The sequence below is a fragment of the Anticarsia gemmatalis genome, chromosome Z (genome assembly GCF_050436995.1).
Source record: "Anticarsia gemmatalis isolate Benzon Research Colony breed Stoneville strain chromosome Z, ilAntGemm2 primary, whole genome shotgun sequence".
In the NCBI taxonomy this organism is placed as follows: Eukaryota; Metazoa; Arthropoda; class Insecta; order Lepidoptera; family Erebidae; genus Anticarsia; species Anticarsia gemmatalis.
The window spans coordinates 8775112-8876625 of NC_134776.1; the positions used below are offsets into that span (position 1 = coordinate 8775112).

The 101514-nt window shown below is 36.2% G+C and overlaps 1 protein-coding gene and 1 long non-coding RNA gene across 3 annotated transcripts; one reads left to right on the plus strand and one right to left on the minus strand.

Moving 5' to 3' along the window:
• Positions 1-5496: 5496 nt before the first annotated feature.
• LOC142986538 (uncharacterized) lies at positions 5497-68121 on the plus strand. 2 transcript variants are annotated; one of them, XR_012960393.1, is made up of 7 exons: positions 5497-7206; positions 8575-8652; positions 43057-43152; positions 49724-49781; positions 50008-50106; positions 50527-50601; positions 67926-68121. It is a non-coding gene; the product is annotated as an uncharacterized LOC142986538 (long non-coding RNA). The 2 variants fall into 2 exon arrangements; XR_012960392.1 differs by lacking the exons at positions 5497-7206; positions 8575-8652 and adding an exon at positions 36969-37550.
• Positions 68122-70244: 2123 nt separating this feature from the next.
• LOC142986171 (RING finger and SPRY domain-containing protein 1-like) lies at positions 70245-94150 on the minus strand. The gene is made up of 11 exons (XM_076134482.1): positions 93967-94150; positions 92274-92455; positions 87182-87362; positions 85868-86038; positions 84362-84569; positions 81928-82091; positions 79439-79534; positions 78380-78597; positions 76503-76647; positions 76087-76202; positions 70245-75778 (listed from the first exon to the last, which is right to left on the minus strand). The coding sequence occupies exons 2-11, from the start codon at positions 92450-92452 to the stop codon at positions 75694-75696; spliced, it is 1563 nt and encodes a 520-aa protein (XP_075990597.1). The 5' UTR covers positions 92453-92455; positions 93967-94150; the 3' UTR covers positions 70245-75693.
• Between the last annotated feature and the right edge of the window lie 7364 nt (positions 94151-101514).

Consider the following 101514-nt stretch of genomic DNA (forward strand, 5'->3'; position numbering starts at 1 on the left):
TTTCCAATCATTAACGAAATAATTTATATTATTATCAATTAATACCTATACACCAGTTATAGCCTCACGAAACTTTCATATTTTATGTCTCATTCACAAGCTTTAAAAGCTTTCTCATATTTTATTCATTATTAGGCATTAACTATACAATCATTCACTACGTTTTCCAGAATACATCAAATTGAATGCAATCATATCACCCTTTATTCTTTTATATAAAGTTACTATTTTTTACATTTTTTTATATGTGTGAATGAAATGCATTTTTATAAAACCTAGATGGCGTCACTTGCATATAGGTAGAGAATAGAACGAGACTAGATTTCGAAGCAAATTCTTACCGCCTACCGGTATTGTGAGGGTTGTTATCATAATATTTATGACTCTTTTATGAGGAGAAATTATACTTTTGAACTGTCTTACTCTTCTCACCGTATTTTTTTTCCATCATGAGCTATCCATCCAGAGCGACACGAATGGAAGTTCTGCGTGCTGGCCGCTGCTGGTGGTTGCATTAACAATGTGAACCTATAGTTCGACTCTGGGTAGGCCTACTGTGGATCCCTGCGCCTACGATCCCAGGGTACGAGATGGGTATAAATAAAGCCGGGAGTCTAAGATGTTACATGGTATGCGTAGGAATCGCGTTTCTCCAGTTTCAGTCAAGTCTGAGTTATCTCAAACTAGCAGATTGCATCTGCGTGAAGCGAAAAATATGTAGGTACTAAATTTTCCCTGAGAATGGCTCCTTTCTTTAGATTTTGAGTTTATCGCTAAACAGACGCAGCGAGAGAACAACATTTTTAAATATGCAGCGATGAAGGCGTAATCCAACCGGTGTATGACACGAGGAGGCCACCATGGTACCATCGGTACCTACACGTTACCAGCGCATTCTTTCAGGTGGTCGTACTTAATAGAAGTTATTAAAATGCTTTCTCGGTAAAAGAAACTTAGTGCACTGTTGGTTTTACGCCTGCTACGTTGATGCCCAAAGCCCGTAAGTTTTAAATGTATCAGCTAGGGTTCAATGTTGTGCATTGCGTAAGCTGGAAGGGTTGGAGGTGTCCCGCACGTTTACAGGCATAAAAGGATTAAAAATCACATTGATGCGAGAAAGTACCATCAAAAACGAGACTGTTCCAGCAATTTTATTCATAATATATGGCAGCTCTATGTAATGGTTGACAAAGTTCCACAAAACCTTATATTTTGGCCAAGTTTTCGTAATATTTCATTATATTGGCAGAGAGTGAAGAGAATTAGTAATAGGATTCTTACCAAGAAACGAGAAGTAAGCTTATGCTCTAACTAAACTAGCATAAAACATAATATTTCATCTAGAAAACTGTAAGCAAGCAAACATCTAATAAGTAAGAGGGAAAAAATCAGAATTACGAATATCCCGAAGATTAATACTTAGCTAGCTTGTTTGCAAATTATATTAAAGATGCACTAAACCCTATAGGGTATCCTGTTTCCTCTTGGTTTGGGTTTCTTTTCATACGTTAGGCAGTATTTTTCAATACTTATACTTTGCCAGTTACAGTTTGTAGCTTGCTCACTTAGTTTTTCATTTAATATGTGCTATCATAATTATTGAAGTATTTTTATCTATTAAATATAAGAGCTATTTTAACGAAACAGTAACAAATCCAAATCAGTTCTAATCTACTATATAAAAATAAGTCGGGTTTTCCTTCCTGACGCTATAACTCCAGAACGCACGAACCGATTTCCACGGTTTTGGATTCGTTGGAAAGGTCTCGAGCTCCGCGAGGTTTATAGCAAAGAAAATTCAGGAAAAAATTCAACAGAAAGGCGAAAAAACAGAGAAAATCATTTTTCTCATACAGCGCCATCTCTGATACATAGCATGTACTACATACCAATATTTGTATCGTATTTCTTTTAATATTTTTATTTGACAGCTACTCATTGTAGATGGTGCCGGTGCGTGATATATTGTTTGACAGAGAATTTCATGTGAAAAAACGGTATTGTGTTCAAAAAAGTAAAAAATATAAGTTATTCGTTTCCTAACATTTTAATTGGAAACCAACAAATCAATTACGTGTATTGTTCAGATTTTTATTCGATTTCAACAGCAGGCATTTTGTCTTTAAGGTGGTAAGTTAAACTGTGTAAATTATGTGGATCGTGCATTTGAGGTTAAATTCACTACTCTGTCCATAGTCCAAAATGCCTAGAGGACGACGTGCGAACATCGGCCGCCGCACAAGACATGCAAGCCAGCAACAAGTGTATTCACAGAACTTAAGCGAAGTAAGACAAAATATAATAAGAGAAAATGCCCGATTAAGACAGCGCGTGAGCACACGAAGATCATTGGCATCATACAATCGCTTGGCATTCCAATATGATCCCACTGCGAACTACAGTAATGATGAAAATTTAGATATTGGACCAATGACGACTGTATGCCGATATTGTAATGCGTTAAAGTTTAAAAGAGAAACGGCTGGATTGTGTTGCGCAAGTGGAAAAGTCAAACTGGATCCATTACTTACACCACCACAGCCACTGAAACAATTGTTCGATGGAAGTGATCACGATTCCTACCATTTTCTTCAACACATCCTTGAATACAATAACTGCTTTCGCATGACTTCCTTTGGAGCTAATATCATTCGAGAAGGCGGCTTTATGCCGACTTGCAAGGTAAAAGATACAACACACAGAACCAATCACTCACACTAACAAAATGAATTGCAACAATAAAAACTACATATACACCAAACACTACACCATCACACGATCAGAAGTTACACCGTATTCTTCAACAAATGATTGTTTGCAATTACAGATACAAGGACAAATATATCATTTGCATGGTTCAATGGTGCCATCACCGGATGAGCCGCATCAATTTCTGCAAATATATTTTATTTCGTCGATGGTGGATCAGCTGAATGTGCGTTGCAATATACAGGGAACACAACAGTTAAAGAGACGAATTATAGAACAGTTGCAAGCATTTTTTCACGCTAATAACGCTGTGGTTAATATGTTCAAAACAGCATTGGAACAAATGCCATCGGATACGCACAAATTTGTCATAAGAGCGGATTGTACCCCAACAGGTGAACACGTGCGAAGATTCAATGCACCCACCGTTAATGATGTTGCTGCAATTATTGTTGGCGATCCAACTAAATCGCGAGACATTGTCGTTCAGCGAAGAAGCAATATCATGCATCGTGTAAACGAGACACATCGTTTGTACGATGCGTTACAATATCCAATCATTTATTGGCAAGGGCAAGACGGATACGACATCACGTTGAAGATGGTCGATCCAATTACAGGTAAAATATTCACACACTAATTATATTGCTATTATTGGTTTCTATTAACAATTCATTTAATTTTGCATTTTCAGGTGTATCAACGAATAAAAATCTAAGCGCAATGAATTACTATGCGTATCGTTTGATGATTCGTACACATGAGGAGAATGTCATTCTGAAGTGCCGTCGGCTATTCCAGCAATTCGCTGTCGACATGTATGTCAAAGTCGAGACCGAACGTTTAGCGTTCATCCGATACAATCAGGCAAAGCTACGATCTGAGGACTATATACACTTGCGTGATGCTATTCATTCAGATGGCGATGTTCAGAATGTTGGACGTCTGACGATTCTTCCATCATCATATATCGGAAGCCCACGCCACATGCACGAATACGCTCAAGACGCTATGACGTACGTGCGAAATTATGGAACTCCGGATTTGTTTATTACGTTCACTTGCAATCCGAAGTGGATGGAAATTGAACGTGAGATGGAACCGGGACAAAAACCGCAAGATCGCCATGACATAATCGCCAGAGTATTTCAGCAAAAACTCAAGGTTATGATGGATGTGCTTACTAAGTATCGAGTTTTTGGTGACACACGTTGTTATATGTACTCGGTGGAATGGCAGAAGCGTGGACTACCGCATGCTCATATCCTAATTTGGTTGCTGAACAAATTACATTCAAATGAAGTGGATGACATCATATCAGCTGAAATTCCTGATCCAGTCACTGATCCCCATCTACACGACATTGTGACGACGCAGATGGTGCATGGACCGTGCGGTGCTTTGAATCCATTATCGCCTTGCATGGCTGATGGAAAGTGCACAAAACGATATCCGCGACCGTTAGTTGCTGAAACAGTCACAGGGCACGATGGATATCCAGTTTATCGTCGGCGTTCAAAAGAAGATAATGGTCGAACTATTAAAGTCAAAGTTCAAAATCAAGAGATTGAGATCGGAAATGAATTCATTGTACCATATTGCCCGCTGCTATCACGAATTTTCGAAACACATGCAAACGTTGAGAGTTGTCATTCGGCCAAATCAATCAAATATTTGTGCAAGTACGTCACAAAAGGCAGCGACATGGCTGTGTTTGGTATTGCGTCGGAAAATGCGAATGACGAAATCAGCAACTTCCAAATGGGCAGATACGTCAGTACTAATGAAGCACTGTGGCGATTATTGTCATTTCAAATTCATGAAAGATATCCCACAGTTGTACATTTAGCAGTGCATTTGGAAAATGGCCAAATAGTTTACTTCACTAAGGCTAATGCCGCACAACGAGCTGAGAGACCACCATCGACAACATTGACTAGCTTCTTTTCAATGTGTGAAACAGATCCATTCGCAGCGACGCTGATGTACGTTGAAATGCCCAAGTATTACACTTGGAATCAATCAACAAAGAAATTCCAACGTCGCAAACAAGGCACCCCAGTTCCAGATTGGCCACAGGTGTTTTCCTCTGATGCACTAGGTCGTATGTATACTGTTCATCCTAGAAATGATGAATGTTTTTATTTGCGACTGCTGTTGGTAAATGTACGTGGACCAAAATCATTTGCGCATTTGAAAACTGTGAATGGCCACCAATGCCAAACATATCGAGAAGCATGTCAACTATTGGGTTTGCTGGAGAACGATTCTCATTGGGATTTAACACTTGCCGATTCAGTTGTTTCATCAAATGCGTACCAAATACGAACGCTGTTCGCAATTATCATCACCACATGTTTTCCTTCACAACCAATGCAGTTATGGAACAAATACAAAGACGACATATGTGAAGATATCTTGCATCGTTTGCGCATTCAAACGAATAATCCTGACATGCAAATAACCGATGAAATCTACAATGAAGGATTGATTCTGATTGAGGATCAATGCTTGACTATTGCAAACAAGCTACTGATTGAAGTAGGAATGATTGCGCCAAATCGATCGATGCACGATGCATTCAACCAAGAATTAAATCGAGAGCTGCAATACAATGTTGATACATTTCAGGTATTTGTTCAAAATAATGTGCCGTTACTGAATGAACAGCAAAAACAAGTATACGAAACATTAATACAAGCGGTGGACAATAATACTGGTGGTCTATTCTTCCTGGACGCACCTGGAGGGACAGGGAAAACATTTGTCATTTCATTGATTTTGGCCACTATTCGATCAATATGTGACATAGCTTTGGCGTTAGCATCATCTGGAATTGCGGCGACTCTTCTAGATGGCGGTCGTACTGCACATTCTGCGCTTAAGTTGCCACTCAATTTAAACACAATTGATACTCCAACATGCAATATTTCCCGATCCAGTGCAATGGCAAAATTGTTGATGCAATGCAAGCTCATTGTTTGGGATGAGTGCACAATGGCACATAAGAAATCACTTGAAGCACTTAACTTGACACTGAAGGATCTTCGGCGAAATAACAACATCTTTGGCGGCTTGATGATATTGTTGGCAGGCGATTTCAGGCAGACTTTGCCAGTAATTCCCCGTGGAACGCCTGCAGATGAATTGAATGCTTGCCTGAAAGCATCACCTTTATGGAATAACGTAAAAACATTATCGCTAACCATTAATATGAGAGTTCAACTTCAAAATGATCAAAGTGCTGCACAATTTTCCAAACAATTGTTAGCTGTTGGAAATGGAAAAGTCCCAGTTGATGCGACATCTGGATTAATTACTCTTACCAACGACTTTTGTCGATTTGTAGACTCTCAATTAGCTCTTATTGAAAATGTTTTTCCAAACATTAGTGAGAATTATCAGAATTATGCTTGGTTAAGTGAACGAGCAATTCTTGCCGCAAAGAATAATGATGTACACGCACTGAATTTCACCATTCAATCAAAAATAGCAGGCGATTTGGTGACATACAAATCCGTTGATTCTATAACAAATCTCGATGAAGTAGTAAATTATCCGACGGAGTTTTTGAACTCTCTGGAGTTACCAGGATTTCCACCACATAACTTGCAACTCAAAGTTGGTACAGTTATTATGATATTGCGTAATTTGAATCCACCGCGACTTTGCAACGGTACTCGACTTGCGGTAAAAAGACTTATGTCGAATTTGATTGAGGCAACCATCATTAACGGAAAGTACGCAGGTGAAAATGTATGTATTCCTCGAATACCAATGATTCCGACCGATCTTCCGTTTGACTTCAAACGATTACAATTTCCAGTTCGCCTTGCGTTCGCAATGACAATTAACAAGTCGCAAGGCCAATCGCTTAGTGTTTGCGGGATAAATTTAGAGAATCATTGTTTTTCACATGGACAGTTATACGTTGCGTGTTCACGAGTTGGTAAACCATCCGCTTTGTTTGTGTTAACGTCAGACCAAAAAACAAAAAATGTGGTTTACCAAAGAGCACTTCAATGAATCTTCGAATAATTTGCGGACACGTATAACGCTTCGATTCAGTATTTACTTTGGATTCACTTTCATATACTTAGAGAAGTTCAACTAAATGACACTTCATTTTTGTATTCAAAATGAATTCATTACTGTTGTGAAATGCAATATTTTTTTCCTTTTCAAATATAAAACATAAAAAAATGTTTCTTCATCTCTTAATCACAAAACGAAATGTTACATAAAACGAAGCCATTTGGTGGCGAAACGGAGTTCGCCGGGTTTGCTAGTCAATTTCTAAATTTTCTAAATTTGGCAACACCAACTGACTCATTGACTGACAGGAGGTAGAGCTAGAGAGGGTGTGTTGAATGTATGTGAATTCTAAATAATTTATTGAATTCTCTACACCATATTCGTACTTAAGTATTGAGTAATGAAAATATGCCTATTCTTCGAACAACGTGGAAAACGCTATCAGTTTATCAATTACATGTGGTACGTAATTTATTTTAGTATTGATACGTATATTTTTTTGTTCAATAAAAAATTCTGTCTTTTTACTGCGCTGTTTTACATTTTTATTTTACTTAAAAATTCTAAACCAGTGAAAACATTATTCTTTGATGTACGCACTAAAGTTATAACTAGTATAAAATGTAACTAACAATATTTATGTATATATTGAGCAGATATTTGATGTAGAGCTTGATTTTAAATTACTGTAACAAATGTTTTCTATTATGGTTTTACATACATAAATAAATCACCCCTTTTTCCTATAGGGGTAAGCAAACAAAAAAATTGTTTCTATTTACTAAATATACATCTATTTATGTAATCTGTTGAAATTGAGAGCAATTAAAAATAAAAATAAATATTAATCAGAAACTATTGAACACCATGTAGAATATGAAGAATAATAATATTCTGGAAAGGCATTCGCAGCACCTTATATAATTTTATTAAGATCGTTTTGTAAATTTAATTTTATATATCCTGCCACTTCTATCAGCTAACTGTATGGCCATATTAAAGTTTATTTATTTTTTCAATAACACTTCAGTAGATAAATAAAAGAAATTAATCATGATAATTCTGTAATAAAGAGTATTTCTTTACTGCTACGTTTTAGAAACCTGATTAGTCTAATTGTTTGGTTGCCGAATGTTGTTACTACATTTTAACTTATAATCAAGATTGGACGTAGTTACGCAAACAGGAACCAACACACATATTGCATCGATGCGTTAAGTTTAATCGTTTCGAAGCATTTAATCCTTTCAAAAATGAAAATGGTTTCTGTTTATCCACTGAAACATACAGGTACAACAGCGTCTCTTGTGAAATGAACCCATTTTAGCCAAAATATCTAGTTCTTCAACTCAAATGATGTTGGTTGGTTCTTGTCTACGTAAATAGGTCCAATGTAATAAGTAAGAATCATCACTTCAAGATTAAATAGTTAAGTAAACATTTATTATGTTCTGCCATTCATTTTTATTATTTAAATTTTTTTTAACTGCTGCACTGTTATGTATTTTTTTTATTTGCTTTGTTGCTCTATCATTTCAGACTGGTGCATACACACTATATAATGTAACATATTATTTAACAATGTTTCATGTCATGTTCTGTTTGGGCTCTTACATTGAAGTGTTATATAGCAAGGTTTAATATTGTGTAGAGTTTTGTAGCATGCATCATATAATGTGTACTCACCATTATTTGTCCAGCTTTTTATTTGCTATATTTTAATAATAAGCTATTACACTCATTTCATTGAAATTATCATGTCACTAATACTGATGTCATATTATAAAGGAAATTAAGTATGTGAACCATTAAATGTGGAATATTTCACAGGTGCAGTAGGACAATAAGGGGGGTTGCAGTTAGGCGAGAGCATCATTCATCCGCTCACCGTTCCAGAAGCAGCAGCAGGTAAGTGTTTATATATTTTGTTATCATTTTTTTTAGGTTTTTCAACAGATGCAAATGAGAAAGCTCATTAATCAACTTGAGTAGCAAAGTATTTACTTATAACAGGTTTTTTTAATTTTCCAATGTAATTTGATTAACTCAAGAGTTACTTTTGCTAGGTCTTAGATTTTTCATCTATCATTGATGATTGGTACCTACATTTATTATAGTCTAGTATTTGTTTATTGAACAGTATAGTAAGATGTATGAATGTTAATGAAGCAAGTTTAAGGATCGTAGTGGCATTCTCTGGTACTACCCCTATGGGATAAAGGCGTGATTTTATGAGTATCTATGGCCACCTGACCCTTAACTTAAGTCTCTACACATATATGTTTCTCTAACTTAATCTGAAGTCCCAGTGCTTCAGATTTACCTCTGCCAGAAACATGTTTAGCAACCAATGAAAAATCTAGACAGCATTGTTTATAAAATTGACCAAGTAAAAAAATATTAGCGCAATGTAAAGGTTATGCTTAAGTAAGCCCATTAAAATATATTATTTTGTTTTCTGGTTTCTGCATACCCCTATGGGATGAAGGCGTGATTTTGTATGTATGAATGTAAATAATCTATTCCATTGTTTAACAATCTTTAAAAACTGTTAAGCCCATAAAACTAAAATTAAAAGTCCAGCTGTCAGGGGCATTTCTTCTCTAAGTAGTTTACCCTGCCTTACCCTATAAAATTTACCAATTAACATGAACAACAAACATTACCATAACATGAACTCATAACTTGCAAAATACTGATGTGTATTTGTAGTAAACACTCTGTTTGTTGTACTATTGAATTCTTCACAGCTCTATAACATATTTTTAGTAGCGTCCGTTCATAATTTTTAATAATTTAATGACTAGACATGAAGGGTCAACTTTAAGTGTGCCTTCTGAAGCCTGGAATCTATAAAATTATATTATTTTATAAGTTTACGTGACCCATCTATTTGCTGACCGCGTTATTGGTTGACTAGTTTTGTTGATCGCTTCCCGATGATTGCAGTTAGTTTAAAGCCTCTACGACCTCTGGTTACATGTTTCAGTCACCAATACTGACGTTGAATGATTTGAATGTAAATGAGAATAATATTTACAAAGGTTAGATCTACGCCGAAAGGTTAAGTCATTCATCTTTTCGAAATACAACAGTGTCCCACATTGTTGCAAAGTATTTCTTATGTTACAGTGAGACATTCTTACAAAGATGAGACTAACGTGAAAGACAAGTAACGTTACGCGCGCCTAACCGCATGAGGTGTATTATCACACAGGCGTAGTACAAATTTTACGCCACGGGGCTGCGAAGCATGCATAGCGTCGGGCAAAGTTGTCCGCGTACAATCATTGTCGCTATTAAGTAGGTGCTCATCAGGGTTACCTAGTCGCCATATTATTATTGATTATACCTTGTCGCACAAATGATCGATTTAAACTTGTTGAGTTTCTGTTGTTCCGTTAATGATACACTATCTCCTATTAATCAAAAGTGCAGCAGTGTATAATTCTCTTTATGGATGGCGAGACATTATGCCAACGGATGTGTTCTGTGAGTGTTTATTTATTTACTTGGGGAAAACAAACAGTTACACGTACACACTTTTCTTAATGAAATGAGTGTTTCCTACAACAACGGAGCTTCTTCTACTACGCAAGTGTTAAGGCTAATAAATTGAGATATATCTTTTTCACTTCTTGAATACAAATAATACCCTCCCAATATTTTTTTGAGTTCCTGAAGTCATTATAGCTAATGCTACCATAACCAAAGATATAAGAGCAATTTCAATTTCATAGTAATTGAATAGACTTGCATAACATCATCAGTATCATAATATTGTTCCAAGTTAACATGCTACTACTCTAACTTGTTTTGAACTCAGACTTGGCTGACCAACTGTTGTGTTTGTTGACAACGAGCGGGAGTGCGAAACCTATTTTTTGCGAGTCCAGCAATGTACACGAGGTTCGGCACAAATACCACTTTGAGGCCATCAATCTGCGGACTAGCGGTGTCAGTGTTGCATGGGTACTTCACTAAACTTGTACCTATGGCACTGTGCAACTGGTTGTTTACGCCTCGAACATACATCTATACTGTCTAGTCCCCATTCACTCTGCCATGAAAAGGCCTAACCCTTTACACTACAGACAATACTGGCCTGTGTTCTAATACAATGATCATTTAAAATTAACTACTTGTCTGAAATGGCCATCTTACTCATCTATTTGACGTTGGCTAGAGATTGTTGAGCCTTTAATAATTACGCAAAGTGGAAAAGCTTGTCTATAGATATCGAATGATTGAATGACTCGAAATGTCGTTTCTTGTATCGTCAATTCGTCACGACTTGCAAAGACTGCTGATCTTTAGTGTATGTCTGTGAAGACAATTAATTTCACTGTATGTTTTATTTTAAACAGCTATTTCTATAAGAGCAATTTTGTGTCTCGGGGTCTTTTATAAACTTGAGATCCGAAGAAACTGTTTGTGACCCACACTTATATTTTTTCCCTCTATGTGGAAATCGAAAATACGGCCTCGGGACGCAGCATAATGGTCATCCTAATAACTCTAAAATTTTAATTAGTGTCACTTAAAACACTAAAGATATTGTTTCGCATTTCATTTTAATTCGAACAGTTATTGTGATACTAACGAACAAATTTCCTCATTTCACGTAATGATTGTATTGGTCGTGTATTAAAACTTTTGATCCTGCAACAAAAGTGTTCGATTAAAGCAAAAATGCGCGAGTAATGCGACGCTGTTTCGAGAAAATACAATTCATTCATACATTGAAATAGTCTTTTCGAACCGACGTTCATGCGCCGCGATTTGCTGCGTTGCGGCGAAGTAATACGCTCACGTTAAATACATGAAAACGCTTTACGTCCTTAACGAATGAAATGCTGTTCAATTACTCTTTGAATGTAAATGTTCTGTACCTTTGTGTCATTGTTGTTTAAACAAAGTTTACATACTCTTTACAATGTGAAATAAAACTTAGGCCGACGATACATTATATAATTTTTAATAGAAAATATGTATATGAAGTTTAGTCAGAAGTCGTCGACTAACTGTTTTGTTGTCATGAAATCGTCACAAACCTATGTCTGGACGAAACAGTTAGATTGATTTGAAAATTGTACACATGCGGTAGGCCTTACGTTTACAATAAGTGTTATTTGCAAACTTCAAACCGTACAGCATTTACTTAATAGTACAGTTTAGTTCAGATAGAGTCATTACTGGCAGTAAAGCGATATTTTAACAAATATCTCATGCATACCATTATGGTTTGTAATATCATACGGTTAATGTTTGTAGTAAATTATCTCTATTGAATAAAACGATACTTATTTTACAAGTCAAAATTAACTTTCTAGAGCCTAAAATGTACCGTCTTTTTTAGGGTAGACAAAAAAGACTAAGGGCGCAAGTGGTGTAAGTAAAGTGTTAAAAATCAATTATAAAAGAGGTGTAGTTCTTTGTAAAACCTTAAACCTACCTGTTACAGGTTTGTCAAATTATAAGGACAAGCTTATTTAGTTATTTATATTGGTGTGAACATTGATCGCGCGTAATCGTATTTGAATTACTACTGATGAGTTATGACGTGCCGGTGCAAATCTAGACAGCGTCTAGCCGTTACTGGAACTCAAACCATTACTCATTACTTGCGTTCGTAATAAGATGATAGTATAGGGTACATAAAATATTGATGATGGTTCTTAATGAATGTAGAGTTTTGTTTCATTTAATATTAGTTGTAGTGTATTTGTGCTTTTTTGAATATCAAATGGTACCAATTCTCTTGGATAGTCAATTCTATTTTATAGGTAACTGATAACTTTTAAAAGATCACTAAGTATTATACAATTCTATAATATTGATAGCAAGTAATAATTGTAGAAAAAGTCGGAGTCACTCCAAGAGAACAGAAAATGCCATCTAAGTAGGTAGTATAGTGCATTTTAGACATTACAACCCGTTCACATGACAAGCCTTAAAAGCGCTTTTACAACTACTTACAAATATTTTATTCAAGCCTAAACGGGCTCTAAATTTACGCAACAAAAGTTTGATTGTTTGATTATGATACTGTTTTCAGATACGCGAAGTATGCATTAATTATAATATTATGGTCCATTTGATGAGTTCAAATAACTAGGGCATGTTGGTTTGACTAATGAAATTGTTAATTAATTGAGTGCTCTAGTGGTCAAATATCGTCAATTTATCACATGATGTAATGTAATTCTGATGGCTTTGCATATAATTATAGCAAAGTTATAGCATGTTGAATTTGCTATGGAAAAAATACATCATACCTGAGAACTATTGAGAAGTATGAATAATGACAAGTTGATATAGGCTAATCCTACCTTACGCTACCTTTATCATTTGCATTAGATAAATACGGGCCAATGATGATGATTATGATGATGATGTTGATGATATAGGCGAAGGTTAATTATTGTTTAAACGTACTTTATCACTATTCACAAAATCACGCCTTCCCCATAGGGGTAGGCAAAGACCAGAGAACGACACTTGGTACGATCCTTGCCTTGCATTGATGCCCCGTATCCTATTGTTTAAACTTCATGATCTAATTATAATAATATAGCAACTAACCATAAGTTGTTTACTTGGGAATTGGTTTTTTCGATTTGTTAATACAGCACACTTTGGTATAAAAGTATCACTAGAATAAACACACTAGCAAAAGTCTAAACGCATATCATACAGTTAGTAAGAAATAGTCACGCTCACATTTTCCTCTGGAATGGGCCTGAAATGGTAGATTTGGTGCACTTCTGATCGAATAAGTCATGAAATTGCGCATAGTTTAACCCTTGTCGATGTTAACCTGGAATTTTTCCATATCATCTGAGATAAATAGTTGCAGATTTACAGATGATAGTAGTTTTGCATAATATGCTCATTTTACCTCAAATGAGGGATCTTTATACTAGCGGTTTATTGCCTCTTCGGTCTCTTTTCCGGATTATGAACTATGTCAAATTTACTTCAATCCAACAGCTGAGCCTTTCTTCTATATACACAAATTGGTTAGGAGTTTCTGAATTGTTATTGTCTGAAAATATGAAATACAGCAATTTAATTAGATAATTGCGTTTGTTTATCAAACATCGAACTGTTGATATAACTTTATGAATTTATATTAATTATCGTTTGTTTCTGTACCATCAAGCCAGCCAATTAGTTTGCATTTATGGACAATCTGTTGCACGGCCCGTTAGACTTATGATTTGGACGTTGTTTAAGAGTCGCGTCCAGCAATGTGCAGTCACTAGAATGCATCGAAATATGTAATTGGGCTTGAATATTTACCGCGTCAACAGTTTGTGTCATAACTAATTGCTTTTCCTTTTTCCTATTATCTACATCACGTGTGGACGAATAAATTTGTTTATTTATCAACTATGCTTACATTTATAAAAAATGTAGTAACGATATAATTTTAGATTCCTACGCTTTATCAGGTTTTCGATGGCTATACTTTTCATTACAAATGTTCATTGTTATAACATCATAAGTTAGAGTAGGCGAAAGAGGTTAGGTATTGGGATTCCGTATCGTCCGTATCCTAATATTTTTAGATCTCAATTGACAACGATTTGAAAGCCTCTATGCTGTATATTGTTTTCTCCTTTAGATTATAGTAATTAACACGTTATGTCAAACAGCAGTGTTCTGAATAATGACCACCAATTTGACTAGCTATCAACTGAGATACGTGATGAGCCCTCTGATTATGAACTAAATAACACTTCACTCTGAACTTACGATTATCGCAAACGCCACTCAGTCAAGGGCTTCATAAAATATATCCAACGATTTACAGAACATTTTCCATTTTATATAAAATTTAATTTAACTACGTGTTTTTTCTTATTTCAATTTCCGATTCAATCAAGTTGGATGCTACCTACGGCTCCATCTAGGGTAACTGTCTATTTTCGTAGTGTTGAGGCAATTGAGGCAAACGTTAACGTTATCTGGTTAAATCTAATTCAAATCTGTTTTCGTGAAGTAGTGCATCGGTGCTAGATGGCATTTGATGGATTGTTTGTATTATTTCTCTTCATCACATTAGCGATCCTGGACCGTATGTTATTATGCTCGAGTTACTATTCTATTTTTACTCTCTGCTTAGATTTATTTCCCGTAAAGGCCGCACAGTGAGTTGGTAAACTTTAAAGAACAAAGTGGAAATGCTCTCGAGTACACAGTAGGTTTCCTAATCGCTTAGTGTGCGCAGCGAGCTTTTGTTTTACCTGAAACCATATAAACTATCCGAAGGCTCGTGTAGGTTTAATATACGATAAGTTTATTTATGTTTACTGTAATAGGTATTAATAAATACATTATTTTTGAGAAGTTTAACTAAAAGCACATTGATACGTAGAAGTGAAATATTGTCTCTTTTATAGTTACTTTATGTAACTGTCAATGTTGAAATGATTATGGTTAAAGCAGATGATCTTGAACTTTTGTCTCATTTGGAGTTTTAGTTATTGCAAATTTGGAAGCTATTATTTTTATGTCACAATACCCTTTTTTCAATCCCAGCCTTAGAACTGTTCAAATATTACAGAAAAACACTTCAAATTTAAATTCAAACAATTGTATGCAGATAGCTAATTAAACATCTATTATAAATTCTACGCTAGTACAATATTCCTATCGGTTACAAAAAATAAGTTCTCATAATACAATATTGTATATGACAAAATTAAATGTATTTGTTATATGACAAGTTAACAGATTACCTCACATTAAAAACGCTTAAGTACTTGACATAAAGCGATATCAGCCATAGGCATTTTCACTCGTACAAAGCACACTACTAACTTTTCACGTCGCTTGGAAGAAACAAAGGTCTAATATTAAATCCAACAAGACCTGACACAAAACAATAAAACGTGTCCTGATCTTCAATACTTATTGCCGGCAATTTTCAAAGAAATTGAAAATTACTTCGCTCTGCGCACTTGAAGTTTGATTAGTTCTATCGGCGTTTCTATATTTTATTTCTCTCGTTCCTTGTTTGTACTGTCTTGTGACAATGTTTCTATAGACTCAGTTCGTGATGTTCACAAAGCATGAAGGATTTACTGGCTGGTTCGTTTTGCTACTGCGTTGCCCAGTATTATGGTGGCTTACAAGCTTAACTATTAATATATAGTTAATTGCATCTTACATTTATATGTACCGGTAGCATACATTTTAATAAAAAGTTTTGTTTTAAATTGATACGAAACGAGCTGCCGTCTGCGACGTAGTTTGCGTGCAAGTTGATTATCCCGTTATTTCAGGTCTCGTGGGATTTTTAAAAAGTCCTATTTATACCAAAACACCTGCTATAGAAGCTCAGTCTCATTGCAAGTTATAGTGTCAAATATAAGGTGGCATTTTCTGGAAAGAATTATTCGAATTTCCTTTTGCCTATATAATTTTGAAATCAACTGTTTAGATTTCTTTTTTGTAATTTTGGAGTACTTGTCTTTTAAAATACATAAAAGACAGATATTTTATAATTTCTGACAAGGTATTTTTACGTCTACTTTCTAGGTACTTTTTTGGCAGCAAGAATAAAAAATAACGTCTTACAAACTTTTGTCCTCAATTTCAACTTTGTAAAAAATGATTTTCTTAAAACACTGATATCCGCTACTATTTATTTCTAATCATCCGTTCCTAGTCCCGTTGTTTCACACATCAGCATAAACCAAATACGCATTTTCATAGCCAATTGAGTAGAAATTTTTGAAAATCTTTTCTTAACGGATATAATCTCCACATTAACTATTTCTCAGTTTCAAAGTTTATATTCTTCTACTGATATTTCTTATTTATTGGTCGAGTAGTTTTGTTATTAAATAGTAAGTATCCTCTAATGTACTTAGTATATCTATAGTTGCGTAATGGAAAAACACACATTCTCTTTTTTAAAACATTTAACATAGTTAACGTTCCGCCGTCCATACTCTCCTTTAAGTACACGTCTGCTTTTTTAATGCTATTGTGTACTTTCGCTCTGGGGCTAAACACAAAGAGAAGACCAAATTTAATCAACCTTTTACAATTTTCATGAACGCATCATGCACTTTTGGTGCCCACTCCAACGTTACTACACTAGTAATGGAAAAGCTTTTAACCGGTGCTTCGACATCAAAAAAACAACACGCTTAATCAATATCAGGTATACATCTATCAATACAGGGTACGACGACGAGGAAAACACCTAGTGTATCTTGACAGCGTAGCAATCAATAGACTTAAATGATATGGCAGTATCTTTGCTTTGTGAGCATCTTATTGTACGATATAACTTATTATTTTCAATGAAATTTAATTAACAAAAGAAAATAATATCATCAGAAAGTCGTCAGCGGAAATAAGAATGACATACCAGATAAAGATATCGGTGGTTTGAATTTATTGATCACATATGCTTGCCGAAATAACGACAAATTGGATCCCACCTACTGGGAGACGGCGGCGAGGTAGACCCCGTAGAACATGAAAACGAGCTTGACACCTTCAACCCAGAAGGGAATCAGTTCGCTGGAGACGAATTCGCTACCGTGAAAACTTAGGGGAGGCCTTTGCCTAAGAGTACGGCAATACAGCGTATAATAATGATAAATGCACTTGAGCCGATCTTGATATTACGAATCAGTTACTAGAAATTTTGAAGAGGTTTTTTTCTAAAAGTTTCAACTGCTGCTAAGCCAGAAATAATCTGAAAAACACGCATTGAAGAATAATATCCTCAACTGTCAACTTTACTGCCGACAACGTATCTATGAATTTTCTTTCTTAAAAATCAGTTACAGGTCCAATATGTATTACATACGCATATACTAATTATATTACTAAACGAGCAAGGATCACATAAAGATTACGAACGGAGTTACGTCCTCTGTTTGTAAAAGTATTAAATCAAATGATTATGTTGTTGGTATAAACATATTGACTGAAAGGAAACTACGAGTACTTAAGTCTTAAAATTTTTGGATTGATACTATCTTTTGATATAATTATATTCAGGACTTAGACTTGAGGATGCACAAAGTACGTCACTCAAGTGTAAACTAATAGGCTAAACTGTTAACTGCTCTATTATCCTGTGGCTAGTTCCATTTCAACCACGGAATTACGTGATCCACACAAATTAAATCAGACTAGGAAACCGAATGCTGTTGTGCTCGTAACTGCCCACAGGCAATTTATTACTATAAAGTGATGCGATACTCGTCGTTATGTGCTTCATTACAATTCTGGCCTAGAGATTTGGCGTTAGCTCATTGGGTTTAGACACCGGTAGATACTTAGTAGGTTATCGCAATTAAATGTGACAAGTCTATATGTTATCAGCAATCCCTGTAAAAAGTCATAAACATGAAAAGCATTAAATTAATACTCAGTTAATGGTAGGTTTTTTAAATATTATTTCCAATATATCTTTTAATAACGGCCACTCCTTGGTAAAGATCCGTTTTCTTACTGGCGTAAGATGATAAATTTTCGCAGCAAGCTCTTAATAATTATCAAGCGTGCGAATCGATGTGAATCGTCGCGGAGGGGGCTTGAAGACGTGAGGGGGCCGCGTTTGCGGTGCGGGGTGGCGAGGGACGCCGCGGCACCGCGCAAGTCGCCGTTCGTATCGACCGCCCCGGATGTGCATTGCAATGCCGCCGGAGAGATCAGGCGACCCACCTACTCGCGGAACACCACGACACCGTTTGGGTAGAACATTCGAAGCCAATAGTATGCTTCTGCAACCAACCGGTGTGTCGATGCTGTCTGTCACCATCTTCCGTTTTATTTGTCGCCGACACATACTGCGATATGGTTGCTCCGCTTTATGCCCGGTCGAATGCAGGCTTCAACTGTTCCTATTATCAGGTGCAGGTGCTCAACTGACACATTATCTCTTATTCTCTAGGGTCAAACAGCATACGCTTTCTTATCTTTGTAATTTGTAAAAATGATCTCTTTTAACCTGCTTTCTACCTTATATGCCCTTCAAGAATTCGTGCGTAATAACATTTTGTTGCCACAATAATGTTTCTCCACTTATACAATGTACTGTATAGTCAAGGTTTTTTGGCATGGTTTTCGTTTTTGAAAAAAATAATTTTAGGTTCAAATAAGTGTATTTAAAACGATTAATTCAACAATCTTTTGTAATATATTATAATAACACTCTCTAAATACACATGTTCATTGAAATTAATAGTAAGTATCAAAAGCTGACTCAAGAGATACTGTAGAGTATATCAAGTCTACGAAGTATTATTAGTATCGTGACGATAAGCCTCTTACTGTAACATCAAGTTAGGCAGCAAAATCGAGGTAAATTCCAACCCCCAATGTGATGTCCTTTGACATGTCATCTGATTGGGTTTGCTTTACAGTTAATCGAATTATGCTAGCTAATGAATGCGTCTCGCTTCAGACTGGATGCGTTAGCATTGCTGTTAGGACTTAATTGAAAATGGAATATCGTGGATGCCCATTGCCCAGGTAGTTTGCTTAGTATTATGTATGATACTAGTTATGTTTATTCATGGAGGACCCCGCGCCGGAACTCTGGGAGGGAGTATCTATTTCCGATGGTGGTCGGTCAATGACACTGATCCGGAACCATAGTTGAACGGTTTGGTGGGGTGCAGCCTTTAACAATTGGCACTCATCTTCAACTACACGCGTCATGTGTATTCACAAGTTCATTTCACATTTTTTGTTGATCGAGTTTTTTCGAAGATTTTTCGACTGGGCTGTAATTAATAGGATTAAAAGTATATAACCCATTATATGCACATCACAGAACAATGTCAATGTTTCGGTTATTAAGGGTGTTATGGAGTAACCTGACTACATTAATAAAATTACATCTAAATATCTCTTACGTACTTACGATCCCTTTAGTTCCACATTCTTTGGACCCTATAATAAACGCTCATAGCTAGTGACTGGTGAAACGATACGGGCCCGACCGTTTTTAAGGATACTATTATTTAAATAAAAACATCGCAATTTAAAAATAAAGGATTATCTTAGATAAAAGTATGTAAAAATATAAACGCAAATACCTACCGTTAAATTCAATGTTTTTAAATAAACTACAAAAAATAAATAATTTGAATTAATGTTCAATGGAATTCGACGGGTTCAACGCCACTATAGCGGGATGTAACCATTCCAGATTGCACAAGGCATGCCTGTCGCAGGGCGCAGCCTCTCGGAATGTGCAGTAGCATCCGTACCTCATTGTAATAAGAATTTGGCGCGTAAAAAGCTGGCCACTCTTCCGAGAAATGGGCCTGTAAGAAAGGTCTTCTCAGAAGGACCGAACAGACGATGTTGTTGAATTGGTGCGTGAAAGTTAACTCAATATTTGTATGCAGCTTTTTGTTTACTATAATAAGATAATTAAATGGCAATATTGACGAGACAAATACTAGTGGTGACACATTTATTTTAGTCACTTCTTCAATAACACATTATCTACCTAATGTCAATCCCTGGCTTAATTCGAATTCCTAATTGAAAGTAGCATTTTCTTCTAAAAATCTTATTATTATTAATTGCTAACAGTAACGAAATAAGTAACATGACACTGCTTTTGTTAGAAAATAACAGCATTGGCCACTTGGACTTTCATGCTTCTTAACAAAGTTAAAGTTGTAAGTTGCTTGCGTACACTGTATTTGTAAAGTCCTAACAGGATTAATATTTTCTGCAGAATTGTTTTGCGAAGTTGTTTGTCCTTTTAATAAATTTTGATGAAATTCTCGTATATAATCGTTATACTGGATATTGAATCCTTGAGACTCGAGTCGAGAGGTGCGAAGCTTTGTTGAGTATTATTTGTTCGATGACTTCAGCGCTTTTTTCAATATTCAACTTATTGAAAAATCTTAATTTGTCCTTCGTGGTAGAGTCGGGTAGGAACTGGATAGATTTATACATTTAAGTTTAATTCTAGACTTCGCGCAGTAGTCGTAGTGTGTTAAGTGCGTAGCTTAAAAGGACGCGTTCACAGGGCGAGTATATAGATACGGCTAGCGTCGACACTGGACGCAGCTCGTAGTTGGCCATAATGCCGTTGTTTAGTAATCGAGAAGCGCGCGCGGCAGGCGGCGCGGGCGCGTTTCTTTTTTGTCCCCCGCGGATTCCATTGCCCCATGTCCAACCTGTAAGTCCGGCAGTTTGCCGAGCGTTGACCGCACGCCTTGCCACGAAGCGCAAAGCCGTTGGACAACCTACGGCGGACGCTTTCGATAGCTCCCGTAAACTTATAAACGTTGAAAATATATTGAATCGCCGTGTTTCCCTATCAACAACTTAAATACGGCTTTTAAGTAGCTTTTTTGCAATATTGCCTTCAAATCGACCGCTTATTCCAGATAAAGTTTCTTTAAGACGCCTGAGCTGGTGTTTCTTTAAAGTAAAGATTTTAGTATTTTAATAACTTTTTGTACTAGGGTGCTTAATTTAATGTAATTTTCTCTATCTTTGTATTTTATTAATATAACATTTTAAATCTTTATGAACAGCTTACTATGTATGCGTGTAGTATACAATACGTAAAACTGTAGTAAACAAATATTCGTCACAAACAACAGTAAGTAATTTGTCAATTTGAGGTGACACCTGGAGGGGCATTAATCATGGATGATGTCATACTACATCTGTCATTAGCCCAGGCTACCACTTTATCTTTCATAAACTGTTTCAATTGTTATAAAAAATCCACCTACGCATACAAGTTCCAACTATACACAATGACTTACCATACTGCATATAGAAATCAGACTAAACACTGCAGCCGGCCAGCCGCGCAACCCCTACGTAGAGGTCACAAGAAGTAATTCTTAGTATTTGTTCATCATTAAAAACGAATATGCGTCCTTAATTACACGAGTATATTCAAGTAATCATCTTCTTATTCTATAATTAAGTGCAACATCATCTTTTCTTTTTAAATAACAATGAGTTTTCGGTCGAGTATAGTATAGTAAAACTAATGAGAATGAGTGTGAGGCTCATTTTAGGTCACAAACGTGCGTATATTTTCTAACTGTCAGTAACCGCTAATATGTACTGTGAGTATGTGGGTGTGTGCGAGATAATGACGACATGTTCTACTGGTGACAGTTACTAATCTGAAAAAGGTTAAAATACTACTGTTATACAGATTCGCTTCTTTTGTCCATTCATCTTGTCTCTATTATATGACGCCGCCACTGTTTATTTTCCTAAATTCTCCCAGAATTTCTCTATTTACCATTTTATTTCTGTATTTATTTTTATTTCAATAGTAACTTGGCCAAATAAGTAGGTAAATACTTTGCTACTTTTTAAAATCATTACATATAATAAATGGTTTAGCGTGTAAGTCATTGAAATTGAAAGTAGTTTATTTATGTTATTAAAAACGTATTAGGTCTTCCTTTTTTATTCGGTAAATTTCAGTGTAAGTCATTTAGTTTAGTAGTACTTTTATTGATTGTTAAATAACAATGTAGTGTACACCACAACTGTTAGCATTTCCGAGATAAGATTATTAAAGGAGTAAGCAGGGGATAAAGCAGACAGTGGCGGGAATGAGATAGGGCGAGTGGACGCGGCAGTTGCGCGCGAGCCGTTCATTGATGCGCAGGCGCCGCAGAGGTGCGGGGGGCGGGGGAGAGGAATGCGGTCGCGGCGAGCAATGACCGCGCCAGGGTCGCTTCCTTTACGAGAAGCGCGGGCCGTCGTACTACAGCCGATCCCCCCACCTGCCCCATACGGTCCGTACTACATGGTCCTCACGGCAGCGACGCGCGCTTTTCGACCCGTAGTCCGTTACAAAAATTAAGTGCGCCGCATTCCGCGACCGTTTTGTTGTCTCAGTTACTCTTAAGTTATGTATGTATCTTCCTTTTCTTTTCTTGGGTGGTAGCCTCGTCCTCGACGCGTCGTTTAGTGTTCAAAGTAAGGCGCAGGGCGCGAAACTTACTTCTCACCAAGCGCTCTCTACTTTGTTAATAGGTTGCTTAAATTTAAGTAAGTACTTGTTTAAAAAAAGAAAATTTGTTTATAAAATGAAAGCCGTTTGCGGTGAGATGTTTTATACGAATTCATTATAATAATCATTTAGTAGTAGATCATGTATATGCCCTTTTATAACGATTTTACATCTTGTGCTTTACATTGCTTGCGTCTCATCAATATGAAATGAAAATATTTATTAATTGTTATTAAGAAACATTACTTTCTTTATAACGGAGTAGGTTGTTCGCCTCTACTACAAAAATAAAAATACGAATACTCCAGACATCAAAACACTAGACTACGAGTAGACTTAAAATAGAAGTATTTCTGCTTTAAAATTATGAAGCAAAGGAACCTTACTAATCGATACGTCTGGAAGTGCTTTTGATGAACGTTTTCATAAAGAGGGCTTATATGGTTCTCAGACGCAATTTTAAGACGCTTGCCGTTCAAAGACGCCTCCGCTAGTGTAAGTTAGTCCTAGGAGCAACAAATATAAGTACTCTTATGTATGTTCATTGAAATATATTATATGTATAGGGATTTATATTCTCATTTTGATGCTATGTTATCATTACCATAAGATTTGCTGAATTGCTGCGTTTACTTTTCTATGGTACCTACAATATCCCGAATATTTTTAATGTATCAAAAGTTTTGTAAATTATGAACAACAAGTACATAATAATAGTATTGCTTACCGAACTTAAGTATAAAAAATGTTTTTTGGGTAGGCTATAACTTAAAATATACTGGTAAACTGAGAAACACTGCATCTGGGGCAGTATTCACTATTTCAGCTTAACAACTGTAATTTAGTAATTTTGTTTTACAGCTTCATACTTAACCCGGATTCATTAAAAGCAAAACACTAGTTTGAGTGAAAATTTCCTTTAAAGAAACTCTTCCATTTTTTAAAAAGATCTATCAATTTAAATGTCTTTGTTATTCTTCTGACCAAGCAATGTGTCTTTTCTTAGAATTTTTAAATATTCGTTATTAAAACAGTATAAAATACTGTTAGGTTGATCAGACGACCATAATCTGATGAGCATCTGCGGCACTTTATCTGACGATCGTGTTTATATACACAAATATATTTTACAAAAGATGTGTTTAGACCTTTACTACTTAGATCAATTGCACTGACCGTGCTGCCGCCGCGATGCTGTCTCCGGTTGTATTGTAAACAAACATGTGCAGACACACGATACTCGTCATTCGAAATATCCTACTACATCTTTCTATGTATTTACAATCTAACTAATATAACAGAACAGCACACTGTTGCAAAGTTACAGTCTGAGCTAGACATTAAGGCGTCATGCTGTTATTCACGAACATTTTTATCTATTGCCGCATTAAGCTCATAACTGTTCAAATTGTGAATTTGACAAAGTGAACAGCTGTAATAGTAAGTAGATAGAAGATAGCCATTTCATTCTAGGATTTACACAAAGAACCATACGACAAGAAGCCGCAAACGGTATCAGAATAAAAAATTGAGTGCAAATTGTTGTTGAATTCGAACGAGTATGAATGCTCCATTTTGAAGTCGTTAAATGCTCTTTCAGGTACGAACGAATGCCGTCGACAGCTTTTGTGCGAGTCAACTTTTGAAAGTAAAACCGCGACCGGGAAATATTGAGGTTTTTATTATTTTAACAAGCTCTTGACAAGTAATTAATCCACTTTATAATCGAATAAGCATAAATATTAAATGTCTTTGGCGTGTCTGTGTTATTCAATTGTTTTTACTTCGATATTTACAGTGCTAATAACGTATCATTATATAAGACCCTACACATAAAAAAGGAATTGGTCTGTATGGAACAAAACATCAAGCCTTAATTAGGCTCAACTGTATAAATGTATCAGGCTATTTCAAACTTTGCTATTAACGGAAGAACATTAATTGTTTATTATAACAAGAAACGTTCAAAATTTCATTCCCATGTGGTAGTAGAAGTAGTACATGGTTAATTGACAAATCATACGAGATTTGAGACTCAGTTAGTTAGTAGAAAATGAGGCCAAGCATCAGTTAGGGTCTTAAGTCTTCCTTGTTCCGCTCAGGTGTCCTCCATCTTTCCTAAGTTTTTCAAAAAGTAACGTCATTCAAACGGGTATTTATTGTCTATTGGTAACCATTGGTCTATCAACAGCTGTCAACATTTGCCAGTTATATTATGAAAAGATGTATTCTTCACTTAAGGCCAGTTTCTTCATCAAAACAAAAGTAACAGTCGTAGTATAGGGGTAAAATTAAAATTACAGTCAAATTTATTTCTTCATGAATTGAAACAGATGTCAATGGGTGTATAGTACTTGAGATAATATATGTATGAAGAAATTGACTGATAATGGTTTAAAATTAAAACTTTTAATATGAGTAATCTAACGGTACAGTTATGTTATAATATTTTTTGATCAATTCAACCAAGGTACGATATATACAGTGAACAAACAAACAGGATGTCGTTCTTGCCATCTTCACCGGATGTAAAGCTTACTTGCCATTTACAGTCGTCTGGGCATCAGCACCACGTATGTGGTGAGCAAACAAACTTAAATTCACATTTAATATCATTTTTTACCTTTAATCTTGTTTTTCCGCCTTTCTTAGTAGCTACTTAGCTAGTACTAGGTTATTGTATATTTTGGCCTATGTGAACAGATTTAAATTGACAAATATTTAACATTAACCAAAGGGGTGGTTGTACCTTTAACTTAAGATTTTCTTATTTATCATATGTACAAAATGGCAAATAGATTAGGGAACTTAGAGATATCAGTTGGAGTCCATAATAGTTATACAATGTTGAGTAATGTAGATTTCATTACTATTATCATTATTTTTAGTGTTTCAAACTCACTGTGCTGAACAGACAAAATACCAACTGAATATCGCCAACATGAAATATTGTAAATTCTCGTCTGTTTTCACAAAAGCGCATCCAAAATTCAAACGAAACGACATACGATTTGAAACGACAAACTATTTAAACAGCTTCTGTACTGTATTACACGATATTTAATATGATGCTTGCTCAACTTTCAACATTTCCTGGAATTTTCCTGCATTTGCCTCCCCGCTTACGTACGATGAGAAAGTTTCGTTGAATGACAAAAATTCTCGTTTGCTCTGAATTTGTGCTTATTGTCATAAGTTTTTAGAATCGTCAACTAAAACAATGTTTTGTTCATATGAGAGCTATTCGTGTAATACACGACGTGTCAAAGGCGCATGTAATGAGCTCTTTCAGGTGTCTCTAATTCGTCTAGAATGTCTAGTAGCTATACGTCTATAAAAATGAATTGTCTGTACTTGTGCTTACCATTTAGTGTCTTCCTCTCAGATTCAAACCCGGCAAGAGAGAGAAACACAAACATAAAACATGTTCTCTAATGTGTTCAATGTATCATTCACGTCAGAAATATGTAACAAAAGCATTTCAATCTATAGAAAATTCTGCTTCCTGAAAGAAATCCTTTTGAAGAAAGTTTGTTATTCTCTAGCTTACTCTAGCATCTGATAGGTGACTTCTTCAATTGATTCATGTTGTTAACCTTAACTAACGACTTCCAGTGGTCATAATGTATTAATTTTTTCTGAATTGATAGTAAAAGTTGCAAGAATCCTAATGAAACGATCTGCCTTCAGTGCAATATGTCGTCTTCTCTTCTTCAGCTGGACTGCTCTACATTAAGCTTTCATATCTTATAAATTAATGTCATAAATCATTTAAGTTAACGTCAGATCTTCTGGATCTGCCTCGTTTAAAAGTAGATTTAATTTGTCTATGTTGAAAATCTGCAACTCTTGTTCTTAATCTGGTAGCCATATTCAACTTAGCTAATGCATTGCTTTAAGTATTAGTACCTAGAGAAGTTACATTAGAATAATTATAAGCCATTTATGCTGTACAATAAAAAATTCTACTAACAAAACAGCATAACGCAGCCTTGCAGAGTGAAAAAAGATTAGAATGAGTACGCAACTTCTTGTTTTGGCGTGAAAAGTTCAAACTCGGGATTGCAAATTGCATGTCAGCGTGCGATGGCTGTGTTTGCACAAAGCTTGGACACATTTACTATTGTCGGGTAGGAAGCAAGTAGCCAACGAACTAGCGTACCACAATACACTTACAATTCTGCGTGATTCAACACGTTGTTGACTAATTCGCTTTATATCGCCGCGGCCAGAGCTTTCAAAGCAAAAGTTTATCTTCTTATGAACAGGCGACAATTGTCCGATGCCAGCCGACTTTTGTCTGTTTCTAAAATTTGTGCTAAATTATATAGAACTTAACTCATAATCTAGGAACAGAGCTGTCATATCACATACTTGTGGAAAACTCTCATTTTACGTAGAACGAGATTCTTATGTGTTATTTACAGTTAATGGCACTTATACATACATACAATACATATGTACATACATACATACATTATATGTGTAAAGCCTTAATATATCTATAATATTTAATAAAGTGTCTCTTATTTTTCTTGGTCTTTTTGATGCACATAACTATGTTGAATACAAGCATTTACTACTAGTTGACTATAAGAAACAAGCTCTAAAAGCCCCTTAAATTCTTCAATTTTCATGTAAGTAGGTACACTAAGGCGCTCACTGTCGTCGATTGTTCGATGCAGTATTTACTTTGAGTACCAGACAAAGCTTGTCAGCTTGGCTTCGCTTCCTCCGAACAATATTTTGTACAATGCGGCAGGTAGAGTTAGCACGACTTTAGCAGCATTTATTAGCACTTTTTACTATAAAATACATTTTAAAATTTAATTATACTAATAATATTGTTGTTTACTCTGTCATTTATAACTACTTGTATATTCTTGTAAGCGTTGAACTTATTGCACGACTCTCGTTTTACGCATGCTGCTTACAGTTACAGTAGCAATGAAACTTGAGGTTTTATACTAAAGATGAAACAATATGTGTCTCAAGACAAGACTGACAATGAGCGTGCTAGGAGTTCAGTGGCATCCTTGGATCGGAACGCGACGCGCCTAACCGGACACGGCCGGCGGGCGTCCTGCATACTCGAACCACTATGTAGATAGAACCACATTAGCATTGGTATAGGTATGCGTATGTAGGTTGTTTGTGTCCCACCGCACGGTGCAATGCGCGGCCCTGACGCGTCCGCGACCGATGCGCGCCGATGTAAACACCCAGCAAGGTCAACATGCCTTGAGATCGGCCTATACTGGTACTGTTTGGCCTTTGACAACCCTCCCTACAACATATACTGTCAACTTATTCGTCGATATTATTTTTTACTCTTATAAATTTTGTTGTAGCATACAACAGAGTATTGATTCTTCTGAAGCATTCTTCTGTTACGATATTAAGTATCAATGAAACAAACTTCCTTAGTTTTGTTAATTCGAACTTATTTACAGCTGCCTCTCTTAATATGAATTGCATTTTATTCAGCGATTTCAGTGACATTAAGCTTGTTGATATTAATTAATCGTGTCTACGTTAATTGGCGTAAGGGTGTTTAACAGAACTGATATCGATAATTTTATGAGTGCACACTTCATGAATTTACGATCGTTTAATACGTTATTTGCGTTACATCTAGCGTGAGCTTTAAAGCTCTGAACAAACTGCCGACCGCAATAATCGCTCCAAGATTCCGGTTATGTCCGCGACTTACGACAAATATGTACGCAGGTTTAGTTGCAATTTACGCCGTAAGATGAGGTGAACCTTTTAACTGTAACTTGAAATAGTTATATGCGTATTTATGCATTCCACATCACAAGCACTTCCGTGGTCAGAAAGTAGAAATTTTGTTTTTATTCATTTATATTCCAATGTTTTTTTTAAACTGCTTAATGAATACGTGACGTGCCGGCCACGTTGACGCAAATACGTTAAAACCACGTGAAAAAATATTGGCTGAACGTGCCATACCTAAGGTTTCCTGTGGCGTGCCACATACCTATGGCGCGCGTGCCTTAGATCTGCCGGTCCTGGTCTAGTCAATATCTAGTGCTAAGAGCTAAATTAAATTCTCTATAAAATTCAGGATACATTTTTGTACTTTTATTGAATTGAGATCAATAAAACACTGGTCGCGATTGCCTCTCTTGAATTGTGTTTGTCTTTTAAGTGATGTTGATCAATATGCTTCTGAGAACTTGTTTATATTGTCTAAAGAAAATAGGTATAATACCTGAATTACGCAGGTTACTATGGTCACAAAATGAACGGGAGATACTGTAGATACAAAGAACTGAAAGTATAACGTTCGAACTATAGAATATAACTCAAGATATTAAAACAATGAGTTGTTGATTGCTCATTAATTTCCGAATTTTTAAAACGGTAGTAGCTTTACAATTTAAATGAAAAATAACGCTATTTTTAATTTACTCTTCTTGTTTGATGTTTGGATCATTTTGCAAGCTGGCTCCCAGACACGAGACTCTTGGGCAGTAGGAGTAGGATGTCGAGAAAACTAATGAAAATGTACACGTTAATATATCCCTATAAGTTTAATATGAGAATGCAAAAGTGTACCTATTCTTGATTAGACAATAGAACTTTCCATAATACACTGGAAGCTTTGTTTTGTAATATATATTATGATTGTTAGATAAAGTTATAGAGCTAAAGGGCAATAGGCAATACGATGAAGTTTTCATATATTCTAGTCGTTACTCTCACAACACAACTAGCTGGGTTGAATCGTTATCCGGCACAGTATAGTCTATCATATTGTATTGATTGTTCAAAGATGTGCAGCAGTGTGTTGGCTATGAGCCAATATCTGCAAATAGTGAAGTTGGAAACTAGTGCGTGTGGGAAAATGGTTTAAAAGCTTTCAGGTGCGAAATTAAGTGTATGCAGAACGTTATCACAAGGATATGTGTAAATGCGCTCGTCGATTGTCTTGAAAATGAAGCGCAGTAATCGGTTTTCTGAAAAATATGTTACCATCTATCCTACGACCTTAAAAATTTTAATTAGAATGCCGACTGAATGTGTCGGTACCATTATTTAAAAAAAAAACAGCAAAATTTCACGTCTTTTGAATGGGAGCCCCCTTGAACATTTTAATTTATTCCGATTTTAGTATTTGCTGTTAAAGCGGTAATAAAAATACATCATCTGCCTTGCGGTTGCCGAGATGCAACCTGGTGACAGACTGGGTAGTGTTAGTAATAGGGTTCCCGTTTCACCCTTGGGCATGAAAACCTAATAATGACATTTTAATATTTTCTTGAATTAATGTACCTATTAAAATAATATCAAGTGTTGTAAAAATCCATGTGATCTCTACTAACAGTTCGGTTTCAGTGTGATGTGTATCAATCGATAACTAACACTAATAATGTATTTCTTTTGGCACTGCTGAAAATATTGATAGCTTTACATACTTCATACTTCAAAAATGGCGTAGAACTGTTTTTATTGCTTTTGCCTTTAACAGTAATTGGTTTTCCTTTAACACTTATATAAGTACTTAATAGTCCTAGTAAAAGTAATTCTTAAATTACTGCATAAGATACACGTATGTATAACTATTATTATAAACTGTACGATACTGTAAAACGAAACTCCAGTTGCATGAGTACGCTTAATTTGGTGAAACGTAGCGTTAAATAAATGTCTCTATACAAAGTGGAATGAACATTTTCAATAGAGGTTTTAAACTTAAATTTCCCCGGGCTCATTTCATGTCTCTGCGAATTTAACTTGTTTGCAGTGAATGGATGGAGCAATGCAACTGACGTTTATTGTTGCTTCTGACCGCTCGTACTTTTTATAACTTTCTACTATACACTTTTGCACATCAAGAAGGTCCGTTACTTTTACGAGGCTTTCGTAAGGCATGACTGAGTACTTACATGGACAACTTTTTTCCACCAACTTGTCTGAATCGCCTCAGGCTCAAATGCAGTCATACTTCGTATGTTGAGCTGTTCCCACGCTCGATTTGTCTGTCTCTCTCTCTCACCGTAGGCCTTACTCCCTCACACATATTTCTTGTTGAAGTAATATTCATGACACTTACTTTGTGAGTGTTATTGCCTAAATAAAAAAACACGAATTTTATTAGTTTTTGTTATTTTTGATGTAAGTTTCTAAACGCTAATCCACAATTACCTATAGCGTTTATGATTACGCTTTAGATCAGGATATGCTGACCCAAGTTGCGGGATGTGAAATCTTTTTGTGCATGTTTCGGTTTTGTATCAATTGCCAGACAATTATAATATGAGAATAATATATGTACGACCTTAGACCGGCCATCCGGGTGCTAATCTGCTAATCGTAGTAATTAGGTATTTTTTAAGAGAACTGAAGAACTATAGGTGTTAGTTTATGTCAAGTAGGAAAGCAAGGGTTGACCCGAGTCTGATATGTCTACGCGGCTCAACAACTTTGATAAGCCTTAGCGGCATTAAATAAATAAATAATTCTTTTAATTGTGGTATTTTAATAAAAGTCGGTTTCTTAAAAAACAAAAGCTAGTAAGACTAAGTATAGGTGGCTCCGTGGCGTGGTAGCGGTTGAGAATGCCGTTGGGCGAGTCCGGCCAAGGCTCGGTGCAAAAATATTCACAGGCCATTCCTATTACTGCCTGGCCGCATTCGTACGGTCGTACCATCTCGTTATCAGCATACTTATTGCAGTTATTCATTCACTTCTATATCCTTACACATCATTATTAATGCAGATATTGTAGTGTCGTGCAAGCTTTCCTATATGACTTAACAATGCTTCTAAGATAATAATCGTATTCTTAAGAAGATACCTGTAGATAGTTTATTTGAAAAAACATTTATACTAAAATGCTTTTCTTTCGGTGGTTTTGAGATTCAACAGACGAACGTGATCATGGTTCATAAATCTGTACAATCAGTTTTTGCTTAGAACATTTCTTTATGAACTTATTTCACATGAAGCGATGATTGAAGTTTCTTAGAATCGTGTTCGATTTGTTCAGAAAAATTAACCGTGATTTTCATTGACTCGCGCTGCTGATGGAACATAATTTTATGATCTTTAATCACTAGTTTTTTTAAATTTTATTCCAATATATTTGTGAATTACTTAAATTCATCGACAATCTTAATAAGGAGGGAGTCCTAATCCTGTAGCTTTTGCTTATTAGGATATTTTCAGTTCTGTTTGACGTGGGCTTCTGCTCGTTTTTTATCACCACTGGTTGCGACGATTAATTTTTCCAAGAACCTGTGCACAAACTTATACTTTAATTATATTAAAAATCTTTTGTAGGTACCGTTATTGATGATGAACTGTTATGGTTTCAATAATATTGAGAATTTGATGAATAATGTTACGGTAATTGGAATTCAACAGAAAGCTAAAGTATTTCATCCTGAAAAGTTTATTGGTTTTTCTCGGGAGTGGCAATCCGCGCCGGGCACGCCGGAGGCTTAAGCTTGCGAATATAATCCGAAGAGCTCAAAGCACGCCCTCAATCTGCGAAACAAAATGTACAAAACTACGTAATTGAGTGCCGTTTGTAGTAGATGTATGCAAGGATATTTTGTGTAAATATTGATTGCTTTTATATACATTATTAGAAAATCGCTCTGCATTGGACCTATTTTTTATTGGTCTAATTGTTTCACTATGCAGTGCGCATGACGTGAACATTGTGTGTTTAATCAGTTATTTCCTTGTTTAACGTCGACGTACGACCAAGAGGGTAACAAAAAGGTTTGTTTTTTTCGACAGGTACGATGCTTGTACCAGCTCACGACAACATTTGACAGTCACTTTTTACCCCTAAGCTTCTGAATATTTATTTCCCTTCTTCTACTTTACTCGAATGAGTGTTTATCGTAAAGCTTCCGCATCAAATGACGAACACCTGTTGTTCGTTAGCTCCACAAGCTCGATACTAAGTTATTATTTATGTAGCATACATTTTAAATGGCCCGTTTTATATTGGGACGAATCAATGTATGCAGATCAAATTTCGGTAGCGTTCAATTATTATTTATTGATTGAATAATTGAGTTTGTAAAACTTCCTGCAGTTTTATACTCTTAAAACCGCTGTGGTAAACTCGCAATACTTTTTTGTAGTGTGCGTTTGCCCAAAGTCTACGTCATTACCAAATTTGATAGTAGTTCAATGAAAACATTAAAACTGCTAAAATCCTCAGTTGACAACATTCTCATTGCTTTGCAGTGATTAATTTATTGAAAAAATACGCGTCCCCCTTCGTAAAGGTAGACATATCAAAATCTACCGGTTTGGCACCTGTCATTTCCCACAAAGATCAGGACCTAAAGCTGACCCCACACCATTGCAGACTGTTGCTTGTGTTGTTTTGTGCAGTACACACTGGGAAACACAGTGCCGTGACGTGTCGTCCCCCCATTTAACGAGACGTCACGAACGTGTAACAAACTCGTTACAAAAGCGTGAGCCCAGCAGCTCGCCTGTCACCAACATGGACGTAGCGCTCGCTTGTCACAACGCCTAACTTAGGATTAGCCCGCTATTGATTTAACTCTTTTATTTGGTATGCAGTTGTTTCGTTTCTGTTATTATTTTCGTGTTCGTCGTTTCGTGTCGCTCTTTTGTTTTTTAATTAATAGTAGTTTTTATACTAATGCATACGTTTTAATTTTAAAAAAGGATCGTAATCATTTCGCAGTTACCACTACTCCTGAATTCATTTAACAAATTAAATAACGAAGAATAAAATGTGCAATGTTCATATGCCGTTTACGCAAGAGGCTCAGGACACATCAGTGCAATTTTAGTCTTATTTTGATAATAGGGTGGTAAGCGGTAGGTTATGGAAAGTAAAGTAACGATAAAGTGATATAAAATACTTTCTATAAGTATTACAAAAAACTGTTTTTCATGCGGATTTTGCCACATACTTGAATTAAGATAAGCATGATCGCTTAGAATTAACAAACTTATTTAATTCTTCAAAAGTATTAATTTAATGACAATTGCTAAGAAGAGTAACAGTTTATTAAGGCGGACAGTGTTTTAGTAAATAAGCAAAGCAACAGGTATACCGTTCAGGTGCATCAGGTAGCCAACAGTTTATTCGATGTAACAGCTCAACGGATAAACCACTCAACAGAATGTGACAGATTTCATTTGAGTGGACTTTGTACGAGCTAATCGGAGAGGCGCTTTATGAAGGCATTAATTGGTGCGGCTAACATCGATTTGCAAATGATCGGGTATATTAAGGATTACATGGTTTATTTTATCGTATGGCTAGTACTCAACCTAGTGTCGAAGTTTTTCGAGCTGCGTGAGCAGACTTTGACATGACTTAACGTTATCTTAGTAGACAGCAACTGGGTCGACATTCTAAATTTCCATGTTAAAACCTTTTTAGTCTCCGTGCTAAAAAGGGTTTAACACGGAGACGCTCAGTTCAAATACCACTAATGCGTCACCCACACTATAGAGACACCGCGCCAAGGGTTGCTTAACCCACTGCTCGTCTAAAGTCGGTTCTAATCTTCTTAAAAATTGAAGTCAGTTCTACCGTTTCCGAATCTGTCGTAAATACATTCAGCGTAAAGTTTACTTACGTTCAATTGACTGGACTTTAAACAATATTTGATTCCTATCTTTTCATGTTCTCCTTTTATTTCATTCTCAGGTTAATAAAAATGCAAGTGAAATGGTTCGATACTGTTCCCACCTTATACTGCAATGTTAAGTTCGCCGTGGGGCAATGGGACCGCTATATTGGCTTCCTTTCGTCGAAGACCTTTAGTAACACCGTTACTGATTGGTGAGCTATGTCGCGCGGTCGCATCGCTGTGTTAAAGTGCCGTACTGAAATTAATATGTGTCCGGCGTAATGATTAGCATCACATTAGTATGTGCCACTAGGCATGTTTGCCAAGCACTCGACTTGAGAAATATTTGACTAACCGCACTTCGTCCAACTGAAATGGCCGTTGGTCACCGCCATTTTGACATGACTTGGAAAACGATTATTTGACTATTGATACAATTAAAATTAAATACATAAAGTACTCATTCAATATCCTAGAATATATCGAAATTTATTCAAAAACAGTCTGCTATAATATTGGTGACTGTAAAGATTTTTTATGTATATTAGTATCAGATGAGTATAAAATATGTACATATGTGTCGTATTGTCTACGTATTTCCATATAGATGTGTTTTGATAGCCGCGGAGAGACCAGTTTACATTAGTGAATTTAAATTATTCTAATAATTTCCTCTGGTATTAGTAAAGATTATAGTTTATTTGCGGTAAACATGTAACCTAACCATTCCTTCTTGATTATATCGAAATTAAGATAGGTAACTTTTTTCTTACAAACAAATTAGAATATACGTTTAGTAGATTTTTTTGTGGATGTTTTACATCTTAACCAGATTGTTTGTGAGATCTAAGCTCGTCAACTATGATGATACTTCATCGATATACTCGGCGAATTTTTTACAGGTGTTTATTGGTTAGTTGGTACAAAACAATAATTAGAATTTGCCTTGAAATCAAACACCAGTTATAAACATAGGTTATATGCATTTAATGAAGTAGACGCAATGACGTGTTGACGTTGGCGAAAGCTGTCGCTGGCGGGGACACCAGGTCCATTGTCTGCGCTGAGTCATAGGCGGCGCGCGCGCTGCTATTTCAGTATGCTCTGCGTAGGTAGTGTATGCTTTCCTTGTCATTTGCCTCAGACCGCTGAGAGACACTCGGAAATGCTAAACTATTTATAAAATATACAAACGTCATTCTAAATGTCTGAGATCTATAATCTCAATTAATAATTTAAAACTTAGGAACGACATTGTCTCTCTGAATTCCTTTGAGTCACAGTGTGTGTTGTTGTCTTGTAAGATAGAATAAGGAACATTTTTGCTACGCCCCTTATTAAAGTATTTAATTCTGAATAAAACTCTGACGTTGACTATTGTCTTCTTAAACAAAGTTGTAATTTTGGTAATGATTTGCAATAATAACTGCAAGCCGAAACAGTACTTAACGGTGTTGTGGAAACCAGGTTTGGTGCGGCGGCAACTTTTGAGTTGACTTTTTCCAGAGGAACCAGTCAGCAGATTGGTAGGCCGGCGAGAATTTGCCGCAGCAAACCTGTTGGTATTCAACTTGAATAAGCACACATTTATCGGGTAATGACACTAAAGAAAATTTAATCTAAACGTTTCATTCATCATCTGGATTCATAAAACACTAGTCACCTTGTGCACTTTTGATTTCGTACAAGTCCTATTGCACTGGCGCGCGGAGCCGGTGTTCCAAATGACTACTCGTTAGAGAGGCCACAATCGCACGTTTCAATTCTTATTCGGAGGCGTATTTACTCAAGCGTCGATGAGAAAAAAAAACTAGTTCATTGAATGTTGCAGAAAAAAGCAAAGGCCGTTTGAAGTAGTAAAATTTCAAAAGTGGATAAGGTTATTACTCGTACTTTTTCTTCGTGATTTTGTAAACATGAAGTGATTTACTTTTTGAAACTAATCAATGAAGATTTAGGAAAAAGAAATAAGAGTGTGCAGATATTTAAATTATTTCATAAAAAGAAAATGTTTCTGCACAGAAGATTAATGGCCGGTTTCACCATTACCGAATAAGCGTCAGTATTCAGCTAATTAATTATATTTTTTCAATTTTTCTGTCACAATATCCTAAACTTATCCTGAATAAGCTGTACTTTGCCTTACTGATCTAACAACTTTTTAAGATTTTTTCATGACAGTAAAATTAAAGAATTCTGCAACAAGACCCATCAAATGATTGAAGTCTCCTCATCGATTGTGTAAATTAGTCGGTTATCGTTTAGCGTGTTTTGTAGTAGTTGGTTGTACGTGCGCGTGGTTGTTGACACGTCGTCGCTGTCGCTCCTCGGTCCGTTACCGTATCGCTATCGGCCGGTCGACACGAGGGCGGTAGAGCCGTTCGGAACGGGCTCTTTATTTTTTTGGCACCCCATCCATCATGGCGGCCTTCGATTGCGAGGTTGCAAACCGTTGCATGTTTTGTAACGCGTCCCTATATTTTGCAAGATTGCCGTTAGAAAATATTTATTCTTAACAAGATTTAGCTCTATCTACATAACTGTCGAAGTAACGCCGTTGTAAATGCGTTTTATGCCGTAGTGCGTGGGTTGGACTTTGCTTTGAGCCTTTTAGCTGAATAGCCCTTTCATAACAAGGTGCGGCAAGTGGTTGGGTGTTTGGCAGATCAGACATGGCTGCATCGTGACGATTATATAGGGGAGCGTGAGTAATTTTGGGAGAAGCGGTAGTGTGTCATGATGGAAGTGGACGAGATCGCGTCGTGTCGTGTTGCGGTACAGTGAGAGTGGCATGGCAGCAACATCGTGTCGCGGTTAGGGCGAGCGCGGTCGATGAGCCCGACGCAGAGGGCAGCACGGAGCCACCGCGGGGGGAGACCCCGCGCTCCCCGCGCTCTTTTCACTACCCCGTCTGCTTGCGCACTCTGTATAGCCGCGCCGCGCGCTCACTAATGCGTCATACCGCCATCGAAGCTAACGCGCTTTCCGCCGCTCTGTAACTAGACTTCGCGCGCGCCATGTGAACTTATGTGTTAACTTATGTATAGACATGCGACGCGGCAGCGTGTTCGAGAAGCTTGATTACGTCTTTACTATGACTTTTGCCGTTATAGACAGTGACTTTGGTGCCTGTGAGCTGAGAGACATTAGAGTGCTACACGAGGTTGGCGCACGTGCTCACGTCTGCTTCCCGAAACTGAGTAAGTTTGAGATAGTTTATTTTAAAGTGTGACTGGATTACTGACGTCGATTCGCCGATGAGTCGGTACTGTGCGCGTTATTTTCGCAGCGCACAACGGGCCGCGGCGCCGGCCGTCCGGAATGCGGCCTCCGCCCCGCCGCGCGTTGTCGGCGCCGAACGCGCCGCGCGTAGCGTAATAAATAAAGGCGGGGCGCGGCTGCGTGCGCGCGCACCCTCCCGCGCTCTCCTCGCCCTCAGGTCATTGACTCATGGCTGTCCGCCATCGCCGCCGCCGTTGCCGCCGCCGACGCTGCCGAAGACAACAGTTTTCGGAAGCGATACCGCGCTCTTGGCCTCTGCACGTAACGGCAGCCCGCGGAAACTTCAATGTCAATGCCGATGGTTAGACGTAGTGTGTAGTAACGCTACGAGTAGTAGATCGCAAACATTCTTAAGCATAACTTTGTCGTTAACTTGTCACACTTTTGCGGTTATTGACCTCTCTCTCTGCACCTGGTCTCATGACAACATCACCCTTCTATATTATTTATATTAGCGCCTCGCGCTCATGATGTATTGTAAAGCAAATTTGTTACTTTCACGGTACCGGTTGTAAAAATAGCAGACCGACCGTTTTATTTCCTGTGGACGGAGCAAGCCGATTTGTTTGTTCACTACGCGGTTGCGAGCAGTTTTAGATTTTTTCGCATCTCTGAGGCATTTGCCTCGTTTCCTTGTGTCTTAATGCGCCCACGCTTTGAACGATTACAGCTAATCACTACTATTTTTCTGCTAACAAATGTGGATAGCACTTCATTGTTGTTTTATATTAAATACTGGTCTTTTTTAATATAAAAAAAATGTTAATAATATAATATTAGCTTCGCTCACTATTTCTTTAAATCATTGTAAGTATTTGTTGTTATCTCCGGTAGACATTTTAACCAACTTGTTTGTTTTAAATAAACCAGGGAGACTATTATTATGTTATTCAAGATTATTTTAAATTTAAATCCCTGACAATTGAAGTACGCTTAATAATATTTATTTTTATTAAATGATTATTTTTTAATTAATATTATTCGCTTACCAACATGTATGCAATGAAAACCAGTAAACTGGCCAATTAAAAAAATATGTTCTTAGCAAGTCCGTTATTTTATCAGCGTTGGAAGTTTCGTGGAACGCTAAAAATAAATGTTGAACTTCCCGGTTGAATGGCGTCGCCGCCGCGGTAGAGCGCGGGGAGTGGCAGGCAGCCATTGCCCTCGCCTGGTTTGTTTACAACTCAGGTTCGAGGATCGATGTAAGCCTATCTACGTGCACCCTCCGCATTTGATCATAGGGTACATAATCGTGCGCGCCCGGCGACGGGTGTGCGACCCCTGCGCTCGCGCCATCTGCGCACACGATTAAAATAAACTGCCAACGATAGATAGCTAGCATAAAAAGGAGCGTCGGCTACGGCCAGGTGCAATGTTACCCTCGTTTGGCGGGAAGGTGTGCATAGTGTTAGGTCAGTTATTAGTATGAGATGGCGCGGCCGAAGACCCCGTGGCCTCGTGCCAATGACCAGCCCGCCTCGACGGGCCTCTCGATCCAACGGCTAACTTCGTTAGAATCCACGTGTTACTCACGACGGGTTTATGAAATCACTAAAAAAATAACTTTATTCTAATGTAACCGCGTCGCTTATCCAAATTGTAGAGACGGCTAAGTTTCCGAATTTGGTACGTTATAATACTCGTATAAATACGTATGTTACGCTGTGTCAAACATGTTTGGCTAATGGAGCCAGCGTTATATTTTTTATGTCGATCCAATACAAAAAATGAAAGATAAATGTTTGTAAGAGGGTAGTAGGTGGATTCGGTATAAGCGTCAACAAGTTGAGGGAGGGGCCGGGAAAAGTTGCGCGCGCATCCTCTGGGATGGAAGGAGGTGAGTGGGCAATAGGCGACTCACGTTAAGATCATCACGTCTAAGTCATTCGACTCTATTATCTTAATATTATAAGGTAGAATGTACATATAATATTTTTTCAATACAGTCTAACTTCATCAAATACCCGCGTACGAAATATAGGCTGTATATGTACATATTTGGTAAAGGAAGTGTAACTGCCAACATATTATTATGTACGTCGCCATTGGGAACGCCCCTTTTTTCTTTAATTCCAGAAATATGCTGCTTTTTAAATAATAGCATTTGATGGTATAAGATCGATGTGTAGAGTGTTATAAGTACGGGATTCATTAGGTGTGCGAACGCAGGCCTCGCGCGAAGTGGAGTGCAACGGAACCATTGCTGCCGCAACGAGCGGGACACGCAATGCGCGGTATGCGAAGAAAGCTCATCTCACCCACATCGCACACTGATATTACATCTAAACACGTTCATCTTACTAAATGCTTAATGACAGAATTATGTGCCCATTTAGTATATTTAACTAAGTTTCAATAATATCTGAAGTTTTTTACCAAACACGGACTCTTTTAAACTTAGTACATTTTACTATTCCTTTCACTTACTATAACATGAATTCGTGTAGTATATTCCAGTATAGAGTAACCTTTGTTTTTTGTTCAGTAAAAATTACACAGTATCTTTTTATCTACTCTTGGTCTGCGATTTTGTCCCCTTACTCCACTACCAGTGCATTTGGATAACGAAGAGCTTCTATGAAATAATCGTTTAGTTTATTAGCTTAATGCATATTTCAAACTAAGCAACAATTACCTTCGTGTTGCCGGTTTAGGGAAAATCATTACCTGCATTTTCGTAGATCACTGATTACGCTTTGAGGTTATTTCACCAAAAAGTGCATGAATTGTTTTAAAATTAAAAATACTTGCTTCTTTGTGTTGGTATAACTTGGTACTTATGTACGAGTACGTGAGTGCGTTGAATCGTTGCGTCCGTGTGAGCTGCATGCAGTCAACGTACCGCGTAGCGTTTGGAAAGCTATTCTTCATATCCACGCTTCATCGAGCCATAATATCCTCTCCTTTTCTCCAATATTTTAGACATGGCACTTCAATAACAGTTACAGTATCAGTGTTAATTATTTTGGACCCACGCGTAGTGGCCTGTCAAGTTCACAAGTGACGATCACTTATAAACCGGGATCTCTCTATATTCTACAGAATTCTACTACTATCTACTACTCTATCCTACAGAAAACAAGCTACTTTTGGTCATCTTCAACCCATAAGTTTAGATAGGTTCATATAAGATCCTTCAAACTTACCAACAAGCGAGAAATACGAATAAATCTTAATTGCGGTATTTTGTATGGCATATAATTTCGCTTTCAAAACTACTTTGAGTAACTCAGGAAAAAACTTGAACTTGAACAGGTGTTGACTTATTAAAACAATATAATAAAAGCGCGGTTAGTGAGCGTAAACGAGTGTCAGTTAAACGTTCAAAACGTTCTCAATTATTATTGGAGCGACGACCGGCGAGTTGATGGAACTGCATGCAACGCAGGATATGACGTCACACTTTTGACTATTAAATGCCTACGTAATCGCAATCTAAGACTTCGTTTGAAAACGAAATCTTGCTGAAACGCGTTGTTTGGGAGCTACTTTAACGAACTTTAACTTTATTTCGATCATTGTCTTAATTCTCTGAGCAGTTCAGTTCTTAACTTAGAAACCTACATCATATTATTATGTGCATTAGCAGCAGAATTAACCAAAAAATGTAAGGGAAAATACGTTAAAATAATATTGACATTGAATGCATAACTCCTGATGATTTCTAACAACTTGACAAGACTGCGTAGAATAGTCTGAAGGCAAGTTACGTGACTTGGAATTGTATGATCGAATTTAAATGAATAACTCTGCATGCGTAACCGGTCATCCGGTGGAACATTGTAGTTTCTAATTCGATGCCGTTAAGGATGTTAACGACCTATTTGATATTTAGAATATTTAATTTGACTAATATGCAGTAACCAAGAGATACGGCGGAAAGGATATTTTATTGGTAGTGATTGATATTCTCTTTAGAAATTATGATTATTTAAGATATGAGCGTGAACATTAAGATTTTCGCTTTACTCCGGAACTGTTGATTCTCAAAAAAATAGCAATGTCGGTCACGCGACGTGCCGTTACATCAAGTAGAGCGACTCTGCACGCATTTAACATTAACATAGCTGGCTAACGTGGCCGCAGACACGCCGCCTCTTTCATCTGCTCTATGTCTTTCTTCATTCAAAAATGTATCTTTAGTTTACAGCCGTTACATTCCCGTGCTGTATGATTCATTACTTGAATCGTTTTTGCGAGACACACATACCTACATACAGAGCCAGAACGTTTTAATGAACTAATTTTGTCAATTGAAACGAATGTGTCGAGGTCGGCAACATCCGCTTTGTTAATTAATTAATTGCCTAAAGTAGCCGCTTGACACCTCGTATGCCAGGACTAGATTAGGGCTTGTATGTACCCGATGTTGCTAATTATTTATTCTGGTTAGATATTGCGGAATATAATCATTTATAGATACAGCAGAATTTGCTTAATTGGGTATATTATTACGTAAGAAACTTGTCCCGTAATTGTACTTCTGGATAAATTGTATATCATGTAGAGTTCCTGGAATCTTCATTTAATTACATTTTAAAAGAAACCATTTGAGGGTGTTTTTTCGAAAAGGAATATTATTGCCGGGGTTAGCGTCGCTGTAGAGCGACGTGGGCCAGTGACTGTTTTAACCCTCCGAGGAGCAGGTAGTCGGAACGCTTACATTCAATAAAAGCCGACCCAATCCAGAGATCACAAAAAGTCGGTTGGAAATTATGCAATACATTCTTCTTTCTTTGTGTAGATCTGCGCAGAGTGTCCAAGCGCTGTAAATAATTTAGATTATACAAAAAGCTTCCCAAAACAATGTAGGTACCTACAAGCTTTTTTAAATTTAAAAATAAAAAAGTACTGTTAGTTTGTTTTTACAATAGCATTTTATTGATAAAAATACAACACAGTGTTTGTTCGCTTCTTATCATATGTCCTTGACGTGTACTTTACGTGTTGAATATTGCCTGTGCCTACATTTTGGGAATTGTCAAGGTTAATTTTAGTGGACATTCGACGACTTTTGATAATACCATTACAAAATTTCGGTTACTGCATTATATACTCTATAACAGAAATGTTTTAATCGCTTCGCATGTTTTAGCCATCATGACTACGTTAACTCAAAAACGTTGTGACGGCAGGCAAACCTTAGTAGGTGCATATAACCAAACGTTAGCAATATTGAATAACGATGTTTTGGAAGGTTAAAATGGACGTGTTCAGGTAAAGGCGGGGCGGGCGACATTCGACAATGTGTTATCTCAAACATAGAGCCATGCGCCGCACTCCGGGGTGGGTTCGGGAAACATATGGCATTCGTGTTGAACAGACAACACAATCTCAAGGACAACCAGTTCTATGCTTTCTAAAAATTCCTGAACTTTCGAAATTTTGAGAATTTACGACCGGCTTTGTTTTGTTGTACAGGTACCGGCTAGGCGAAATCTACGATATGGGTTGAAGAATTTCTACGAAGGGCGTCGACGCCGAAATTGCCATACCTCTGTTTGAAGAACATTCCAGGTAAATAATATTTCACTATCAATTGTTATTCCAGTCCCGATCCGTTACTCATTTCTTAAGTTACAACTGGTTGGCATATTATTAAAATTGTTACAAGTCAAATTATTTCAGAATACTAACCCTATTATTACCAGTGGTTTTTATTTAAACAGATGTGATGCATTTTAATTCTAAAACAAAATAATAAACATTTTTTAAAACAAAGTCATAGAAATACTGTAGAAAATAAACTGATAAATTCAAAATAATTGAAAACACATAAACGTAGGTACATTTGGGTACAACTTGATCGTTTGGTGTAGATTGTCCCAAAGTAAATTATTTAAGGGCTTGTTAAAACAATAATTAATTTATACACCTCGAACAATGCTCTGCACCGAATTTACAAATTCCGCAGTCAGCGTTATGGGCGAGGCAGTGTTGGTGCGTGGTTCAGTAAATTTTGGACGTATGCCAACTCAGTTACTCCGGCGTAGAATGAGTCGCATAATTATATGTCGTATTGTTTTATACCAACACGTTTTAATTAACCGTGATTATAAGTAACACGTGACTTCCGCGCGAATAGAGCCTTGATCACTTGATAATCCTACAATTCTTCCGTCCTAGCGCACATACGTGTCCTGCGTTGTGTATAATGCTCGCCATACGGCTGTACTGGACTTAGATCTTATTATTTGCTTTGCCAAAATTATTATATTCTTTTTCTTGGTCCAACAGTAAACCACAAAATATCGACACAGAAACTGAATAAATACTGTTTTTTTACGTCCATAATAATAACAAACACGTCTCATGTTCCATATTATTTCTAAGTAGTTTATATCGGTCATTTATCACAATCGTCTTGGAAACAACGGAAAGGTCGTATATGACAAGGTAAACCCACGTTTGTTAATTACATGAAATACGAGTATGTTATTGCCTTTTCAACAAAAATGATTGAAATGCGATCCGTTGTTTACATAAACAGCACCTGTAATAGTATCGTGTACAATTAGAATCATTAGTTATGACATAATACAAAGATAAACATTAGCCTACGATAAAGAAAACAAAATATCATATTATGTTTACTATTTTGTAATGATATCAAGTAGATACCACTTGTGTCGGTCTACAGGTCAAAGACCTTTTCATTCATTTTATGTCTTCAATTTAGCGTGCCTAGTACAATTATCTTTACACACGCTGTTTTATACATTTGTAAAGGGTGGCATGTAAAATGACATTTGTTTTAGTTTCTTTTCTGCTGGTTTTCGTCTTGATATCAAATGATCTTATAAAATTTTTCGTCTTGCAAATTTTGTCAGAGCTCGAGACTCATGAATACTTATACACAATATACACGCTAGCCGCTTTTGCGTCTCACAGGCGTTCAGCGTATTGAACAAAGGTATTAATGTAATACTTGTGTATAGAATGTGTATCTTTCCGTCTCAGTGGCATGCATCTGTGAGTGAGCGATAAGGTGTGACGTCCTAGGAGTACGCTGCTACACGGCTACACGATATCATTGTCATAACAAACATATTGGTTATCGCGTGTGACGTAATACGCTTGTTTGAATTATTGTTTTGTGGCCGTCAATAACTTATCGCTCCCAGTGTAACGGCACCGAACTAAGGTTAAATTCAGACGATTTTGATAATTAAATTCATATTGTTAATGCTTACTGAAATGGACAAATTGTTTAATATCAAATTTGTTTGAGTCAAAATCAGCTAGAATAATGATAGCTGCTCAAAAATTCTAAACTTCATTAATTTCCAAGACCTGGTATTATATCAATAAATTTACATATTCCATGTCTGTCCGTCAATTAGTCGTTGTGGTAGCGGGAAATCGAGTAGTATATTATTAGCTACCGCAATGTTGAGCGCGACTATAAATATATCTGTCCATTCATTTTACATTGATGAAGGCTTCGACAGGCTCATCAAAGTTTAGCTTATGCCTCTGACTGTCTGTGAAACAACATGGCATTTGAACTAGCGCTAAAATAGACTGCTAGACGGATGTTTCGGAAACTAAATTCGGATGTGACTGAAATGGGTTGCTTCTGAACTCCTACAGCGAATAAAATAGACAGACTAGTTGAATTTCATTGGAAGGCAATCTCCGGTGCTAGCGTACACTATTACCTGGCAAGGGGAACTAACACTACAAGTTCTGTATGCATTCATATTGTATTTACCAACATAACATTTATATAAAAGATGAGACCCCATTGCTAAATTTGCAATACAGGAGTCTCTTGAACGAACTCTACATTATTTCGTCTATAACAAATTTAGCTTAAAAACGAGCGCTCCCCGCATAATAAGAGTAAAGTTGGTGGTTTATATACTAGAATATGTATTGCTAGTTTATTCAACAAAAGCTCTCTTATCATTATTACGATACAACAAAATATTAAAGCGGACGAAATGATGAGTGAATGGTTTCGTCCGAATACTGATTACATTGAACTGCAGTAACTATCTCGCAGCCATTAAAAAAATATATAACGCTATCGAATAATACAGTTGTAACAAATATTTTGTCATAATGACCTAGTACGCGATATCAAAATACAAAGTGGAGGTCAAATAGCGAAATAATAATTGTGTTCATTGGATAATATAGATATTGTTATGCAACAGATAAGTAAATTAAGTGTTTTATAACAGCTATTTCACATTTAGATAATATTGTTTCTAAATTTTTTGATACAATGATTTGAGAAATTTGTACAAGTCTGGACACTTTTTATAGTCTACAACACTTCACTTCGGCTGTAAGATTCTAGATATTCAGTCATTAAGTCATAAAGTAAATAAAAATTAACTATTACGTATGAAATCAGAAGTAGCATACATCTAAGATTTGAGTTAAAAGATTAACGTTTGAATGCATTGTGACGATAGCTACTGCTAAAATGGGCTATCGAAAAATTACATGCAACTGATAAATACTAGTTTTTTTTAATTAGGATAAACAAATGTCACGGGCGTCAGATATAAGAGGTAATCTCTAGAACTCTACTGGATCTATTTTGAGAACTCTCTTTTTCGAGTGCCGTTTTTTTCAGGAATGTTATACGTTATTTTTATTACGAAAACCTTTTACATGCGGACAGTCGCCCACAATAATGCATATTAGTGTGTTATAACAAACTCCTGCACGTCTACGAAGATACCGAATAATTATCTGTAAAACGTCAACTTCATTTGTATTTTCGTCATGAGCTCTCATTGGGGAGATCGATATGGTGAATTGCCGACTAATATGTCATAGCTGCAGGCGACGTCTGTCGAGTAACCCTTTGCTCTCTATTAAAGCTAGGGGAATGAGGGCTGGACTAGTGCAGTTAAGGCGAGGGGACAGCTTTGTCATAGTCAGACACGCTAAAAACACGTTTATTTTTTCTCCCGTGAAATTTTAATTGTTCATTCGATCGTTTGCGATATTATAGGCTGCTTATTAGGGTTTAGTCATAAAATCATTTTTACTGCCAAGTAGCAGTCATGTTATTGAAATCCGAAAAAACTCTCTACCTTTATTATACAACTAAATGGTTAATTCATAACCAAAATAATAAATCGGTAAAAGGTATGTGTAACGCGCCAACTGTTATTAATTAACTAATTTAAGTAATCAATTATTAAGTCGTCTGTGTAGGAAGACGTTAGACCTAGAATGTCAGTTAGTAATTAACACATGCTGGTCGTTTGTATTCGTACACTTACAAACGTAATCACAAACACTTTCTTCCTGTAAATAATCAAGCTACGCACGCGTAATGCTCTCATACTGGAGACTGATATAGTAAGTATCGAATCCCGCGCAATGATAATAATCCGCTCGACTTCATTTACTCACATTGCACTAACCGTGCGGGGCAGACTGCGAGCTTGAATGGCGTTGTCGGTTGTAAAAGTTGGCGAAAAAACAAGTGCCGTTGAACCCGGCACGGCGAATGCACCGGCACATGAGATATTTACTCGTGTGGCACCGGGGCCGTTAGCTTTATCCGAGGTCAGGCAGGTATTGGCGGTGTATTGTGTCGTGTCGTGCGCTCCACTAAAAAATATATGCATAACTTCTCAGCTGACTGCTTTACGGTTAGCGACTACTAATTTTGGTCGGTTTACATGCCACGTTTTCTTCACGCACCTGATTCTGTATTGTAGTTGGATAAAAAATATCTCAGTCTCTCATTGAATTGTTTAGTCTTCGTTCGGACCGCGCTGTAGACTATCGTTCAGTTATTTCGTCAACTGCTAATATCTACTGTGTAAACAAAACGCTCGACGTTTCTTTTGATGATCCCAGGTGATTCTTATGTCTTAATTTTAACATACCATTAAACATGATAGTTGAATTCTGGTACTCCTCTTTCTGTGGAGACATATTATCATTATACATAGGAAAGGATTCTACTAACAGTAACTGCAATAAAGCAGTTGTAGAAGCAAATAGAGCTGGTTGAGCTCAAGCGTGTCTAGACTACAATAATACTCTAGACAAGGCAACATAATGTAGAATGTAGATACAGTGTATTGAACTCACCCTGCGTCACATCTCCTTCCTGTCTACCTCACATGTCATGTGCAAGTGTAATCAGTTTTACAGATTCACCGGTTGCGACTAACGTGGGTGGAAAGTGATGTTTGCACTCGTTAGACTGAATATTTAATGTCAATAGCTTAAAGGCTACATGATTTATAGGAAATTTAAATATCCTTTTGATTATGAGTAATATAAAACAAGGAATTAAATCGTTCCCTTCTTACCATTATCAAGACAAGCGTTGATCTGTAGGTAGTAATATTATATTTCAAGCGTGGTAGTTACGACATCATCCCCGGGGCCCCAGATGTATCGATCTACTACGGGGGCACGTGTACAACTTGTAGGCGTTTATGAGCTAAATAACCTGAATTTACACGTTTGCCATAAATAAATTGTTATTTAAATTAATTACGGGATAAATATTATTATGCTTTTAACTCTTGTAATGCTTTTGCATATAGGTGATACCGAAAGAAAGTAAGCTAAAAGTTCCACGTGTTATACACGTGGTCATTTTTATTTTATCCTTATTCTATATTATTTTAGGAAATAAATGAAAAAAATCCTTTTTAACATGTAGATTAGTTGAAATAGTATAATTTAAAGATATACAAAAAGACCAGGCAACAGCGTCACTAGCGGGATCACACAAAGTAAACACGCATGCGCTGTACGATCGATTTGTAAATACGCCAAGCTTTTCCAATATTCGCTAACACTATCGTATAAAAGTTTAGCCTCCATAAATCTAACTACAGAATAACTATATCGTATTGTCGCGGTGTTATTTTAACAAACCTTTTCTGTCAAATTTGTTTTAGAATTTATTGGGTTAATTAAAAGTATTTAAAAAAAAATTGTTTTGGAAACGATCTGTAGCTAAAGATGTTCATTTTCGGAATTCAGTTAAATACAAGGAAGATGAATTATGGGTGTGTGATGCGCACATTGGGTATGTAGGAGTAGCCACAGGTTTAGGACGGCACGGTAGAAACGTGTAAGTGTGCCAACATGGAGCGTTTTACGTACAATCTAAGGGTGCGGGGGATGATGGCGGGGGTATGAACGACTTTGTGTTCACATTGTCAGGGCAGGATTCGCGCAGGCACTACGTAGGTACTTGCGGGGACATTGAGCGGCGGCCGCCCGCCCCGATCGTTAACTTACCAACCTTCGTTTAACCATTAGCGCATTAACTGATCGTTGCTCATATAGGTAATTATTTAAATATTTTTCAGTAATTTTGCAGTAAACAAAATTATAAGATGTTTTACTCATTAGTTGACTGTTAGAATAAGAATAATAGCGAGGGATGTTGTTAACCGAAGCATTCATCCGGTAATAGATAAATGTACTTTCACACATATTTAGTTGTTGTTAATTTCATAATTGTTTCATCACATTTCTCTCGTACTGTTGATGTACTAATGCCCTCGTGATGGTTTTAGTATAAGTATGTCATTATTTTTAGATGGAATTCAATTAATAGAAATAAAAAGGGCGTTGTTTAAACCAACCAATAGACAAACCTCATAATATTGATTTGCTAATACACTGTTACAATATACATATAGATACAAACACGCGGGTGCAAATCAAAGAGCCCATGTCCCCTTACTTGCAAACATTTCACTCTCCCTTGTCTCGATTCTATTATGTAGATTTACAGATAGAGGTAGTGTCGGACGGCACCCGCCTCTCGCTCCGCTAGTTTGTACGTTACTGCCCTATTACGCCCCTAACGAACGTAAAACACTATTTTAAAGCTTCTGTTTTCCGATTCTATCTCTAAGATTTTCTCCGTTTTCTCTATAACAACCACAACAATTTGTGAAACCATCTTTTTAAGATGTAATGATTTCCACTTTCTTAGTCCAGTTGCTTTGCAGAATATGCTGTGTTGTACGAAATAATCCAATGTATGAAATCCTAAAATAGTTCTTTTTAATGGGTCCTGAATTTTAAATTTTTAGTTTTTTGTGCAAAATAATACAAATAATGTTATCTTTCACAGATGTGACACACGGGAGATGTCCTGGCTTTATGGATGATATACCTACCGTATAGTCGCGGTAAGTTTTATTATATTATATCATAGTGATTATGTGTCGTAGCTGGCTAAAGCGAATAATTTATTATTGTATTTAGTATCTGTGTTAAACATTTACTGTCGTGTTGTAATGCAATTACGCTGCTCTGCTGCTGTGCAATTAAATTTAATTGTTATAGATGTTAACTAGTTGTTTATGTTATACTTTTAGAATTTGGATCAAACAACACATTTTTCTGTTGTTACAGATTCAAATGTCGAAACCAGCCGTAAATGAAAAACGAAGATGAACCTCTGAGCCGGGCGCCAGAAGACAGAAAACACTTGATGTCCTCTTTATTTAACAGGTAATTGTCACTTGAGTTTATTACTATTAGTAAATAGTTAATTTTAAGGGTTAATTTAAGTTAATTGTACCTTTGGCTTGCGATCCTCTACCCAGCGATGTTTAAGTGTGCGAAAGCGATGTTTTTGCAACCTTAAAACGCGATTTTATGAATGACGTTTATGACGTTGCATGAGAACAGTCATGGGAAGATTGAGACATGATATTGTTTGTAACTACTCTTCGTACTACGCATTGTTATTCTTTTACTATCAGATATAAACGTTATTTTTTGCTTTCATATTATAAAAGTGTATTATTATAGTGAGCAATCTTCTTGTGACGCGTTGTCACGCAACTAGTAGACGGTCAGAACCCCTTTGCTGGCGCACAAAATAGTAAAATGAATCATTAGAATGGAGTTTGTATTGATATTTGACAGCTTGCTATACGGAGGAGGAGCTGATAATCGCCTGCGGATGCTGAATACACGTCGAGGTTCCTGATTTACTAACAGGTAGGTACATCATAGACTTAAGGATCAAGAAAAAACAATATTTTGCCAAAATCATTCTCATCTCGAAAAATCACCTCAACACACACTATATTTTAACAGCATCATTACTTTTTGTTTGTTTGTTTTTTTTACTTTTATGTTGTCAACTGTTTCTTTTTTCTATTTACGCTTTTTATAAAACGCTAGCGAAGCATCAGCGATTAGTATATCTACACATAATGTCACTACCATGCATTCATAATAAGACTCTCGAATAAATAAAACTAAAAATATTTTCGGACTAAGTTAATTATACATTTAAATCTATAATTAGAACTCACTGTCGTTTAATGACATCGTTCATAAATAAAGGAAAGTCGACAATGATTGTTAACCAATACATATCACGAAAAAAATTATATTTCGATAAAAAAATATTATATGCGTCTCTGTCAACGTGGTATTTTGCCAGTCATTTTGTAAATCACATACCTAATTTTATCTAAATCGGCGTAGTCGTTTTGCCACGGAAGAATCACTTACACGTTTGTAATATCAACAATTCCACATGGATAAATAAATATGTCTGGTTCCGAAAACCGTAGTTAAATGAATAAAGTGAATAAAATTAACCACCAATTAAAGATATCAGTCTGTAAATTTATACGTGAAAATTGTCCTGTGATTCCGTAATAAATGGATTGTTTCGTCCCGACAGGCGTCTGCCGTGAGGTGAACAAACAGGTTGCTGTTTTATAAATGAAGACTTATTTTTTACTACAATACAAACAATACAAAAAGGTGGCAGACTTAATCGTTCGCGTAATTTATAGATAATTACTCATTTTCCCTGTCTTTATCGATCTATTCAGCTCTACTCGCTGTTTTATATATGCCTCCCACCCAATACATCATTTCGTACGATTCTGTATTAATATATTGATCTTTTCCTTATCCTCGTTGAGAGTCCCACTGTTGTAAATGGGTAAAGATTTCCTATATTTCTTGACTAGTCGCTCTATGGGCTATTAGTTCTGGATAGTAAATCCGTTGTGTCCAAATCATCCCACTATGTTTGTTTAGGTCTTAGTAATTAGCAGAGCACCCAATTGTTTGCAATACAGGATTTGATTGGTATTCCATTGCAATATTATATAAATAAATAAATTTCACAACGAAATCCATAAATACATATTATTATGCTCGGTTTCAATCTGCTACTAATTATAAATTAAACATGTAAATTCTAACCGCATTGGTTAATTAATCGCAAATATTTAACATTGAGTATTATTGAAATACCGAATTATCGATATGTTATAATTTAAGCAGTACGTCCTCATATCATAAATTAAATTAATTTGCTATTATAATGATCCCACATTTTAATATTCTCTCAAATCATGAAAAATCGCATTGATCTCCCAATTTAAGACAAACATTAAATAACGCGTAGCACTGTTTTAGTTCAGGTGTCTACTTTAATTTATTGGAAAACGAATATGCGGTGTAATTTCAACAGTTTCTTAATGGAATTTAATATTTAAAGTAATTTTCTATTTCGGTAATTATTTCATAATGTGCGTTTAACTATATAACCAAACCTAAAAGATGAATAGTCTGTAATTGTTCGCGTTTGAACGGGAATTCGTTTGGAAGAACAAGAGTACGCGACACGCGTAAAGCGATTGATATGTACAATTTACTTAGTCCGGAAAAAGAAAACAAATTTTATATAAACACAACATAACTTATAATAAAACATTGGTGGTTATTGAAATAAAGTTGTATTAACGTAATACTAATGATAAAGAGTATTATCTTTCAATCCTTGATTCACTTGCTAATTACAGTTACAACTGAACATCTTGTTAGCAAACTCTTAGTTATTCTTCATTTAACTTATGCTAAATTATTTATACTTTAATTTTGACCATCTCATTATCCATGTCCCATCTATTAGATTTCATCATACCCGAATATAATTAACCCATTTCAATAGTTATTTCATACGAATACTGGATACAATAGTACTTTTTCATAGAACAATAAAGTTACGTTGTTTTACAATAAAAAAACAGTCATCGAATTTAAGTTAATGCAAAACCTTTGTGTTTTTCGATACACAATCAATTCATGCTCCCGACGTAGTTAATTAAAAGCTTTCAGCCACGGTGTAGTCCAACTTTGTAATTACTATTTGCAACAAAATATCAGTATCGGAAATTCAGCGTCAAAATGAAAAACGTTTGAAAGCCGAAACTGCCCATGTTCAAGTACTGAAAAAAGTACGTGTGAAATGATTTGATTGAGTGCTTCTTTTCAATACAAACTGAAAAAGCACTATTCCTCTTTAACTTTTTTGTACCTGTAAAATATTATAGAACTTCATTTCAAATTCGAATTCATTTCAATTGACAGATTTATTGAGAACTTTTAATAAAGTGAATTGGTTTTAGATTTTATCAAGCATTGGTGGTGACATATAATATCGTATTATATAATATAAAATGTTTTTATTTAATGGTTTGTTTATGTTTTGTATGTAATAACATAGTATGTATATCTATTTTGATGTGCGGTGTAAGTGTTGTTGCGCGTTGATGCGATTGTTACTTTTATTGTGGGCGACCAACTCGCAATGAAGTTTTCTTTTATCAGGTTATGGTTGCAGTGGCGTTATGGCAGCAGACTTAAACCAGGATACGCTGCTCATTATAAATAACGTGCCTAACAGGAAAATGAAATGATATTGTATAATAAAATGTAGTATGTTCATTGAGTTTCCTCTGACACGTCACTACACCCATTCCCAAATACGAACAAATGAAACGTAAACAGTCCATCAAAACGTAGAGCGACACTTGTTCCGCTATATGTATTTTATAGTACACAGCGAGGACCGACTGCCTCAGCCATTGCCCCCTACCTTATGAAAGACATGGGTAGTGAGATGTCCAGTACATCACAAATTCTCACTACCTTGTCTTTCATGAGGATTGGGCATCGTTCTTCCTAGAAGTCCCAAAGAAGATACGCCCTGGAGCTCTACACGGTCAAATATTGTTTTTTTGTATATATCATGCTTAAATGCTGGAGAACATCAAAATGTTACAACTCACTGCTCTCCCGTTATTGACGCATTATGTGTCTTTCTAAATTTTATATACAACTGTAGGACTTTGCTGACGTTTGTGAAACCAACTTAACACAATTTAAGGCATTCTATGAAAAAACGTTTGACTAAAATTCGATAAGTTAGAAATGTATTGCGGAAAAAGTTAACGTATGTTACATCTTCTTCTCTTTCGTTCAAGAAGGTTACGATTAAGTTATAAACAGCCACACCATGCTTAACATTTAAGAAAATGCATCAGTGCCCTTCATGAATATTTTCCGGTTTCTTATTGCCAAGGTTTCAATTAGTGTTGCCCTTTATCGTGATTCTTCAATGCATTATGCACCATTAGACGCTACACAACAGACGTTTAGTACTCGAGTAGGTCATTTGAAATGCGGGACACAGCTCTACCTATTTTGCTGAGTGTTATAAAATAACTCTTACTTAAAAGCACTAAAAACGTGATGTTTTTAAATAAAAGTCTTTCACCACTATCATGTTTACTGTGGTTCAAAGTAAAATTTTTATTTAATTTAAATGTACTCGGGCTTTTCCGATAAAACAAGCTTGAGAGCTTACAGCGTGTCCCTTGTCAAACAAGAGAATTAATAAATTGAATGAAATGGTTATTTTGGATGTAAAACGCGGCCTCCGACATAAGCGCATTACCTCGCAGTTGTTTAACATGCACAATATTTTCATGTATTCCGCAATACGCGATACATTTTTTGAACACAATTGAGAATTTGAACGAGGCGGATTGTGAGCACGGTTCTCCAGGTATTCGTCGCACGTGTCGCATCAATAAAATTCTCACATATTTAAAAATGTCTCACATTTTATCGTGTTCGAGATATTTCCCATATTTTTCGCTCTGCAGTAGTATCGTGGTAGTTTTTCTTTAGTAAATGTGGAAGTCCACTTAATCCTGTCGATGAGGGGAGCATATTTTTGCGCATATTTCCGTTATCAATTCATTGTAAAATGTTATATGTCATCAATACGTGGTGGATGGCATTACGGGTTGTTTTGACAGGGAAGTGTATGGGGCTTTCTACTGATATAGATACTGCGACATAATCGTTAAATATGTTTTGTTCGATAACATTGTAAACACTCAAGTTTTATTTCTCGTGATAAAGAAATAGTTTAAGCCGAAATTAGTCATGCCTTCTCTTTGATTAGATGTGGAAAACAGATACAATAGTCATTTTTAAGTTAATTTACTTAGTTGGTTTTCATTATTTGTTTTTAAAAATTTACTTGACGAGAGTTGGTGTTTTAGGGGTAATAAATATAATATCCACTGAGGTGTATTATTCTAGACTCGTAACAAATCTCAAGGCCGTTAATAACGGCAGCAACATTTAAAGCTATTAATTAATTTGTCACTTTACTAATCTATGTCTGACATTCGAGAAGAGGTTTTGAACGTACATAGTATTAAAAAATATTCAAACAGCATTTAACTGCAGTTCGCAGTATTTTTTTACAAGTATAATTCACTTTCAGATAAATCACCATAAAGAAGAAAATACACGTTCTCTTTAGAATTTAAATATTCTACTGCGCAAACTTTTAATCATATTAACGTTGAAGATTAATTAAATACGTCCGTACAGTTACGAATAAGACTACGATAGGTATATTAAACTAATTACTTACTCTTGTGAGGATTTTCGCAACGTTGGCGCACTACTGTAACTTGTGTAGAGCACGTCTTACCTGATTAAAAGTGCATAGTGCTTCGCTCTTCGCTAATTGTATTTATCTACTACTAACTTAATTCGTTAGATCTCATCTTGTTTATGAATTCCTTCTCTTAGAACTAATTACCAACATTTCGTAATCCCACTAAAACTTTCCGAATGAAACATTCCACGAATTTCAATATCACTTAGGTGGTCCGAAGGCGGTTTGACCTAGCTCAATATTTGTTAGAAACTGGGGCAAATCCCTAGAATTGCAACCGCTAGCTATACGTTTCCTCCGGCATTCAAAACATCTGCAACGAACGGGGACACTGCTGATTGTTCGGCGATCTCTCTAGGACGGAACATGCATTTCTAAACATTAGTCCGGTTCTGTCGCACCGCACTGTACAAATCTTACACTTTGATGCGGCGGATTTAAACCACTAGAGTGTTCTCAGCCGGGATTACATCATAGTGCTTTTCAACTACTTTATTACTAGTCCGTTCTCTTTGTTGGTTTAAACTAGAATATATTTACGCTGAAGAGATTTAGTTAATCCGTAACCAAATCGATCTGATGAATATGTTGCAGCACAGATGACGCTGATTCGATTAATTTTGAAAGGAACTGTTCCGAAGCTGAGTATATTATTTCGAGTGAATGTCATTTTTTAATTAGTTTGTTTACGTTTTAACTAAACATGATATTCATATTTTGGTATATTGCGATAATAATATAGTGAGTCACTGTAACATTACTTTCAGATTGGTAGTTGTTTTCATTGATTTATACATGTATGCAAATTGTCATTGACCTTAATAATTCAAGACAATTGTTTAAATATTCAACTTTCATATAACAATGGCAGTAGGTACCTACGCGCGTTACGGTTTTATTTACACTGTTTGTTTTTAATTGCTAACTAGTGTACGTATTATGAACGGAAAATATATCACGTTGCCCATATAAAAGCGGATCTTTGATGATTGACTATGTATCACCATGAGCAAATATGTGTTTAAAATATCACATTTTTGAAGATAAATTGGTTGAAGGTTGGTTGTTGTATAATCTCACTATTCCCACTTACAGAAATGAGCTTGAAATCATGACGTTGTGTACGTATTTTTGCCCGTGGCTGTACACGGCTACATTAGGCGGTGTTCGTCTCAAATTGAATCAATCAGTTACGCTCTTCAGATAGTTAAACAATGGTGCATTATATTATACTTACTATTATTGTGTGTAGTGTATAATAGAGCGATGTTACGAGCGTCGTGGTAGGCAATCACATTAACGTTTTCTCTTACTATTATTTACATTCTGCTTATAAAAACCGAAAGTTTATCCACTAAAACCAAGTAATTTATCTGTTTAGTTTGAATTGAGCAAAAGCTACTTTAATTTTACGCAGTTTTAGTAAGTTTGGTCGTATGTTCTAAATAAATTACTTATTTGATAATAATAAAAGGTAGAGTTAAAGGTGATAACAAGATTTTTCGAAAGAGCAAAGAAAACACATTTACTCAATGAACAAAGACGATTTCGGATATCTGATTCAACTGTGGGAGACGATCACTGGTTTTGTTAGTGCAAAAAAATTGTAGGTATTACCACAGAATAAGTAATAGTACTACCGTATTATTATGCATTACTATGGTATTACTATGCAGTATGCATAGCTCAGATAATCATTATAGCCACGAATCAGAATTTAGTTAGCCTTTCAGTATTGTAGTTTCTAACATCACAGATTTTTACTAAATGTAGTATCTGTATAAAATCGGCTGAATGAATTATAATATGGCCTCGATTTAGGAATAAGATAGCATAGCTAAACTCTATAGAAAACTGACATTGGACCGCAGTTTCACGACAAACGGAAGTTTTGAAAGAAAGATAGATTTTTTTAACTTCAGTCTGGTAAAGTGATCGCGTCATGGCGTTATCTGTTGTTTGCATTTCTTGGCATAACACTACAGTGCTCTATGCCGATAAAACTTGGGAAAAACAACCAGTCGTGTGGATTGTTCTTCAGATTTCGGTGAAGATTTCGTAAAAATCAACAATAAGTGCAATGACATGTACTTTGCTATGTCTTTGTTGTTACTATTTAGTATTGTTTTTTATATATTCAGTTATATTTATAGATAAAACTATAGTCAGGTACATTATATGAGACAAAGTCAATTGCCCATTTCGCTTAATGCAGACTTCGTTACAATCAGGAGAGTTAAAATGTTAGTAATTTGTTAAATATTATTGCTATAATTCTATTCGCCTTTATCAAATAGTCATTTCTTTAATGACCATGGTTCGGGTTAAACCCCAACACATGCTTTACTGAGCCATCTAACACCATTATATTGCCTAAGTAGGGACTCAAATTGGGGAAAATAATATGCAGTATATCCACCTAAGTGATATTATCCATTAATGATATAACATTTATATAATTCTTATTCTTACTTAAACAACTGCAAAAAGAAAGAGGTTATTATAGTATGGTGATTGGGCTGTTGCAAAAAGAAAAAGAAACTGCAACAAGGATAAATGTAGCGTAACATCGTTATATTTCGTTTTGCTCGGAGCGCAATGTATAAACATTATTACATTAAGTACATAGCGGTTCTTGACAATTGTAAATTGGTCGCTTGGCGCTCAATTTAACGTGCTAGTGTTCTTAACCCCGCGCCTGCTACTCACTGGAAGTATCAATAAACTCTACCCCTTTGTTTGTATCTGTTTATATCAATTGAGACTCATCCAATGTACTTTGTGCATACGAGTTCCTCTACACTTAATCATTTATTAGAACTGACCCGGCCAGTTTCGCTCGCGTGAAATCCACAAATGTAAATGCAGTGTACCACATATTCTAAGCTTTCGTGTTGCATGATTATTATCTAATATGACACGGGAAACAACTATTATGCATTTCAACCTTGGTTTGTGTGCATGATTGTGTTAATTCCCGTGTCATATTGGTTGGTAATGTGCCACCCTTTTCGTGTACTTATTTTATCTATGCATCACCCAGACTGGTGACTAGTAAAGAATTCCCGTCGCAATACGGCTGTCTTTATACAAATGTATGTACAAAAATAACGCGCGAGCTCTGCCTTTACAATTTGTATTAAATATTGATAAGATAATGTATATGTTTTCGACCGTTTCATCATGCTTTATTCCATGCAGCTAACTATTAAAGCAGCTTACACTAAAAGCTTTTTGAAGCACTATGTGTTTGGTTTGGTTTACGAAGTTTCACTTTAGACACCTCGCACCAAGTAACACTATTAAGCTTACGATAGTCTGGATTAATATAGTTCATGTGTAAATAATCTTCAAATTCGGGTTTGATATTAAACCGCACGTTTTTAGAGCCAAAATCTAGATTGCATTGATTCCTTGTTACATCAAATTATCAAGAAAACATCTATAGTAGCAATTTAACATGTTAAGTATTTGGAAATTTTCCACTTCCTCTTGTCATGGATTATGTTCATTAAGATACATTTTACATAAATACGAAATGACCCGTAACTTTACGTCGCCAGCTACAAATTATTTTCTATGATGTAAGAGCCTTTTAAATCCCGTCACATACATACAAGCAAACTAAATCACACTATCTCTAATATCTAATATTGGAACGCGCAACCCGTTTGCTTCTTTCCGCAAATTGATTGAAAGTTATTTTATCAACGGTAAACGGATTTAAATCTGGAGGAAGAGCGCTTATCTACTGTGGAGCCTCTCGAGGGAGAGACTGCATTTAAACAAGAGCGACATGAATAAGTGCCACTCCACTGCTGAATAAAAGGGATATTACATAAAATTGTTTTATTTACCCCCGGTATCTGTGGTGCATTTAACGGTAGTTTATCTATTCAATAGCGTTTAAACTCAAATAAAAAAGGCTATAGAATAGATAAACTACCGATAAATGTACTCAGAAACCGGGGGTAAGTCAATCTTTAATTAACTAACATACTCTATGAACATTCCAAAATTAGTATTTGTGTAGGCGCATAGAATGGCTGTATTAAATGTCAAAGTATTTTGTAAAAGATTTATTACTGTGCTACGCACATATGCAAAAAATATGCTTGAGATAACGAAATTAATATTCGATTTAACAGAAACACCGTGGATCGAACGGTTTTCAAGCGATACGACTGATTCAGGGTTACTTAAAACAATGACCATATGATACAAAACTTATTCCAGAGATTTTAAGACAAACACTACGGAACATTTGATTTCTATCGAGCTAACAACGGCGACGACGTCGAAAACTTATGACTATAGAGAAAACACTTCTTTTTATTTCTCGTATCACTCAAATAAGCACTCGAAACAAAACTAGCATAAATATTTTATTTACAGAAACTGTTTTGTCTTAGCTAATGAAACGACATCGAAAAACAATCTGTTGTCCTTTCATTCTAGAAAATATTTTCTGATAGACACAGGTACCTTACCTGTTGAATAGCTGGTAGACTATACGACGTAAACAAGGGATGACCTATAATTAGTATTAGACAATAACAGGAGAGTTCAACCAACAAAGGGCGGTCCATTAAACGTAATACGATACCATTGTAACGACCAAGCGTGGCGGGCGTGTGCCCGTTAGAACACAATACCACTGCAACTCTCAGGGTGATATGTAACGAGCGCCTGGAGGCAAGTTCACCTCTCGCCCATTTTCTACGCACGAGTATTGCTTACCAATTAAAGCCCGGTTCAGTCCATTTTGAACTGCATGTTGATCTCGGACCTGTAAATACGCGTAGACGAGCTACGAATATACTCTACGAAAACAGCTACGAATTCACTACAATTTCTTTATGCACTGATTTTTTTGCACTGAATGCAAATGTGTCTGCAAATTCAGACTTGTTCGTTCTTGAGTTATACCCTTTAATGGTGTTTCGTAGTACTTAGGTTAGACTTAAGCTTGTTTTATCAGTTCTATATTTGCCTATTTGTCTTAGCTTATATAGGTAAATATGAAAAAAAAAGATGGACGGTGACAAATATCTCTGTGCCGCTAATACTGGCTAGACGCATTTCTTTGTTTCACGGCTATTCGTTATTAAAAGTGTTACTTGTTACTTCTCTTAAAATTTTCGTAGTTCTGCGTGGAATGTAATCGTAACGGTTATCAGAATTGGTTATCATTTTGATTCGTATTTGCAATAACATTTTTCTATTGAAAAAGAAATAGAGTTGTTAAATTGTTAGATTCAATCATAAAGTACATTTACATAATAAATTGAATATTGAGCGGCCCTGCTATGAAATCACGTTTCGCGGAACCATCTTTCTCCCAGTAAACACGGTATCTTTTACAGAAGAAAATTCTAAACTTACTTTTCGAAATGCAGTATACGCTAGTAGATGTTGTGCGAGCTGTCTTCCATGAAATTGCAATAGACGGCACTCCTCGCAGCAAACGATGAAGATGTACTTACTATTTGAATTGCCTTACCTTTTAACGTTGAAAATTGCTCTCCTTTAGACGGCTCTCAATAATGTATCATGTTTGCAATACCTATGTCGCGACGAATGCGACCGTGCTTTAGTACGATTTGTGCGACATAGTTTGATGTCTTTTAATCTGCTACTTAAAAACGAGTCAATAATTAGGTATGCCCTTTCTAAATGCAATGAAAGCCGTTTGAATCTTTAATGCATGCATGCCTTCGATGGATTCAACTTTTTGAATTGCAAACGAAATCTTCGAACTGTGTATTAAATAGTTACGAGAAAAGCGACGCCTTTAACACGATCTTGCATACGATATCCCGTGTAACTAAACAAAGGTTGTGCATGAAATATTCAATTAGTGTTTGTAATAACAACATAGGGCACGCGGCGACTACACTCACAACTTAAACGTTAATCGACGTGCCAATTAACGGCTATTATGCGTCATTAACATAATTATTGCTATATGGTGCTATTTGCGTTATCGATGTTCGCGCAAACTTCATTACTTAACTAGCAACAGCACAGACGGAACATTTACCAAGAATTCGCGGTATTCCATCACTCAATGTACATGTCTATTCTATAAAAAGTTTCACTATTATTGTACCAATTAATAAATAAAAATAGAAATACATCACATCCGCCGTCAAACCGGATACAGTAACGATGTATTGTCTGAACTCAGATTTCCAGAAATGTCTATAAATTGATAGAAACTGGCGATTTCATTAATTCAACTTCAATGAGCATTAATTAAGAAACGACGGTGTATCGGGCGCAGACACTGCTTATATATAGATATAGACATACGGTTACAGCTGACAGTAAGATAGCGATGTTACCGATGGAACAGCATCAATTTGTTTATAGATCATTGAATATTCGAATGCGCCGAGCGTAGCATCTACTCTGATGTTCTTACAGATCAAACACTCCAACGAACAGAATAAGGTTGTTGCAGTGAAGCCGTGCACTTCGCTTAGCGGAATATTTCCAGTCTCTCTGTACCTGTTACATAATATAATAGCATCTTGAAGGACGGAGTGAAACCAACCTTGTTACATTTATTATTTTCAATGAAAATATTGACGTCATTAAGGCTGCAGCAATTTAACGTTATACTCGGATGAATACAACCCTAATTGGTACCTGAGAACATCAAGCATCAATGGCAATTTCCGCGGCTAAGTATTACAAACTAGGCACTGTAAGACTATTCAATTGGAGCCATTATATCAAGTTAACGTAACTACTTCTCATTTAATGATGAAAATAAAGTTGATTGCGTGTTTCAATATGTTTACAAATCATTATCTGTATCTAATTGACATGTTTTTATGTCGAACACTCGCGTCTCATAACTTAAGAAAAACCAATTTTCCTTCTTTTTGTTTAAGAGACTGACTCAAATAACAGATGAGGTACTAGTATGTCCACTCTTTAATATTGATTCGTCATGGATATTAAATAAAAATTGTGTATGACTATATTTCAATATCCGACTAGTATTTAGCCAGGAAGTAATCAAAATGTTTCATGAATAGAGATGAATGAAATCGACGTGTATTGATGCATTTTAATCATACATTGATTTAGCTTAAATAATTTACTTTAATAAAACTGCAATGAAAAATATTCATTCTAGTTTGCGTTTGACAACATATACGAGGAATCAATATAAACTGAAATTAATATGTCACTGGATTTTGATTACTCCTGAAGCCTTTGAAAAATGTGATTGGCATAAATGTCATATGAATATTTGAGCAGTGCGCCAGGCTGTGGGTACCTACACTACCTACACTACCTGCAGTGGCTAGTAATAGGTTCAGAAGGATAACGTACAGTGCAGTTAGATTGTAGAGGCGACAACCCGCATACAATATTCCACGCAAGCTATTACAAGCGAGGGCTGGCAGCTCGAACACTTATTAATAATACCTGCGACCCTCCAACATGCGATACTTAGAATCAAGTCTACAATTTGCTTTGTGTCAGGGTATATAAAATGTCTGTCCTAATTACAGACTTGCGTCTCTTTGTGTCATTTTTACCCGGACCGGGCGACGCCGTTTTGCTAAATATTTAATGTGATCGATATTGCACAAACCTGCTATTTCTTTGTGTGTTTTCGAAGAACGAGCCTGTCACTTGCAATGGTGTAGCCCACAGACCTGAATAGAGTTAAATCAAGCTGTAATTACGTTTTCGATACTAAGATATTGGATTTGTGTCCACATTAGAGTGTAATGTATCCTATAATTAGTACTCTAGTGGATGGTGGGCCAGAGTAATTGCTTGAGTAGTGCTGCGTTAATATTAATTGGTAGGTACAATTCAGAGCTGACCTGTAGCGCCGCCACACGGCGCAACACGAGAGCCGGCGCAATCAAATTGTATTAACGTTGACAGCGTAGGACACCCCACGTAAATGCCGATGCTTGGGTTTCACCAACCACCTGTGTAACACTCGATTAACTTGTGTTACACCAGCCACCATCAATTAATAACCGTTCGTATGTACGAGAATATTGCACAAGCTTCCGATTACCTTCTGAGCTTGTTACCCACTAACTTGCTAACCTATGACTTGATACGGACAAAACCTTACCATGCTGAAACATATTCAGATTTTTTACTTACTTCCTTTAATCTATTTGACTTTCTCCTTCAAAGGCTTCGCTCTGTTCAATTATAAGCAATACAATCGCCCAGTTCCGGAAAGTTCATTAAAATTCGCTACGATCAGCAGTTCAAAGCTCTAGACCAATTTAAATTAAAAACAAGCACTTGTCTGTTATTTCTTTTGTGAAACACATTCGGATTTTCGATTCAATGTGAAATATAAAATCTTTTATTGTCGTATAGGAGGTTTAATTTATCTAAAAGTTGCGCTTAAAGGTGTTCAAACGTTGAACAAAATCCTTGCGACCACTTCGCACAGATGAATCTAGGACTTTCAATGTGAACTACTCAAATTAATAACAATATTGAATGCACTCGTGTTGACATAAAAGCTTTTATGGCTTTATTTATTTTATTTGTTACTTTGAAAGAGAAAATAATCTCTCTTCATTTTCTTGATAAAAAATTGAGCACGAAGATAAAATGTACAGAAAATATTATTTTATAAAATATACGGTACAAGATTTAGTAAATAATGAGTGCCGATATTGAAGAGGGAATTACGCTCTAATACTATTATAAAGTAATACCTACTCGAATAGTGGAAGTGGGTATTATAAAATAATACTTGTTCAAAATAATAGCAACTTTAATATCGGAAGACTTTGTAAGCTGCTATCTATTAATGAGATTCGAAGAAGACTTAAGTCTCAGTCTAGACCTACCTTTTGCCAGCTATAAATTCATTAATGAAATTGCATTATGTACCTAAGATATTATAAGACGAGACGTCGAGACGTGATATTTTTTATTTTACAAAGCCTTCAATTCAATTAGAATCGCACTCGATGCGCCTTTATATTATTATCGTACAAGTTCTTCAACTAATTGCCTTTCCTACCTCGTCTGCGATCCATTCATACCGCCAGACAGTGCTATGCAATATTCTAATTGTTAGTACGCTGCTGCTGAAGGCTTAGCACTAATCTGCTTATAGATTTGTGTGAACCCGCAGTAAACAGGGCCGTGCAGTGTTGCTTTAATTATTAGCCGAGGCTTGGCTTGATATCATTCAACAGACGATTTATTTTGCATTGTCATTCGATGTTAAATACATTTTCAGTATAATATTTGTTCGCGGTTATGGTTAACCTGGCTCAAACGCGACTGGGTACACCGCTATTGTTCTATTCCCTTCAATCATTTCTATGTTAACGTAATGCTGTACGCTGCCTAAATTCCGTTGTGTAATATAATTATTGATTTGGGCGTTTTTAGCGTATACGTATAGATATATGAAAACGTTAGCGCATATGTCTGCTCTTTCATCAATTAATGAAATAATTATTACGTCTACATTGAAGCAATCGCTGCAGTTAAACCAGCTACTGTATAATAGTCTCGTACAAATTGAACAACTCTACATTGCTAGGTTTTCAAACAGCAGTTTGTAAAAGCTTTCAGAATACTGTTGAATAAAGTTTCATTTCAATTCTGAATGCGCTGCATTTGTTCACACTAGTTCGCACATCGTATCACCGTTCAATTCAGGTGCGTTACACAAAGTAACAAAAGAGCAGCGACTCACTGTGACGGACTTTGATAAATTGTTTATTAATTATACCATTTTGCTAACAGTTTAATATACCTACCTACATTATTATATTTGTTTCTATACCTCGTTGCAAACAGTTTTATCGCTAGATACAATATGTATCCGTTTAAAAATTCTAGACTTTATATTGATGCAAGTAAGAGGTAAAAATCCTGTAAAGTATGAATAGAACTACAAAAATGGTCAGCATCGAGGATTTTGTAGAAGCTTAAGAAAATTGCAAAAAAATCTGCAAATCTTATAAAATATTAGTAAGATGGAGGGACGGCACTGTGGATAACAAGTAGGTACTTTATTACAGACCGAGGAATCGATCGTAAAGCTTGGTAACGGTTACAAATAGTATAAGCTGAATGTATTATACATAATTAACAGGCGCATTGAAGTGACGGTGAATGTTAGTGAGACAGCGAAGACATAGGAAATGCATCGTAGTGTGCAGCAGACGACGCTGGCGCGCATGCGTGAAGCTCCGCGCTGGAAGTACGGCGGAGTACTACGTAGTTCAGTCGTCACACCGCCAGCGGCACTCCGTCGCGACGACTCGTGCCAACCGCGCCTCTCCGCTCTCTCTGAACCGCCACCAGTATTCATTCACTAACTCTTTGTTCACGCGGCGCCGCTTCAAATTTTACAAGTCTCGTTATCTTGAAATTTTACTTCGCGAGCCTCCTGTTATTTAAATCACGTTTTGCTGCGTATATCGTGGGCGATATTAACCCTCTACTTAGTTCGGTGTGTCGATTGCAAGTTAGCGGGGCCGTCGCGACGGTAGGCTGATGTTATTAGCTTGATAATTTTCATCTAAAATTTAATGATAAGGTTCTCGAAATCGGATTGGTAGTAGACGCGTTCTTGTAAATTAAACTTAAAGTGTTGGCAAAACGAACAGTGGACTTAGCGTCGACATCGCGTTGGGACTTAGTCGCGACGGCGACCCTTGTCGCCAATCATCTATAAGTTGTTTTAATAAACGCGATAACGGACGTTATTGTGATATATTTATAAATTCACACGCGATTTTAAATAAACATTCTTTAATAGCAGTTTACCTAAACCGTTTTTTTTACCAAAAAATCTAAATTTCAAGTGCCGGGGTTATCAAGTACGCAAAGTTTAATTAGAAATGTAATATTTGGACGTCGTCGCTAACTTGTTGTTGGGCTATTAAGTGTTTTTACACCTGTTAAAATGTACAAAGTACCGGTGATATAATTACAAATACGACTACGGTTTAAATATCGGGTTCTCGTGATAGTCATTATTATTTCCGTAAAATGTTAGTGCAAAACCTTTATTTTAAACGTGATATCGATAAAAATAATAATAAAACACGTTCCAACAATTTGTCAGAGGTTTGCGTGCGGTTAGTGTGCTTTCATTCATTAAATCGCCGGTGCTGGACTGTGGTAGCGCTCGGTACATTATGTGATACGGCTCTAATTGTGTTATTTTGCTATCTAATGATGTAGTCATGTCCGTTTAAGTGCGCTATCAATTTTGTGTTAGGTGAGGTCAGGTTTCTAAGATTCAATTCTACTATACGAATTCGTTATCATTTCTTTTTATTGCTGCTGATCTGTTTCACAAGCGACTGTAAAGTCTTATCAGTTATTTGTGTTCTACACAAACAATTGGTGTTTATTATTATAATTTGTTGTGCTTTTACGTTGCACATCTGTGTATAATTATTGAAATGCCATTTTCAGAGTAGAATGAACAAGCCGACGGGCAGTTTGAAATGCTATGTGTCCCTGTCATCAAAGTCGGTTTGTTATAGGTCATTATGAAGCTATCACAGCCAGCTTTGATGAGCACGGCCTCATAACTATTACCACATCAGCAGCGACGACGAAATTCTTCTAATTTACTATGTTCTTTGTATATTTATTGTGTGATATTTTAGTGCGACTTATATTTTGCGTGTGAATGTTTCCCGGGCCTAGCCTGTCAAAGCGGCGGTGAAATGTAACCGTCATCATATCACAGCCACTTTGATGTGGTCGGTTTACGGAGACAATGACGACGTATGACGCGCTTCGCTGCCACTAGTAGAGTCCGTGGCCCATTCGTAAAAATGGTTGTGCCATGTATTCATTATCATATCACAGCCATTTTTGACGAGTTGGGCTGAGCGACTTAACGTCCGGGTGCCGCCGACATCTGCAGCAGGTCGGAGGGGCGTCGCTCACAAAGTGGCTGTCGTGTGTGTTTTACTCCATATCACAGCCAGCTTTGATGAGCGATGAACCTCCGATAGTACCGTATCCAGAACATGAAGATCGGCGTGTTTATTTGGATTTGTTTTTGCTTAGACGTGTTTTCGTGCACTTGTATTTTTTCAGATTATGCATCTGCGAAGACATCAATCAGCTCATCAGAAACACACACCGCTAGGGGCCGACAAAGTGGCTGTGAGTTATGAATATTAACATATCACAGCCAGCTTTGTTGACTTCCTCGGTGTTAATATCATCATGAAGCTGCGGCACTATCACCATTGCGATGATTTCCTGATTGTTATTTATGTATTTCTTGTGTTTTATATTTTCTCTGTGTGATCTCTGATGATTACAGATCTTTGACTTGTCACCTCTTCGTGATATTGTATTTTTGTGTACTTATTATACTTAATATTGCTATGCCTTTTCAATTACAGCAAAGCAACAAAATTTTCTTACCGAATGTATTTTTGTAATTTCCTTCATTTATTCTCTATGCAGTATGTTTGTGAATCTTACACAATGAATAAATTTGAAATTATAACATATTTTCTACAATTTACAGATTCCGAGGACCCGGGCAGCGCAGCAAACGTCGGTCATCGACAAAAATTATCTATGTTTTGAATTATATAACTGCTTAAAAAAATGTGATAATTATGAATAAAATCTTAAAAAAGTTATACCTTATTGAATGTAAAAACATTAATAAAAACTTGTTAAAATTACTAATTGTTTTATAATAAATGATTAAAACGTTATTCCTGTATTTCATTTTCTGAACCTGTGTTGTTCTTACTAGGAATAGGGACTTAAAGTCTTAAACATCAGATTATCTTATTATGACTAATTTGCAAAACAGTTTTCCGCTAACTAGTTATTATCAGATTTTTCGAAGAATAGGGATTAGATATAATATAATTCTCTACAGCTCCTTGAATAAAAATACCTCATTTCACAAAACACTAGTCATATACAAGTTAGTTATAATAATCTAGACAGGTAAAAAACTAAAATGTCTGAAGAGACATCTGATAGATATTTTGATAAACTATAAAGGATTATCTAAAGCTTTTATGAGATAGTCTAGACAATCGAGGGGTATCGTGTTATAACCTAGGAAACTTGGTTGTGGAGATCCGATAGGCAGTCGCTCCATGTAAAATTCTGGTAGCTGAATCTGGAAAGACTGGAAGCCGACTCCAACACAGTCGGAAGAAAGGGTACGCTGATGATAATGGTGATTAGGCAAGAATTTTATCGTATATTTATTTCTAAAGTTGAAATAAACCGTACCGTGTTATGAAGTCACGATCCCATGGATTTGTAGGACTTTCCCCCGGTTTCCGAGGGACATTTAGCGGTAGTTTATCTATTTAGTAGCGTTTAAACTCATAAAAAACGCGCTATTGAATAGATATTATTCTCTGCGCCTCTTAAAATTTAATGGCGTTTCAATATTCGACCAATTCATACGAACACTTATGTTTAGGCACTGTAGTCTTCTTTATCATATCTTGTAGATACTGATTAGTTTGTAATATTGATTGGTAGTTCAGTTCTATAGTGCCTTGCTTTATTTTATTGTGTTTTTTCATATTGCAGCGCTAGGTAGCTGTGTAGGTGTCTAGCTAGATGTACTCGTAAATTGTACAGCGCACTACGCGATCAATATAATAATGCATTTAGGATGCTGTTAAGGCCACGTCGCTGATGTAACTTACAGTGGTGGACTGTAAAAGGGGAATGGGGTGGGGGTTCTCCAAAAGCCTAGAGTGAAAGTTAAACGAATTACTGAGCTTTTTTTGCTCATTTCACTGGGGTTCGTTTAGGTTTTTCGCGAGAACCTTAGGCCGCTTTTGGTAATGTATCAGGGTATATCCACGTGCAAGTAGTTTGCTATATTTACCGATGTGTAAGAGGTGTGCATCTCTCCCGAGTGAGCAGGGTGTTTTCAAGGCGTCCGCTGGTTTCAAGTGTGTCCTAACGTTGATAACTTAAGTGAGACATTGTTGCGCTGTCTGCCACAGCACGGTAGCATTAGCTGCGCTAATGGTGTGTCACGTTTCTAACATACACATAAGTTTTACTACCATATTGAGCCTAGTTATTGAAAGAAATATAATTATGTTCAATTCCAATGGTACAAAGGCCGTTGATAAATAAATCTATAGTTATTAGGTAATAGTAACTTAAGTAGGAAAACAGCGATTGCAGAAAGGGTTGATTAATTCTTTCTTAAATCCATTACAATTCAATTGAATTGAGATTGAAATATGATTAGTAAATTAATAATGCTTCTCATCGTACAGGTGGTGACCGTATAATTTTGTCAATCAGAGTCAATATTTGGCCCAAATGAATAAATTATACGAATAATTAACTGACACGGTTATCCATGGTCTACTTTACAACATAAACTACTTTGATAAAACCCAAATCAAAATAGGTGACATTCGTCACTCGTGAATATTTGATTAGGAACTGTCCGGAAATGCCGAAGACGAACCGAAATCACAGGAAATAGGTACACGTCGTGTCGAGCCAAATGAGTGTAGTTAGCAACAAACAAAGAATATACCGGACCTAGAGGAACAGTATAAGACTTAAAGGTTGTCTATCAACTGCCTTTTTTCTGACGCAAATCTTCAAAAGGAAATAACTTGATTATTGTAGACTGGACCTATCAAATGGAAAAACAATAACGACCATATTTTCAAACAAGTCCAGTGTTCTCGGAGATGGTCTCTTCCTTCTTGCGTAGATTCCGACAGGATGCACTTGCACGTGGGGGTGCCGATGTCAATAACCGGCGATTTTCAGAAACAACTAGGTTTTGTCTTCAAAAGGATAGTAAGCAGTAAAGTGGGTAATAAAACAATAATACGTTTTGACATGTTTATTTTTTGTGACAATCAGTAATTATGGTTCACATCGATATGCATGTTTGAGAATATAATGTTATGTAATGGTACAATCATCTACAGTACGTACAACGGTACAACACTTGGATAAGTTGGTGAACGGGAGGGGTACCTACTATAACATTGATCTCAACGTTGGAATAAACACGATGTAAGTACACATTACATCTTATAAAATACAAGAGTAAAACTACTAAGTATGAAAATATAATTTAGTGAAGTTGAAGATATCTTAGACATTTCGAAATTCAACAATTTTAAGTTAACTCACAACCCAGCCGTAGGAGCCATTTTCTTGAGACGTCAAATGACCTAACCGAATACTTCTTCTGTCCTCTTAGTCTTTAGACAACTTAAATGATAGTCAAGAAAGGCTACATAGCGGCTAAATAATAAAATAATGTGTACCTACTATAAATGCACATTTATATCTATGGAATTAACATCAAAATTGTTTGGGAAAAGATTAATAACTATTACAGCGAGACAACATCTGTTTATCTATTAGAAAAAATGGTTTACAAATATTATATTATACTTTCGTAAGACATGACAAATCTTTCCAACCTTCACCAAGTAGATTTATAGGTAAGTTTGTATGGCGCGTAGACTAGACAAGGGATAATACTGTTAATGCGAAGATTGTGGCCACTAATTATTCATTTGTGTATTTCATATTAATGGCTAGAGCTATTGGAAAGCTAAGCTTCAATTCAATCGCAAAGTATTTGTTCGCATTGCAACTTATATGAAAGGTAACTTATTCATCTCAAAACTTTATCGGCCGACAAAAAGAAAGCAATGGAATGTTATATAATTACCAATGTTCATTAATCTAGGTAACTGGTTTAGATACGGTGTTTATACTCTTATCATAATTTGGTTTAAATGTTTATCTATCTACTCCAAAATTGAATTTACCTAACATCTGAAAATAACCGTGTTATTTCTGATATACAAAATAGGAATGTCTTTCGATTTTCTTGTATAGGAGTGTAATGACTAAGTACCTGAGCAAATCCTAGCGCACATTCACGAAATTCCGACTGCGTCAAAAACTATAGTTGGACGAAGCCGGAATATGGTAAATGTTGTAAATGGCAGAATGTATGGACGAAATCACTCGATTTGGTTACATTTACTATTATTTAAAGCTGTTGAAGTTCGTTCCTGTTTGATAAGGAGTAGGAGTATTATGTTTGGACTATGTAACGTATTTAATTGTAAGCATAATGGATGGATGTTATAGAACACGTGTAAATTGAAAATAAAAATATGTCGCGTAGCTACAGAATACATAAAGATCTTATATAATTTCTTTTTCATTTCTAGACAATTACCTGGACTGAAGTCATTATAGGTACTGATTTAGCAAAAATATGTTTGTGCTTCTCTTTAAAAATAGACCGACAGATCGATTTGATATCGGTTTTACGCAACGAGACGATTTCTCAAGCAAATCTTTACATTAGGCCGAGACAACTAGCATTAGGAGCTGAGAAACATATAGTAGGCCGTGGCATAATAACCCACGTTAGATATAAAACTATAATTTTGTCCAGGGTTTTGGCATTAAGCACTTAATTCAGAGTTATTGCCCGTTTTGTATTTCAGAGCTGCTTTGAAAATATAAAAAATAGCCTTTGAAATGCCGAATACTCTTCAAAGAAAAAATATAGATATTTCATTTATAGGAAAAATAACTGATTCTGTCCGTTTTACTTGCCAATTTGAAAACCAACTTTTTGCCACGATATATCATATCGATTAAAGTACAAACTTTTATCGTATTAACGTTTTAAATAAATATAATTTCTATTCTACAGATATTTTTTACATATAAAGATTAAAGCGACAAGCTTATGAATTTATTGAAATGTTCAACAAGCGACAAACTTACGTTTCTATAAATTTCTTAAAGTATTACAATTCGTTTCACTATCGTTTTGCACCATTCTCTCGTCTAAACAAGTACCACACTGGACAATTTACAACCTATCCTTCCTCCACTTTAACCCTACAAAGGCCTTCTTACTCAAGTAAAGAAATAAATATACAATATAATATTTTTACTTCATAATTTGACACTCGAAATGTGACATGCCGTCTGTTTGCAACAACGCACATGGCCATACAACTTACGTACGATTTAGATCAGTACATAAATCAACACTCTAAATATTTTGTTGAACATTTTTATAACTAGTGCAAATAGTTAAACTATCGGCTAGTATGTAGCCTCCTAAAGCCCTTAAAGTACTCCCATACAAATGTAATACAATATCTATGAATGTACGCACATCAGAACAAGTATCTAAAAAAATTATTAAATAGAAACTTAAAGCGTTTTTGTGCTAAAGGACAGGTTAAGTTTTTCACTAACATCAGATCAGGAGAGTAACCTAGACACACTAAGTTTGTATGGGAATATCAATACGGGGGATCCTTAATACTACACACAGTATAAGTAATAAGTATAACGCACACAATATTAAGACAATAAACATAGTTCCTCATAGTAACCTCTAAGTACGATCAAAATATTAAAGGGGCACTTCGGCCTCGACACACACAGTCACAAACAAGAACAATTTATAGATACACTACGATCAGGGAGTCTACATTGTGCTGTGCACAGATTCTATACTTATTCAAATAGAGGAAAGCTCGACAATTTTGTATAGCTCCCTTTAATCAACCGTGTTTAATTCATAATGGGTTACACGTACAACTTATTATCACACGATTATATTAATACAAACTCTGTCACTACAAGCACACCAGAAAAAGTTTGTGTTCAGAATTATCACTTGGATTGAAACAGATAATAGATACAGACAATTTTAAACCTAGACGCGAGACTGTACTCTACAAGAAACTTAAGTGTTTCAATCTTTACTTGATAAGAATCAAGTAATACAATACGCCTCACTGTACTTCCTCTAATTGTATGGATACACTGATACATATGAATATGACTATTGCTAAGAATCAAAATTCAAACACACTACTGTTATATCATAGACACAAAACTACCTGACAACATTCATTATGTTTTGTTGAGAAGAAAAAATCTAGTCTATTAACTCTATCAGTTTACGTTAAACAGAGATATATCATCATATTACAACTGCTAAGACAATTTGTGTACAGAACAGTTGGAGAAAATATTGACTACCATGTATCTAATATACACCTGGTACCAATAGTATAATAGGTAGGTATTTGTGTCTGCACAGCGGGATTGAACTCATACATTTAATATGACATCTGCATAAATTAAACGCATTGTTCAATATATAAAAAAAAGCAAATGATTTGAGTATTTTCACAGATCAATTAAGTAACTGGTATATAGTCTGTTACGTAATTGTTCAATTTACGAGAATGCCTGTATACACACAATCAACATTTCACAGACACCTCATACTAAATCCTCTCGTAATTAAATCCTTCCTGATTAGAACTTAATTAAATCAACTGCATGTGCTTCAATAGGCAGCATAATAAGAAACTCAGCACAAAAATAACAAAGCTTTTTTGGTTTGAAAAATATAAAAATAAACTGTAAGATAAATGTTACGAAAATAAAGTAAAAATAATAAGTCTATATCAAAGTCTACAATGTCCATTAACACTGAAACAATCAGTCGAATAGTGGCCGATACAAGAGCTGAACAACACAGTCCGCATGCACCCGCCATACTAGGTCATATGTTTAATTATCAAATAATAGTTATGTTTTCCTTTTCTATGAAGGTTTTTCGATGGCTACTTCGTTGATATGTAAGCCTTAACATAAATGAAACATTTATATTAAATCGCAACTTATGCTAAAGCGAAAGAAAATAAAAAAATAATAATAAGGATATGCTAAAGATAGGTTCAGACACTTTGTGGGTGGACTACTATATTATTAGTTATTAAAGAACTACTTGTTTGAATAGTTTTAGAGGCTGTCGTCACTAATACAATTGTTCGTGAGAGAACATTTGAAAATAGGAGAGGCCACAGTCCACCATGCTGGCCAGCGCGAGATGGTAGACTTCACACACCTAGTACGATCTGCTAATAGAGCGTGCAGGTATGCAGGTTGCATCACGATGTTTTCCTTCACCGTTAAAGCAAGCGATAATATAAATATGCACATGAAGTATACATCCAGTGGTGCAAGTCTGGGTATCGTAGATTACTTAAAAAAATCTATTGAGACTATCACTGCTTGGCTATAAAAAAAATAGGTATATTGACTTTTTCTATAGTGGAGAGCCCTAGGGATTTAGGGCGCAGAGAGATGTAAAAGAAAAATGTAATGCGCTAACATCTGAAATTGGGACAATTGAAAGAAACCAAAATGGTCGAAGTTAGAGTAGTGAATTTGATAGAAGTGAAGTGATGAAGTGATAGTTTATTCATAGGCAGCTGATGGTGGACTTAGGCGAAGATTAGTAAAGTTCAATTTCAGAGTTTTATTTTTAAATACTTACGGTTCTCCACTGCGTTTGTTGTGACACTATGAAATCTTCTAAAGAAGGAGCTTAGATTTATTGTCCTTTAGAAAATTTCATACATAATGGTAACAGTAGATCAGTCGGGGACTCAATGCACAGCTTTAAAATAGCTAATTTTAGAAAACACTTGCGAGTGAAATGGTTTATAATATATTTATGACGTGGGCCGTAACATTGTGAAATATTCAATTCTACAAGGGCACCACGAGATGGGTCTATGGATAAAAAAAACAATATAGCAATTGAAAGATTTGGAATTTGAAGCTGGTTATGGAAAGAACACGACAGTTTTTAGTATAAGCAAAAGTCTTTCGAATAGTCAAGTTAACATAATCCATTTATTTATTTCATGTCCCCTTTTGATCTACAGTAACCATAAATCGGAACTTCCACTAAGAGTGATATGAGATCTTATTATACTTGTTCGTATACATATCAGTTAGAATAAACTTTATTATGTATATTCGCAACAAGTTCATTATCAACGTTAAACCACATGTAGATTGTAGGGTAGTATCTAGTTCTACAGTGCCATTAAGACGGCCGTTGCGACACCTACTACCTAATAAAATTTCATAATTTTATATTTCGTTTGCTACAACTACATAGAGTTTCTACAACAGTTGACAGTACAGCTCCTTTGATAGTAAATCTAAGGTACAAAAACAGAAACAAGTATATAGTTGTTAATGTTTTTGTACAAGAAACAGCCTCTAGAACGGATCAGTCTAAAGTTTGAACTATATCTAGTGGTTATATGTTTGTTTGTTTACACCAGTTGGTGGGGGGTGGGCGTGTCGGCTCGTGGTGGGGACGACGACTCGTCGAGCGTGATGTTGAGGCTCTCGCAGTCGCTGCGGTCGCTGCGGTCGGTGCGGTCGCCGCTCTCCAGTGAGGGTCACGTCTCGTGGCGCACGTTCAGGATCGCCGCGCGGCACATGGGGCACTCCTTCAGCTGCGCCGTGCACAGGGAGCAGAAGCCCCTGAAACAATTTATTATTAGTTATTAAGTGCCTTATTACTGTTATAACAATCGTTATAAACAAAAAGTAAGGTACAATAATGGAATACGACAATATCCCAAGTCTCAAATCACACAGTTTATCAATTAGTATGGCTGAGTTTAACATCCCATGGCCTGAGCGGTGTAATGATAATTATTAACTCTAGTATTAAAGAACATAACTAACTAGTCATTAAGCTGACCTTTATAAGTGATAGGACTGTTCGATCAGCCGTCGTTTTCAGGAAGAACTAACAATGTGAAGGTGTAAAGAGTTGATATAATTACTTGTGCATGCAAGGCTCGAGGACGCAGCAAGCCTCGTCGTCGAAGCACAGCGTGCAGCAGTCCTCCTTCACGCTGCAGCAACGCAACTGCTCCAGGTATATCCTGCGCGGAACCACCTGCAACACAATGTATTGTTTATTCACTAACATCGAGTTTGATCATTATTATTTTCTCATATCGTAGACTTAGTCGTGAAAACCATTTTGGAGGTAATTTTATAAACTTATAACAGCCCTCTTTTTGTGTTCGGGGTTAATAAATTGGATGCTTCTGAATAAGTCATTAACGTTAAGTCATTACAGTCCTCTCACTGGGCAACGCTGGTCAAGTTGGTTATAACATTTTTATAGATTTATGAAAGTTTCTTAAGATTAAAGAATGACACATAGAATTATGTAGTGAAAAGACAGGTATACCTTTTTCTCTTCGTCGGTGAGATAGCCGTAATCGTTGAAGCAGCTGAACTCGCGGTCGGTGGGCGGGAACTTGAACGGCTCGCTGCCGAAGTTGAACCTACACTGCTGGAACGCCATGAAGCTGGCCGCTGCGAAGAACCCTTGCCTGGTGCAAACAATTTATGTACTTTACACTAAAACTTAACCGAAAATTATTACTCATCTGATTTTTTAAAGAAGTTCTGTTTTGTTCGCTCGATATCAAAAGAATTTTCTTTCGTATGAATTGCTTTTATTCATACTACAACGAAATCAATTGCAAAAACAAACCTCCTTTTTTAGGGTAGTAGTCGACTCTATCATCGTGATATTTGGGTAGGGATGCCATCCGTCCGGGTTTCCCCGGATTTATCCTAGTTTAGAGGGCATCCGGGGAGCGTCCGGGGAAGGTTTCATTTGTATACCGGGTTTAAAAAAATAATAAATAAAAAAAATTGGGCCTCCTGCGAGACACGCACTATGCTCGCACACCACGATCAACCGACGAACCAAGTATATTCACCGTTCCCCCACTCCTCCCGTCGCGGTTGCTCTTCTTGTTGACATGTCCGGCTTTCGGACTCTGAAATCCGGGGTTTTAGAGATGGCAACCCTATATTTGGGTGATCGTCATTATGTAGTCTTCGAAAGATGTAGACGGATTTTTAAGGCGTGTCTTATACGAGTGAACTGCGTTTATTCCATCTAGTCCTACCAGTAGTTCGATAGTCGAATTGTTTGGATGTTTTTATGCCAATTTGTTATACTGACGGATCGAACTATTTGGAAACGCGGATTTTATTCCAAATAGAGCTATTGTGAATATAATGGTACAGTCATGTAGGAAGAGGAAATTGCCTATTTTATTACTTCTTATCAATCCTCTGTGAAGGCCGTAGAAAATGTGTTTACATGTCAATACTTTTTTTTATTCACAATTTTTTTAAATTTCCCATTTCTGTCCCACTGCAGGGCAAGGGTCTGCCCAAAACGGGGAGGGAGAGGTTAGGCCTTGAGTCCACAACGCTTGGCCAAGTGCGGGTTGGGGACTTTGCATGGTCTCAATAAATGTATTCAACAATTTTTTAGGCATGTAAGGTTTCCTCACGATGTTTTCCTTCACCGTTAGAGCAAGTGATAATTATTTCTAATACACACATAACTTCGAAAAGTCATTGGTGTGTTGCCGGGTTCGAACCTGCAACCACATGCGTGGGTGGCCAGCTTAAACCATTCGGCTATCACTAACATTGTTTAGAAATTTCAAGGTAAAATTTCAAATACCACCTCTTTCGCCAGAGATCCATCTATGTCCTACAGATGTCACCATTTATAACCATCATGATTGTTTTATGACTTTCAAAATATATTATTTTCTATTTTATAAAAAAACTTAAAAATAAGTAGGTGATGTTTTATTTTTTGTTTCACTGTACATCGGAGTCAGTAGCTCTATTTGGAATAAAATCCGCGTTTCCAAATAGTTCGATCCGTCAGTATAACAAATTGGAATAAAAACATCCAAACAGTTCTACTATCGAACTACTGGTAGGACTAGATGGAATAAAGGGTAAATCGTTGTGTGAATTGTAGAGTCGACTTTGGAATCAACATCAAAGTTACTAAAAGTTAATCCGTCTGCCTGCTAGTACTTATACCTTGCTGCGTATGTTTTATTAATCGAATATTAGTCTTTGGTTGAATTAAAATAGACTTCCAATATAAAATGGACACATTTGCTCATTAATGGTTGTTAAATAATCGTAACGACTATCATAAGTGTCCACATTTGATCTTAATTAATAATTAATAATACAATTAGACCGTCATTTTACATATTTGTTAGCAAGTGAATTTACCTGGTGGTTTCAAAGAGTTCGGTGCAGGTTCGCAGCCGTTCTCCATTGAGGGAGAATATGGCCTCCCTGACGTCCATGTCGATGAGGCAGCCGACCACGTCGCCCGGCTTCCACCCCGGCACCTCGGTCACCGGCGACGGCTTAGCCTCGTGCCAGATCAGCTTGCGGCACCCATCGTATGACAGAGAGTATAGATCATCTCCGATGCCGTAGCCCTCCTGCAATAGGGCAAACAAATTAATAAAATCAACCAGTTATTGTTTAACTGTAGCTGGGTAAAGGTCTCCTCAGTAAATGAAGGAGTTTGGCCTTGAGTCTGTTCATCACCATGGTAAAGTGCGGGTTGGCGACTTAACACGTCTTCAAAAGCTGTGTTGAAGATTGTTAAGTATACAAGTTTCCTTCACGAGTTCAGTTGATAACTGATTTGTGCAATTTATGTTGTATTATAGATGTCTTATCTATATCTTGTGCACATTGAAGTAAACGGGTAAAGTAATAAGACTATAAGTTAATACTGTTGATGACTTTACATCAATATTAACTTAATTATCTTAACTGTTATTTTGTATTTGTCAACAGTTCGACAACTATGTTTACAAGGATATTACTAATAGTATTGGCTATTACAAAAACACATAAACGCACAGCACATCTACAAACATAACTTCGCATGCATTAAATAACTTGAGCAAGATATTTTTGTTCCGCCAGCACTCGCCCAGAGGTATTAATACTATCTTAAAAGATCTTTGTTTTACTTAATTTGCCGGATTCTAATCAAATAATAAAACAATAAAAATGATCTAGCAAATTGTGATTTCTTCATTGGTGATATGTAATCTACGAGCTGTTAAAAGTTATTTATATGTAAAAAGAAGACGACAGTGGGAATAGTAAGCCCAATAGCTAACCGCGGGAGCGGCTAACCGGGACGCGCTAAATGTGACATTTGGTCACTAGCTTTTTAATATTAGCACTTCGCTCAGGAGAATAGAAATGAGTAAAACAAAACACTGCTATCTATAGAAATATCGCAAGCAATATAACTCGACTGACATGGTTGAGGAAATGGCTGCTCTTGGTGGCCCAGCCGATCTGCATCACTCCCGGCGTCACGATCAAGCACTCGTAGTACCACGAACCGTTGTTCACCTGACAACATACAACAAATACATTCAGACATTCCTACTAGTAATATATCGAGTCAGTAATAATAAATTTTAAAGCTGTGGTATGATATTTTACTACCAGTCGAATTAGCTCCTTTAAGAATCGTCAAAAACTAGTGACGTCACAATGTCGTACTTCTATTCAAAAATGAGAATACGACATAGTCTAGTCCAAGTTTAATTATAGTTGACCGATTAAAACATCCTGTCGTGGCTAGTCTATAATAGTTCAGATGTAATGTATGATTCTTAGCGTTAATAAAAACACAGCATTACACAAAATAACAACGTGTTATTCTAATGAAAATTCATTACAAATATGGACAAATCAATCGATTGGCATTCGAGGACCGACACTTCAGTGGATCTCTTCATATCTCAGCAATAGACAACAATGTGTTACAATCAATAAAATGAACGAAAATCGAGATATGGTACCATATTCATCTGAATTTCAATGTAATAAATATGGCGTTCCGCAAGGAAGTGTCCTTGGACCTATACTTTTCATTCTATATATTAATGATATTGTTAATATTACTGGTCATAAATGTGTCTTGTTTGCCGATGACATCTCAATAGTTGTTTCCTCAGATAAAAAATGTAACACAATTCATGATCACGAAGATGAAATTAACAAAACTATTGACAAATTGATACACTGGCTAGACTCAAATCACTTAAAAATTAATCTTGATAAATCCGTATATATACAATTCAATAAATCAAATAATACTAAACATAACTTAAAGCTAAACATACCAAAAATTAAAGAAGTAGCACATGTAAAATTTCTTGGAATACATATTGATGAAAACCTAAATTGGAAAGCACAAATAGACAGTGTGTGTAGCAGAATAAATAAATTTGTTTATGCGTTAAAAAAGGTAAAAAATGTAACAAACATAAAAACAGCAGTAACATCTTACCATGCCTATGTTGAGTCCTTACTGCGATATGGACTTATGATGTGGGGTAATAGCGTGGATATTAAAAGAGCATTCATCGCGCAAAAAAAGTGTATTCGGGCGTTATATGGCCTGCAACCGGATGAGTCCTGCGAGCCGGTATTTCGTAAGCTTGGTTTGTTACCACTACCATCGCTCTACATCTATGAATGTGCTATGTTTGTACATAAAAATAAAGCATTGTTCAAAACCGCCTCTTCGGTTAATTCTAGGAATAGGAGATATCCAAATATGTTAATTTTAAATGAAATACCCAGATTAACAAAATATAATAAAAGTTGCATAGCCATGTCAGTAAAATTGTACAATAAATTACCTACTTGTTTAAAATCTTTAAATTCAATGGCATTTAAGAGAAAATTGTATAATTGGTTACTTAGCAACAACTTTTATAATGTTAAAAGTTTCCTAGAGTTTAAGACATCGAACTAAAATGTTAGTCTTTAAGTTTTTGCATGCCAATAATGGCAAAATGTGATTGTTCTTTAAGATAAATAACACCTGTATACCTGTATACCACCACATTTTTTGCAAATAAAATATATTATTATTATTATGTATGTCTGTTTAACATCTCGGGACTATAGAGTCCCGGACTTTTAGAAGGCGTGCGTGGGGCCGAAGCCAACACGTAGAGGCCCATTTAGACAGCTTTAATATGCAAAAAATATGTAAGGTGTCACAATCCGGTGATTATCCCTGTGAACACTATGAAATGCTCCCAAGGACAATCACCGGGCTTTATTATTATTATTATTATAAAAGTTACGCCAAAAATCCGCTTGCAGACTTGCAAGTTTTTATCACTAGCAATCTTTCTGGCTTCGTATACAAATCGTTGTTATGAAAGATAAGGGTCTCCAATAGTCTCCATCGCTCCCGTTAATTTTGCAGCACTTTTATCCCGTTTCTATAGATGAATTCGGTGAAAATCGGCCCAATGAACTTTAGTTTGCTAGTTTCTAGAGCTCATCATCATTATTGCCCAGCGTCCATCTATTGCAGTGGACCATTTATAACGAAGGAACACCTTAGTACTTGGCTAAATAGACCTATGCGGGGGCGACAACCGCGCTCGCACTATTGACAGATGAAAGAGCCTGAGGTTGATTGAGGTTTGGTCGTAAGTAGAGACCTCGTCGGCTAGTGTCTTTTCCATGCATAAAAGCCCAGTCACCACCGCGAGCGGGACGCACCCATTAATTCTCAGACTTCATTAAACTCGTAAGCGCAAACTGCATACTTGTATTTCCGCCAAATGCATTTCCAAAATATTAAGAGAGAATAAGACGAATTTAACGAAGTCATTAATGGGTCCATTCCGCATGCGGTAAAGACCGGCCTTTAAGCTCCTCAGCTGAGCTCTTTCACCTACATCAGATATAGAATAAATAAGTCAAACATGTACCTGGAAAGTGCACCGCACGCTTTCAAACGAGTAAGAGTCGCAGCGAGCCTCGAGCCCGTCGCACGATATCTTGAGATATTCGCTTACGTCTTGCGTGTTAAGGATCGCGTTGATTTCTGTCATGTCCACGATCTCGTACGACAGCGCGCGGTCCTCCACTATGACTGCAACAAAAGGGTAAATTACAAGGTTAAAGTAAATGAAATAGAAAATCAATTTCACCAGTTGGATATAGATAAACTGTCTTTGTAGTAAACGTCGTGTCTTAGTAGTAAGCTCTGATTAGTTATAAAGTGTTATCTTTTTCACTCATATAGGTACAGTTTCAAAATTGAATGAAAGTGACAAAATATTTTATAACTAATCGGAGCTTACGTGACATTTATAAGTAAAACAGGTGGAATAGCACAAAATAAAGACGTGCGGCTAATTTCAATGTTCTGTTTTATTACACTATTTTAGATTATAGGGTGAAAATGATCTATCATGAACATGAACAGTAACGATAAACTGATAGGCAATGCTTCTCCTCAGTAAAAGACAGAGGATGGTTAGGTTAATGAAAACGGCCGTTCAATTAGATTTAGGAAGAATATCGTAAATTATTGGCTAACTTTAAAGTCAGGGCATTGAAAACATACGCGTCAAAGCTAAGCTCGTTTTGTTCGGCGCTCTTTCAGGGATTTTCAACGCTAGCTTTAAATTTGCATCTAAACAGAAACAATGTAATATCTAGCTATTAATAATTATAACATAAATAGAAAGAATACAACGCCTAAATGTATATAAATCGATTTGATGACTTTTAGTAAAACGGTGAAGATACAGACTATAGCATTTGTTCAAAAGTTGCTGTTCTATTGTTGTAAGATTTAGAAGAGGCAAGTCTCGGAGCTTCTGTTGACCGGGTCAAGAGCTTGATGCTAAAGGCACCACTCGACGCAGCACGTGTTGTGAGAAGCCCATTTATATTCCTTTGATATTGATTTAAAGATTGTAAAGTTTTATATAAAACTAGCTGACCCGCGCAACGTCACATAAGAGATTATGGGTCAAAATTTTCCCCGTTTTTGTAACATTTTTTACTGGTACTCTGCTCCTATTGGTCGTAGCGTGATGATATATAGCCTTAGCCTCCCTCGATAAATGGGCTATCTAACACAGAAATGTTTTTTTTTTATCTGACCAGTAGTCCCTGAGATTAGCGCGTTCAAACAAACAAACTCTTCATCTTTATAATATTAGTATAAAAGTATAAATATTGTATTTTCTTAATGTAAAGCAGAGATGGAGATCTCTGTTCCTCTATCACGTTTATTCGGTAAAAAACTCAAGGATACTGTATATATATATTTTCATATGATTTTCACCAATACATAAAGAGGGTCATAAAGAAGGTTTAAGAATAAATTGAAACATTATTTGAGTACTTTGTCTGACACTAATTTATCGTTAAAAATTTCAAATAAACAGCGAATTATCTGCAAGCTCAGATAGTCATAGAAAAATAATGAAACTACCTTATGCAACAACCTTTGCTCTTTACCTTGCATAATAAATAGATGCAAGTCTAGCGTTATATTTGTCGAGTGGGCAAAGAGATCGGGTGAACGGACTCAGGTGTCGATCGCGTGCTTGACAAAACGAATTGCTGATAGAGTTGTTATAACTAGTTCACAGCAGGTAGACACGACATCAGCAAAATAACACCTGAGTTCACTGTTATACATATTATATTGAGGGGTCAACTAACGATGAGTAAGCGAAAACTACGTTATACTTATCTACATCACTATATATGTACTAGCTTTTGCTTGTGACTTCGTCTGCGTGGTTTGTGACTTAGGACAGAATTTTCATACAAACTTTCATCCCTTTCCTAGTAGTAATTAAGCAAAATCTTTTCTTAGCGGATGCCTAATTTCAGCCCGGTTCGTACAGTGGTTTGGGCTGTGTGTTGATAGATCACTATGCCAGACGGTCACCTTTGAGTTATGTATACTTATTTAGATTATAAAAAGTTCATCGTCTGATTGTCTGTCTGTTTGTTTGCGGTAAACTTAACGCTTGTGAACATAATTTATTGTTTGGTTTTGTCATAAATATATTATTTTTTGTAAAGTTGAAGGTGTCTAAGCTTAAAACATTATACAACTGAATCACTAACGGCGTATGTCAAAGTATATTGATATCAGGATAGACTTAAAACGAATAACATATATTTGACGGCCTCCGTGGCGCAGTGGTTAAGATGATCGCCACGCCACTACCAGTGCATCGAGAGGTCGTGGGTTCGATTCCCACAAATACTTGTTTCGGCTCTAGTTTTATTTAGTGTCCGTTGTTCGTATGTTTGTAAAAGTCCCCCCAACACAAGAGCTATTTTTAGTGCGAGAAGTGTCTTTAAAAAGAACAAATGATGACGGATACTTACAGATGTTATCAAGCGCCCATTTAGCGCAGAAGCCGACTTGGCGCCAAGCGTAGTCATCAGTGTCAGCCAAGCGCTCCAGTATGAGGAGTGGGTTCTCTTCCTCCTTGTCGAGGCGTTTCCTTATAGTCAGCTTGTTCTCGGTGGTGTGAGCGAACTTCTCCAGGGCGATCAGTGCGAACAGGACGATGCGGGGCTCGTGGCGAATAAGCTATAGCGAAAAATAGTTTAGTTTTATAACTTCCCTTGTTGCCCTGAGTGAATAAATGTACTTAACATTTTTTTGTCCGAAAACTTTGTAGATAGCCTTAGCATACATAATTTTCTTAAATTTGAATTCATATTTGGTAAAGGTTTTTCCAAAATAAAGTAGCTGTATCATACAGGCCACCGTCAGCTGTATAAGTCTGCGGGCCACGGATGTTCTAAATGTTGAATGTTGTATACCTCCCACAGTCGCTAGCCCTGTATACAAGGCTTCTTACTAAGTTGTAAGACTATTAGTTCGACTAAATGGGCCTGATGACAGTTATACGATGACGCAAGCATCTATGGAGGAATTTCTTTAGATCGTAGACTTATACGTCACATCACGACGCATACCTACGTCACTCATATAGGACAACACTTTAATATCATTGACCATCAGTCATGAATGATCAATACAAAATATTTCTATCAGTAACTAATATTTCTTCAGTACTAATTGTATTAAATGCATAGCCTTCCTCATACAAAATAATGTCATTAGTCCAGGCTATTTGAATCCTTTCACAGAAAACGCTCATGACTACTCGACCTTTTATCTCGTGAATGAAAGTTACATACAACCAACGTCATACACACACAATGAACAATAACATACTAGCAATATCTAAATGAATGAAATATTATAACAATAGGCAAGTAACGCGCATCTAAAGTGCTGACTACGGCCAGTATGTAATCTCGTGTTAAAATATTGCATGAATTTTATACCCAAGGTTCAGAACATCATGCTATCGTCTTAAAGAATACATAGTTATTACGTGTCCTTCGTTATAATATTTGTTTGATATACATAATCGATGAATTTATCAAATACACACAGTCGTTCCCGCTAACGATGTGTTCTCCATCGATCTGGCAATGTCAATACAAGTCGAGTCGACTGCGACGCTTCATTACTGCTTCAGGAAATATGAATGTGAAGACCAATAATAGTCTATTTCTGTTTCCATGTTAGTTCTGTTAGAATTGGCTTTATATAGACGTATAAGTAGTCAATTGGTAATCCTTGCAAGAAGTATTAAAACTAAGATAGAAAGACTATTCCACTAATAGTTTTTCTCAGGTTATGAACGAGATAAGTATCTAATGGCTAAAAGTCAGATTTACCAATTACTGAGTCTTCAAGAAATCAACAAATTATCAAAACCAACGATAAATTTAGAAAGAAATCCATTCGTGTGTGTTTAATACACACACACATCGAACTACGATCGTCTAAAAGTTATAAATGGTACTTACGAGAAAAGAAAGCATATATTCGAGGGTGTCTTCAGTAAGAACGGCGACGCTGTTGGGGCCGGCCAGCTTGTCCGCGATGCAGCCCAGCACCACGCAGATGTTCCTCTCCACCCGCACGTTCATATTGCCCATCATGGCTCGCTGCCCGCACAGATTGAACAGCTGAGTCAGCTGCAAACATACAACAATAACAAACAAATGTTATCTGCGTTTTCTTACCTTTTTCTTCTTAATATTATATAAAGCAGGAAATAACAAAATAACATTTTGTGTATCACAACAAATTAATGTTTCGTATGTATATAAATTCAACTAAACGTTTTGTCGTAAACTCCATTCTTCTCACGGGATCGTCGAGCTTTCCATGTTATAAAGTTTTCAGACGCTGCAAATAGTTCATTAATGGATTTTTCATATTTTGCAATAAGAAGATGCTTGAGGGCCGTCTACGTCCGTACAGTGTAAATAATTAAAAGCAGACGAAGCGCTCCTTGTAACTAGGTACACTTCTCCATCGCCTGTTAAAGTTAAGTCAGTTTCAACGATATATTTGAAGAAATAGGTGCTCTCTTATCATTATCACACCAGTTAAGGTATGTGTGTAGTTATGAAAACTGATATAGGTGAACAAAAGATCGCTGACTCAACAATATTACCATAACATAAGTTATACGCCTCGTTATTGCACCTGCATCGTTAGTGATCGATTGAAACACCTGCCTTTTGGACTTTCAATGAATATTTAACTCAGGCTGGATAGAATATTGATCACAAAATTGGAAGGTGGAAAAACCAACATTCGAAAAAAGCTATCGCATTGAGTCATAGAGTACATTTTAATTCCGATGTAAAATGGAGTAGATACCTTTTGTAAGTTTACGCTTTAAAAAGCTAAGGCTAAACTTATATAAGTGGATTCAAACCATTTCAATGCAGCTCAAAAATCTAACTGCAACGCTTGGTCGCACCAGAGCTTACATTAGCTGTTCAAAATGTTTGAAAAGTAGCATATTTTGGTTGTATTATCGAGTATCTCCTACACAGCATCTGTTTGTACTTATAAGCGAAGCATTATACTGTATTTTGTGTTAACCCCCGGTCTACACTATAGCTATACAAATCGCGAATATAGAGAATAACCAAATGCGAAACGAAAAAAAATTAAGTATAAAGTGGCCCTCGACATGACATGTGTCAGCGTTCACCGGCTTATTGGGGCGAATTTTAAACTTACTATTGTATGTTAAACAAGAGGGGAGCTTCTGCCCAGCGACGAGATTCATAAAGAGCTATTAAAAAAGTACAATATGTTACCTTGACGACGGTGTCCTTCGACGGTAGCGGGCAGTCGTCGAAAACGATCGTTATCGCGGACGGGCCCAGAGGGTCCTCCAGCGGTATGACGTGCACCATCGACGACACCACTTGAAACCACCCTTCCTCCTTGTCCGCTATTACGTGCAGTTTTACCAACGACACCGGTGATTCCTCGTCGCTGGAACAAAATATGCAATAAGAAATATTTTTATTATAATCGTTATTATCTTTCATTAATGAGATAGAACTACAATTGTTTAGTTACCAGGCAACACCTACCATTTCGAGGAAAATAATAAAAATATTTAGGTACCGTACCAAGTAGTATTAGACCTCTTACTCTCTAACAGACAATTCTTAAATAAGTAAAGTAGGTAGGTATGTACAGCATCTTCTTCTTGACCCAAATCTGGGTCAGTCGAGTATTCTCATCTCATGCAAGTCCTTGATGTTGAAAGCCAAGAACTTCTATAAACTATCAACGAATAATGTTATTTTCAATTCATATAGGTAGTCTTGTCATTTTACGTAAGACGTAGTTCTCTAGGAACGGCATTCATCGGCACGTCCGAGCGATATTATTGAATTCCAATTATGCGTGATTAATTATGCAATACCGATAAAATGTTCGTAAACAGGAATGATCCTATAAGGCGCGCATTATTCGAACGTGAAGCTAACGTATACGCGATACTCGATACGTATTTATCTCAAATCCTGACCTTACACGCAAATGAGCACTTGCATTAATAGGTTAATTAACCTTATATTTGGCAACTCATTTCGGTAATTACGTTTATTAAAACGCATATTTTTGCGTGGAACGCGTTGCGTGAAGCGTGTTACTAAAACCTTCAGACGCTTAATCCTTTGCGTGAGCATTCAATGAAGTATTTACTCATCTCCATATTTTCTAGAACACTATGTAAATGGACCATAGTGCTAAGTCGGCAATAGGTTGAGTGAAGTATCAGAATCACAAGTAGCATGATCGATCTGCTAGAGCGTCTGTTTTATCGATAGTTGCATATCTAAGTTTTGATAAAATATTGAAGTAGACTAAAGGTGACATAGCTTATTGAAACCTACCGGGGTCGACCTTTAACCTATTTGACAAATACGATAATATTGATTTCACTGCGTCGCAGTTTGCCACCCACCTATAGTTTAGCTGATGGCCAGGGATGCAAACATCGTTAACTAATTAACTGACCGTGGGCGTCATTATAAATAAAGCAGAAACTAGATGCTGCCCGCGGCTCTGCGCAGGTACAGTTTTTTGTCGACTGCAGGTCACAAAATATTGATATGGTATGGTATATTATGTTTACCAGTCTTTGTACGGATGTCATTTACTGGCATTCTAGAGATTTGACGCCATATTATGAAAAAGTCAAAACAATAGATGTAACAATTTTTATACGGTACGAAAATTTCTTCATGTAATGACGCGCCTAAGTGCCACTTATTGATATGCATTTTTATTAGTTAACAGCTGTCAATGCCAAGAACATTAACTATTCTCCCGCTATTTATACTAGTCTGAATGAAAACTTATTAACACGCTTGTAATAGCAGTAATTTTCAGTTATTATGTCGTTGTGGTACATCATTCCACGCATGCGACGAAACGCAACACGCCGTTAAATATAACACCAGATTGCTATTTGAATTCCACATTATCATAATAATATAGGACACGCGATCAACAATCTGATTTAATATCTATACTAATGCAATCTCATGAACCAACTCGTACAGCCGATTATTTGGTAGTTTTCATTCGAATTCAAATGATGTCTGATTTATTCTTTAGAACTAAATAAAGCGTTACAGCAGATCTGAAGATTTGTGACGAAAAGCACTAATGTTACTAATATCGTCTTCTCAGGCAGCTACTTATTCAAATTATTGCTAATATATTTTTTAATTTATTAACTACTTTATGCAAGTCAGTATTTGGCATTGTAAGGACAAGATACTCTGTAATTTTCAATATGGTAAGTATACGTCATATAGTCGATCAGAAGTCCAAAGCTTGTTATTTTCTGTTCTATTACGTTTCTATGTTTATTAAGTTTGTGGCGGTGACGTACCACACCTAATAAGCGACTTTCCGGCCATGGACCTAAAAATATCGAGAGCCCTGGTCGCGATGGCCATCAAGTATTCATGCATAGGTTTGATTGCAATCGATTGTTTGAGCACAGTTCTAGAACTTTCAGCTTTTCTTCTTCGCCTAGCAAATGAAAACAAAACCATCTTACAATAGTTTTTGAACTCGAATAAATGAGGTTACACTATTTGTGATGTGAAATGTCTGTAACAATTACAACGATTCATGGAATTTGTCGCAATCAAATGCAGTCGCAACAAAATAACGAAACACCGGTTTACGACTATTGTTACTATTCCACCGCTTATTATAAAGAGGAAATTACACTATCATAATAAATTAAATTAAATCATGCAGTGATGAAATTAGATTTTATTTAAAACAATATTATTTTGTAGTACGCGAGGAAAATCAGGTTAACAGGCAGCGAGTAAAAAAAAAGGTTGCAAAAGCGACGGCTGCAGAAACGAGGAAAAATTAAAATTCATTTCCCGAGCCCTTGCGAGCACTTAAATATATGAACAGGTATAATATTTTCGGCTCGGGTGAGAGGTTTTCTGACAGGTGCAACGACTAAACAACAAGAAAGTTCTCTGTTTTAGAAGATACCATTATCATACGTACCTACTCGGTCTCTTAGAACGGGGTAACTTGGGGAAATTTCGGGGCAAGGTCGGTAACAAGGAGTAATAAATAAGTCGCACATGACGCTCGCGACGTTAACGATCTTGATTAGTAGTTAACACCACTGATTGGCATTGATAGACATCATTGCATAGTCTACCAGGCAAATTAATTAAATATAGGTGTACTATTTCATACAATTACGAAGTCATTCATGAAATTTTTATACTAAAAATATCCTTTATTTCGTTCGTTAACTTCGTACAAAGCATTTGAAATAGTCACATATGTAGGTATTATAATTTTTTTAACCACTAACAAGTCAACCATTCCGTAGGAGCAACAGAAATCAATAAAATTAATACTCTATATGAAAGTTTAAAACCAGTTCATGGTTCCTAAATAACGCATAAATGTTGGCGACAACCTGTATTAGCGTCATGACGGTAATATACCATTTTTCAACATGAAAAAACTAGCATTTTTAAAAAGTGCAATAAGGAAATGCTGTTTTAAGAATGCATGTAAGAAGGTGGAGCTCAGCTACCTGACCAGTGTTTGCATATACCCGCGGAAATATACGAAACATTAAATATGTAAAGTCAATCATACTGCATGGCTAGATAGCTACCTAACTTACTAGCGAGCAGGGCAATGTTCCTATACTTACTTATTTTTCTTTGTTTCGTTTCACAGGTCCTTCTTCAATAAATGCGAAATTCTAAAATTAGTTGTGCCAACTGTTCCTTTTAATGACCAATATGTTTTACATAAAAACATTTTCGATTCAACTATCCGAACTGTGCTACAATTCAGTCAGCCGCATACAATATCCGATCGTAATATAGATTTGCGATCTATTAATAGTTCGGAACGAAGACGGATCTTCTGTCAATTTGCTCAAATCGGGAGAGATTTCGAGGTAAGCCAGTTGAGAGTCAGTATTCAACTATTTAGCTACCCGCTTCATAATTGTCTGCAAATATAAGTAGGTAGGTACCTATATATCGGGTATTAAGAAATGGTCGCATCTCGTCCCCTGCTTCCGTTCACTCGACCCTATGGCGACTTTCAAATTATACATAAGTGTGCAATAAAACCATTTCATAGCGTGCGACAAGGGTGACGGGTGTGCGAATGCAATAATAATTTGTCTTTTTACTAAAATGACCGTTGGTCTCGACTTACACAAATTGCATTACAACATTTTAACTCCATAAAAGAAAATTGCACAAAGATATTAATATCATTATCTCCTTTCGCAATACTCTCTGAAGGCCGACTTGGAAGTAATAAGATTGGGCATTTGTAATGAATGTACAGCATTTTTTGTATATTTTTTTATTGCGAGATTCACAACGAGAATATTTCAAAAAGTTTTAGTATCTAGCAGGTTTAATAGTCACAAGCAAACCAGAGGTAAATTCAGTGTGTTCTTTGGAGAAGCAGAGATTTAATGACCTGTAGGTAGGTACTAAGTATAAGTTTACCAGATTTAAACATAAAAACTGGTTTGTTTCCTCTTATTTAGCACGTGTCGAGGGTCAAGTTGAAGGTCAACGTGTTAACAACACGAAATATTCCTTCTCCTTACCCCTTTTTGTAGTCCTTCACAAAGCTGTTCACAGGCTCCCCTCGTGCGACTTAACAAATTTAACGGTTGTTACTGCCAAGATATGTACCTATACAATAACCCTATATCCCCACGTTTCCGTTTAAATGTCCGTCCAGCTCTTTTGACCCTTTCATTAATCTTGTTCTAACTCAACATGTTCCATGAATCAAGTTAATTCCACACGTTTCCTTATGCACAGCTTCTCAAATTGGTATTCCAAGCTGCGCTGAGTATATTGAATAATAGAGATGATTTGATTACATTATGCAATTGACGCATTTCCGCGGTGCTTGTTCTATTTTCAGGTCATTTTCGATTTACCTCTTTCAATACGTACTAGTATGTTAGTACCTATGTATCAGCAATCTATAGTGACAGCAGCCATTTGCAAAATATGCACGGCGATGTGATCGATCGATCATGTACCCTCCCATTATGTTATTATTTTTTAGAATGTGTGTTACGTTTGTCACAAGTATGTGGGTACTTTTAAAAACTTCTAGGACCGCGCGTCGCGTGCCCTATTCGAAAACGAATGCCATTGGCTTTGGTATTTTATATTTTAAACGCGCATGTATGAAAATGAAAACGATAAATATTCTTTCAACTTTTCTTTCGGTAAATTACATAAAAATAAGTAGGCTGGACTTTATTTAGCAGCCCCAACCGATATTCAGTAATCATTGAAATGCAACACTGACTGAATCTCAAATAAATACAAAACAAACACTTACTTGTCTACGAATGATGCTATGAGCGTCAGCAGTTCCAGAACGAGCTGGTCGACCACGTGGGGATCCACAACCTTCGGGACACTCATACGGGGTGCCGCGGCGTGCGCGGACGTGGCGGCAGCCCCCGGCGGCTCGTACATGTCCTCCGGTGCGATGTCTCTGCACCAGCATGTACCCATTACCTGACAACAACAAGAATATTATATCAAAATCATTGTCTTGAATCCTGTAGTCTTCTTTGTTAAACTGCTGATGAAAACCATGGTGCTTCCTTATATTTTGAATTATACACATATGTACTTATAAAATGTTATAAGTACCACATGTTAACAAGAAATTATAATCAGAAAAATTATGAATTGACCATTTTGTAGCATTGCATAAAATTATTGAATCTGATGGGTAGACTTGAAAATTGTTTTGTGTAACTATTACACAAGTAATTATTAAATGTGACTGATTTGAACAGTGTTTTAGTTAATTCTGCTCCAGTTCAATAACAAATTCTACTAATTACTGGCCTACTGCTGTCTCTTCCTCGAATAGGAAGCAACCCTTTACCACTTTCCACCTCACCGAACAAAAGTGGGTTGGAGACATTGTATTCCTTATGAATTGTTTGATAGAACTATCAGTCATCTAGGATAAATTATTAAAGAATCCAGGATGAATAAGAAATTTTGCTTTCTCCATTTGAACAAAATAAAATAATTTCAAGTTTAAGATGAACAATAGCCGGCAAAGTGTTGTCTTCAACCCATAACCACTTGCAGTGAGATGAATGCTTTGTTCTTTTGTTAATATATAAAATGAAAAATCTTTAACTTTTGGCCTGTATATCCAGCAAGCAACACTAAATATTGTAAAACAAAGCCAAGTTTAATAAAATGTGACCAAGAAATTACTATTAGGAAGTCTGCAAAAAGGCACAGTGTCAATGCATATTCAAAATCAAATTAGATTCATAATAGATGCAACAGTTTCATTGCCACCACCCTTCCCAACTGCTGAGATTAAGTGCAGCACCAGAGGGATGTGAGTCAGAAACCATTTCCTATAATTATGTTCAAAACAAATATTATTTACTTACATATTGACTGTTTGAACACTCCATTCTTGTTCAGTAAGATAACTTGCTAACGAGATAATGCCAGTTCACAGAACAAACACTGACTATTCAACAAAGTGCATCGTAAGTATTGCACAGCAAAATGCTTGCTTGGGTAAAAAATAAAATTGCAATTTATTGTATTAAAATTGCAATCTAGCACTCACAAATGTTTTTAAGCTATTGATTGTTGTATATTATTCACTAATAATTTAACTTTACTCAACACCACTACATACAACTGCATGTGACTTGAATCAGTTCCACACTGAACAGAATAGGAAGACAATAAATAATGTATCTAAGCTAAGGTACAGTAACAGTAGATATCTCAACTATCTTCATAAATAAATATCAGAACGATGTGCATTTGCATCCTCTATATTAAAAGGTCAAAGATTATATACTATACTATATGACCGCATGCATCGATCGCCTACCATTCACCCACGCAACATCTTTTTATATCAATCAATCCGTAATTCAATAATCCGAAACAAAATCTTTGTTTGTAAAACACGAACTAGGCAAAAGTGAACATTTATTTCACCATCTGTTCCGATTTTTTCCAAAAAAATAACTTACCGCAGCTTTATTCCCATTTGAGTTCAGTGATCACGAGTCTGCACACCGCGGACGTAGAACGGAAAAGGAAGATTTTTAATACACCTTCACAAATTGTAGAAATAGTTGAGGGTACAGTAAAAACTTTATTTTTGTAAACAATTCCTTCGCTTCGAATACAGTAACACAGACGTCAATGCTCCGTCAAAATGCGATCCGTCACTTCGGGTTGCAACAGCCACAGACAGCAGCACAAAATTATTTGCGAAATAGTAACATTTATGTCGTGGTAAGGACCATAAAATTATTATATAGAAATATAATACCGAAAAATAATAAAAGCAATTAAAAGCTCGAATATTTAACGCTGTTAAGAACTTAATCCATTGCTGACTTTTTTATTCACAATGTCAAAAATACATGCTGAAAAGCCTTTTACCCAATCTTTGAATGGTCCATGATTTTAAGAGTTAAAAAGATTTTTGACACCTTGTCTATGAATTTTAGTGTTACTATACTAAAGTTATTTCCCATTGTTAGGGGTAAAGGGTGAAGTATTGTTTTTAAAAATTTATTGCCCGTTCGTTTTTTCATGAGAGTGTGACAACAAAATTTCAAAACACATTAATTTAAATTGGTTACATTAGTTGTTGCATTACACTTTGTGCATTTAATTTTGATTATGCCAACATTTAGGCAAGCAAAAATTTAGATTTTTATTTAGATAGATAGTTTTGTACGGAGTTAATGTTATCTTTATTAATTTAACAACGAATTTTTAAATACAACATGACTAAACCGCACGTACTATAATGGGGTGTATACGTATTAAATAATATGTATTTTTGAAAACATTGATTGTATTTTAGTTTTAGGGACATTTGTTTTAACACGGGGCGCAACGGCGGCGGAAGCGCGGCAATATTTGAAATTGTGGTGGAGTTTTTCTAGTTTTACCAAGTGTACAACTAACTTGGTAAAACTTTGAGATTCTTCATGCGTAAGTAATAAATGTAGAACAAACTTATTTCATTAGTTTCATTGTATTGTTTGCATTGTAAAAAGGTATCAGAATGTTAAAGAGAGGCTATATCTATTAGTTATAACGCAATTTAATAGATTCTACCGCTAAATGTACCTCAGAAACCGGGGGTTAGTGAAAAAGTTGTTGGTCCGACCAGAAATGAGGCTACAATAAAGTACCTACCTATTTTGAGCGAAATCCCAGCACCTATGTGGCAAGATAAAGGAACCTTTGGACCTGAACGCCCGAAGTTTTTACGGGAATCTTAAGCGATTGATATAATGTAAGATGTATTAAGTGATTTAGGACTTAGAAGCTATGATTCCCTATTCGTCATCCACATTGCAGGTTTATAATGAGCTGTATAGTTAGTTTAGAGAAAATAATAGTGAGACTGCCTTGTTCGGTTGTTTTCCACGACTTGGCGTAGTCACCAACTCACTCTGTGGTGAGTTGGTGACTACGCCAACTTTACGTGGTCACTTACTCCTATCCTACTAATACTAAAAATGCGACAGTTTGTGAGTATGGATGGATGTATGTTTGTTACTCTTTCACGAAAAAATACTGAACAAAGCTTATAACCTGGATTAACGCAGGATACTTTTACCTCAGGAAATCTTTTCACGCGTTCAGAAGTTTTTTCGTGAAAGAGTAACAAATGTTCATTCATACTTACAGCATGTGTATACATAATACAAGTAGGATTTGTATACTGATGTTACTCTCTGGTGGAATAAGTACATCATTTCAGATATACTTATGTTACTAATGAGAGTGTCAATAGCATTATTATGATATTATCTCGGTCTCTCGGTCTCTCTCTCTCTCTCTTTAAGTATGTCATGACTCCCTTCTTTTTTTCTTTTTTTTTTTTTTTGCGTCAGGAAAATCCATTGCTGCATGTCCCGCCCCAGGGAGGAAAGCGGGGTCTGTCGGGCTCTCCCGCCGGCAAGGCGTTCCGGCTAACGTGGGCATACCGACTAAAAACCTGACGGTGTTCCTTCTACAGTCACCATAAGGTGGCCAGTATTTTCTTCAGTGGCTAAAGTATGCCAACTTCGCTTAATTTACAAAAAACAATTTTAGACACATTTAAAAAAAAACTCCTTAATCGATAAACTCAGTTAGAAGTTAGCAAAACGTTTCTTCTAATTGTGAGCCACATTTGAAATCGTGAAATTTTATCGTCCAGAAATGTTCTCAAGGTACCTACCTAGTCTCATTTCTCTGTGAGACCCGGTAATTTATTTTTGCTAATACTAAAATTTTGGATAAAATTTGTAATTTGGAAGTTATTTATTTATACTCGTAAACAATGTTTTGTTTATTAAGTAATAAATTATAACCTGACACTGTCTCATACAAAAAATCTCTTATTCGCAAAACGTTCTGAGTGCCCCTAGTATGTTTTTATTTATTTGCTGTTACCTTATCTTTCAAAATACGTTGTTAGGCACATATCCAATGACTTCGAAGCTATGTGTGTATCGGAAATATGAATATGTTATACACCTCCTTTTTATTATTGAAAAAGACAACTCCCGCACTGAGAATTGCCATTGTGTCGCGCTGACTTTTACTGACTTCAACTCCATCACATACGAAACCTACAACTTATCGTGAAGCGGACTATCATATTCCTTCTGACCGGCTTTAGAAACGCAATCAAGGTTCACTGAAGTTTAACCTACACGTTACTATAATAATATGCTGAATCAATAACAATACAAACCTTACTCATTTCAGAGACCGGGCATTATCGATATATCTAAAATGTCGTTTTCACCATGTTTTCATATACTTACCAATTTTTCGTTTTCGATATTTTTGTCGTAAATATTGTGACTTTGTATCAAGATAAGGTTTGACTGATTCGGTGTGGAACGACTGGTGCGTGTTGAATATTGCAAGAAATAGTAGTTAGAGCAGACAAACTACGAGCCTGCAGGTTAATCACGTAGGTATCTCAGTTGACAACTAGTGTACGTCAAATTGATGATCACTACTTCGTACATTGCTGCTTTGACGTTACGTGTTGATCACTATAATCCAAGGAAGAAAAAAATTGTACAACTTATGTAGTGGCTTTCAAATAGTTGTGAACTGAAATACGTGATAGCCCCTCTGGATTGCGAATCATAGGATCGCCAATCTAAGATGGATCGTTTGGCGCTGATCCGGCTAATTGTTATGTAAATATAAATAGGTATATACCTAAATGCTAAGTATAAATAAAATAAGAAGAGGCTAGCTACGAAGTTACTGTGATAAACTAAATCTAAATGCCATACAAAAGCCACGCAACATTGTAAAGCCGGCACTATGTCACGAAAACCGATAGGTGTGTAGTCCGAAAAAATATAGTAGCTACCGGGACCAGACTACCGCTTTAATCTTTTTAGGAATAATATAGTTATCTACCCTTTTTGTGTCTGCGGAAAACGGATTTTTAGCTGTACAACCCGTATTTTTTACCGCTAGAACCCAAACCCAATAGACTTCGGCCTCATAAATTGAAAACAATAGAAAAATAATACCGCATTATTCTTTTTTACTTACTAATTAACGGGCGTACAGATAATTATGATTACTTCAAGGATATTATTGTATCGATACCAGCTGACCTCATATTTCCTCATTTTAACTCAAATTATTTTTGCGCGTGGTGCCTATAAACTATTTTTCATTCCGGCTTCGACGTAGAGAGTTGATTAAACTTCCGGTGGTAGTAGTAGTACCGAGATAGGAGTAAAAAGATCCATCCGAATGATGAGACGTGATGAAATTTTGAAACTACTTATTCTGTTTTTTTAGAATTCGTAGCTCGATAGTCGATCTACATAAGTCTTTATTAAAATCGTATGCAATCTCGCGTCTTTCATATTTTCAGTAGCAACATTCTCGTTATTCGAAATTCCAGAAAGGCTTTTGTAAACTGTAATCTTAAGTTTTGTCATAAAGAGTTTTCACATAATTCCTGATTTACGTGGAAGAACTGCACGCTGGCGGGTATATTGGTGGATTTATGTGGAGCCCCGAGTTTTCACGGATAAGTGAACCAACTGCGAGCATTGTTTTGTAAACACCATACTTAGTCACCAAATATAATGTTGTTTACTACGCATTACACAACCTACTATGCAATCGGCTTAATGACCCAGTCAATTGAGATTGTATTTTATTTTTATTGTTCGACGACACTACTTTTTTTTCAGTCGTTAATATTTACAAACGCTGCTCAATTTCAGATATGGGATAGGTATCATTTTTAGAATGGAAAGTCGCCTGGTTATTCATATCTCGTGCACCTGTGCGCGAATAACCTTTACATGGCAATAAATAACAAATGTTCATACGAATCACCAACGAACTGAAATAGCCAACCGATCTAATAAAATTGTATCGCGACATACTATTAAAGAAACCGGTTTAGCTAAATTATTTAAATAAGGACAATCTATTTTCCGCGCAGCTGTATGAGAAATATAGGGGTGTATCTAATTTAACATTGTATCGGTGAGGACATTGGCATTAATTTCCTAGACAATTCTAAATAGCTAGAGCTTGCAAATTGTGTTATCTAATGTGTTTGTCTAATAATTGTCATTTAACGCAACAATGCGGTAGCCTGTATTGTTTGAGTTACCACGAATTGCTTTCAAATATAATGCCACTCACAAAATACGTGTAAACGATTTTCGAAGTCGCATGAAACTGCTTTCTATTATCGAATCACTGACATTTAAGCATTTCACGTGCCTGAAAATAAACACAAAGACAGCTTAACGGTATTTTTATTCAACACTGTATTTTTGCTCTTGGAAATATTCCACAGTATTCCTACGTAGGTATCCACCTTGGTTGTCATAATCAGTGGGTGGATGCACAAGGACACAATCGAACGAGCCCCAAGCTATGCTTTTGTGCATTGCATTTCCCTTCCTTGTGATTTTCCAAGTAATCGTGCCTAATATCTTTTCAATACTTGCTAGAGCCTATTATGCTGAAAATAAATAACTTGCTTCTTACCACTACCTGTTTTTCTTTAGACTTTGTGAGTTGCCTATGATTTTTTATGTTACGATAAATTATAATCTTTCCTTGTTTTATTCACATCCATACATCGTGTCATACAGGACCGCGGGTTACGAGTACTACGCACTCTTGCAAGACATCATCGATATAATCTGTGTATGTCTTGGTTTTTTTGTATGGTACTAGAACCTTATTTCGTTAAAATTAAAACTACAGTCAACCGAACTTTATCTAAATATTTGTACGAACATAGGAGGAATTGAGGCTACGCTAAATTAAATTTACCATACTGTTGGGTTGGTCGTGATGGAAGCCGCGTGTGCGGTGAGTGGCTGGACCGAATTTGTGTGTAGTTCGCTACCTACGTTCCTAATATCGTTTTATTGTTACAGTTCTGATCGCAGTGTTTCAGAAATACACGGGACTTAAATGACAAACGCATATTTCGTGTAATGAGCAGCTAAGTCGAGATGTGACAGTTATGTTCGGTGACCATACTCTTGGATCGTTTTCTTCTTATCGTATGGTTAGTGGTCAACCTACTGTCAAAGTTGTTCAAGCCGCCCGAAGGCCTTTGACGTAACGTCGTACGTGGCTTAACGACTGTTATCTTAATTGACAACAACCGGGACCGACTTTTTACGTGTCCTCCGAAGCACGGAGACGCCCTGTTCAGATACCACTATGCGGTCACTCATCTATAGAATGACCGCGCCAACGGTTGCCTCAACTGGCTATGGGCGCCTCAATCTCTCTTGGATCATCGATACAAATGTAGATTTAACATTTAAGTTCGAGTATGTCAGGATAATATCATGTCAATGCACCAGTTTCCTTTCTCGCTACTGAAAGAGTACCGAGGCCGCGAACCTGTTAAACGCCCGCGGTCCGTCGAATAGCTATAAATGTTGTGTAATCACGAATCTATACTATATAAAGCAGAAGAGTTTGTTTGTTTGGTTAAAGGCTACAGGCTATATATCATCATGCTACGACCAATAGGAGTAGAGTACCAGTGAAAAATGTTACAAAAACGGGGAAAATTATGACCTATTCTCTTTTATGGGACGCAAGCGAAGTTGCGCGGGTCAGCTAGTGAATTATATTTTTTATCATACCATCCTCATTGGTTCAAACCAGCGAGTACAGAATAAATGCAAAGATTCAGTACAATAAGTTAATATTAAAATAGCTTCGCAATATCGTTTTGGTATCGTTTTTATTTCCCATACATTTCCGGTATATTCATTAGTACAATATATTTGCATATACCTGCCGTCCGTGGTTTTAACTGAAACAGGATATTTACGGAAGTCTTGTTTGTATAAAGTTGGCCGCGGGTGAAATTCATTGTATTGACCACTCGTCCGCCTCGCCCCTATCGTTTTAATTACAACTAATTAGTTTGAAGCATCTGCGAGCTTTTTAGCAATTGCGGTTTAAAGTATGGCGTGAAAGTGCTTTTAAAAACGCCGCCTACTGTTTTGTTTATGATGTGCAAAAAGAAGTGATAATTCGATTGATACTTTAGAGTTCCATATCCAAAGGGTGTAACGGAAACCCTATTACTAATACTTCGCTGTCTGCCTGTCTGTCAAAAGCCTGAATCTGATGAACTGCAAAAGTTATATCGTAGAAAATTTTCGCAGATGACGTATTTCTGATGCCGCTATAACAACATATACAATAAAAAACAAGAATCAATTTAATATTTATCGGGCCTCTTATACAACAAACGTAATATTAACAACTGCAACAAGTAGACGTTTGAAACATTCGTAGAACATGCATTTGTAAATTACTACTTTAAAGATATGGACCCTTCGTGCGTGAATACGACCGGCCGTTTTTTATTGATAGATCTAATTCGCTATTTATTTATAATCTATTTTTTATTAATAATGGGAAAAGAGTAAGTAGTAATACGTTTGAAATTAGTTTTCTGAAAAATAGTTATATTTTTACCTTACTCTTTGCATTTATTCTTGAGTTACCGATTTAACAAACAAGCAAATCACGGGCACTCTTTAATCCTATGTACAAAGTTCACAAATGTACGTAGTAACTGTTTATTAATCTGTGCTACAAGCCTTAAGTAAAATTTAAAACGTTTTTCTCTATGTAGTAATGTTTGAGAATAAGATAAACGTCAGTCGATACTCGATGGTAACGATTTGAAACAGTAGGTAGACTAGGTAGTAGTCCCGACGGTTTTATTGCCATGAGTGATGCTCGACAAGCTCCCGAGGCTCTGGTTGAAAGGGTTCCATTTGAAAACTTACGCCCAATGAATACTAGGCACGAACTAGAATAGATACTTATAGTCCTGAGATACTATATGAGGAGTAACAGATCAAAGTGTATTAACTCCAGTCACCCCAAAAAATATTGTACAGAACGTATTTTTTATCTGTTCCGAAACTTAATGCCTTTATCTCAAAAGTTAGATTGATGGAGTTAATACACATTGATCTGTTACTCCTCATATGTATTATATTATGTATATT

Bases quoted from the DNA above. Each gene is read 5' to 3' on its own strand.
- LOC142986171 (XM_076134482.1), bottom strand. From the start codon at position 92,452: ATGGGTACATGCTGGTGCAGAGACATCGCACCGGAGGACATGTACGAG. The intron at 76,648-78,379 runs GTAAATTCACTT...TGTTTGCACCAG, and splicing joins GAACTCTTTGAAACCACCAG to GCAAGGGTTCTTCGCAGCGG. The intron at 76,203-76,502 runs GTATACCTGTCT...ATTGTGTTGCAG, and splicing joins TCACCGACGAAGAGAAAAAG to GTGGTTCCGCGCAGGATATA.